The 104414-nt window shown below is 45.7% G+C and overlaps 4 protein-coding genes across 5 annotated transcripts; 3 read left to right on the forward strand and 1 right to left on the reverse strand.

Annotated features, from left to right (window-relative positions):
* Positions 1-21493: 21493 nt before the first annotated feature.
* LOC146198413 (uncharacterized) lies at positions 21494-24078 on the forward strand. The gene is made up of 2 exons (XM_084592587.1): positions 21494-21878; positions 23821-24078. The coding sequence occupies exons 1-2, from the start codon at positions 21545-21547 to the stop codon at positions 23991-23993; spliced, it is 507 nt and encodes a 168-aa protein (XP_084448713.1). The 5' UTR covers positions 21494-21544; the 3' UTR covers positions 23994-24078.
* Positions 24079-28624: 4546 nt separating this feature from the next.
* On the forward strand, positions 28625-67456 carry LOC146198414 (protein IWS1 homolog A). 2 transcript variants are annotated; one of them, XM_084593923.1, is made up of 13 exons: positions 28625-28777; positions 29181-29254; positions 38327-38630; positions 41084-41294; positions 42229-42351; positions 45466-45529; positions 47004-47070; positions 50586-50808; positions 52687-52840; positions 54689-55128; positions 63008-63073; positions 63327-63438; positions 66585-67456. In XM_084593923.1, the coding sequence occupies exons 1-13, from the start codon at positions 28774-28776 to the stop codon at positions 66705-66707; spliced, it is 1965 nt and encodes a 654-aa protein (XP_084450049.1). In that variant the 5' UTR covers positions 28625-28773; the 3' UTR covers positions 66708-67456. The 2 variants fall into 2 exon arrangements, with proteins under 2 accessions (XP_084450049.1, XP_084450050.1); XM_084593924.1 differs by having other exon boundaries at positions 52690-52840.
* A 2711-nt stretch (positions 67457-70167) lies between these two features.
* LOC146198415 (UBX domain-containing protein 7) lies at positions 70168-94716 on the reverse strand. Its single transcript, XM_084593925.1, has 12 exons — positions 94621-94716; positions 93902-94073; positions 90598-90665; positions 90019-90087; positions 88514-88635; positions 88164-88310; positions 86240-86330; positions 84285-84338; positions 82676-82761; positions 80730-81015; positions 77722-77801; positions 70168-72333 (listed from the first exon to the last, which is right to left on the reverse strand). Exons 1-12 carry the CDS (start codon positions 94682-94684, stop codon positions 72169-72171), a joined length of 1404 nt encoding a protein of 467 aa, XP_084450051.1. The 5' UTR covers positions 94685-94716; the 3' UTR covers positions 70168-72168.
* A 378-nt stretch (positions 94717-95094) lies between these two features.
* On the forward strand, positions 95095-103675 carry LOC146198416 (uncharacterized). Its single transcript, XM_084593926.1, has 3 exons — positions 95095-95374; positions 100401-100729; positions 102886-103675. The coding sequence occupies exons 1-3, from the start codon at positions 95281-95283 to the stop codon at positions 103096-103098; spliced, it is 636 nt and encodes a 211-aa protein (XP_084450052.1). The 5' UTR covers positions 95095-95280; the 3' UTR covers positions 103099-103675.
* The last annotated feature ends 739 nt before the right edge of the window (positions 103676-104414 follow it).

Below are 104414 nucleotides of genomic sequence, written 5' to 3' on the forward strand. Positions count from 1 at the left end.
TACAAGGAAGCCAACTTTTATACAAGTGGACTGAAATTACTTTTTACGGAAATGAGAGAAGCATGCATCACACACATGGAACTAACACAGATTCAATGTATATATTCACAGGATGCTTTGCAGAGGCTTATATGCTCCCTTCTTTGAACAGTGCTGCTGGAACCAGTGACACACCTCTGTTATTCGAAGTTATCTTAATTAATTATGCCTGCACTTACAGTGGACACTATAAAGTCAATTGATAAGATTTGGTGTCATATACTTTTTATGAGAAGTTAAATTGTCCACTGTTGTCTCAGAGGTATGTATATGTGTGCATATCTCTGTCAAGGATATCACTGACGACTTTCCCAATTAGGAATGTTCCCTTTGGACCAGTTAGAACCAATGAAAAGCCCAGTTGGCAGCCCAGTTGATTTTCATTCCCAATTGGGAGTGAAGAAACCAACTGGGCATCCCAAATGGGATTGAAGAAATCCATTGGGCTTCCCAATTGGGAGTGAAGAAACCAGTTGGGGTGGACAGGACCCATTGGACAAACCATTTGGGATTGGCAGAACCAAGTCAATCTGACTGGTCGTCCCAATGGGACCTGTTGATTTTTTTGACTGGGCAACGCCTAATCGTGGCCAATCCCTCTTGTATGCGCCATTTTTATGAGGACAACAACGCTGTGTGTTCTGTCTTCGTCCTTTGTGGGGTTTCATAAACATGATCAGCTGCACTGCACCTCAACTCTTGCTGGCTCAAGACGTGTGTTTCCGACTCTTCAAGACGAATGCAGGCCGCACACAGCAGCAGCAAGAGAAGGCAACTACTGTATTTGCACGTACTTGCATGTGGCTAGCGTTGAAACGCGTAGTAGCCGAAGTCCGACAAGATAACGACTGTTTTACTCTATAGACAAATGACAGCTGGCTCCTCTCCTGAGCCAGCATGGCTCCCGTACACAATGTGGCGCGGCCGCGGCATCGCCTTCACTCGACACCGAGCCGCAATTCCAGTTCTTGGTGCAGCAGGTTCCTAGAAAGACAACCGGGCATCCTTCGTTGATCTCCGGTCGCTCACTGCCCATGTGAGTGAGTGAGTGAAATAAACATAAGGGAGCGGTATGTCTAGGTGGGGTCCCGAGTCCGGGACTCCAGCGGCTCCCGCTTCTTTCCGCGCTCGGGTCACGATCGAGGGCCCGTTGGGCCTTTAGTCCAGAGCTGGTTAGGCCAGCCTCGACCCACCCCTCAACTGTTGGCACTGCATTTGGGTGATCTGGAGGATTGTGTGGGCAGGTCCACACCATGTGGCAGGCTTGCCTTCTCCCCGCAATATTTACATTTGGGGTCACAGAACCCGGGGTGTATTGTTTAAACGGGCTGGTGTGTTATATGTACAGTCTTTGTCATAAGTGTAGAGCCCAGGGGGTCTGGTTCTAAGCCACTTCGTGCGGCTTGTAATGCATTTCCAATGTTCCAAATCTCTTGATAGAATATTTTTTGCCCTTCCCTCTTCAATGGGAAAGACATCTACTAATGCTAACCAGCGCTACTACACGGCTCAGAAGTAGACCCCCCGGGGACTACACTTTTGGCAAAGGTTGTACCTCTCTGTAGGCGTCGCCATCGAACTTACTCCGCTTTGGAGCGCCCCTTGGCTGGGGGTGGATATTTTCTGCAAGTGTCTGCTGGGCTGTAACCTCTCCGTGTCAAGGCAGCAGAGTAACGCCTGGACCTCTATCAGCTCACGCTGATTGATCAAGGCGCTGAGCCAGCTTGTATATCATTCAAGCTGTACTTATCTTATTTTTATTTTTGCTGTTGCAATAGTTCACTGGGAGCTGCGCGTTAGGGCAGAAAGTCAGGGCCAGGGGCGCTGCGTCGCTCTCTGCGTTAAAGTCCTCTGCGGCAGCGCCCCCCATGAAGACCTCGAAAAAACCTCCGCGCAGTGCGGCCACGTCATCTGCTCCTCGCTGCATTGAAAAGCATGTCGTCTGCTCCGCGCTGCATTCCAGCGCGTGTTTGCGCACGTTTGTTTCTCTCCTCCTCCGGCCACGTTCTGGCCGCCATCACGCTCCAAGAAAGGGGGCAGAAAAAAAAAAACTAATGAACCCCCCCCCCCCCCCCCCCCCCTTTTTTTTTTACCACTCATATCTCGCACTTCTTTCAGTAGAGTGGATAGTTGGTAGAGTTGGTACATATTGGTAAGGATTAAAACCAGCGGAAAGACGCAGACAAGGAGAGAAGCACACAACACCAGCGTTGTGTTGTGCGCTTCTCTTCTTGCCTGCGTCTTTCCGCTGGTTTTAATCCTCGCACCTATGTTTGCAACTGGCGGGGCCACAGCAGCCATCGCGGAACCGATCGAGTCGGCCTCAAGAAACAGATATACGTCAACCGTTCTATCCTCATACGCGATGCTGCTTCGGGATCGCTCAAAACTGCGCATTCGCTAGAGAAGCAACTGATCGAACTAGGAATTGCACAGAGAGTGGAGAGATGTTCCCGTCTACATGGAAAGTCGTTTCGTGCGAGAGAAAACTGCTGCAAAAATGGCATGCCTCGGCAGCTCAGTGGTGTCGCGAGGGGGGTGAGCGCGCTCTCCGCACTGAGTGCAGCGCTCAGAGAGGTGCAGCAGGACATAAAATAATTGGGGGGGGGGGGGGGGGGGGGGGGGATGAATTATTGTGTAAAGGCGCGCATTGGTGCCGCTGAGACACAGATCAGGCGAAAATCCTAACTGGTGCAGTTAGTTATTTAAGGAACAATTAAGTTTCCAGTTTATACCATGGTTGGTTCCTAGTTGGATAATCAACTGGGAATGTGTTCCTTAAACCAGCTAGACCAGTTTAGATTTTCACCGGTGCGATTTCTTCGTAGAACGAATTATTCTATTGTGAGGAGTGCTTGAAAACAAACGCACGTACCCTGGAAGTACCAGCATTAATCCGATACCCGTCGAAAACCCCTGCGCGGGAGCGTGACACCCGTCGGCGGCCGCGCCGCCGCATCACGTCTGTGTATGTGCAGTTCACTCCTTTTCCAAGCGAAGACCGTTGGCAGTATCTCTCTGGCAGTCTTTCGTCTTGTTTAGTTATCTCCTGTGTTTATCTCGCTCCTCGGCCCAGTCACACATCCGCCTTACTTTCAAAACGCCGAAAGGTACGGAATGCACGTAAAATGCCATGAGTGGAATGGCAAGTCTGATCACTACGCGCTTACTAGAAAAAAAAAATAATAAAATAATGAGAAGAAGAGTACATTTAGCAAGGCCAGGTGCTTTAAAAGGGGAATTGAGAGTGAATGTACCCATGCTCACGTGGTGAATTATGCGGTTCTTACCTTTTTTCTCTCAAGAGTTGTTAAAATGAGAAACGCAACTGAAAGCGCTAAAGAAAAAAAAAAAAAAAAGGAGTCTGGAGAATAACATCGTCTCAAAGCTCCAAAAAGCCGTTTCGCGCTTGATATTTTCTGTTGGTAATGGCATGCGCGTACTTTGCAGTCTGGATGCGGAAGTCAACTTGCACCTTGAACTCTTTGTATGAATGTCTGCTTTTAAAATAGCCGCGATATTTTTGTTATAAATCATGAAGAAAACTGGCCTTAAGTGTTCAAACTTTTTGTGTATCGGTCGGTTCTTTATTGTTTAACGAATTTGTGCGAGGGATACGTTAAAGCTTGTTAAATTTCGTATAATTCTTTGCTCCTTGTGACTTTTGCAATGTCGTGTTTTCTGGCATATGTCCATCAGAGGTCCTGATGGCTTATCTGTTTCATGACTTTAGTTATTTGCTGTGTGTTCCATTCGTCCTTTGGTTATAGATTTGGTTCTTTAGTTCTCACTTCTCATTCCTATTCCTGCGCGCGAGCATAGCCTGACATTGTTTGTGTTCGTCATTCTTTTACTCTGAGTCATCATTGCCGGCATAAGTGCAGTTGACGTTAGAAACTTATTTCTTACGCTGAATTCGTGTAACCAGCCAAAGAATTAAGAGCTCGATCCGCACCGAATGGGGACCCGATCTCCCTAGCGACGCCACTGCCTCGGCTTCTGGTGAATGACCCAGGTCATTAGGAACCCCTCATCGTTAAAGGTAGATATATGTCATTGATTTCGAATGGTAGCGCCGCACCAGCGAACTTCCCCTGGCCGCTGTCGTCATGAGCCAGTTAGGGTAAGACGGCATGCTTTGTGCCTGTAGGGAATACACCCAAAACTTGCCGAAAACAGGCACCATGGCGCCGGTAGCATCCTGTGTAATCGTCACACTGCTGAAGCGAATGGGTCATTATGGGTGGCAACGCGTTCACTTTCATTCACCTTGTTTGGGGTTGCCTAAAACGTCTGTACCCAAAGAGTTGAACAGGGGGAAGTTTTGGGCCAGTTGGTTCGACATAGTTGTGGGCGAAATAGGAACCACGACACACGCACGTCCTGTCCACTTTTCATCTTCGACTTGTTTGTGCCGCGGTTCCTATTTCCCCCAAATAGTTGATCGTGATGGGCCCCTTTCAAGTGAGCAGTCACAAAGGGAAAAGAAGCTACCCAACCTGCGCCTGGAGCACTATTCTCCACGAGAAGGCTGGACCCTTCATTCTCTGAACAACATTTACAGAGACATCAAGAGGTGCCTCCTCAAGTCCTTCAAAATATTTGTCGCCAATTGCCTCTCGCCTTCAAGTAGCGAAAAAGCGTTCATGTTTTTTTTTTTCTCATATCTGAGCCTGTCAACGAGCGGTCTTTGAAAACAATGTTCGCGGCGATCAATTAATCATAATTTCTCGATTTCGAAAGCACCAATAAAAACACGTTTCTAGCTAGTCTCTTTGTCACCCAGGGAACCGAAAAAGCAAAAAGAAACCCCACTGACAAATAGCGCCGGCTTTGCGCGCGCCTGCACGCGACCATTCCTCCTCCCCATTCTCCTGCTCCGCGTGCACGTGCGGCTGCGCGTGGCATGCGCTCCCGCGTGAGCGGGCTGAGCAGACTCCACAGACTGCCGTGCGCTGCGAGTAGGTTTTATAGTTCCGCTCCGCCAGGAACCGTGGATCAAACTCTAGGTTGGGTTCTCTCAGATATCCAAAGCGAAGTGCCCCTAGCAGAAACGCCAGGACGCACCAAGATTTTTTTTGTTGCAATGATGATGATGATAAGCTCTTTATTTACTCCCAAAAATAGGGGCACCAGCTGAAAGACTGGTTGCACTGCTTTGAGGAGGTCAGCAGGGATCCCTTGGGACTCTGCGGCCGCCAATGCGCGCAAAATTAGCTGGCGCTGTTGGTCGAGCTCGGTGGTACGCAGGAGGGACTCCCACGCATCCACTGTAGCTGAATTGTCCGCGTCGTGTTGTGTATACATGTCCACATCATGTGAATGAATGGGGCCGATTGTGAGCAGTGTATGCATGTGGGTGCAATAAGGTTTGGGAAAAGTTTGTTATATAGCCATGGATTTGGGAAGGTTCCTGTTTATGTTTTGCGCCAATGGAAGGCTTCGCGCCGGAATAGTTCCCGGTGTGAGCAGCAAGGATTTTGCCGTTTAGTTGGGAGGAGAATTCTACAGCGCGCTGGTAATTGTGCAATCCTTTGTATAGGGAACCAAAGCTGGAGTTTGCTCCGCGACGCCAGCGCTCGGTTTCCAGCGGAGCGGAGAGGAACTACAAAACCTACGCGCATCCGCGCCCGCGCTGCGCGTGGCTGTCTGCGGAGTCTGCGCAGCCCGCTCGCTCGGGAGCGCGTGCTACGTTCAGCTATGGTGGCTAGAAGGGGGAGGTGACGCCAACGGCGGACGGAAGCCGCTCCTCCAGTTCAAGCCGGTGTAGGTGGCGCTGTTGGCCGTAGTGCGATGCATGGTACGCGCCGCTCGCCTTCAGCCACGGTACTTGAACATACGTATGCCCGCCGTGCGTGCAACGCGTCGGCCTTTCAGTGATGTTGCAGGTAATGGTTTAGCTCATTAAACTCTAGTCGAACCTGATTACGGCTGACAGAATTCAATTTTAAGCCATGGTGGTGCAGTGGTTAGGGCGTTCGACTGTTGTGCCCAAGGATGAGGGATCGCATCCCGGCTGCAGCGACCACTTTTCACTGGAGGCGGAAAGCAAGGCGCTCGTGTGCTGTGCAATGCTAGTACAAGTTAAAGAACTCCAGGTGGTCGAAATTCTGGAGTCCTCCACTACGGTGTCTCTCATAGCCCGAGTAATTTTGGCACATGAAAGCCAACTAACAAAACAATTAAAATCGATCAGTTGGTACTCCAATACTTCTGGTGCGTAGAATACGGGCGTATCTATCCTTTCAGTTCCAGGAATTGGAGGGTCTTGAATGAGTCCCGTCGGATCGAGATAGTGCATGTCGAAAGTAGAAGACAGACCAAGATAATGAGCCTTCAAGGTATACTGCGCACACACAAAACAAAGACGAGAAAGGTACACAACAAGCGCAGGTGTTGCGCTTTTTGTGTACCTTTCTCCTCCTTGTTTTGTGTGCGCGCAGTATACCTTGAAGATATGTCTGACCGACTCGCCCAACAACGCACTCTTTCAAGAGAATGAGGATGGAAGGATGTTTTGGCTCCGTGCGGTCGCATTTTTTTCCCACAACGTTGTTTGCCCCAGGGCATAAAATAATATGTAAGAAGAAAATTAAAAGGGGTAATAAATGAAATAAAAAAGGTTGGCTCTTCTTTGGTCGATGTTTTCCACCTCCTCCAGTTTCAGGGATACGAAGCATCAGCATTACTCCTAAAAAATGTGATTGGGGATCCAAACAAGCAAAACAAAGCATAGCAAAAATTTATTGCATATCGTAGTAATAGCAATGTACTGCACATAACATTCAGGGTAATTCAAAATAACAGATACATTTACACATGCTTCTGTGTAATTAGAAAGAAAAAAAAACATTAAACATTGATTACCAACACTGCATGCATCGCTTGGCACTAAGAAATGGGGAGGCAAGGATATTCCTTCCCGCTAAATAAAAAAATATATATATTACATTCGATCTTGAATAAATATGCAACTTAGAGCACCCTCTTAAGTTTCAGCACTTTCATTCTTCCCTGATTAGCGTTGCGCTTACAGTTCTGGGCCTTAACATAGAAGTGCTTCCTGGTAAGAACATAGAATTTGATAATTTTGCTTGAGAGGGACATACTGTGATTTTTTTTTTTTTTTTTGCGCTGGAGTTCATTTGTTCGGTGAAGTTAGGCCCTCACATTAACATGTCAGCAGCGTAACACATCTGGCCATAAACGAGAGATCACGCTGGCAGCCGCGAACAAAGAGGAACGCTGCCGCACCGTCCATACACCGCGCGCGAACCTGCACACGCGCGCGATCGCGTGAATGCATCGCCAAGCTGACCGCAGCGCCACCGCGGCCTTCGCGGCAGCGCATGAACCAGAGGATCGCGCTTTCTCGGCGGATACGCCGGCGCTGGCGCCACCTCCCCCTTCTAGCCACCATAGTTCAGCCGCGCATGCCCTCGGAGCGGGAGAAGGAGAGTGAGGACGAGGGGGGTTGGTGGCGCGTTCTCGCGCGCAAAGCCGGCGCTCTTTGCCAGTGGGATTTCTTAATTTTGCTTTTTTCTGTGCCCCGGCTGACATAGAGGCTGGCTGGAGGCATGTTTTTATCGGTGCTTTTGAAAGCAAGAAATTATGATTAATTGATCGCCGGACATTGTTTTCAAAGAGCGCTTGTTGGCAGGCTCAGACATACATAAAAAAAAATGAACGCGAATTCGCTGCTTGAAGGCGGGAGGCAAACGACAGGTATCTTGAAGGACTTGAGGCGGCACCTCTTGATGCCTCTGTCCATGTTCACAGAATGAAGGGTCCAGCCTTCGAGTGCTCCTTCCTTTTCCTTTGTGACTGGTCACTTGAAAGGGGCCTATTCAGCTCTTTGGGGACAAACGTTTTAGGCAGTGCTGCCGGCGCCGTGGGGCCTGTTTTCGGCGCGTTTAGGATGCGTTCCCTACAAAGGCACAAAGCATGCCGCCTTACCCTTTGGTTCCTGCCGACACCGGCCAGGGGAAGTTCACTGCTGCGGCGCTGCCATCCGAAATCAATGACCTAGCTACCGTTAACGATGAGGGGTTTCTTAACGACCTGGGTCATTCCCCAGAAGCCGAGGCATGCCATTTTTGCGGCAGTTTCATCTCCACGAGACGAACAGCGAGGAAATGTCTGACGACTTTCCATGCAGACGGGGACATCTCTCCACGGAAATCTTTGTCTTCTTAATTCCACTGTTACGCTGCGCAATTCCTAGTTCAGTTATCTCCTATAGCGAACGCGCAGTTTTGAGCTCCCGAAGCAGGATCGCGTATGAGGATAGGATGATTGACGTAAAGTGGTCGCATTAATGACGAATATCTGTTTCTTGAGGCCGACCCGGTTCCACGATGGCTGCTTCAGCACCGCCAGTTAGAGAAGTACGACACACGAACGGTACGAGATATCCCCCACCCCCCAAAAAACAGAAAAAAAAAAAGAAAGGCCCACAACCATCCCGTTACCGTTTCCACACAAGCTTCGCGAAAAAAGTGCGCCGTCATTATTTTCCTTCTAGTTCTTTTCTTTCTTTCTTCTTCCCCCCTCATTGTTAGAGCGCGACGGTGGCCACAATGCGGCCGGAGGAGGAGAGAAACAACCGAGCGCGCGCGCGCAAACACGTGCTAGAAAGCAGCGCGGAGCAGACGACAACATGCTTTTCTATGCGGCGGCTAGCAGACGACGCAGCCGGGCTGCGCGTAGATTTGGCGGGGTCTCCATGGAGGGCGCTGACGCACAGAGCGGCGCAGCGCCCCCTGGCCCAGGTTTTCTCCCCTATATTCCTGGGTCTCCTCTTTTAGAGAGGTTTTATGTTTCTGCAAACGCAGTGAAGGCCCCCTATCTGCCTGTCTGTCCTATAAATGGACTTTCCCACGGGCCATCGGAATGCGGTAAATAACTCGTCTTGCCTCGACCAAGGTTTTAATTTGCTTGATTTTATTGTTCTACACACATGCTCCCTTCTTCATTCCCCCTTTTTTTTTAATTTTCAAGGATAGGCTAATCAGTCTGGAAGGTGAAGAAAGCAGAATGCGTACACCGTATCGTCGTGCTCTTTATTAATATTGCAGGAGACGTTATTTTGGCATGCAATCATTCATATATTTTTTTTTTCATTCGCTGCGATTTCAGCAGGTTCTTTTATATTAATCATTTGCGTCTTTTGTTTCAGCTGGTACCCCCATTTTGTTACAATTTTGAGGTGCACAAACTGCCCCAAGAGCCAGCTCTAGAGAGAGAGAGAGAGAACAACTTTTATTTAAAATGCCTGCAGAATCGGTTAGGCTCCCTCCAAGCAGGGAGGACAAGCTTTTACCGCGACGCGGCCACTACGTCAGTCTCGTGCGTTGTGCTCCTTGAGGTCTTGTTACATCCCTCGCTACTTCCGCGGGTTCGAGAGGGCCGCCGCCCCCTTCTTGGGGGTGCTGCCCCCCCCCCCCTCTCCTCGGTTTCGCTCGGTCGCTGCCTCTCTAGAGCTGCCGAGACCTGCTGGACGGCCTTGAGTAGTGTCTCTTGATCATAGCTCCTCGTTGCAGCCTCTAGCTGCGGCGGGATCGTCGTCTTCTCGCTGGCTTCGCGCGGATTTACGCTACAGTCCCAAAGGATGTGAGCCGCGGTGGCTCTCTCCTTCGCGCACAGTCTACACATGTCGCTCGCGTGCACACTCGGACACATGTGCTTAGCTAGCACCGGGGTGAGCAGGGACCCCGTCTGTAACTGTCTGTATAACACTGCCTCCTTCCGGGTAAGCCCCGGGTGAGGTGGCGGCATAGTCTGTCTGTTCAGTCTGTACCATTTCACTATTTCGTTGAAGGTGGTCATCTTGTCCTTGGCACTGCGCCGCGACCAAGACTCCTAGTCGGCCGTGCTTGCAGCCGCGCGGTTGGTTAGTCCGCGCGCGGCCGAGTTGGCCGTCTCGTTGTGGTTCACGTTTCCGCGTTCCGACACGTCACTGCCCATGTGGGCCGGAAACCACTTGATCACCACAGGACTTTTGTGTCCGATGTCTTCGGCCTTGCGCAGTATGCGCGCGGCCTCACTACATACCCTACCCTTGGCGTAGTTCTTCACTGCCGTTCTAGAGTCACACAACACTGTAGTGCATCCGGGGTCGGAAACGGCCAAGGCGATGGCCACCTCCTCCGCCCGGTGCGCTTCTCGAGTCCGGACGCTCACCGCGGTCTTCGTTGCACCCGTCGATGCCTCGACAACCACCGCCGCGTATGCGTCGGTGTTCCCTCGATACTCCGCCGCGTCCACGTAGGCGGCGCCTTCTTCTCTGGCGTGGAGGTCTACGAGAGCCCTGGCCCTCACCAACCTCCGCTCCCTGTTGTGCTCGGGGTTCACGTTCTTCGGGATCGGGAAGACCCTGAGCTTTCTGTTGATGCTATCTGGTATAGGTACGTCTTTCTGCTGCTTGCCTTCTCTCGGTTCGAGGCCAAGGTCCCGCAGTATCTGTCTTCCGGTTCTCGTTTCAGAAAGACGCTCGAGTTGCGCCGTTCTCTGTGCTTCGGCTATTTCGTCCAGCGTGTTGTGGACTCCCAGCGCCATGAATTTTTCGGTGCTCGTGCCCCCGAGAAGACCGAGTGCCGCCTTATACGCCTTGCGTATGGTGGCGTCTATCTTGTTACGTTCACTCGGCCCCCAGTTGTGGAAGGCGGCCACGTACGTTATGTGGCTAACTGCGAAGGATTGAACGAGCCTATAGTCAGGCTCTCCTCCTTCATCCCCGCTTTTCTGTTGGACACCCTCTTGATGAGTCTCATTGCCGCAGCCGCTTTGCCCGCGAGCTTGTTGACCGTTTCACCGTTGGCTCGGTTTCGCTGGATGAGCAGCCCGAGTACTCGAATCTTCTCGACCTCCGGTATTACTTGTCCTCCCGCCGTTTTGACCGTGATCTTGGGACGCTCGTACTTGACTTCCATATTCTTTCTTTTCCTGCCCGATCCTTTCGGGGGAATCACCAGCAGTTCTGACTTGGCCGGAGAGCAAACGAGTCCAGACCCGTCCAGCTGCTCCTCGATGGCGTTGACCGCTTCTTGCAGCGTTGTCTCGATGTGTCCGTCGCTTCCCCCCGGTACCCATAGCGTAACGTCGTCGGCGTAGATGGTGTGCCGGACTCCCGCTACTCTTTCTAGCCGGGTGGCCACCCCGATCATCACGAGGTTGAAGAGTAGCGGGGAGATTACCGAACCCTGCGGAGTTCCGACGCTGCCCAGCTTCTTCTCTTCGAGCTGCAGGTCTCCCGAGTTCCTCACTTTATCAAAGGCGCTCTGCAAGTCCAGCCCGAGTACGGCTCTGTTGTCCTTGGTGCCCGTCGTATCGTCGATGATCTCGTTCTTCAGTAAGATCATGGCGTCTTGCGTCCCGAGTTTGTTCCGAAACCCGATGATGGAATTTGGGTAAAACTCCGATTCTTCCAGGTAACGCTGCCACCTGTTCATGAGAACGTGCGCGAGGACCTTTCCCACGCACGAAGTGAGCGAGATCGGCCTGAGGTTCTCTATGTTGGGCGGCCTGCCAGGCTTGGGGATGAGGATCGTCTTGGCTGCTTTCCATTGCTTGGGTAGCCTTCCTTCTTGCCAGCACTTGTTGTAGAAGTTCGTGAGCGTTTCGATGGCCGCTTCGTTGAGGTTCTTGAGCGCTCTGTTGGTCACTCGATCGGGACCCGCGGCAAACCTTCCATTGAGATCCTGCAGGGCAACTCTGACTTCCCAGGTCTGGATGTCGCGATCTAGCGTCTCGTTCTCTTTGCCTTGGTAATCCGGGTGTCTTTCCGTGGGGGTGGTCGGCAGGTACTTGGCGTCCAAGCGCCGCTTGACCTCGTCTTCCCCGTGTTCGCAGATTGCCTTGTGTAGGATCCTGGCCAGGTTGTTGTGTTGGTGGCCCTTGGTCTTGGTTTCGTCGAGAAGGTTCCGCAGCACGTTCCACGTCTTGCCCTTGTGCATCTGTCCGTCGGCTTCGTTGCAGGCCTCGTTCCACTGTTGGGTGCATAGCACCCTGCAGTGTACCTCGATCTGCCTGTTGAGCTCGGCGATCTTCTTCCTTAGACTTCGGTTGGTTCGTCGCTTCTGCCACCTCGCCTTTATGGACTGCTTGGCTTCTATCAAGTGGGCCAGCCGACTGTCCATCTTGTCTATCCGTTCGTCCGTCTCTAGCTCTTTGGTGGCTCCTTCCGTCGTCTCAACGACGTTGGCCGTCCATTGCTCGATGTCCGTAATGTCCACTTGCTCCGCGGGTAGCGCCTTTCGAAAGGCGTCCCAGACCGTAATGCGATGCTTCCTTATGCCGGTGTTGTCTTGGCCTTCGAGCGGTACGACGACCTCCACGATGTAGTGATCGCTGCCCAGCTCTTGGCCCGTGTTTCTCCATTTCGCTTCTCTTGATCCTCCGTCAGTTTTGACGAAGGTAAGGTCCGGAGTTGTGTCTCTCGTAACAGATGTGCCGATCCTGGTGGGAAAGGCCGGATCCGTGATTAGGTTCAGTCCGACGTCGGTGGCTATTGTTCTTAGTTTACCAGGGCTCTTTCGTTTCGCAGCGCTTCGGCGTGTTTCGTACTTGCTGCACCACGCTGTCGGGTGGTTCCAGTTGCCGCTTCTCGGGCGTCTTTGTGAGGGAACACGATGACCGCATGTTTTCCGCCACGCCGCACATCATGCACGATCGCGTTTTTCAATGCAGCACACACGTGTTTGCAGCAGCATTGTGCGACACGATGCCTTCGAGCATAAGTTGAGTGGAAAACTTACAAAAGACCAGCTAGCTGGCTACCTGCGGAGCCACGTACAGCCTGTGATACTTGCACATCGTCACAATTATCCTTTCTAGTTCCGAGAATTCAGGAAACTGGGCATTGATTCCTTCACTCGCCATATGACACAACGCAAAGGTGACGCATGCTCTTTTGTGCTGATAAGCTTGCCCCTCCAGTGAACATCGGAATTTTGGACACTGACTCTCAAGCGCCAATGATGGAGGCGGGGTAAGGAACAACTAGATCCTGCTGCTCCCCAGAACTCTTTTCTTCACAGCGTGTAGTCCTTTTTCGCCGGACTTTCGGAACCAGTTTGGCTGTAGCTTCCACAGTGCCTAGGCGGGGTACACAAGACTGTTCATTGTAAACAATATGGCAGGGCCCAGGGAGCCCAAAATGCGTACCTCTTTTCGACGGCGAGCACGTGGTGGCTCTGGACACACACTCTTCTCAAGGCTCCCTGTGGTCACGAGTCATTCCAGCAGATGCGATGTCCTGTTTGGACGCGGAAGCATCGAGCGATCTGTCTTATACCTATGGGCTGCACAGCCCTTGAGTTGCAAATATTTGTATCATACTCGACATGCAAATAGATATGTGCGAGCAAAGTCCTTCGTTGTCACTGCAGGGAACTACCCCTGTAAAGACGTAACCTTAAATTAACTAACGCGGCATTAAGGGCACAGCTCACGACGACTCTGCTATCAACGACGACGTGGAGCTTGGATAAAGCAAGAGGTACGCATCTTCTAGTGTTGCAACAGTCTTGGGCTGCCCAAAAGTAGCAGCGGAGGAGAGGGCACGTTAGCAGATTCGCTGGGCCAGCGTTGAGAACAAGTATGGACTTGAAAGGTTGCTGCTGCAGTGGCGCCGTGTCACAAAGACCAGCTTCGGACTACATGACGCATGCCAATGATGGGCGACAGCAGCAGGTGCGGCGGCAGCGGTCAACGTAAACCGGCGCATGGTGCTTATAAGTTCCATTTTTCAAACTTTTTGCTGCCCTTATTGTGGGTTTAAGCCGGTACTCATTTAATCAGCATGCGCCACAATAGTGAGCACAGTGTTGAGTCCGAGCTTCGAGTCATCCCAATCTCTATGATCAGCAGGCGTGACTGCATTTGAGTGACCACCCATACGTATACCATTGTTTTAGCGGAGGTGAACCAGAAGTTTTAAAACTGCTTTTTGTGATATTTAGGTGGTTTCAAATTGCAATTGTTTACATCAGGATACAGGTTAATCAAGCTAATTTGGTTGTTAACTAAACTCGTAACAATTGACTTCTTATTGCACTATACGTAATCAATATTCGTAGTTACCTAAGTTTGCAAGTGCGAGATGCCGGGCTAGTCGGTACTGCATTCTTAAACAGTGCAAGGAACAACACGGAAACACTCAGAATGGATGGACACTGGCGCTAACTATAATTCGTCTCACAAGACGCTTGCAGCACTGCGAAAGGCAGAGGCACCCCAGCGTAACCAGGATCACGCGCACTAAAATAGGCAATTGTGCTCCTACGCGGCTCTCGCCACCAAATTGGCGGGGGTCTCTATTATAATGTGCAGGGGTGAGAGGCACTTCAGAGCTCAATTGCAAGGGCTCCTCTGCATTTCGCAGTGCTACAGATAACTTGCGAGACGAAGAATAACAACTGAAATTTCATTACCGAGCAAAACATATATAAACATGCATAAAGAGGTGGAGCCAGGGCGATTACTAGACTGTTTTCGGTGATTGCACAGCATCACCTTGGCTTCACACCTTTATGCATGTTTGTATATGTTGTGCTCCGAAATAAAATTTCAGTTGTTATTGAGCGCCTGTGGGTTTCCCTGTTGTTCCTTGCACTGTTATTCAGGCATACCTAAGTTTGGTCTAGTTTTGGGACATCGTCCTTCAAGAGTTATCTGGCGTTGACAGCTTGCAATGCGTTGTTGATTACTGTGTATATCTTTTCTCCTACAGTAAAACTGCTTAACAGAATCATGCGCACAGCTTTGAACTTCAGCCAGTTCGCGCAGCTTAATTTAATGTCTCATAATGGGCATTTTTGCAGTAACTTCCTGCGATTGCACAAAGCCCCCTCATCTACCATTTTTGATGACCATGCTTGCGAAAATGGAGGAGTTTTCTGAGCGTGATTTTTCACGAACGTCCCCTCAAGTATCGACGGCCTGGCGTGCTGCTTAATAATGGACCTTTTCTCAGCGGCGCACCCCTCTTGTGACCGCCAGGTGAAGTACCCTTGACGGGACGGCTTACCGAGGTTCCCTCGCATATTTCCAGCAAACATTTTTTCACAATGGTTGAGTGGGCTTATTTTCTGAGCAGTAGTTGAATGCAGGGCTGTCATGTATAGGAAGCAGGTCAAGTGCAGGGGGGAGGTATATCAGGGCGTGTCCACAGATGCCTCAAGCATCACTACACATGCTAGCTGAAAGTAGCCCCGCACTTAACTATACTGCTTGGAAAACAGGCCGGCACCACTACTGCGAAAGAATTTGTGCAGAAACAATAGGAGCGATCCTCGGTAACCCGCTCCGTCAGACGTTCCTCGCTTGGCGGCCACAAGAAGGGTGCGGTGCTGGAAAAATGTTTCCCATGCAAGAGAAAGCGCTTGCTATATCTGCAGCCACGACGCGGTTCCAACACGCTTCCATTTTTTCTTTTTTCTTTTTTTTTTTTGCCGTGTCGCCGCAGTTTAGTCGCCGAGGTGTTTCCATCGCTTGCATGTGTATACATTGTGAATGTGCCTACTCCCTCCACATCTCATTTTTTTCTCTTTTTTTCTTTCACACAGCTTCCCGCGGAGTATGGATTCAACCACGACGATGGCAAAAGACTGCTCGGTTATCCTGCCATTTTCATAGTCAATAAAAAGTAAACCCTGCCTTCCGTACTCATGTCCTAATATCGGTGTGCAAACTGCACCCTGAATGGCTACATGGCCCGTCACAAATATGTCGCTCTAGCACGAAGAAACCAACATTGCGGAAGCGAGGGCGTCTGTGACCGGCTGACGAAGACATCAAACACCTTTTCACCAAACGTTTTTCTTCTTTATATGTATGTTAAGGCTGTCTATATAATGTTGCAGCGGAGGCAGCATTACCACACATATGCCAAACGGAGTCGCTTGCGTTGCAAAGAAAGAAAATGTCTCGTATCGCTTCGATAGCGGCGACGTCTTGTGACTGACTGCACAATCAGTCGAAGTGTGGTAGTTTTCAAATTACTAGCGTACCAGTGTGCGCCTAGAGTATATTTAAAAGGGCGCACACGTATACCCTTCGAAGGAAAAGAACATTATCTTAAATGGGTGTAAAATACACTATAATATGAAATTATTTTAATCCTATGGGTGGTAATATTACCCTTCCAAACGAAGCATAAATAGCATAATAAGCATGCGAGAGGTACTGGGATCGATACCCCGCACCTCCACCAGATTTGTCACGGTGTTGGCGACTGGGGCTAGGTTAACAGAGCCGGTACAGGTGGAATTACACGGTCCAAGGTTTAGGTGCGTTCTGCGAGTCCGGAGCCGATTCACTTCAACGTCGTTTTTCACTCCGAGCGCCCCCTAGCAATATGAACGTAAAAGTGTAAAGTTACGCCTATTCATAGGGTGAAAAGATGCACTTACGGGGTGCTGTAGTAAGCTCATTACGCTGGCATAAATACAGACCCTATGAGGGTAAGTTTACGCCTTAGGATTAAGCATAAGCTTATTCCCGCTGCAGGGGGTAAACATGCACCTGATTTTAGAGCATATTTTTGCACTTTCATGGCCTAATCTTTAGTCCTTCTGAGAAAAGGCAACGTTACTCTCCAGAAACATATACTTGCACTTCACCATGGCGTAACGTTAGCCTCGTTGTAGCGTAAACATTACACCACACACACTTAAGCCGCCGTAGAGGGTGTAACTTTGCACCCAAAGGAGCTCCCCACCCCCCTAAAGGGATAAGATCACACCTTTTTTTCTTAGAGTGATGGGAAATGCCCGCTGAGAGAGCGCGCAGGCGGCGGCGTCGGCTGCCTCGTTCCCTTGGAGACCTTAGTTACATGGAGCCCGAACGAGAGATCGGTACGCGTGATCCGAATCTCGACTACAATTTTGGTAGATGCAGTAAGCTAGGGGAGCAGTCCATATTGCTGGACGTTCCGACAAGCCCCTCGCGAGTCGGTAATTATGTATTTGGAGGAGGAGTCAGAGGCTGCGAGGGCGATGGCAACCTCTTCTGCGTGGGTTGGTGACTGGGCCTTGAACGTAAGGCCATCTACTGTTTTGCTCTTGTGGATGACCGCGGCTGTGTACCAACCCCTAGGGTTCGGGCCGGAGACGTCTAGATAGAAAACTCCTGGTTTGCTCCCATAATGACGGTCCAAGTCTTCCGCCCGCGCCATGCAGGCGCCGATCACTATGGTCCTCTTTGGACATGTTGGCGGGGAGAGGCCGTACATGGAGGGCGCGTCTCCATTTTTCGGGAATGCGACATCTCTCCTCTGTGAGTTGCCCCGCCGGGGTGGCGCAGTGGTAAGACGCCTGACTACTGTGCCGGAGTTCCCGGATTCGAACCCGATCACGGCGGCTGCGTTTCGATGGAGGCGAAACGAAGTGGCGTCCGTGTGCTGTGCGATGTCAGCGCACGTTAAAGATCCCCAGGCGGTCGAAATTATTTCGTAGCCCTCCACTACGGCTCCCCTTTCTCTCTTTCCACTTTAACTCCCACCTTCCTCCTTTCCCCTACGGCGCGAAATTACTCCGTAGCCCTCCACTACGGCTCCCCTTTCTCTCTTTCCACTTTAACTCCCACCTTCCTCCTTTCCCCTACGGCGCGGTTCAGGTGTCCACCGAGCAAGTGGGACAGATACTGCGCATTTCCCTTCCTGTGAACCAACCAACCAACCTCTGTGAGTTGGGTGTGTTAGATGTGAAGTCGGGCAAGAAGACGGCGACCCGACTCTGTCTTTGTCAGACGCGTGTACTGATTGGTGAGGTGGGCCTCCTGAAGCTCCTTGAAAGTATTCACCACATCCAGCGCCATCAGACGGCTGGTAGAGGTGGAGACCGGGAGGTCCAGTACTCGTTTCATGATTTTGACAGGTAAGGTTGATGTGTGAAGTATGACAGATCGCCACGCAGAGCCATCACGTTCATCGAAGCCTCTATTCAGATCGAGAACAATGTTCTATGGTGCGTGGGGTATATGCTGCGCAGGATCGGCCTCCTGCCTGGTTACCTTTAGTAGATGCATGTATATGTCTCCGGGGAATTTCGATGTGCGGTCAAAGTGAGAGCTCGATGCTGGAGTAACTGTGTATTGACAGGTTGAGGAATACGACCTAGTTAAATTGCTCGAAATACTTCCATGCAATAAAGAAAAACAAAACAAAACAAAAAAAAAAAAACCCCGGGGCGTGGCACAGCGGTAAAGCGCTCGGCTGGTGATCCAAGGGATGGAGGTTCGATTCCCGAATGGAGACTACTTTCTTTTTTTTTTAATGAGGTTAAGCGTTGCTAGGCAACGCCGGTAGAGCGTGGCGAGGGGGCTGCGCAGCTGGCCCTGGCTGTACGGCATACAGCATACGGCATACGCGAAGCTCGGCTCTCATCTGCAGGCGATTACAAGCCGGTAACTACACATCTGCCCGGTCTGGGTTTTCTTAACACAGACGGGGAAGGAAAAAAATTCTCAATGTAAAAATTATGGCCAAAAAGGCACGCTAGACCATATAATGGGAATGCGCCGACTCCCTAGGCGCCGGCATTAACAGCTAATCCCACGGAAGATCTCCCGCCCCCGGCAAGTTTTCATTCATTCATTCATTCATTCATTCATTCATTCATTCATTCATTCATTCATTCATTCATTCATTCATTCATTCATTCATTCATTCATTCATTCATTCGGCTCTGACCCTCGTAGTGAAGCTTTTCGCTTCAAAAGGAGGCCGCGCAACAGGCGCTTTCACCTCATCGCACTTTAGAGCGAGTTGGAGAGCGAAACCAGGTGAAGGCAACGAGTCGGATACCGAGGAAGAACCTGGTTGGTTGGTTCACAGGAAGGGAAAGGCGCAGTATCTGTCACACTTGCTCTGTGGACACCTGAACCGCGCCGTAAGGGAAGGGATGAAGGTGGGAGTGAAAGTGGAAAGAGAGAAAGGGGAGCCGTAGTGGAGGGCTACGGAGTAATTTCGATCACCTGGGGATCTTTAACGTGCGCTGACATCGCACAGCACACGGACGCCACTTCGTTTCGCCTCCATCGAAACGCAGCCGCCGAGGTCGGGGAAGAACGCGCAGAACGTCTCGATAAGAAATGGCGTGAAGATGCAGCTCGACAGGTTCGCCTAACCTCTGAAGGTGCATCGACGACGGGGGACAAGGAGGTCTAATGTGTCCTGGCATAGCTGAGCTAAGCCAAGTCCAATTTTTGTTTTTCTTTAGAGTGTAAGCTGTACTAAACTGCAAAGGAAATCGCGCCCTTTCCGTGTATATACCGCACACCCCCCAGAAAGGGTGCATTATATATATATATAAGTACTGAGGCACCTATTCTGCACACTGTATCCATTAAGGAGCTTCAGGACCTCAATGCAACCTTTCTGGAAGGTGTGGGTTATAGACACGAAAATGCACCTTTGGATGCGATCTTGTTTACAGCTAGCTTGTGTACTCGGGGATAAACGTCGAATTTCCCATCGCTGGGCCCGAATCACCTATAGGTGCCCACCGAAAAGAAATGGTTACTGAGCTTACACCCCCCCCCCCTCTCCCCGAAAAAAAAAAAAGAATCACGTAATGAAAAGGCAGTGTTCAAGATGCTAAGGCGAAGCTTGAGCATCCCCCAATTCAAACCGTGTACAACCTTCTATGCTTAGCAGAGCTAGCATTCGATCACATAAGTTCATGCGGGTTTTCAGTTTATATTTTGTATGTGTAAATAATCAAGGACCACTCCCCCAGCTTCTAACGGCTTTTCGATAAATAGAAAAAGTTACAAGATGTCCACCCTGTGGTTCTGCAGATTATTTGTTTCGCGCATGTCAGCGCACGTTAAAGATCCCCTGGTGGTCGAAATCCGTAGCCCTCCACTACGGCTCCTCTTTCTGTCTTTCCACTTTCACTCCCACCTTCATCCCTTCCCTTACGGCGCGGTTCAGGTGTCCACAGACTGAAGTGTGACAGATACTGCGCATTTCCCTTCCTGTGAACCAATCAATATTATTATCATTTAACCGTCGAGAGTACAGAAGTTTTGCTGTCGTCTCGCAAAGCGATTATGAAACGATTGGTTTGGCCCGCGTAAACGCGTCTTGCAAGTAATGTATTAAAATTACAAGAATTTATAGACCCCTTGGGGATTGCCTCGCCGGGGTGGCGCAGTGGTTACGGCGCTCGACTACTGTGCCCAAGAATGCGGGATCGAATCCCAGCTTCGGCAGCCGCTTTTCGATGGAGGCAAAAAGCCAGGTGCCCTTGTGCTGTGCGATGGCAGTGCGCGTTAAAGAACTCCAGGTGGTCGATATTTCCGGAGTCCTCCACTGCAGCGTCTCTCATAGCCTGAGTCGCCTTGGGACGTTAAATCCCACAAACCTAACCTAACCTTCGATGGGGATCATCTGTACAGCGTTGGAAATCGGTCGACGCCATTTACTGGAGGGCGCATGACAAATATCAGCTGTGGTTGGGGATTATCTCGCACTTGGGTCTGAATTTCCTTACTGTTCCTACCGCTGTACCGTTCCGAATAAAGCAATTTAAAACTATAGCTGTCACATATGGTCATCATCATCATCATCAGCCTGACTATACCCACTGCAGGGCGAAGGCCTCTCCCATATTTCTCCAGTTAACCCGGTTCTGTGCTAGCTGCATCCACTTGACCCCCGCGAACTTCTTAACCTCACCCGCCCACCTAACTTTCTGCCGCCCCCTAGTAACGAACATATGGTAACATATGGTAACGAACGGCAAATGCAGTTAGGTGTACTCGGCACCGCATTGGCCATGATATACGTGTTAAAGCTTCTCAAGTCTGAATGCATCTAGCCAGGGGGTATTTTGACTTATTTGTACCACATACAACCTAACTTTGGATTTCTCTATAGCTATCATGACATCCATAAGAATATCGAAGGAGCAAAAACGCGGTGCTTGACTCTGCCGGTCGCATAACTGCAATGATTGTTGAAAGCGAGTACATCGTCCGTGTGCCGTCAAGTGACCATGTGCTCAGTCTGAATTGCGCTCTTTGATCGTGCCCCACCGCGCGGCTATACCCATAAGATGGATGCCTGCAAACTAAGCTCTGCCGCGGTCATCCTGCCTGACATTGGATTGTGGCGCCAAATTTAGTCATGCTCATTGACATGGCTTGGGTGCCATCTGATCCATGCTGATTTTGGACTTGTCATCCTCCCTTAAAAACGAAACAGAAATAACAGCGAAAACGGTGACGTACGAATGGCATAAATATTCAGTGCGGCGGCCTAGATTGCCCTTGAGCTGTGTAATGCTCGCTGAGTGCGATATATTATAATATCTTATTATTATCACCCTTGAGCGATTGCATGAATACATGTGCGCTTCAGGATGCGTAAGACTTCTGCACATAATCGACTGATATGGCCTTAATAAAGAGGGCGTGTGACTGTCTTTGAGCAGAAGCACAACAAGAAGCCCGGCTCTAGCATTTCGGCCCTTTTCCTTTCTGTGCGCGCGTCCTCGCCATGGCGGAAGAAAACGAGTTGAACGTGGACACGAGCTACGGTGACGACGCCGAGTTGCGTGAAGTGTTCGCGCTTTTGGACCGGGACTGCGACCTGGAGCTGAGCTTCGAGGAACTGAAGACAGCAGTGCGCGCTCTGGGATTGGCAGTTAGTGAGGCCGAGATGGACGAGGTACGTGAAGAACTGGAGGTCTGCAATGGACGCACGGCCGTCGACTACATGGGCTTCTTGATGGTGCTCGCCAAGCTCGAGTTCAGCCCCCTGCGAGAGCCGGATCGCGCCAGCGTTCAGGAAGTGCAGACACGCAGGGCACTTGAGATACTTGACCCCGAGGGTATAATATATATTTATAGAGAGGAGTTCAGTGATTCTGTGAATGGGAGGATATACAGTGTTCTGCAACTTTATTGGAACCGTCTTGGAAAATTTTCCCGCCTCGACCTTCCGAGACGGTTCCAATAAAGTTGCAGAACGTGTGTGCGTGCGCGTGCGCGCGCGTGTGTGTGTTTGTGCGTGTGCGTGTGCGTGCGCGTGTGCGTGTGTGTGTGTGTGTGAAGAGAGGATAACCGATGGTCGCTGAGGGTAACAAACTGGATTCCAAGGGAAGGAAAGCGTAGCAGGAGGCGGCAGAAAGTTAGGTGGGCGGATGAGATAAAGAAGTTCGCAGAGGTGCAGCTAGCACAGAACCGGGTTAAGTGGAGAAATATGGGAGAGGCCTTCGCCCTGCAGTGGGTATAATAAGGCTGATGATGATGATGATGATGATGATGATGATGATATGGGTGTAGGTAAAAACGTCCCCGGAAAAAAGGTCTCCGGAAGATATGTCCTCTGCAGAAGCGGAAACTAGGAATAAACGTCCCCAAGGCCAAAGCCAGCCCTTAAAAAGATTTCTTCCGGAACTCACATGAAAAAAAAAAAAAGCACATTTTATGCCATTCTTTCTTGGCTTTGAGTGAAATGTAATCATTTAGAACCTGCGTCCTCTGGGGGCCCGAAATGTTTACAAGAACTGTGTGAAGGTATGGTGAAAGAGTCATCTGGCTCTTTATACGTTACGAGGTTCCAAGCTTCGCAGCTCGTTAAGCAATCATACATGGCAGGTCTAATACGTTTGGTAACACTGCCCACCGAGAAAAGTACAAGCGGATCAGCGTATGGTAGTTTCGGGGAACCGCCCAAAGCAGAAGACGTCACTAGAATTACTTTCCAGACCTTCTGGTGTCGAGGTTCAACCAACCGTTCTTCTGATGCTGATGTAGAATTGTGATAAGGGTGATGATAGTATAAGCAGAATGAGACTTAACCGGTCGGGCATCGTGGACATATTAAAACATTGCTCCAAGCTTCTGCGGTAAAGCCGATGGTCAACTCTTCTTTTCCCCGCAAACAAAGTGAGGCGTTGTCACTGTAATACCGCTGCCATATTTCTTTTTGTCATGAATTCCCGCATCAGTTCGATGTTCGCGGTCAATTCCAAGCCGATAGGTGAAACCGCTGTAATTAAGTTAACATCATCATTCATCATTGCAGCTCGCCACGGGGAAACGTAGTCTACGGTTCTATAGCGCGAGATTTCAGTCCCGTTCGGGGACACTTTTTCCTACTTCGCCAATAGGGACATTTTTTCCGGGGACGTTTTTACCGGATCCCATATATATATATATATATATATATATATATATATATATATATATATATATATATATATATATATACTTTGTTAACTATACTGCAAAACGTGTGTAAGTTGCCACACGCAGTCGATAGCTGGAAGCTCGGCCACTGCCGATGTTTTGGTACATGCCAGGAGCCACCTTGGGACTGCGAGAAGCTCTTCACTAGAGTGTGCATAGCTGGCTAGCTCTAATTGGAGACGTGGCGCCTTAAAATTAATTAGTTTAATATTGTGCGTGCTCACTGCGACATTATCTCTGTTGTCACTGATTGGTTGTTTGCGGCATATTACTTTTAGCTTACGTCAGATGTCGTTCTGCTGAGGACACACGTTTGCGAATTGAGCGCAGTATGCATGCTCGCGTGCTCCGACTATACCATTATATCTGTAGATCTGAACATGATAACCGGAAATGTGAACCTTTCTACGCCTCCTAGCTGCTTGGATTCAGGCGTCGCTATGTCACGACCGGGCTGAATTCAGCGGTGCGCGCTCTTCTTAACAAAGCGCGAGTCGCTGCATTCAGTCCGGTGGTACGTATGTACTATCTATAGCAATCATATGTATAACGTACTCCGATACGATGCCAAAAACGCAGGCACTGGCATGGTGAGTGCCCGGGATGTGCGCTGGCTTCTCACGGCTGTAGGAGAGAAGCTGAGCACAGAAGAGGTCGACCAAGTCTTGGGAGCGCTGGGACGCGCAAACGACGGGGCCGATGACCGTCTGCCCTACAAGGATCTTCTGGACCTGCTGTTCAGGGACGCCTGATATGTGTAAGCGCGTGCTGTCTTTTGCTAACTGCAGTATGTACATCCGTTATGAAGAGCATTGTAAAATAAAATGTGTTCTGTTTACCTCCTTAAGCTGGTCTCCTGAAGCATTGTTCGTCACGCACGCGTGACCATGCATTTCCCCGACTGCATGCATGCTCATGCATGCACTCCACTACAAAATTCATCACACAACAGCATCGACATGATTTGTTGTGCACAGCTTCGTGGCTAAGTTGCTCATTGCAGTCCGGTGGTCAAGGCATGCATAGCCCGGACATGCAGGTACTTCCAGCATGCGCCAATGACAACTGTAAGATTGATAAGTTGCAGCAGATATTGCACTGAGCAAAATAAATAAAACGGCGCCGTGGGTATGTGTTGGTTTGTTCGAGGCAGGAGGAGGAGGAGGTAAACTTTATTAAAGAAGAGGTCGTAGGCGCGGGGTGGGTTGGCGTTCCCGTCCCCGCGGCGGGCTCCTCTTCTAGGCCGGACGCCAGGTGGCCGACCGACGATGTCGTTCGTAAAGTCCCTTGATAATTTGAAAGTAGCGACACTCTCCTCCGCGCCGCGCTTTCCTCCTCGATTCTCCTCGCGCGGCGGCGGCGAGCGCTGCGCACGACACGCTTTTTCCCCCTGACGCCCGCCGGCCGGCCGCAGCAGTGAGTGAAGCACGAGCTTTCGGGCCAGGTCTGCGCTCCAGGAGTGCACAAAATTTTTGAAAAATTGCGAGAAAAGCATTGAGAATGCCTATAGTAAAGTTCATGAATTGATTGCTTTCTTCTTAGAACTGTTTGAATGGGGAATACTGATAAACAAAGCTTTCAGGCGAGTTCTGTGCTACAGACACTTTTTAAGTCTCATGATAAGGTTTTACTTTGTGCACTTAATCTAGTACTGCCTCTGACTTTATGTTTGTTTTTTTTAGAGCGTGAAATCTGTCACCGCGGTAAAACTTCAGAAAACGATCCAGGCTGGTGCTTTGAGCTTCAAGATTAGAGAAGGTTAAAGCAGGACTTAGTCTATTTCGCTACTGTCAAGCTATCTCTCTAAGCATAGTATATGTCACGTGATCAACCATGAGATTGGATTATTGGTTAATTGTACATGTATTTCAATCAATTACTGGGCCAAATTAATTGATAGTTAGTAAATTGCAATTAAAATCTAAATTTTAGCTGCAACACCGAACCGTATACCGTTGGAAAGCTTAGGCCAAGTGTAATGGCACTGTGCTAGTTAGCGATCCGCGATAATCTGCGTTCATTAGTTAATTTCGTATAAAACGAAATTTTGAGCTGTTCCTTGCTGCTTCGAGGCAAGGAACAGGTTAGCCACGGCAGTCTTGATATGATGCTGATGGAGGGATTAAATAATTTTATGAGTACGCGGCCACTCACTGACTTCGCGTGTGGTTAAAAGACAGCAGGGTACACTGGGAGAAGTGGTGGGCCCTATTGCCGATACACTGAAGTTCTGGGGCAAGCATGCTGTGGTCTCATGCGCTGTGTAAAAGAGCTTGATTTCATTGAACGCAACAATCAAATAAAAAAATTACAAGGTGCACATAGGTCTTCAACGTGCGGAAATGAGAAAGCATATAACTGCCAATTCATTAACTATCGCTATCCTATGTATCACTATATCTACTAATGCCAGAGACCTATCGTAACTGTCACTATCCGCAACGAACACTATCACCTCACTATCCGGGCCTATTACTATAATTTACTATTATTATCCGTAACAGTCACCATCATTACCTATCACTATTCATAACCATCACTATTTAATCTGATGCCGTCCCATGACCCATTGATATACTTCAATTTTCATTGACTTACGTTGTCAGTCATATCTCTATTATCTCATAATATCTGACGAGACAACTATACATTGACTTTTAATTCGTATACTTTCTTGTTTTCTCATAAATGGAGGTGGGAAAAGAGCAAGCCACAGAAATAACTGACTACTATCAGCGCGAGGTTCATGTCTCTGTCGAGGAGGCTTCCTTTACTTCAGGACAGGTCAGTGAGAGAAAATTGATGGAACTGCGTTTGGTCTGTTTTGTTTTTTTCGAGTTCGTGTAATATTGGCGGCTCAAACTGGTCTTCAGTGAAATGTAGCTAGAACATAGAGCGATGAGATAATTACTCAGGCTAGGTGAAAAAAAAAAAAATCTTGCATACAATTGAAATGAGTAATATGTTACAGTGTTAAGAATTGTTGCTCGCAAAATGTTCCCCTATTTTTACATAATAACTATAATCATCATTGATTGTTTAAGTTTCGTAAATACAGAAAATTGATGCAATGATTCCGGCTGATTTGACATCGATGGGATAACTTTTCTCGCAATAAATGAATACGCGGAATCGCGCTTTTAGAGCTCCAGCTTTCAAAGCGAAGGTAACCTGCCAACGCCTTGTAGTCATGGTCAAAGAGAAGTGTGTGATCATATGAACACCTCCTGCACATTGGCCGTATCCCTGATAAAACGAACGCATATTTTTTAACCCACGCGTGCGTCGAAGCATGGCAAGACACATTCAAGAATTGAAAAAAAAAATGCCATACGACCTAACTAGTGCAGATTACCCGCAATACCTCGGGTTTACTTGCCAAACAGTTTTTCAGGGCCAGCATTCAATGCTCCCGAGTAACCGACGCACACTACAAGTAAAAGCTGGAAAGGCTAGCTCCTCTACAAGCCCGAATTTTGATTTTTAGTGAAGGAGGCCAGGGATCCTAGCATAATCGCGACAAATGCAATAGAGAGACTGTAATTTTCCAATTATTTCTGACAGCAAAAAGCAGATTATAGCGCCCTGTTTCTCACTGTACAGAAGTCGAAGCGTGTTAAATGATGGAGCCTTGGAGCCTCGCAGAATATTCAGCATGCTGCAGAGGACAACCTTATTTTTATACAATGAACATGCTGCCGCCGCAAAAATATTGAGCAGCAAGCAGGAATAAAAAACGCAGCGTCAGGTGACGCGTTATTACGGGGAGTGAGAAAGGCACTCGACGTCGCAAACAACTCTGTTGTTTCTAGGAATAAACGTCTTTCGACTAACCTTGTGAATCCATTGACTCGTGCGCGAGCCGTCACGCTTGCCTTGAGATATCATGAATACCGCATAACCATCTTCAGGTCGCTTGCTGCAGTTGTACGCGCAACAGCACGGCATAGAGCTTGCACGCTGCAATAAAAGCACAGCGCGCAATATTCGCTCGCCGAACTGGGGGAAAAATGGCGCGAAGGAAAAAGAAAACACAAGGAAAACGCCGGATGCGCGTCGGTTTCCAATGGCAACGGCAGGGAGACCAATCGTCGCTCAGGAAATCGGGCGGAGAGCCGGCCTTCAGCGAAGGGGCGCGCAAGGGGCGAGGAGGAGGCGAGGAGGTAGCGCGGCGGCGGCAAAGTTCAATCGTTGGCGTAACTTTCAAAGTATCAAGGGGCTTTAGTCGTTCGGCGACCTCTTCGGCTCGCTCCGTGACTCGGAGTTGAACCTCCGGGTCGGAGCTGAGCAGCGCGGCCCCCCACTGAGATTGGGTAGAGAGCTGCAGACTCTGTGATGGCTTGTCTTGATTACATGAGTATAGGATGTGTGGTGTGTCTGCCTTTTGATGTCCACAGAGAGAACAGACAGGGCTGAACTGCTCTGGGAACCATATGGAGTACATGTACGGATTAAAGAAAGTGTCTGTTTGAAGCTGGCGCCAGGTGACTTGTTGTGTTTTACTTAGTGATCGATGTGGTTCTGGGAAGATTTGTCTTTCTTTCTTGAAGTGGGTAGTAATTTCTTTGTAGGTTGTCATCCGCTCCCTAGCCGACCTGAGCTCAGGGCAGCGCACCTCCCGGTTAACTACGAATCCTCGGGCAAATTGGTGCGCTGCCTCGTTCCCAGGATGGTCCGAATGGGCAGGGACCCAGATCAATGTGATAAGGCGGATATGGGAGATTTTTTGTAAGATTTTGATGGCTGCGGAGTGGGCCCTTCCTTTTGCAAAATTTCGAATTGCAGTTTTAGAGTCGCTAAGGATGTATTTGGCAGTGGTGGAGGTAATGGCTAAAGCTATGGCAGCCTCTTCGGCCTCCTCTGGAAATTTTGTTTTATTGATTGTCGCCGATGCGAGGGGAGAACCTCGATGATCGACAACTGCCAGGGAAAAGGCATCTCTGTCCGCATGTTCTGCCACGTCCACGTGCGCCGTGTCCTTCTGTACTGAAAATCTTTCGTGTAATTTTTGTGCTCTAGCCCTTCTTCTGTCCGTATCATATTCTGGATGCATGTTTTTAGGCAGAGGACGGACTATTAATTGCTCGTGCACGTGTCTTGGAATCGGCAAAGTGTGGGCCCGGGTCCCCTCATATTGTATTCCTGCTTTTTTTAGGATGCATGTGACGATGTAACGAAATTAAAAACACCCGCGTTTTACAGCAGCAGCTGTAATGGCCGGACCGGACTTTCTCAACTTCGCTCAACTTAGTTTGAAATGTGCCGGCTAGCCCATATGACATGCTTGGAAATCACAATGCCACTGGAAAAATAATTCAAATTGGTGTTGATTGATTTCCTGTGATAGCAGTTACAAAGTGTTTCGCTCTGCCGTGGTGCGCAGCGCTCTGCTTGGTCTTCTGTTGCGTGCTGCTTCATCGACATCATCGACATCGGCTGGCGAACGCTGCGTGATATTGTTTTTAGATTTTTAGTGTAGTGCTTCAACATTTGCGCTTTGTGTGAAGGAAAGATCTCGCCGGGTTGTGAACAATGTGTAAGTCTGGAGATTTGCTTGAACTCGAGTTTTGCCGCATGCGCAAACTGCGAAAAGCGCTGTGCACAACGGAAGAACTGCGGTACCCCCGTTTAGCAATTTATAGCGTCACCTTTCCCTGCGGCATGCTGGCTGTTTCAGAAACACTCTGTAAATGAAATCAGTAGCTCCTTGTTTATTTGATTTGTAAGTGAGAAAATGTTTTGGCCTAATCAAATGGCCTTTACATTGTTCGAGGTCGTACTGTTACACACCAACAACGTCAGAGCTAACCACCTGGCTTGTTTAGCGATGGAAGTGGGAAGTTGTGCTTGAGGCTACTAGTGTGACGACAGAACACTTTAGTGCACTGTAAATCTATCGATGCTTGTAAATTTAAGTGAGATGATGTCTACGATTGCAGCGAACTCGGCGGGGTCTGGATCGGACATGGAACCTGGCAGTGAAGACGAGGGTGTCGGAAATGTCGCCAGTCCGGTGAGTAGGTAAACGTCTGTGATGGGTTGAGGGCCGAGTGCTCGCTAGTAATTACACCTCCACTTTGATGCGTTATGTCCTTAAAACTGGTGAGTAAGAGAGTCTAATTTTGCCAAATGCAAAACTAGAGCTGCAATTGAAACTAGCTGAACCGTTGCCTTATTTTGTTGTTGTTGGTGCTGCTGCTGCTTCATTTACCTAGCAGCTGTCACAGCGCAGCGTTCGGTTAGAGTCATTTAGGGTGCAAGCGCTGCTTTGCATTCGTTTAACGTAAAGTTGAAGCTTAGTAAGTATGGGAAATCGTGGGATGTTCATAGCCACTGATCACCAGTGAATTTCGTGTGCAGCCGAGATTTGACACAGAAAAATGTGAATGGACACAGACGTACAACTGATGTTGAAGCTGTTAAATTGTATGTTGTGCTTGGTTGTATATAATTATGAATACTGCTGTGCCTTATTGCCAATCGTTATGCCTCTAGATCAGAATGTTACTGTGGAGTGGTAACATGTGGGTCCTCCATTATAGCAGCTGCAATTTTTTGAACTACTGCCAATCAGTGGCAGTTGCTTAACATATTGAAATTGTTTCATCGGGTGACTGTATGCATTACCCAAAGTTAACTGAAATGTTCAATCCTATATCAAGGGCACCATGTGGCATGAAAGAGAGCTTACACAAAGAACTTTTCCAAGAGAAATTATTTTGGAAACCACGAAGCCATGGTGCTGCCATGTAGGCTTTAGCCTTCCTGTTTCTCAGCGGGGAATTCTGGAAACATAATTCCATGGTTGGCGTGATTGAGTGCACATTTCACTCATTCTGTCAACCCTAATACTGGCTGCAGTCATAGCAAATTTGGAACATGGTATACGTTTGTGAATGCCCTTATTGCATGTGTGCCTTTTGTTTTGCTTGGATCACAGGCGTCTTGAACTGCTGAGGGGGCACCGTGAAAACTGCTAAAATGAGCCCTTTAGGAGTGCTTTCTAATTTGTAGGGACCCACACCTTTTAGCTGTGTTAAGGCATAGATTACCACGAATTTAGTAAAGGTGCTGAATATGTTTTCTGGGTAGGCATGATGTGAAAAAGGCATTAAAGGGACACTGCAGCACTTTTTTGCAAAAATCCGGCTTTCAGCAGAAACTCACAGTTTTGAATGCTGTGGACTCAAATACCAGGTTAAAATTAGGCAGAAAAAAAGCAGAAATAGCCTTTTTTCGACAGAAATGCGCAGCTCGCGCGACAGGGCTCACCGCGGGTAGCGCCGCCGCCTGTGATTGGCCAAGACGTCGCGTGACGACATTCATACACGACAAGTCATACACGCATAGAATGCTGCCTGAGTCATGCAACATTTAGCAGACATAGAGAACCTTTCCCTTTTATTGTATGCTCACAATATACTTTGTATGTTGAAAGCCAAGCTGCAACTCTGCCACACCCATACCTTCATGAGAAAACCACGTTCTGAAATGTGCTTTCTTACAAGAGCCTTGTCATTTTTAGTTCTAACTTAATTTGCAAGACAGGACTATGTAAAAGATGAGGCAGCAATGGGTGCGAAATCACACAAGGTCATATATGAACAACTTCGAAGATTGCTTGCTTGGACGCATAGAAGGAAACCTCGCTCTGTGGGCTCCATACCTGAATGCGCCCATACTCAGCTGAGCTGTACACGAACATATCAGGCATATGTCGTGCTGGAAAGGATCTCGTAAAGCCGTCAAAACCTAGCTGTGACACAACTGTTGGCTCTTTTAATTCATCTGCTTGTTCGCAAAGATTGTCAGCGCGTGCTGCTGATGAGTTGCCCGATGTTTAGCACAGAAGTCGTTGCATGGAGATTTGCGCAAAAAATATAATTGCAAAAAAAAAACAAAACAAAACAAAAAAAAAACAGCAACAACAACAACAACAACAACAACAAAAAAAAACGAGACACGCGAATACAGCCCTTTCTGCTCGTCTCTTTGCGAAATTCCACTCCGTGAACAGATCACAATAAATGCTAAATGCAACGGTTCACTTACAATGACCTGAATAATCGGAAAGTAATGGAAATAGGATGTACAAGCCTTACCTCCCTTTTCTTCCTTTAATAAATGCGGTTCTAGGGAATGGTGACTGGTGCGACTCTTTTGGATGAGGAAATAGAAGGAACTGCGTCATGGTTCAGCCATGCCTTTTTGACAAAGCCCTATTAAAATCGCATTAGGAACAAACTGCATGTAGGCACAGTCACGAAAATGGTTCAAGTAGAATGCTTCCTTTCGTCGGCTTGAATTTAATCTCTCTTCTCAGTAGCGCCGCATTGCGCCGCAAGCTTTTTGCACGATGGAAGACGGCATCGTCGCCTCCACAGCTGTTCATGCATTCGAACGCATGCAGAGCTGTGTTGTATCAGGTGCACAACACTAAGTTGACTTTTTTTGTACATCCGCAACGCACGCAAGACGAGGAACAGCGCTCCGAAAGCTCCCTCTGTTGGCTCTAAATGCCTCCGGCACCTCAAACTGACGTCACGACAGACGGAGAAGCGAGGTTTCTCTGTCCGCTTTCTTCCTTTATAGCAGTCGTGTGGGGCACGGGAGATTTGAATTGCACGCTTTAAGTCGGCGATTGCGTAGGTGTTTCATGCACAATGGAAAAAATAACTACACAGACATTATCAACAAATAATCTATTTCAAAATTTTATAGTATTGGCACATTTGAAAACCTCTGCAGTGTCCCTTTAAATAACCTAATATCAGGCCATCATACAAAATGCAGAAGCTTGAGGTGAAGTCTTGTTGCGCTGCCAGTTGACAGTCAGGCAAGCGTCATACAAAATGGAGTGCCAGGAAAACGTTATATGCAAGCTCATGCATAAAGACACGAAACTGATATAGGGATAGGCAGTGTAAATAACCTCTGGGATATGCAAACAGTCTTTCCACGTGATGCTTTCTGCTGGCCATGGTGTGGGTCAGTTCAGGTCACTGCATGCTGTTAGACTTTTCTGTCGGTTCTGCGCCTGTTTTCTGTTTCTATGCACCACTGAACTGGTCATTCATGCATGCAATATTGGGAACTATATAAAGCCCCGAACTGGTATGTACTAAGAAAGCTGTGTCTGAATCTTCAGCAACATTTGTATTGCACCACAGCAGGAGCTTTGGTGTTTATCTTGAGGTATAGACATAGCCTCCTGTATTCCCTATGCCCATTTAAATGGTCTGGCATGCCTGTTAAAGATCGTTATCTAAAGCTCCTGGTTGCTAGCATCGTGCCATAAGCTTGGTGTTCGCCACAGTGAAGCAATTTTCTGTAATGAGGTGCTCATATCGTGCGACTGCCATTTCTTGCGCTGCGCTTCTACACACGTGGTGGGGCGATCTGTGCTTGCCATTCTTGCCATGCGATGCGCGTGCCCGGGCTAGAAGTGCTGCGTCATTTGCTCCATTTCGGTTCCAAACTGCTTTTGCTGCTCCATCCTGCTCCAAAACACAATATTGCTCTAAAACGGCTTCAAACCAGCTGCCTCAATGTTCTGCCGTCAAATTGAGCAGAACATGGATTTTTGCTGTGCAGGGGGTTATGATATTTCCTCCGAAAAGAGTAATTCGATGCAATTTTATTAAGTGACAGTGAGAAGCACACCAGGGCGGTGGCATGCTGTGAGTTCCGTGTACACGTTCTAGGGGCCGCTTTAGTCGATACAGAGGCAGCACAATAATGGCGGAGTTACTTTCTCCAAGCCTTTTGAATCACCGGTGGTGAGAGAAGTGAGCAAAGCAGTCACGGTGGGTATCTCGAGCCATTAGGAAAGTTGTCCGACAGCACAGTACAACTCGATTTGTTCTAAGGATTCAGCTGTGAAAACAAGCAGGTACTTCACCATCGTGCCTCTTTGTTAGTAACGAGCATGTCAAGCCTACATCAAAGAAAAGCATACTTGAAGCATAAAGGGGTGACGGCACAAAGGTGCCGTTCACTAGACATGTTCTCAAGAGTGTTCAAAAGCCATACGGGCCTATCACTAACGCGTTTGAATTAAGGAAGCGCCAGATTCACTCAGGTGAAAACTTGATGAGCTGCTGGCAAAAGGCTATGAAGCAAAAGAATCTGGAGGAGGAAAATACACTCTTGAGTGCTGTCTATCCTTCCTGAAGGTACTGCTGACCAGTGCATTGGAATTTTTCAGCACAGGCATATGTTCAGAACGAATATGCACAAGACAGAGTGGAAATGTGCTTTTCATTGATGTCGACCTCAATATAGTAGTGTTGCTTGAGCACATCAAAGTGGTAGACTCCACGTTCGATCTATCATGTCAAACATGGAGCAAAGAAGCAAACATTCGGTTTGCTGCTAGTCCTTTCTAAATTTTTCTTCAGTTCAGTTGTGTAATTTTAAATATCTGTACATGTTTTGGTTGTTTGTCTTGTCAGAGATGCAGGTGTAGTCAGCAAAATACTTAACATTGAATAAAAAGGAATCAAACCGGGTATTTTTGTATCTCAGGAACAAGAACTTGCAATTATTAAAGGCATTTGACCTTAGAAACATGCTTCAAATTCTCGTTTCATTGCTTCAAAGCTGCTCCAAATATTCTTTATTACTGCTCCCGTACCTGCTCCAAAATGCTTGAGCCTGCTTCCACACCTGTGCGCCTCATTAAAGAGAAGCGCCTTACTCATTCGTTCAAGCACCTAGTTTTGTTGCTTGACACGAAGTGGCACTCACAACTTCACTGCCCACCCACCCACTTAGGTTGCCTAAGCTCAGTGGAAGAAGCAGACCATTTAGTTAGCTTTCTATGAGCGGCGCAGCTCCAGAGAGCAGCACCAGCACTGGTGGAACTTTTTTTCTATAGTGGCGCTTGGCATAAGTGCTAAATTTTAATGCATATATCATGTTTGAGTGTTGTAAACTACTTTTGTTCAAAGCACTCAAAGATGATATATACGTCAAAATTTAGCGTTTGTGCCAAGTGTCACCGTAAAAAAAAAAATTTCCTGCGTTGGCAGTTGACACAAGCGCTGAATTTTGATGCATATATTATAATTTAGCGCTTGTGCCAAGCGCATTTTGTTTAGTTTATTGCATCCCTCATAACCTGAGTTGCTTTGAGACGTTAAACCCCATAACCAAATCTTTGTTTACGTTGGAAGCACGTCTGCCCCGTGCTTCGAATTTCGACTTCAAGAATGCTGCAGAACTATACGCTTTCCTTGCAAAGTGCTTAGCTGCGAGTGCAGCAATGTGTAAAGTATTTTGGTCTTGCTGCCGTAGCCAAATGCACAAAAATTGAAGACAGCTGATCAAATTAATCTGCAGTTGCTATTAAAGAGCATGAACGGGTCTGTTCTGCACATTACTACAGGCATTCTTGAATGTTGCAGAGTTTTATTGCTGACACAGGTCGTGAAATCTCGGCACACATGCTGTTTCTCCATAAGACCACCAGCAGAATCGGCGGAATGTATACTTCCCTCATCAGCGTGCTGCCACTAGCAGTGCACACTAGTGGCCGCTATCTCGCCACAGCCACTAGCAGGGCACACTAGTGACTGCTATCTTGCCGCAGCATGGCTCTGACACACAGCACTGTTCTTACCTCCGCCGCAGCCTTGAACGCGACGTTACGCATTCTTTGATCTCAGCGCCTATGACTAGGCATGAATAATATAGCAGGCTATGTTACAGATATCAGTGAGGCTGCACCAACCTTGGTCTGCTGCTCGATTGCCTTGCCTTTAACATGTATGCCTGCAAGTTTTATGCTAGTGCTTTTGCAGGAGTCGGGACTTGGCATCAAATTCAGCCATTTGGTGGTATTTAGCTAGAGTGCATAGACAACTCAAGCACACGATGCATTGCATGGTCAAGATGATAGGGTCAGCTGACTACTAATTATAAATATTGTTTCAAACGATTGCAATCTCTTTATTTACTCAATTTAAGTAGATGATCTGCAAATAGCGTGTACCTCTTCCAGCGTATCCACTTGTGAGTGACAGATTAAAATGACAAATAAACTAGCTATCTGGTCAGATAAAAACTGATTTAGATTTTCTCCTCGGGAAAACAATAGCGGTCCTGTTCTCTTTAAGACGAGGCTTGCAAGCCGATCCCACACTATACCTAAACCAAACAGCACTACCACTCAAACAAGAACAAAAATTTTTAGGCATCGCTTTTGACAAAAAACTAACCTTTTTACCTCATATAAACAACTTGAAAAAAAAAAAAAAAAAAAAGCTTCGCAGGCCCTCAACGTCGTGGAACTTTTATTTCGGAAACGTTGGGGATCAGACAGGGCATATCTACTGCATATTTATCGTTTTCTCATTCGCTCCAAATTAGACCATGGGTGCATAGCTTACGGCTCTGCAAGACTGTCCTATCTGAAACGACTGAATCCTGTCCATAATCTCGGTCTACGGGTTGTCGTCCGGTGCTTACAGGACATCGCCAACAGTCAGCCTTCATGTGGAAACGAATGAGCCTACCTTAGAAGACCGAAGAACAGCACTAACATGCACATATGTCCTTAAAGTCCGTTCACAGCCAAAACACATTTTTTATTCCGTAGTCATGAAATGCACATCCAGAACAATCTTCAATAACAAGCCCCGGGCAATAAGACTACTACTCTTGCGTTTTGAAGAACACTGCCAGGATTTGCATATAACAAATGAAATGTCCAGTACTGCCTCAAAACACGAACCACTCCCTCCATGGTACTCTCTCCCCGCAATCTTTGACCTGAGGCAAACAAAATTTCAAAAAGTGCACACTCCACATGGGCACATATTGCAAGAATACCTGGCACTGAAAGAAAAATATACTAATTGCACTGCATTTTACACAGACTGATGAATATGTTGGAAGTGCTATACTACAAGATGCAACAGAAGAAATAACGAGATTACCTCATTGTGCATCAGCAGTCACTACAGAGTGTTACGCTGTTTGCGCTGCTGTGGAGAAAATAAGGAATGAAAACATAAAAAAAATGCAGGTGTACCGCTGATAGGTAGTATAATACACAACATACTAAAGGTCACATCACAAAAACAACATAAAATTCTGCTGGGTTCCCAGTGATGTTGGGATTAGGGGCAATGAGAGAGCAGATGTATGTGCTGCATAAGCAAGAACCATGCAAATAAAACGTGTGAGCTTGCCACACAAGGATTGTGTAAAGTTAGTACGCGGTAAACTGCTGCTTGAAAGTAAAACAAAGAACAAGCTGCATTCTGTAAAGCCCTTTTTAGATGAATGAAGATCATGCCGACACCAAGAACGTCTTATCGAAGTTATTTTATGTCATCTATGCATAGGACATACTCATATCACACATAATTTCCTCCTTGTAAAGAAAAACAAACCAGTGTGTGAAATGTGTGGCGATGAGCTCACAGTCAGTCACATTTTAATCTCGTGCCCGCAACTTGAGGATCTTAGGAAAATATATTTTACTGTATTTTATTACGAACACATTCCATTTCTTCCTGCTTTGCTTTTAGGCGAACAAGCATTCATCGATTTTTCTCTTGTTCGTACATTTCTCAAGAAAGCTAATGATTTAAATAAAATATGAATACCATAACTCCCATTTCACATAACAAATCATATAACCTTGTGTTTTGCGCATGATAGCCATAGTTGCTTTTGCACCATAAAACCCCATATAAACTATCTTGAAATCTTTATTGCTGCCAACATCTGCTGCCTCTGGCCTTATCACTTTGCCTGTAACGTGCAGAATGATCTCGGCAATGCCATAAGTATATTTTTTTTTTTGACGTTCAAAGCCTTTAAGTGCGGCTTTATAGTTTTATTGGCCACAAAAGATGCATCAAGATGTATCTCAAATCATTGCAGCCACTGGCATCTGCCTCCACATTGTTCCAGGTTGTTCTAGTCACCTTTGGCAGTTTAATAGAGGTATTTCTTCACCAACTTTAAACTTGAGTGCTGCCGAGTGCAACGGATATTTGTAATTTGATGATTGCTGAGCACGCTTGCACCTATCGGTTCCACCGAGGTGCTTGATTCTTTTGCGGGCGCAAGTTATCCCAATAATCAGTCTATTTCAGTACAATCCCAGTCTCTTCGTTCGTTGCCTTCATTCTTGTCACTAGCACATGAAGATAGACGCAAAATTCCTTCTATTGTTGTTTCGACATGACACTGAATTGTTGCTTTTAATTTTTTTGCTTAAAACTCGATTTTTACTAGTGCGCTGCTGAAAGCAGTGGCATAATAGTGGGCAGTTTTTGTCGTGAAAGTTTCTGTCACGACAGAGCTCGCATATATAGCAGGCCGCATGGCACATGTTTCAACTTTAAGCTGGTGGAGCAGCCAGCATAGTGAGAATTAAGGATGTTTCTCACGAATCATTGTATCTCATTGCCCCTATCCACTTCACCATTTTGTGCTGCTATGAAAGACAGCAGTAGAGTTAGCTTGTTCTTGGCAGCCTATGACATGAGAAGCAGTCACGACGGCAAGGATGCTTCCAGATGGCGGTGTGCATGACAAGATCGATGTTGCATGTTCTCAACTGTTGGAATACTGTTGGAAGGCACGCACAGCATTTTTTAACTTAGGCTATGGCTGACTCGCAAACATGACGAGTCTTTGGAAGGCTAAAAGTGGCACAAGGTTGGCGCGCCCACTCTTGACAGGCACGCATGGCATTGAAGAGCTATGAAGTTTGCGGGGTGACTGAGTGGCTCAGGCAAATGAGACCATCCACAAAGTAGTTGTAGCATGCTTTGTGGTCTGTTGAGAATGTATGTGGAGAGCATCAGTGCAGCACTTGCTATGTGCTTGCAGTTTAATGCGCTGAACAGAGTAACATGACATTTGGCAATTTTCAGGCAGCAATTATAGAGTGGTCCTCTTTGCCTTTCTTTTTCAAGCAGTGGCCTTTGCATGAATGAAACTTCCTGAACTGCTTAAAAACAAGAAGTTGACTGTCAGGAACTTTTCCTTGTTGCGGCTTGTGATCTATCTGATGAGAATGTCTCACAAGGTGCCATTTCAAAAATTTTTTTTTCAACTGCAGTCTTCTGTGGCATCACCAGATTCCAACAACAACAGTGAGAGTCTTCAAAGCCCTGCAGCATCAGAAAATGATGACAGAAGTGGCCAGGAGAGTGGTCGAGAAGATGTAGGTGACAACAATGGTGAAGTGTCCAGGGACTCTGTTAGTGAAGGGCGAGGTGATGCTGGAGGTGATGTGGGCAGTGGGTCGGACGATGAAAAGAATGAGGGGGACAGTGATGCAGAAGTGCGCAGTTCACCAAGCTCCCCTGTTCCAGAGATCGACAGCGGGGCTGGTGACCAGTCAGCGGGAGAGGAAGAAAATGGTAAGCAGTTGTGATAGAAGCAATGCTCTTACCAGGCAGATTACTTTATCATTAAGAGGAAATGTGTAAATGTTGGCTCCGTTTCATTGCGGTTTCCCGCAGCGGTGCCATTTGTAGAGAGAAGGAGTTTGTCATATACTGTGTTTGGCAACTCAGCACTGTATGCTACCTTTGCGTTGTCATCTATGGGTAGCCTTAGTAAAACAAAGGTTAGGCAGTAGAATATTCACAGGGTGCTATTTTTTACTTTAGATGCAAAGCACTCACAGCAAATGTAGAGAAAAATAAGAGTGTAGAGGATATGCTAATTTCAGATGGTGGCAACACTGTTTAAGAGGACGGTGAATTGCTATTTTTGGCATAATACAGGGGAACCCGGATATATTGACTCAAAGAGGTTTGCGGATTAGTCAGTATAATGATAACTTGATATATAAAATGTGCCAAGAGATGAGTTTCTCTGTAGCCCAGAAGTGTGACTGTGATGTGCCCATGCTAGCGATGCGCTTCCTGCCACGGCATGCTGCCAGCACACCGCTTGCCGCAAGTTAGCTGACCCATGGGGTGCACGTGCGCATATCTTCACTTCAAGTAGCACCTAGCACCAGGCATTGAAAACGAGGGCCCACTGTGCGCACCTCACATGCTGCTCTGTGGGTCAGGCCAGAGCATCGGAGCTCATGCAGCTCGCGTCTTGCACCACACTGCACAAGTGTTGGATTTGGGGGCTCGTGTCAAAGCTGCAGCTGATGATATTTTGGGAAGAACCACTTATGGCCATAAACGGTCTAATTTTGTTACTGGTGCATTATAAATGCTATAATAACTCAGTTAAAATTGGGTGCAGTTTATTTTTGTGTCTCCTCCAGCAGCGAAGTAGACCATGGGAGAACCGCCGCTAGCCTTCGATTATCTATGCTGTCATCACCACATGACAGTTGATGTACTGAATGCAGGCCTTTCAGCATAACAGCAGTGTCTTGTTCAAAACAAGTGCAATAAATAAGACCTGGCCCCATGCGCATAAAAATTTGGAAGTGGCGTTAAAAGACTCACAGTTCGATATGTCATGTGTTCGGTTAGTGAGATTTCGTTAACTGGGGGACCGGGCTCTTGAAGGGCCGAAAATCGCAAAAAAAGATTACTTTTTTAAAATGACATTTTGGAAACCTACAACCCATCGTCTACATACCCACTAATTTATTCACTCCCGCGGTCATTCATTCCAGTTTATAAAGTGCAAATCAGTCGAATACATCTGATCTCAATTTTCTCTCTTTTTTTTGTTTTTGTTTTCAAGACAAATTTTTGATGGTTTGCTAGTTTACAAGGAGGATATCTTTGCATCTACAGCAGGTAAAGGCATAAGTTTTATTGCAGCATGCTCCTAGGGAATTAAATTACAATGTTGGGGACAGATTTCTCATTTTATGCTTGCTCATTTTTTCACATTCTCTAATTTAAAATCACTTTTCTTTTTACAATCAAGCTTCAAGTTTTAAAATGACTGATCAAAAATGTAGTTTCTTTGTTGTACTCCTTATACTATATACTGTCTAGCCACATGTTAAAAGTAGTTTTCTGATTAGTGGAATAGTCTCTATTGTTTCTACAAACAAAGGAGTGACAATGTCAAATAATTTGAAACTAATTATCATATCAGAAAAGTAATTGCTTATTTGAAATCAACATAAGAAACTGACCAAGACTTGAATTTTTATTGCATTTAGCATAAATATAAAGAAAAATGTTCCAAGAGCCCTGTCCCACCTTAAATGTGAGCCACGCTGCTATATTTTTGCATGCTATTGTGAAGGAGTGTGACATAAGTAATCAATATACCTGAGTTTGATATATACCATTTCAAATGTATGCTTTCAGCTGAAAGGACTATATTGCTATCTTAGAGTGCTATAGCTTAATATTATAGTCAGCAGTGTCAAGCCATTCGAAAGTATGTAATTTTGGACCACAAAGGTTATAACTGTATTGCTTATAACTGGTCATTAATGGTTGTTAATGTGTGCTTTTCTTGGCTTCGTTAACCTGTAACTCTGCAGTTTGATGAAGCGACAGTGCAAAGCGGTCAAGCTATTTGTGCATTCATACAAATCTGAAATGAGATTGCATGAGCATAAGATTCTATATTTGATATTGCACAGGCTGAGATTGCATTAGTAAAAGCCCTTGCCAGACTGTTTAGCACTGCTTTGCATTAGGGCAATATATTTTTGAAGGAGATGGTGTCACAAAGTTTAGGTGTCCATACCTTAACTTTGTAATACCATCACCTTCAAAATTATAACGGCCTAATGCACGGTCATTTTAATCTAGTGTTGCATATTCTTGGTATAGTGGTACATTGGGCTATGCATCTTCAGGAACTGTGTACGATCAGCGAGCATTACACTTTGTTGACCAACGTGTGGCTTGCAATTTCCTACCATTGCCAGAAAAAGCTGACAATGGTCGCGAAAGCAGGCAGAGCTCTACTTCTGGTGCTGGAGGTGAGCAAAGTGCAGTGGAACAGGCACATTCTGATGGTGGTCAGCCGCAAGACGAAAACGATGAGGCCCCATCATGCCACGACAGTCCACCCGCAAGTCCTAGTCCTTCCAACACAGGAGCCGAGGAAAGGAGCAGTGGTCCATCGTCACCTATCAGGCAAGGCTGGCCATAGCATTGTTGTTGATGACCGCTGTCTCTGGTAAAGTTGCGCATTTGCTTGCAAGTCGCTTCAGCAGTCAGTCAGTGTTACCTGCATGTCTCTTCTGCACTGTTAAAGTTGTGATTATCATTTCCACCTTATAAAATTACTGTGTTCTTGGGTATCATCATTGTATGTTTTCATTACTTATCATCGTTAGCTATCACTTAAAATGATGTTAACAGTTAGTAAAGGATGGTGGAGGTGAAGCAGATAACTGGGTTGTAAACATAACACAGAAAATGAAAAGGGTCTTGCCCAGTAAAAACGTAATGAGTAGAGTGAAAATAAAAAAAAGAATAATATTAAGACATTATGTAAGTCGAGGCAGTGATCATCCTCTGACTTCACCAGCTGTCATGTCAGATGAAGTCGTTTTGGGTCACAGAGGTATAAGGTGCTTGTGTTGAGCAGCGGGTACTGTGTTAAATTGATCCATATAAACAAGTAAAGTACATTTCTGTTGCTATCACCTCGGAGTCGGATAATAGTGAAAACACATTTATGGTCTGTGGCTCTTTCTTGTCTTTTCTTTTCCACATTTATAAAATGGAAACCTGCAGCTACCTTCTCTCCTAGGCCCAACGTGACATTGCAAGCTTGTGCTTTCTGCGTGGGGATACCTGGTCATTGTGCTCTGTATCGCCGGCTGGTTCTGGCCTGTCATTTTTCTTCTAGCCTTCTGTTAGCACAGTGAGGCAATACAAGCCTTAGAAATGACTTCTCCAGCTCGCTCAAGGGCATTGTGTGATGCATGCCCTTCATCTCTTTGTTTTGTTTTCGTGCCCACTGTGGCCTCTTTTGTAGGCCTGATGCATTTTTATCTTTTCTGGTAATGCTGCTCGATTGCAGGTGCACATGCGCTGATGCTAACTTGCTGTTCACATGCAGAAGGAACTCTGACGATGAGAAAGACTCGGACAGGGAGGATGCGAAGGAGGCTGGGTCTGATAAGGAGGACGAGGAAAATGAAAAGGACTCGGATAAGGAGGACGATGATGACAGTGACAATGAGTGAGTGCAGGAGGTTTGCGTGCTTACATACTAGAATAGGGGTACAGTAAACTCGTTAATTCGGCCTTCAATGAATGAGGAAAAATGTCCGAATTACCTGAAGGTTCGAGTTATCAAATGAGCTTGAAAAAACTGCCAAACACCATTTGCATCACAGTAATTTTTTTCTAATTAATACCTTTATGATGGTTGTCTGCATTTGAGATAAAATCCAAGTGAACATTGGTTTTCCCTGGTGTAGTCAAGTGTTTTGCTTTACACACACTGTCAGGAACGTTGAAAGAAAAGTGCTCCAATATCGTAAAGGCCTCCGCCATCCATTTTGCAGTTCAAAGCAGCAGCAGTGGTGCCTCTCAAAGTAACCCCATCAGGTTTTTAGGATCCTTCACCGCAAAATTGATGTGTTCACTCTTCGGGGTGAGGCACATAGTGCAGTGAAACAGTGCCCAATCACAGCCGTGGGATGGCGCGAAGTGAACGAAAGCGAAAGCGAAACTGTGCAACTACTGTTGGTCCTGAATATATCTAACTCAAAGGGGATCGTGAAATAGTTTGATATATTGATCATTCGATTATTTTCTACAGATTGCGTACTCTGTAACTTAGCATCAATGCAGTGTACATACGCTTCCGGCACGTTTCCTGCAGCGATGTGCTGCCCACCGGCATACTGGGCCGGCATACTGAATACTCGTCTCGGATATGGCAACCCATCCGTACATTCATCACATAAGTATGTTCATTATGACATTAAATACAGTAATTTGTGTACCACAATCATCAATGCAAGCTATTGTAAGGGGGTTGCTTATACTTGTCTCTGTATAAGAATCCATAAAGTTGGTGCAGTTCATATGTGAAGAAAAGCATTAAAGTAAGTGCTTTAATAATAAATGATGAGCATTGGTAGAATTGCTTTGGTATCTTGTAAGTGGAAATGAAAGGTGTGTTTGGGATTTCATATATGTTTTGTGGGTGGCTAAGCCAACTTCAGGGGTGGAAGCGCTGCTCCAATTGCTCCATTCTGCTCCAAACTGCTTTCCCTGCTCCATCCTGCTCCAAAATGCAATATTGCTCCAAAACTGCCCCAAAACTGCTCCAGACTGGCTGCCTTAATTTTCTGCCATCAAATTTAGCAAAACATGGGAACAATATCACAGTGCCAGGGGCAAAGATATAAAAGATATGAAATTTATGTAAGGGAAGGAAGCATGGAGCATAATAAATATTTGTTCGCAAGTAAATTTAGTATGAGCCACAAGTGATTGGAGTTTTTAATTGCTAAAAGAAATGCACTATGTCTATGATGTAGCACCTCCTTCCAGCCTTTGAATTCCAGTGGTGGAGAGGGTAGCAAACGAAGCAGATAGCGTAAACTACCGCAAGCCATTAGGAAACTTGTCCAGCTGCAAAAAAGTTCACAAGTTTTTGTAGTGCTTTTACTATGAAAACAATCCAGTGCTTCAACATCGAGCACCTGTGTCTCTGAGAAGCACTATACATCAGACAAAATCATACTTGAAGCTTTATGAGTTGGAACACCAAGATACTTTGTTGGATGAGTTGGTACACATTCGTTATTAATTTAAACAGCACGGACAAGAAGACAAAGGACAAGATAAAAGGAAGCCACAGTATAAGTGCTGACTCACAGCTATGCCTAAGCCTTTACTCCAAGGCCCAGATAAAAACAAATATGACGAAAACGAAACAATTATATGAAACAACCCCTGGGTTCACTTGCTGCACAAAAAGTCACTCAAAAAAGACATCTCTGCTTGAAAGAGCAAGAGAAGTCTTGCTGACATACTTCCTTTTATCTTGTCGTTTGTCTTCTTGTTCGCGCTGCTTAAATTAATAATAATTGGAACACAAAAGCTGTCAATCACTAGGAAACTTCTCAACAGTATTGGAAAGGCATATGGCCTACTGCCAAGATATTAAAAATAAGCCCGAGCATGGCTCAAGCAAAGAATGATGAACTATTGGCAGGAGGCAGTGAAGTAAAGCTGAATGATGATATACCCTTCAATGCTATATATGTTCCAAAGCTACTCTAAAAGGCTCAAGCCGCTTCCACCCCTGCTGACCTTTTCCGTGCTTAGAAACAAACAAGGCGATCGAGGTGGCGCGGCAGTCATCTGCGATCCCACGAAGGTGCCTTTTTGGCAGACAGAATAACCAATTCTCAGGAATTTATCAGATAAGCCCAGGCATAGGATCAAAGAGAATCATGTGATACCCAGTATTTGGTGGAGGCTTTGAGCTGTGTTCTAAATAAATAAATGGATTTATTACTGCTCCCAAGCTGTTCCAGAATGCTCGAGCCTGCTTCCACCCCTGCAACTATTTTGAAAATATCTGTGAAGATGTCTATGTAAACATATATGGGTTATTCCTGTAATAATGTTCCAAGGGCTGGGCATAGTAGTCTCCTTTTAGCGCCAGTGTGCCAGACCTAACAACCAGAGCTGTGACCTCTAACTCACGGTGCAGTAACTCGCCACTATGGCTGGTCTGAGTTAGAGGGGACAGACACGAGTTGTATGCTCGAAGTAGAGTTTGTTTTGCCTGAGTAATTATGTGTGGGAACAGCTGCGACCCGCTGTACCCAGTGAGCATCCCGCTCACATATGGGGGGGAAAGAAATCACCAAAAGGGAAAATGAACACGACAAGGGGAGAGGAACGTTCTGCTTACCTTATTTAGCCTCGCACCTACAGCCTGCTGCGGCCAGTGTGTGTGATAGCAGGGCGATTCAGGTGATGGCGGTGGCCTCCTCGACAGAGAGTCTGAACCGCGCACGTGCGTGTCATCTGGCTGAAAGACGGGAGGCACCTGGGACGAAGGAGCTGGTCCCACACTGTAAAAAGGAGGTCTCTCTCTCTAGCCAAGAAAAAGAGGGAACTCCGCGGCAGCATCACTGTTGGAGAGCTAGTGTCGAAATCTTGACATTATAATTAGTAGCCATAGCCATTGAGCTGTACTGTTGTGAAAGTCGGTGGTTGTCTAGCTACTTACTTCACATTGTAGTGACTAAAATGGAAAGAACAGATTTTTCTCTACAGAATTTCTTAATGCATATAATGAGGTTGCATGTGGGCTAACTTTCAGATCAAACGTGGGCGAGCTGATTGCAAACATATTTGGTGACAGTGATGACGAGTCTGAATTTGAGGTGAGTTTAATTTTCAATTTTTTGTTTGTCATTACTGCTTCCACTGGGTATGAACCATCCTTTGATTTTGCTTTTTTTTTTTTTGTGTGTGGTCCTAGATATTTTACTATTTTACTGAATTTGCATTTGTAGCTTATTTATGTTTTTGAGGCAGTCTTTGTATCATCATCACAATAATAAAAGTTGCTGGAGGCACTTGATACCTCTTAAGTGTAGTAAGCAAAATAGCTTACGTGATTAGTCACTAATTACTAATTATATACTAATTAAGTCTTTTTTAGGTATTTTACTCATTCTTGTGATATCTCACACTGCTTCCTCGTCTTTTTGTAGTATATGACATCACCATCTAAGTTCTTTGTTTACCCAAATTGACACCATTTGAGGTCATTGGTGATCTTAAATAATAATTATGCCTAATTATACATTTTTAAAACTAATTCGACACAAATCCGTTGTTTCTAAGCCAATTTTGATATTTTTTGTTCCATGTTGATGTCCGAGCTGTCTGTTTTCACGTCCCGCGACTATATCGACGTCTGGCGCTATTTCGACACAAATTTGACATTTGTGACTCTAATTAATTAACTAATTACTCTACAATTGTCAAACTTAGCTTCTAGATTCATTTTTTCCTCTATCTCATACAATCATTCTTTATCTCATATTTTTATTCATTTAGTCACTAGCAGAAGGGGAAACTTAGTTTGGATATAAACTTTCTTTGCACTCCCATGAGCCTAGAAAGGCTTTCTCCTCAATATTAACAATCCAGACTCTCCAATTAACCTGGTCCTGTGCAAGCTGTATCCACTTGACTTGTGCAAACGTATTAACCTGATCCACCTACCTGATATTTTTTGCCCCCGCTGCAGTTGCCTTCTTTTGAAAACCAGTGTGTTAACCTTAGCAACCATCGGTTACCCTCTCTTCATATTATACATCCTGCCCTTCTCTTTATTTTAACTAGAATGTTTCAATATTTCATTTAAACTCAGTTTTTCAACTCAAGTTTGTTCCTTGACCCACTATTCATGCTTTCTTCTCTTAGTGTTACACCTTACACCTATGGCAAGATTTTATTTTATTTATTTATTTGTGAATCTGCTACAGTGTCTTTACCTTCCTTTCATTGAGTGGGATATTGCTGACTTCTACATCGCTACTGCTTCTGCCGTATTTTCATCTGCTAGCATAGTTTGATTTGTTAAGGCATCATCTTGGGATATGAGTGTGACAGTGCTGTTCAAGAAAACACAGCATGAAACACAGCAGAGTTGAGCAGGCTCTTGTAGAGTTCTTTCTTGCCATGTCATCACCTTGCATGTCGTCATTTCAATATGCAGCGACAGCAACTCATCCAACTATTGATATTGTGACAGTATTTTCATTCAGAGATCACTCCTACTTCTCATTATTAGTATCTTCAAGAATTTTGAGTCCATATATGTTTTTTTTTTTAACTTTGATGTAGGGATTTGGAAAAGAAGATCTAGAAACAACGAAGAAGAGCAAAGACAAAGGAAAGAAAACAAGGAAAGGTATGCCTTCTGTGAAATTATGCAGGATGTCTGCAGTAGCATAACTTAGGTGTTTGTTGTCATTTTTGCGGAGCAGTCACTTTTTGCTTTTTAGAGTTTTCCAAAAGTGAATCGGGCTTTGAAGGATGCCATTGTGGAGGCTGCTGGAAATTTTGACCACTTGGGATTCTTTAATGTGCACTGGCACTGCATAGTACATGGGTGCCTTGCTTTTTGCCTCAATCATAAAGCAGCTGCCATGGCCAGAATCAAACCCACATCTTTGGACTCAGCAGTTGAGTGGCCTAACCACTGATTCACTGCAGTGGGGTGAAGAGCAGTCGCTGGCTGACTAGGAACAGATTAGCAAATTGTAGCATGCACAAGATAGTTGTTGACAGCAGGTTGTGCAGTACTTGGGACAGATTACAGCTGCAAGGATGGTGGCGTTTATGTTGATGAAGCCAGCCTATGCATGTTTTGCGGGAAGGGTGCAGCTTGAAGTGATCAAAAGAGACTCTTTGAGCAGTGGCTCTTAGCCATGTATGTGTCAGGACAACTTGTGGTCTGGTAGAAGTGATGGGGGACCCCTTGCAGTGGGGGAGGGGATAAATTAACACGACTTGGGCCATGAAACAGGTGTCTTTTATTGCTACCTGGCAAACACTGGTCGAACAAAAGGGCATCACCACTTTCAGCCATGCCATATACAAAAGGATGCGGTGCTTGCAGCCGAAAATCGGTCAAATCCTGAGATGTTCCCACAGCTACTGCCTATTTCGTACGCATAGCGTTCTAGAGGTGTGAAGCTGGGGGCTTGGCCTTATAATATAAATTTAAATCATGTCAAGCTTTGATGGCCTGTAGTTCGAGAAGTACGCACTCCTCTGGCATCATTCTGGTCTCGCCCGAAAGTTCGAGACTCAGGCTATTCCCGTAGTTTAAAGTGTAAAACAAAGGGGAAAAAGATAGAGGCGATACATGCGCTGCTCTTGGGCTCTTTTAGGCATGTGACCAAAGGGCGACTTGTGATTGGCTACCAACATTCCTTTACCGACATTCTAGTGGAAATTAAGAAGAAGAAATGGACATGGGCAGGACATGTAGTGCGAAGAGAGGATAACCGATGGTCGCTGAGGGTAACAAACTGGATTCCAAGGGAAGGAAAACGTAGCAGGGGGCGGCAGAAAGTTAGGTGGGCGGATGAGATTAAGAAGTTCGCAGGGGTCAAGTGGATGCAGCTAGCACAGAACCGGGTTAAGTGGAGAAATATGGGAGAGGCCTTCGCCCTGCAGTGGGTATAATCAGGCTGATGATGATGATGATGATGACCAACATTCCTGTGCCTAGAAGATACCGGCGCCGACTGCTTGCGGCCTGGCGCCATTTTGAAAGGGTCGAACAGTTAGGCCTTGTCGGCCGGGCACCGTTCCTTCATAACGACCACAGCATCAAGTGCGGAATATTTAGATTCGCGCTTCCTTATTGGTCTAAACGGAAAGAAAGATAGAGATAAGTGGCATATCAGAGACGTGGCATTGCTGCAACAGGTTATCGGCAATCAGCGACAAATCACCGAAGCTCTGTGATGGCCAATAACCGTTTAGCCGGTGCACTTGTGAGAGCGAGAAGCATGCTCAATCTCCTCAAGCTTATTCCTACTGCGTATGCAGCGTAATTGCAACGATGCACATAGTAAAGTAATGCCTAAGCAGCTTTTACGGGCGCCACAGATCGAGCCTTCTGCCAAAATTAATGGCACAATAGCAGCCGTGAGATGGTGTCCCACGACATGCAGAATTTCAAAGCTTGACAAACTACGACAAAACCTACAAGGCTACGCGCCTCAGATTTTTATTTATTTATTTATTGATACTGCAGTCCCGGTGTTGGGATTTTAGCAGGGTGGGAATACAAACTAAGCAGTTTAACAAAACAGGCAAAAATAAACAATAATTACAGTGCAAGTTAAAGCTCTTGTGCACAATTAGGAATAGAACCAAACATATACAACACAGCAGTGAAATAACAAATGCAATAAAAAGAAACTAGGTGATATGTTGTGAGAACAACGTCAGTGACGGCTACAGCACTTCATTGTTAGTGAGGTTATTCCAATCGGAAATAGTCCGTGGAAGGAATGAGTATTTAAAGCAGTTATTTCAAACGCGAAAAGGAATTAAGTTAGCTTGAATGTGGCTTGGATGAACGCATAGCTCATGCTTTGCGACCTAGGTCCACAGGGATGAGACTGCACAGAACAGCCGCCGATGCCTGTCAAAAATCGAAATGTGCGGATGCGGAGCATAAGAGACTCGTAGTTCAGCAAGGAGGGGTGAAGAGGGAAAGGTGTTGGACGAACTGGGATGATCTTAAACAAATTGCTGCTGCAGAGCTGGTCCCGGAACTGGGAGTGAGTCGAGGCTAGACTGACCTCCAAAATCTCTCTCTATATATATATATATACACACATTACTTTTACACATTAAGTGGTACCTAATGGCCTCATTGATTTTAAATCACTTTATTGAATGACACAGAATACTGACATCACTACCGCAGTAAAAATGAGACGGGCTTCCCGGCAGTGTATCCGTCACAGACAAATGACACTTGGTGGAGCAGCTTCTTAATGAACCGGAGAACTTTATACAGACTATATACAAGATATGATACAAGAGTCAAACCGGATTTGTTTCCTCATGGGAGCAATAATCGGAGACCAATGGCAACTGGCCGCGGTCGGGACTCCGCGTCTCTGCAGTCAAGCTGGCGCCTCTTGCCCAAGCTCCAAAGCAACCGCTACTCCCAGCACTCGGCCAGCGCGAGCGCCCTATCGCAAGGAGTAGTTCCAGCAAAAGAGACTTGAGCGCAGTCCCGCACTCCTGAGATGAGCCAAGTGCATGCCCCTTTCCCCAAGTCAAAATAATAATACAATCATTGCAAACTCTGTCCTCTGAAACCTTCGCAAAGTGCACCATATGTGTGCTACACATCACAGTGCAGTGCGACGAAAGCCTGACCCCTCTCAGCGGGTTTTATGGATTCCGGCTGCTCCCACTCGTGCGACGGGACAGCGGGAGATCGCGCTGATGAGTTCAAGTCGAGGCAAAAGGAACGCTTCTCCCGACTCCAGTAGTAAAGGGAAAGCAAACTCAGAGGGGGTGCGAAGGAAGAGCTCGCATTTTATAGCTAATGCTCTCCTTCTAGGAACCAGAATGTGACGAGCTGTTCAACAGTAGGACACGCAGCTGAGAAATGCTCCCAGAACACAAGTACACATATACATCAACACATGCACGAGAGTCCGGCATAGAAACTTGCACAGACAACCCAACAACCGCTGAGGCAGAACAGAGCACGGGCCTTACAACCCCTGAGCAAAGCAGTGGAAGCAAGAGGGAGGGTTGCAAGAATGACTGGCGGGGCTTGTTGGTAGTTTACTTTTGTTAGCTTGTTAAGTTCGACTGTATAGCATACAAGGCCACCAGCGATGCATTGAAGGCTGCTTTTTTTTTTTTTTTTTTGGAGGACAGTGCTGTCTGACAGTGAAGAAGAGGATGAAAAGGAAGAGAAGGCAGAGGAGAACGTGGAGGCCGGCTCAGATGAAGATGAGGACAAGGACATGGAGGCATCAGCTCAGCCAGCGGACCTTGAGGTTGACGAAAGCGAGCAGCCAGCGCCGGTCCCAGCTAGCGAAGCTGTTCCTGATGTGTCCAGCTCTGACGATGAGCTCGAGCCAGACAGCCGTCGCTCTCGGTGCGTGCCTTTACATTCCATTCAACGTCGTCGTCGTGTGGCCAGGCTTCAGTTCCTGGCATTTCAGTTTCCTGGCATTTCAAGGCCAGTAACTTGCTGTTAAAATTGCAGCAAGCGGGTCCTGGTTTTCATTAGCGGCATTCCACTGGGAAGCATTCCTTAATATCTTCCGCTGAACTGAAGTTCACCTCTCAGGTTTCACTACCGTTATGCCCACCTATGCTTTAGCTGAATCAGCCACTATAAAATTTGGCATTTTAATTTACGGTTTTACATGACCTTGATTTAGCAAAGAGAAGCAAAAGCCAAGTATACCTTGTAATAATCAGTCGGGGGAGCAGTCCAGAGTGACAGGGTTATATAGTTAGGTAGTTACAAAAATATTCAAAACTGACAATTCGGTCCCCTAAACATAGAGCATATTCAAAAGCCTCACATTATACAGACAATGAAAATATATTTATTAAGGTTAGGAAACATGCCTAAATGACTAGTAGCCCATCATTTTTGCGCTGTGCAAAATCTTTTAAGCTAGCTTTATTAGCATTGAAGATATTGGCTACCAAGAATGGTGCTCCTTCTTTCCCTCCTCATATAAACACATTGAGGTGCAGAAGAAAAAAAAAAGTAAAGAAAACGGGTTGCGATTGTGCCTTACTGTACCCCATCCTGCCCGCATCACCTGGGCATGCGCATATTACCCAGTTTACATCAACAAGGCAAGAGAAGCTGGAAGGGGCCTCATCCTAGCCATTTCCGAGCAGTGGTGAAGTGTAGTTTTTTCAATTTTTTGTCAATTGTAAGGTCAGCCCAAAGCTTTTAAATTCAACTAGAATACTTATAAAAGGCCACTCCTACAGACATGTTGCATTAGAACTTGTCCATAAATATCTTTTCAGGGTCCCTTTAAGTCAAATTATGCGGTTTGAACGAATTTTGATTTCCTTCGTGCTTGAAGTATTGAGAGTTGTCTGTATTGCCTTGAGCTAAGTATAGCCCATTGTATTTGGAGAGGAAGCCCTAATTGAGTTTCTTACAGTTAGTTTTTTTCCGGACAGTTTACAAACCCTAAATGTGAATTGAGCCACTATTGGATCTCGCTGAAAACAAATTTTTACAAATTGTGCTTTTGCACTTAGGTAGCCAGAAGCAGGTTCAATTTCTATATGAGACTGCTCCCTTTGGTTAAAGCTCCTTGGTAGGATAAATGTTTGCATGTCAAACTTATTATCCATTAACTAAAGTCTGAAGATATGTAACTTCACAGCAATAGCATGTCATGAAATCGCTTTTCAGCAGAAATGAGCTGCATATATAATAAAATTTATTAGCTTGTTATGTTTGTGGCTCGAAAACATATCAGTAGCAGCACATTTTTTTTTTCTTCTCTGTGCCTTTAAGGCAGTGGTAATAAGAATTAAAATTTAGAGGAAGTCTGTGTGGTGTTTTGAGCATGTGCTGTACTTAAAAGTTAATTGTAACCTCTACTCTTATTCATACTGGATCACCTCTTTGAAGCTCAGCTGTATTCATCATTTCTGGCTCCCAGTAATGAGTACAGTCCCGGCCATATAATATAGGGCATGCCTCAGCAATAAAAACTTGTGTGATACGTAACCGAGCGAATATTAGGAGCCATTTTACACATATGTTAGCACATGCCGCTGTTGTGCTTGTGTGTGAACCAGTTGGCCATCATGCTTTCTCTGCGGGATGCGTGAGAAAATCTAAAACACCAAAAGCATTCTCCGTAATATTCTGGCCGGACCTGTACAATTAGCGGCTTAGGTGTGCTTTCCACCTCTTGCAAATTTTTACTCATGAACAATTGGTGTTCCTGTACTCATCTTCTTATTACTTTTTTCTTTTTTTATATAGCAGTGGTTCTGACTTCATGTCTGACTTTGACATTATGATGGCCAAGAAGAAAGAAGAGAATTCTCGGCGGAGAAAACGGAAAGATGTTGACATCATTAGTGACACTGATGACATCATAGTTGAAATAATCAAGGAAATGAAGGCTGCGGCAGAGGTTAGTGTGCTACCTCTTCTCCTGCCTCAGTGTGCCTCTATTAGCTGAGCCAGTGGCGTAAGGCAACAGGCCCCGCGATTGCAGTTTGTACTCTAGCCTTAGTGTGCCTACGACACTGAAGCACAGGCTAGGTTCTGTAGTGAAAATGATGTTGACATAAATGAGAAGGCTATAGCAATGTCTCTTTTGGTGTACTAGTGCTGCTGCAAACTCTCACTCGCTCGTAGCACATGCCTGCATGAAAAAGAATGTTGAGCGACTGAAATAGTTTAAAATTGGTTAAATTTTCTAACAATGAGGCATATGTAAACTGGAAACAAGAAAAAAAAATAGTGGGCTTAGTGCTTTGCAAAGATTGCGGTTTGTCTGGCACAAGTGGGTAACCTAAAATTGTTGGCTACCGTTGTTTCACCATTCATTGCACTTTGCATAAAGCAAGCCAAAGCTTCCTCTCAGGGCCTTCTGGAATGCTCTTGGGTTCAAATTTGTGGTATTGTTTGACTGCTTGACTTCATTGGTGATGGGGTAAGCTCTTGCTGAATACTGCCATGTGGTGGTGAATTTGTGCTCATAAAAGAACTGAGCAACTCGGCGGCGACGATAGTAGCAAAATTGCTCGCTAGTCATTGAACTAAAAATGCCCGTTGCAGTCGTCGGTCGGTGCTCAGTTTAAAGCCGGCGAAGCAGCAGCTAGATAAAGACGTAAAAGATGACCAGAACGACCTAGAGCATCGTGGAAATGGACATGAGTTGTTGGAATTATTCGGGATACATCTTAGCATGTCTTGCATCTCGGCGACACCTAAGCGTAATTAAACAAAACACAAAATCTTTCTGTGCAGTTAGTCCCTGTTTCAGCTGCTGCATCCTCAACAAAATGAAACTGCTGATAATTGAAGTTTAAAAAACTTGGGCTTTCTTCACTGTTTCTTGGACTTGCAGGAAAACACACCGCTCCCACAATAGTTATCTAGTCTCATGCCACCAGAGCTGCCGTCTCCAGTGCCGTCTTCTTCACTGCTGCTGGCACTCAGTAGAATCACTATTGTCATCTTCTGATGCACACACGCACAGTTCTTTCCTTCACTAAAATTATCTTTGCGTTTGCTAATAGCTCGCAAATTTTTGCCTCGGGAAGCACTTTGGCGAGGACACTGCCAAGCTTTGCTATATGCTGTGATGCAGATATGCTAAGGCTCTGTGGAAAAAAAGAAAATACGAAAGCTTGCAAGGGCTGCCTCATAGTGTAAAAGAACTTACCACGGGTAACAACAAAGTTTAATTACTTTTCAAACTTCGATGCTTCTTGCATAATTCGAAAAATGCGTGCAATTTAGTTAGAGAAAAAAAATTGGAAGAAAGGGAGGAAGGTGGGAGTGAAAGTGCATAAAGAGGAAGAGGTGCCGTAGTGGAGGGTTACAGTGTAATTTTGACCACCAGGGAATCTTTAATGTGCACTGACATTGCGCAGCACATGGATGCCTCTTTGTTTCGTTTCGATGGAGGCGCAACAAAGAGGCGTTCATGTGCTGTGCGATGTCGGTGCATATTAAATAACCCCAGGTGGTCGAAATCGCTCTGTAGCCCTCCACTACGGCACCTCTTTCTCTCTATCCACTTTCACTCCCACCTTTCTCCTTCCCTTATGGCACGGTCCAGGTGACCACAGAAGAAAAGACAGATACTGCGCATTTCCTTTCCTGTGAACCAGCTATTATTAAGAAACCCAGCAAGAGACTGCAAAAGGCTAAGGAGTGCAGGCACATCTCACCAAGAAATTCATGATGGTGGCTCTAGTCTGTTGAGGCTAGAAGCAGGCATTGATGTATTCTGTGTACGAATGTGCAGGAAGACAAGGAGCTGAACCAGGCTAAGCGTGCGGCAACCAAAAAACTGAAGCTTCTGCCTGTGGTGGTGCCCCAGCTGAAGAAGCTGGACTTGAAGGGAGCTTTCTTGGATCAGGGTGTTTTGCACGCCATGGCGGAATGGTTGGCTCCGCTGCCAGACAAAAGCTTGCCTCACCTTCAGATACGCGAGCATATGCTACGTCTGCTCAGCGAGTTTCCACCGCTGGACCAGGGTTTCCTCAAGTCAAGTGGCATTGGCCGTGCGGTCATGTACCTCTACAAGCACCCCAAGGAGAGCAAGGAGAACAGGGAGAGAGCGGGCAAGCTGATCAATGAGTGGGCTCGGCCCATTTTCAACCTCAACACTAACTACTCCTCCATATCTAAGGAGGAGCGTGAGCAGAAGGACTTCGAGCGCATGCCCCAGAAGCGCAAGATCAGGTGAGCAATTGGGTTGTCATTAATGGGAAGGTCACAGCTGACCTCCCATGTCTCATTTTAAGAGAGTAGATGTATGAAAATTATTGATTGCATTTTTTTTTACTGTAAACATTGTTCACGGCATTAGTAATCTTAAAGCATGGCGTATTAGCCACCGGTACCTCTTGGATAACTTCTTATCAAAAAAGAACTTCTGCCCAATTGTTCCGTTTTAAATTTCTAAGAGCCAGGGTCCAGGTCACAACTGGGGATATGTGACAGTGGCATCTTTCCACTGCACATGCTTTTACACATACTGCACATGGTGCACTACACTTTTAAGAGCCAAATATTTTGCCCAGCACCTGTTGTGTAGAAACGAAAGAGCATGTCATGCATAATGATTAGGCCACTTGCAGTAGGCTCTAAAAGTCTAGCACAGTTTGGCTACTACTTCTCTTGCACACTACTTGTCTTGCATACACGAATGAACACTGCACACTTTTTTGTACATCCAGAATGCATTTGGCAAGGATTTCGTGCCCGTAAAACTTGATTTGCCAACTCTTTTCATCATAGAGTCTGTTACACCTCTGTGTCTGAATTGCACAAGTTAATGTGCTTGTATGTGATGTATATAACATAATACAGTAGCCGACCGATTTTTCGTGCTCCAATAATTCGGACTTGAACAATATTTAGGACTTCATTCGAGAACCGTCATGTGCCCCGTAGGACCAATATTTTGGAATCTATGGTGTCGAAAAGCTGGATTTTACAGACCAGATTTTGTCGCAGCAGCACTATGGAGATAGTTTTTTGGCTGAAGGCCCATTTTTTTCGGCACGACATAGATGCGAGCAGGCATATATGTCGCAGACAACCGGTTTTGTGCGGTCATAAAAGCTAGGTGAAGCAGAGTCATTCGGACAGATTGGCTTGGCTCTCAGTTCATCATTGCCATTTGAGGCAGTGGCAGTAAGGGAATGCTTGTCGTAGTTCTTGCAGTAGCCTACAAAGAGCGCACAATCTGACTGAAAATGAACCTAATCACCATCCGCCACTGCACTTCGCCGCCGCTGCCGCCCATGCCGAAAAACGGGAGGGGAGGGGCGGGGGTTAGAGCTTTCATGGAGGCTTTCGTTCTACTCGCTTTTTTTTCGTAAGTTTCATCTTGTGGCCTTCGCTATCGTCATTCATTATGGAAACTGGATGTTATTGCTTTGCGCGGCTCTTGCGTTTTGTTCGCGGCTCATGGCATTACAGTATGCAGTGAAATGGCACAGACATGACGAAATTATGACTGGCTGAGATATTCTAACGTGTTTGTTCGTGGCATGAGCATGACCTGCAGTTGCGTTTACAGTATGCAGTGAAGTGGCATGGACATGACGAAATCATGACTGGCCGAGATATTCTAACGTGTTTGTTCGTGGCATGAGCATGACCTGCAGTTGCGTTACAGTATGCAGTGAAGTGGCATGGACATGACGAAATCATGACTGGCTAAGATATTCTAATGCGTTTGTTTGTGGCATGAGCATGACCTGCAGATGCGTTACATATGCAGTGAAGGGGCATGGACATGACGAAATCACGACTGGCTCATAATCCTTCCAGCCTGTAAACAAATAAGCCAGGAAGTCTTAATTTCCCTGTTTTACCATTTGATGGTATTTGCCGTATACAAGTGTGATGCTGGCATTCAGTTTGAAATTTTGCACCCTGATAAAGATACATGTTCATTTGGAAGTGCTGCCACCTTCTAGGACTTTCGAAAAGCGTAAAAAAAAGTTGCTTCTGATACCGTTCTGTGGTGGAAAAGAAAACGGCTATTGGTCTTCAATGTACCATGCTGTTTACAGGAATGTGGTTTCGGTTTCCGGGGTGCCGCTCTGTGCCGGCCCTCTCATTGGGCACCATGAACGTGACGTAGGCACGGGGTTGCGTCCTGAGGGCAGGGGTTGCGGGGCGCGGGGGAGTTGGGGTGCGGAGGCGACGAGTGCGGGTCACGGGTCACGCGTAACGGGGGCCAGCCGCAACGACAAGGTATGTGAGCGACCATTTCCGCTATTCCAAAGGCCTGTGCCGACGGACATTCGCGGGCCTTGTCGGGCTGGTTCCTTCCCTCATATCTGCCGTGTGGCCTCCGCTGCTGGACGGCCCGGCGACGGGGTTTTTCCCGCCGCACCAGTCCGCATTCTCCAACCGTTGTCGGGGCGCGCTGCCGCGGTGGTCCGTTGCGAGGAGGTGGACGCCTGGGAAGAGTTACTTAGGGGTGTATACCGCACAGTGCTTTTTGTACCGTAGCCCTCGGCGATTAAATGTCTGTATCGTGAGTGTCGCTGATTCCCTCGGTGTGAGAGTGCCCTAGCGCGGCGAGAGCAGACCGGACCCCTTTCAGCTCGGTGCTCGAACCCTGCGGTGGGTCTCCCTCTCCGCACGGCGTCGGGATACGCAGAGACCAACTTTTGGGCTGCACGCGAATGCCGAAAGGCGGAGGGATCTAATTAGACGCCCACATTTCTTGCGCCCAACGTGCTCTCCTCACATACTACACCGCCCCCGCCCTCTCTCGTCCCCGAGGGGGAACCCGTATCATTACTTTCACGGCGAACGGCAGACGAGCAAAGCGACCGCGAAGGGAGCTCTCTCTCTCCATCTATTCCCTCGACGCTCACGCTGGGAAGGGGCACTGCTTCCCCCTCCTGTCGCTCGTCCCCAGCAATAGCGGTGGCGAGCAGAGGGGCGCGCGAAAGCGCGTCTGCGACGACGTTGGTATTCCCTTTACGGTATTGCACCGAAAAGTCATAGTGTTGCACGAGAAGCGCCCAGCGCGCCAGCCGACCCACAGGTTCGCGAAGGCGCATGAGCCAGCTCAGTGCGCTGTGATCGGTCTGCACCACGAACCTCGTGCCGTCCAGATAGATATCGAACTTTCGAAGCGCAAACACGATCGCCAAGCACTCCTTTTCAGTGACAGAATAATTCTTCTCCGCGGGGAGTAAAGATCGGCTAGCAAAGGCCAGTGGATGCATGACGCCATCGAACTCCTGGAGGAGGACAGCCCCCAATCCCAAATCACTCGCGTCCGTCTGGACAACAAATTCTCTGGACAGGTCGGGCAACCTCAGCTGCGCCGTCTCGGCAATGGCGCGCGACAAGCCGCGGAACGCTTCCTCTTGTTCAGGGTCCCATTGCCACCCGACTGATTTTCCTAACAGCCTGCTCAGTGGCGCCTGGAGCCTGGCACACGACGGAATGAATGATCGATAAAAATTGACCATTCCCAGGAAGCGGCGAAGGTCACGCACGTCTTTGGGCCTGGGAAAATTTAGAATCGCTTGTATAGCCTGGTCTCGATTTTCTTATGATTATTTTGTTGTTGTTGTTGTTGTTGTTGTGCGTTGGTAGAGGGGATGGAACTGAGGCTGACAGTGGGGTCTCCTCACAATGCCCACTGTTTTTTTTTGCAGCGAACGGTCGGCTGGCTTTCCAGACCGACCAGGGTATTTAAGGAGAGAGGGATGTGGGATTACGCGGCGTCTGCAGGCGCAGCCTGTGCTGTCCCTGCGACACACGCGAACCCTCTTCCGTGGGGCGCGGCAGTACTTTGTCTCTACCCGGCTGCCCAGTGCGCTCTCCGGGGTGCCGCTCTGTGCCGGCCCTCTCATTGGGCACCATGAACGTGACGTAGGCACGGGGTTGCGTCCTGAGGGCAGGGGTTGCGGGGCGCGGGGGAGTTGGGATGCGGAGGCGACGAGCGCGGGTCACGGGTCACGCGTAACGGGGGCCAGCCGCAACGACAAGGTACGTGAGCGACCATTTCCGCTATTCCAAAGGCCTGTGCCGACGGACATTCGCGGGCCTTGTCGGGCTGGTTCCTTCCCTCATATCTGCCGTGTGGCCTCCGCTGCTGGACGGCCCGGCGACGGGGTTTTTCCCGTCGCACCAGTCCGCATTCTCCAACCGTTGTCGGGGCGCGCTGCCGTGGTGGTCCGTTGCGAGGAGGTGGACGCCTGGGAAGAGTTACTTAGGGGTGTATACCGCACAGTGCTTTTTGTACCGTAGCCCTCGGCGATTAAATGTCTGTATCGTGAGTGTCGCTGATTCCCTCGGTGTGAGAGTGCCCTAGCGCGGCGAGAGCAGACCGGACCCCTTTCAGCTCGGTGCTCGAACCCTGCGGTGGGTCTCCCTCTCCGCACGGCGTCGGGATACGCAGAGACCAACTTTAGGGCTGCACGCGAACGCCGAAAGGCGGAGGGATCTAATTAGACGCCCACAACGCGGTCTCTATGGGTCATTTGAGAGCTGATCTTTAGAGTATGACAGCTCATCTTCAGACAGCGAGTTCATTTGATTAGTTCCAGTTCTATTCATACTCTAAGAAATATTTAACATTTTAGAGCGCATCTTTTATGGGCCCATTCAGCTGTTGTGCCACGTTTGTCGATGTAACCGAGCAAAAGAAATTCGTGAGCCGCAAGCCTAAGCGAATTTCTCAGAAGAGAAAAAAGAGCCATGAGCTCTGCACCACTTGCTCTTTGGCTCATGAGAAAAAGAGTGCTTTGCTAGTGTGCATACATACATCCATGCAAGCATCTCAAATCCTTTGCCTCAGTATATCGCAGAAACACTTAATAGCTGTGCTCAAATTTCGCATTAGGGAGTATTGTAAAATCGTCCTTAGCATTTTTTGCACTTCTAATGACGCTGTAACTTGTAGCCACAATACTTCCTCAATTTTTTCTCCTTGCTTTCTGTGTCTGTACTCATTTTGTTTATTCAAAATCAGTAATAAGAAATTTGATTACCCAGGAAACTATTTTTTAAAGCATGCGACTGTCAAAGATTTATTTATTAATTTTAAGGTTGACTGACGTGATATCTAGCGTCAAAACACCTAAGGAAAACTAAATATTTAATTCTTAGAGTGAACAACCACAAATGTATGTGTCGGTCTTATATTGATTAAATTGACCAGAGCACATGCTAGATACGCCAAGTGACAGAAAACCTAGACTTTCCCTTTGGAAAAAAAAAAAAATAAATAAATAATGATAGTAATGGTAACCAGTTTTCTTCACAAGTTCAAACACAAGTAAATTTCACACTTCTCAAAGCATGCAGGGCTCCTTGAATGCTGCCTAGGAGATGGTAAGTATGCATCCTTTTAATGGTGCAGTGAGAGGTCCTTTTTCGGGACTTTTTACCAACTACTATCACAGCTTTATTTTCTAAACTCTCGTAAACTTGGGCTAGGTCAGAACATGTACAAAAGTGAGTTTTCACTTTATGGTTCAAATTAATTTGTTTTTCTAATGCACCTACACATTTGTGTCAGCCAGGCCGGAAAGGACCCTTAGTATGGTAAACTTTATGTTGCATCTCTATAGCTCTAAAATTTTCAGGAAGAGAGAATATCCTTTAATGCATTGTTATATGTGTCTGTGGGGCCACATAAGCAGGCTTAAGCATTTTGGAGTAGCTCAAGGAGCAGTAATGCCTTTTTGGAGCAGCTTGGTAGCATTAAGACAAGTTTTGAAGCATTTTAATTATGTTATGAAAAATGTCTTTAGGGTCTGATGCCTTTAGTGTTTGCAATGGTCACTTCCTGACCTACAAGGAATCACTTTTTCATCCCTTTTTATTCAATTCTAATGCTTTGCTAATCATGCACACATCTCTGACAAGACAAGACAAATGGCCAAAACGTTTTGCAAATGTCTAAATAAAACAGCTGACCTGAGCAACATTCGTGCACTTCATAGCTGAACACCAAGTCTGACTGAAAGCTTTTGCCTATTTTGACTTGAGAGGTACAAACGCGGCCATTTTAATGCACTCAAGCACCACCACTAATTTATGTTCACATAACAAGCAGCACATTTCCGCTGTCTATCTTGTGCATGTCCTTTTGATCCTGCGTCTGTGCTGATATATTCCTAGGCTCTGGTCAGTACCTTTTTTATTTGACTTCCTTCTGCCAGTGGCTTCTCATGTTTTCGCTTTGTTGACACTGGGGCATCCTCAATTTCAACACGTTGGCAATAGTTCCTGTATGGTTTTCCAGAGCCCTTGAGAAGGTTTTCCAGTGGTTGGCATCTTCGTGCCATCATCCCCATAATGCTTCAAGTATGCTTTTGTCTGACACAGGCCTGACATCCTTGTTATTGACAAAGGGGCGCAATGGTGCACTTGCTTGTTCTCGCAGCAAAAACATTAGGACACCTTGTGTAGTTCTTTTTAGCCAGACAAGTTTCGTAATGGCTCAATGTAGTTTATGCTGTTTTCTCTGCTCGCTTCTCTTGCCACCAGCGATATAGAAGGCTGGGAGGAGGTGCTATGCCACGTGCGCGGAACATTTTTGCTCAATTAATTCCCTCCTGTTGCTCATGGCTAGTTTGGAATTTGCTTGTGAACAAATATTTATTATGCTCCATTCTTCTCTAGCTTACAAAAATTTTATATGCATTAGGCCCAGCTTGATATGCTTTATACTTCTGCCACCATTACGCTACCATCGTTTCGACTATGGCGGCCCCATAGCACAGACATGCAGCTGAACATGCCTCTGGCTTGCTGTACTTCTCACGATAGCTTATTCCAACAGGATTGGATTGCATTAGTTCGAGCGCAGGTCTAAACGTCCCGTTTGGCAGCTGAATCGCATCGCCATTGGTCCCGTTGCCTGTGTAACTGAACAAAAGAGACTCGCGAGCCAAAGAGAATTTCTCAGAAGATGAGAAAGAAGAGCTGTGAGCTCCGCTTTCTGAGAAATCTGCTGAGGCTTGTGAGAAAAAATAGAGCGCTTTGTAACTGCACATAAATACAAGCATCTCTCAAATTCTCTGCTTCAGTATATCGCAAAAATGCTTAAACAGCTGCACTCAAATTTTGCTTTAGGGAGTATTGTAATCATTCTTAGAATTTTTGGGCGATACGATTGTTCACTGTACTGTAAAAACCCTTGTTTCGTTAGCTTTGAGTGTAAAATATTTAGGCAGCCAGTTAGAAATAATTTTGCTGCAGTATAGTGTTTGGAAACAGGATGGAGCAGGGAAAGCAATTTGGAGCAGAATGGAGCAGTACGGAGCAAATGGAGCAGCACTTTCACCCCTGCAGACTATGTGGCCCGCAGTCAGTTTCATTTATTTCATTCTATTACAGTTTGGCAATAAGTCTGTTGGCATAGTGAATTGGCAAGACTAGGCAGTAAGTTGCCTACCCACACTGCATTACTGGTGCGGACAAGGTCTTCTGTCGACCTTAACCACAGTAAAGCAAACATGCCTTATTGCTCTGCATAGTGCTGCAGACCAAAGCGTAGCATTGCTTTCTAGCCATCTGCTTGCATGTGCATTGCAGAATCTGCCTCCCACTCGGGACTGTGAAAGCCCACTCCATTAAGGTAGACAAAAGTCATGTATGCTTGTGTGCGCAGCCCCCATCTCTAGGTTCAACTGATAGATTGCACAAATGTCAGTGCAGCTAAAAGCTGTGTCAACCATAAGTACCTGTACGAAACGCTTTTTCATGCACCGCTTTCAGTAGAATAAGTTTTTGCATGTAAAAGTAAAGAGAGGATGGCTTTCTTCAAGTTAATCATTTTATGGCTGAGAAATGCAGTTCACTAGCGAGCAGAACAGAATAGCGACTGCATGTCCCCAGTGGTATCCAAACCCATGACTTCCATGTTACGCTCAAGAACTCTGAATTGCACATATGATGCAATGCAATGTGAGGGCTTTTCATTTAAAAGTAGAAAAAAAAAAAGAAAGTTATTTCCTCTCTTTGTTTGTCTGGCTTTGGAACTCTTGTGATTTTGGGGCAGCCATCAGTTTTTGTGTTATGGAGTGACAGCACCTTGACTCAGCTTTTGTTATTCCCTCTGAACTAGGATGGAGTCTTCTGAGGAGCCACCAAGTAAAAAGGACATTGACAGGGCCCTGACTGGAGAGGACAAGTGAGTAACTAACTGGCTTTAGTGTTGTAAAAACTCATGTTTTCTAGTCTGTAATGAGCATGTGGATAGATGGTTGGGCTCATGCTAGTAAGTGCCAAAAGGTGCATTGTGCACTGCACTGGGGGGTTGTTGTGGCTAGGGAGATGCTGCACTATAAATACAGGTATGAATCATCATAAGTGGTTTGTTCAGCTGATAGTAATGCTGCCTGGTGCAAGTATGCTGCTCAGCTCATATTTATTGTCTCTTCTAGATCTCTGAGGCCAGGGGAGAAAGGCTGGGTGGCAAGGGCACGTGTACCGATGCCATCCACCAAGGACTATGTGGTCCGGCCAAAGTGGAATTGCGACACGGAATTTGTCAAGGTATACAGCACTGTACTGGTCCGTTAGGATCGTAAAAGAAAAAGCTTGCTTAATTTCTATGTGGCATAAGTTGTCAATGAGTCTTTTGTGTAGGATCATTTCATATCAACTGTGCTATATATTGTGCTCAACCATCCCCCATTTCATTTAAAAAAAGTCATGGCGTTACCATCATGAACATTATCCCAGCTCATTTATGGCAAAAAACAAAAACTTTTCCTGCAGCTGGGATAGTGTTTGTCATGGTAGCACAATAGGCTGAGATTCTCCTTTAAAGAAATTGAATATAGTTGAGCGCAAAGTTGGATCAGTTAGTGTGGAGTGACCTTGTACTTTTCCCTTTGACTGCAAAACATCGTGCTTTGGTTTTTCATAAATACATATAATTTTGTTGTGCAATGTATATTTTTAGCTTATTTTTCTTTTGTGCCTTAGCATCCATGTGCTTTAGTATAAGCATCCTTTTTTTCTGCATCTGTCTTTTTGATACAGTATGGATAACAAAAATTAGATTTGCTGCCTTCTTTTCTGGATTCGGGCAATGCAATGCGCTGTCTTTTGTAGTGGTTATTTGTCAATATTTTTCAACAATTTTATAACCTGAAGTAATAAGGATATAGCTGGTAATAAAGACGAATTCTATAGCATCAATGAGAGAGTAGCCGGCATCGTAATTAAGCTAAATAAGTGGTATAAGCTGACGAGTGCAAGCATACACATCTACATGTAGTCATGATGACCAGGTAGTAGAACGCTTCTGTGAAGTAGAATCGGCAATGGGGAAAGTAAAAACACATTATACTGTACTGATGGGCGACTTTAATGCCAAGGTAGGTAGAAAGCAAGCTGAAGACCACGCAGTAGGCAACTACGGCATTGGATTAAGAAATAGCAGGGGGGAGTTACTAGTTGAGTTTGCTGAACGCAACAACTTGCGAATCATGAATACCTTCTTCAACAAACAGAAGAACCGGAAGTGGACTTGGAAAAGCCCTAACGGGGAGACTAAAAATGAAATGTGTTCTAGCCCCGGCATTATGCAGGACGTAGAGGTAATCAGAAAGGTGCAATGCAGTGACCACAGGATGGTAAGATCTTGAATTAATCTGGATTTGAAGAGGGAGCGGAACAGATTAGTGAGGAAGAAGTCCATCAACGAATTAGCGGTAATGAGAAAAGTAGAATTCAGGCTCTCGCTGCAGTATAGATACTCGGTGCTAACCGAGGAAGCCGACTTTGGCCTAGAAGCAGTGAACAGTAATTTCAGAGAGATCATTACTGAGTGCGCGGTGAAAGTAGACGGCAGAATTTTTAGAGGATACCGGCAAAAATGTCTAAGGAGACAAAAGATTTGATTAAGAAACGTCAAAGCATGAAAGCCTCCAACCCAACTGACCGGATAGAACTGGCAGAGGTATCAAAGCAAATCGATAGGCACAAGGCGGCCTATATAAGGAAATATAACATGGGGAAAATTGAGCATACTCTAAAGAGCAGTCATAGCCTGAAAGCGGTAAAGAGAAAATTAGGCATTAGGCAAAAATCAGATGTATGCACCGTGGGACAAGGCGGGCAATGTCATTCCTAACATGGACAAGATAAACAAGGTAGCCGAGGAGTTCTATACGGACCTTTGCAGTAGCCATACTAGTCAGGACAAGAATGAAATTGGCTGTAATGAGCAATCAGACGTTCTGCCAGTAACATAGGACAAGGTTAAGAAAGCCTTAGAAGCTATGAAGAGGGGGAAAGCAGCTGGGGAGGATCAGGTAAAGGATGGAGGGGATATCATGCTAGAAAACCTGCCCACCCTTTAATACGCAATGCCTGACAACATCGAAAGTACCAGAATCATGGAAGAACACTAGCATTATCTTAATTTATAAGAAAGGGGACGCTAAGGACTTGAAAAATTAGACCAATCAGCTTACTATCAATTACGTACGTGTTTACTAAGGTAATCGCTAATAGGATCAGGACAACCTTAGACTTAATCAACCAAAGGATCAAGCAGGATTTCAGAAAGGGTACTCTATCATTGATCATATCCACACTATAAACCAGGTGATAGAAAAGTGCTCTGAATATAACCAGCCCATATACATAGCATTCATTGACTACAAGAAAGCATTTTATTCAGTCGAAACCTCAGTGTTCGTGCAGGCATTGAGAGATCAGGGTGTAGGTGAGCCATATGTGAAAGTACTGAAAGATATCTATAGTGGCTGCACAGTAACCATAGTTCTGCATAAAGAAAGGGATAAGATTCCAATTAAGAAAGGTGTTAGGCAAAGAGACACGATCTTCCCAGTGCTATTTACAGCTTGCTTAGAGACTGTATTCAAAGACATGGAATGCGATTCGCTGATGACATTGCCTTGTTAAGTAACTCAGCGGACTAACTGCAACTAATGATAAGCAACTAATGATAAATGATCTAGACAGGAGAAGCAGGAAGGCAGGTCTAAAGATTAATATGCAGAAGACTAAGATAATGCTGAACAGCCTGGGAAAGGAACAGCAGTTTAAAATAGGTAGCAAAGCATTGGAAATGGTAAGTGAATGTGTCTACTTAGGACAGGTAGTGACAGCAGATCCGGACCACGAAAGGGAAATGGTGGAGCGCATTTGGAAGGTACTTAAACATTATGTAGCAACTTACCAGTGTATAACAGTTGCATCCTACCGGTAATGACTTATGGAGCTGAAACATGGAGTTTAAAGAAAAGGGTTCTACTTAATTGAGTACAACGTAGAGGGCCATGAAACAGAAAATGGTAGGTGTAACGTTAAGAGATGGGAAGCGTGCAGAGTGGATCAGAGAAATAACTCTTTACTGATATTGTATTTGAAATTAAGAAATGGGCATGGGCAGGACATGTAGTTTGAAGAAGGGTAACCGATGGTCTCTAAGAGTAACCGATTGGATTCTGAGGGAAGGTAAGCATAGCAGGGGGTGGCAGAAAATTAGATGGGTGGATGAGATTGAAGTGGATGCAGCTAGCACACTACTGCGTTAATTTGAATAAAATGGAAGAGGCTTTCACCTGCAGTGGGCATAGTCCGGCTGATGATTTCTTTCAAGTAGCTGATGGGTGTTGGTCCACCATTGGCTTTAAAGTTTTTATTGGTTTTATTTATTGCAGAACACCAAGAAGACAGTAACAAGGCTTGACAAGCACATGCGGCAATTGCAGGAGCGGAAAAAGAAGACCAAGATGCAGAGAGCCGTTACCATCAGTATAGAGGGCAGACACATGTCCCTCTGATAGTACACTGAACTGCTGGATCCTTCCTTTTGCTACATTTTTTTTTTGGTTGGAGCTGCAATTTATTGTGCGTTAGAATCAGATATGTAAAAAATTAAAATTCCATGTCCACTCGGCTGTTTTTACCTAATTGTTTAGAGGTGTGTTATCAGATGAAACACACTTTAAATTTTATTAATGCCTACAGTCTGAAAAAATACACTGGGCAAGCTAAGCCCTGGCTTAGCTTGTGGCTTAATTGTAGTGAAAGCTGCGGGTTAGCTGTAGTAGTAATGCTCAGGTATAGCTGTTTAGCTGTGTGGTTTGACTTTTCCTGTTGCTGCTGTTGCAACCCATCCATGCCAAGTTGTGAGGGGAAATGACTTGCCAAGCATGTAGCTGTTGCTACCTCCGCTTCTTGTTGCTTTGACATCATACCAGCTGCCATCAAACGGGCTTCAGCTGCTTTGCTGAATCTTGTCTTTGAGACCCCTCTGGAAATTGTCGGAGAAAGAGCTTTTGCTGTAAAAAAATAGCAACAAAGGCCCATGACTTGCAGGTAGGAGTTTGTGTATGATGCTTTGAACAGTGCATCTCCCTTTGTTTTTGATCTTCTCATTCTTCTTTTATTCTTTTTCTTGAGACATTCTGTCACTGCTTAAGGTTTTCAGATGCCTGCATACGCTGCACATTTATTCTTCAGAAAGGTCATGCTATGACAAATGTAGAATAAATGTGAAGCTTTTATACCTTCCCAGGGTCCCTTCAAATGGCCCATGAAAAACTATTAAATCTAGAAAACATGCATGAGAAACAGGCAACCCGTCAGTTCCTTCTGCAATGCAAATGTTTTTAAGCTAAACTTCTTCAGCACTGAACATCGGCGATTGAAAATGATGCTCCTCCTCTCCCCCCTGAACTCTGCGCACGCCGGCGTACAAGGAAAGTCGCAACGGCGATCCGTCCCGCCCGCGTCACTTGGTAGCGTCCAATGAATGGGCGCACCTAGCAGGTCTTGTTGACGTCATCGGGCTAACCATTTATGAGCGGTCGCCGGGAGCACTTTTTGAAAATTATAAATTGTAGGCTGCCCGCAGAACTTTTACATTTGACTAGAGTACTCACAAAGACCACAGCTTTATGGATTCCTTGCATTGCAATACTAACGAAAGTACTGGACTGCACACGGGCCTTTGTTTTACTTCCAAACACGGTTGCCACGAGGCACGTGCGATGGGAGCTGCTGCGAAACCAATTTCTGATAGTCCAGAAAGAAACAATTTTCTTAACTTCTTTGCCCGATGGAAAGGTCTATGAATGTAAAGCCCTTTGATCCTGAAAGTAATTACTCCAGTTTGCTCCTACACTGCATGCTCTGTAGGTCAGACGCTCTGGCCGGTCCTTCGCACGTAGTCCATGATTTGCGTAGCTCGCGGGCATTGAGGCACCCTAGATTTGCGCTGCTCACAGCACACAGGCGCTCCGGCCAGCAGCGCAGCAGCGACACACAGCCATGCAGCTGGTCGGCAAATGCAAGAAAATCAATGAAATCTACCAGCCAGATGAGTAGAGTCATCATCACTCAGGAAAGTGCCGATTAAATAAAGGCAGGCGAGGAGGAGGAAATGCACCTGGGGATCAACGCTGCGATGGCAGTTTACAAAATGTCGAGGGCTTTAATTGAATGTACAGTGTGAACATGCAGTTAAAAAAAAAAAAAGCCTGAAGTGTTGTAACCGCCATAATGTGCCGTCTGTTGCAGAAGTTTGCAGCCCAACGCGCCGGGCGGAGGAGCAGTATCGCTCTCGAAAGGCGGCGCTGCCTGGTGACGCAGCTATAAAGAGAGAGGAGGCTTGTTCTCTTCCCTTCATCGCGCGGCCGAGAGCAAAGATGTGCAATATCAACCGCGGGATGAGGGGAAGAAAACAAGCCTCCTCACTCTTTATAGCAGCGTCACCAGGTCACGCAGGCGGGCGCAGCGCCGCCTCTCGGGAGCGATACTGCTCCTCCGCCCGGCTCGTTGGGCTGCAAACTTCTGCAACAGACGGTACACCCAAAGTTGACTTTCAGCGTCGGCATGCTGCCTTTATCGATAGTGTACCGATCTCTAGTTATATAGGCTTGTCTCACCGAAAATAGAACTGAAACCTTTTACAGCAAATACACAACAAAATAAAGGCGGTTCTATCACCAGCCGATTTTTCAATTAAAATGTGTGTCAACATCGAAAAAATGTTTTGCATATTCAATGAAGTGAGAAACGAGTTGAGGGATACATCGGCCTGTTTGCCCGATGTACGCTTTCCCACACGAAAGAGGGATCAAGTAGACTACTCCGTCACCCGTGCTACAACCTGTGTTCATCTTTTTCTCCTTGGTGTCATTAACCTTCTTACACAGTTTGGAAAGGCGCTGGGGGGCCGTAAAATCTACATCTCCACCTGCCTTTTTTCCTATTTTCTGCGGGTTATGAGAAATTGAGTGCATATATATCTAACACTCTAAAACTGTTCCATTCGAAGAGAAGTTACTGATGGTGATGAGTTAAGCACACGGAGCAGTTAAGGCAGATCGAACATGAACAATCCAATGGTCACAGTTGGCTATGGCGGTATTTTCCCAATGTCACCTTTCGCGAAATTCCCTGTTCAGTCTCGTTGATGTTACCCAAGCTGGCACTCTCCCAGCTTTACTAGGACAAGTTGTGTAGTGGGCTGGACAAGGCTGCAAAAGCTGGGCAACAGGACCAAACTGGAAATGTCGCAAAAGGCAACATCGGGAGAATACCACTAGATCTGCATGCGGGAGGAACATTAAAGAGCAGTTGGCACTTCGCTGTCCTCCCAAGGTGTGCTGTAGATGGTGCCAAAATGAGGAATGAAATAAGAGCAAATGCTCGAAAAATGGATGGGAGTACTAATTATCTTCAATCCTATAAAATAAGCATTTTCTTCTATTTTAAGATATGGTTGTAAAATTACTCTCCTCGTTACCATTGCAACTTTGCCTGTTGGCTATAAAACTTGCTATCTGCATGCCAACCAGCTCGCCTTTTAAGGTAATGTGCCCAGAAAGTGAAAAACATGTCTGCATAACTTCAAGACAACTTGCTTGCACCCACAGATGAGTTATTTTCATATGATACTCTAAGATCGATCTCCTACAAACCCATTAAGATGTATATTTTTCACTGCAGTTAATATTCAGGAACAGCAAAACTTGTGTTCACATGATGCAAGCAGCATAGAATACCAGAGATGGCAGTGAATAAATGAAAATATATTCCAAATGTTATCCGGTGGTTTCAGCTAGGGCTGGTGGCAATGGTTAAATTTTTCTTCTCACAACCTGCTTCACCCCTGTCCAGTCATGGAACTTTTCAGTGATATGAGAAACAGGTAGTGAGTGAACAGAAGGCACAAATGTCATAAAAAGAATAGGAGTAGATTCAGTTTCATTCACATACACAAAAGAAAAAAAATTGCAATAAAACAATATTATTTTGCCCCAAAAAAGAATACAACATAGAAACACTGCAATGCATATTCATCACAGAGACCTGTACAAAAAAGATAAAAAGTGAGTCGGACACAACGTTGCGGTTGTGTGCGTCTTCCTTAAACGCAGCAACAGGCAAAGAAAAACAAAATTACAAAGAGTAATAAAAATGGGCTTGTAATCTGAACAAAGGGAATGTGCAGCATTGTAGCTCAGAGGCACTATCTCCTTGAAACAGTGGAGTGCAATACACTGTAGCTGCAAAAATTCCCTGCTCTGTAAGCAGATGAGCAAACTGCAGTCAAGCCGCAATAGAGAATGTAGCCCAGTGCTGAAGAAAAAAAGGCAGAACTGAACACGTGGGCCTGCATAAATTAAAATCGGGCATTGCCTTCTGGCTTGATGGGTCTTGTCAAAATGTTAAGCCATAGCCTGTTATTCTTGATTACGCTGCCCAGTGGTGCTGAAACCCAGGCTGGTAGCCTGGTGAAGAGAGGTGGTGCCACATTTTTTAAATCCTATCCTCCACCATGATGCAAGCTCTAGTTGTGGTCGGCGGATATTGAAATTTTGTTGCTGCCGGCTCCTTGGAGGCAGGTGACCCTCAAAAGAAGTCTCTCCTGCCAAAAACATCAACACGTTATCATGATGTCGTGGACAATCTTCTTGGACCTGCTCGATGGTATTGCACGGTGTGTAGATCAAAGGTGATCCACCATGGCTTAATCAGTTAACCAGAGCGTCATGAATATTGTCTGGAGAGCTTCAACTATAGCTTTTGAAGGACTTACAGAAGCAACTGTATGATAAAATAGCTTGTAAATACATAGCTTGTAGTTAATACAAGTTGACTGTGAAGTTCTTGTAAATACTAAGCAAGATGCATGTTCTTTCAGCTGTGTCTGCTTTCACTCTTGAGGCCTGTTGTATGTGTTGCTACCAGTGGGGGGAGTGTTTTTCACATTCTCTCAGTGGCAGTAAGGCTACAGGAACAATGAAAAAGTCTGGCGCCTTATTATGCACCTACCCCATAGAAATGGAAATACACGTCAGCAAAAGTTACTATGTAGAACAATTATAAAACGAAACCTTTATTTTCCAAAAGTACACCAAGTGGCCAATTATCTGTATGTTTTCTTGAATTGAGCAGCTATCATGACTCTGCATGTCATCAAAGATAAATTCTGGGTTTTCCTTGTCTGTCTTTATCTCTAGGTGCCCCTCAGCATCAAACACCTTACCAGCATTGTCTAGAAGAGTGGCCACTTTTACAATGAGGGCCACCTCACTGCATCTTTTGGCACTTTACAGCTTTTACGAAAAAGCCGTTAAAAAAAAAAAAAAAAAAAAAAAAACTTGCTACACGGTTGTCTCTTACCAATTCAACGAGCACCAAATAAGAGGAGTTGCACCAACATCTTTAAGCTTCTGCTGGCATTGCTTGGCAACTACTACTATCACTGACTGGTGTCAGAAAGATGGCCGAAGGAAAGTGGCACCACCTGGGTTTCAGACCACTGAGTACATACAAATTTCATGTACACTATGGTCAAACAAGCAAGACAGGCCCAGTCAGATATGCTCTTTTGCTGCTGTCTGTTGCAAAGTAAAAATAGTTTGCAGGTTTTTCTTGCTTGGGAACAACACAAGAGGAGATAAGTTTCTGCTGTACTGCAAGAGCCAAAAACCCTCATTTTGGCTCCAAAGCATCAGTTACTGCCTGCTTGCAACCTGTGCACCAAAGACACGGATCTTACACCGTGCCCATGTGTCCATGAGTGAGTGTACTGGAGAAGCAGCATCACAACTTCATTAAAACACAGCCACTTTTTCCTTGCAGTTTCCTCCCTTTCCAGGATGTGTGTGGCAAGAAGTGGCGGTGGTGGCAGTAACTGGTGGAAAGAGAGTTTCGGGACACTCGTGCTTGGGCAACTGTGAGCAGTGGCAGTGGCCAGGCGAGTGGGTGTGGCAGGAGCAGCAGGGGTCATGAACTGCGCAACTGGATGAACAGTGTCTCCTTGGGGAACAGGCCTACTTCGCGTAGCGTCAGCGAGTGGTCCAACTCGCTCAGGTTGCGTCTGGGGAAGTTGGTCACTAACTCGTGGGTCTCTTCGCTGAATCCATTACATGATGCATAGCTGATGAGTGCCTGTGTAGACAGGAGAGTAGTGCAAATGAAGGCAAGATCGGCAGTTGCACCTTTCACGAGAAAACAGGTTATGCATGCTAAGTGCTCCTTCATCCAAGCATCCTTCATCAGTCACAGAAGTTTACAACTGTACCACTGCTATCACAATTCAGTTACAGTGGATGGCCCAATACAGTAGCCAAAAAAAAGACTTCAATAATTCAGCAGTGTGCATGATTTTAGTCTCGTTCAGGAGCTGCAATCCACCCCATAAAACGTGCCCATTTTCACAACCAATGTTTTGGACTCTCTAGAGTTGAAAAGTTGAAATGTTTGATTTTTCGGACTAATACAGGTGCCAATAGTACTAAAGGCCTGTTCACACTTGCGACTAGTAGCGGTCGCGCGACCGTTTTGGTCGAAAAGCGACAGTCGCAAATGGTCGCATCGGTCGAAAAGCGACTGCCGCGGGCCGATTGGGCACTGCTCGAATTTTCAGTCGCGCGACTACTAGTCACAAACCATTTCACCAATCAGCGAGGTCCTGGAGTACTGGATCGCGCACCTTCTCAATGCAATTAAAGAATACCCCTACTTTTTCAACAAACTGCACCCGGAATTCAAAGGCAGGGAGCAGGATATGGCCTGGGAGGAGTTTAAGAAACGGGTTTTTCGCGCAGGCGCAACATTTTACATTGACACGTCGGTGTTCTAAAAAAGCCGAAGTGTCTGGCAAGCGGCTGTATACTGACGTTCGCTGTCATCGCCCAGCAGCTCTCCTACTCCCAACTCGTTCGGAACCAGAACAGAACGAGAAGGCGACAGTCGCAAGTGTGAGCATCGGTAGTGGCGAGCTCCTCTCCTCTGTCGCGCGACCTCATCTAGTCGCAAGTGTGAATAGACCTTAAGAGGTAATTTTTCAACTGAAAACCCATTTTTGTTGACATAATATAGATGTGAACTGAGCATCGCTGTTACAACCAACTGGTCCTTCATGGCTGTGAAACGTGCCACCTAATCTTGGATTTAAATGGAATTATTTGGATGGACTGATGTGAATTGGCTTGGCTTCATACGAGATAGTGGAAATAATAATACATTCTTTGTTGTCAGAGGTGGCCACCAGAGAATGCTGATTGTGTAGAAACATCATGGGTGCAGCTTTCACTGTGGTTTCGATGCAGCGAACCTCCAAAGCAAAGCAATAAAAAAAGTGGGGGAGGGGAGAAGGAGGAGGTGCAATTGAAGGCACTTGCAGCAAATTTGCTTTTCTGTTCGTGGCATGGCCTGCAACTACAATGCACTGCCTGGCATCATGAAGAAAGGCAAATGAAAGCATCACTTTGGCTCAGAAGCAGTCAAATATTACACACTTATAACATAGTGTGCAATTCACGATCTAGTACGCCTGTGAGGCACAACTGCATGTAGATCATCTTGCGGGCATCACATGGCGCCATAGGTTGGCCAGCTTGCTTGCTGCGTTGGGACCAATCAGCATGTGCATGGTGGTGGTGCGTAGAGGCGAATGAATCATGGCAGTGGGTAGTAGTTTGCGGATGAAACGTGTGGAGCAGCAAAGCTCGCAATTGTTGAAGTTGATTCTTCACAGATATTTGCTTTCTTACTTCTCAGATTTTTAAGACTATTAGATTATTTGAACCATTTGCTGGGCACCTCATGCAATTTAAATAAGGTTGTGCTTCAAGAAATATATGTACTTTGCTTAAAAGAAACAGCTGATAAATAGAACGGTTCATGAATTCACTGTACAGTAAAAGTCACAAAACGACTGTCCTCATTCCATGGCTGAAGGATATCTGCTGCACAGCTGGCAGCTGCAAAACAAAATGGGCCCACATACCCTTTGAAATAGTCAGCAAAGATTAAGGTTGATGTGCACTGGTAAAATAAGTGGACACATGCAAAGAGCAAACCAGATGAACTCCGTGCCTCAGCTCAAATATCTCTTGAATAAAGGTTATGGAGTAAACATGGTTAACTGAAGTGACAAGAAATTATTAACACTGACAATTAAAGGGGTCATGACATCGATTTTGGAATATGAACTGTTTGTTGCATCTTATTCCTGATGTGCCATGACTAAACCTCAAAGTTTCAGCTCTACCAGAGCTGTAGACATTTTTAAAACTAGTATTTTTGTTTATTTGTGAATGGCTTGCTGATCTGGCAACCAGCACAGCCGCTGACGACATAAACCGACACCTGTCGTCTGTTGCCTGTATTCAGAACATGAGCAGTGTCAACCGCAGCTACGCGAAGCCGTGCTAAGCCGATGTGGCCGCAACACCGTGGTTAGCGCAAACTGAGCTTTTTGACCTCTGTTAGCGCTTTTAACCTTAGGGGATAGCAACGTCTGTGGCTAGAATTGAAATGTACATTGCTGCCCGAGTACAAAGGGCGCACAATCTGGCCCGCTCCAACAACGTACATATATTGTACACTGAAGCATATCTCAAAAGCAATAAAAAAAAAAAATGCAGTGTATAGAGTGCCGTCCAATGGTGCTTTTGTACGACCTTCGAGTACCACCCGATGGCGCAATACTGCATAGGGTGTGGCATGCTACGTTGAGGCACCCAATACTGCAGTCCTGTTCTATCTTGGCAGCATCATTAGTGCTGCTTCTTGTCAGGCCTAGGTCTGGCCCCAGTTGCAGCGTGAAAGTAGATGATAAGCTCTACGTCTTACAGCACTGAATGCCGCGAGCTTACAACTGTGTAGCCTGAGAGCGTGGTGGACGATGGCGTTCTGGCAGTCTGCTGCTCTCCTAATCGTCGCTAGGCCCAGATTGCTACACATCAAAGCCATAGTGGACGGCACTGTGTAATTGATCGGTGACGCGGTATAGTACTAAATGGGCTACTGATCATGAAAAATCCTTACTCTCAACCCCACTGTTTCGTACAGTGTAGACCGCTTAAAACGCAGGTCGCGAGAGCCGTGAAAATCTGCACTATAAGCGGTGCCACATTGTAACCAGAACATTACCGTTTCAGGCTAAAATACATGTCAAATGGGTAGCGTCCTATTCAAAAATGCCTTATTACTTAGTGAATGAAAAGCAAAGCACTAAGTCCTCTGCATGCTTGGTTTTAGTGAAAAATACTGCGACCGCCGCCACGGAACACCATATGCACTTGTTTTCAGCGTATGCTCAGTTCCGCGAAAGCAGTCGCGGTAACCTCCGAAGTCGTGCTGCATGCGGCATGCTAAAATATCGCTTGGCTCTTTTCAGTCCCAAAGCATGCACGGTGTTTTGGAACGATACCTTTTGATTGAAAAACGTGCCTTGCAGTGAGGCTGACAAAGGAATCCTCATTTAGTGCTTCACCTGGACCGTTCTGTCGTTTCGAAAATACCGCGTTGCACTAATAGTTTGGTGCACATTACAGGAAGCTAGCCGAGCACCTGTTCCTGCGGCACCCCAACGTTTCACAGTTTGATATGAAAAATGTGCTGCTGCCATTGCGCTACCAGACGTGAACAACAAGCTTTTCTGCTCAGTCTTTTATGGAAAGTGTGGTGTGGGAGTGAAGGAAAGTGTGAGGCATGAAGAAATGGTTAGAGAGGTCATGGCGAGAAGACGTGGTGCGACCCAGAGTTTACATTCAGTCCTAGGGGATGGGTGGCTGGCAAAAACTGTGTTAACTGGTCCCGCACTATGTGCAGTTACATTGTCAGTGGTCTCCACTGTAGTAAGATAAAGATAAGCCCATTTCCTATGATGCCTAACTAGCTGCGGAGCTAGTGTACAAGAACACTTGACGGGTGCTGCACCAGCGGCAGTTGCTAACACGGCTGTGAGCAAAAACTTCCACCGTATGGGTCAGCATTTTTCAAGAAGCATACATACATATTTGAAATTCCTTTTCCCAGGGCTATTACTATTTAGACAAAAACAAATTTCAGCACGCTTTTCTGACACTGGCGCAAGGGGTCCGCAGTATTGCTGGCGTGGGCGGCTGCGAAAGGCATGGCTGGTGATGTTTACGGCACTGGGGCAGTGCTGCCATTTGGCAATGGAGGCGGCCGTGCCAAAGGTGGATGTGTGGGCAAGAACTAGATCACACTTCACTACAGTCTATGTTTTGTTTTCAGAAATATGCTGTGCACAATCACTGGGAGTCCTGCTGGTCTGTAAGCAAGTGTGAAGTTCACACAGTGCAGTGTATCGGCAGTTTATTGGAGCTGGCACAGCAGCAGACGATGCGGCAGCCAGTGTCGGTTTTTGATTCGCGGTCTCAGCCTCAGCCACTTATTTTGTAATATGGAATGCATCTAGGTCGCTCAAATTTCGGAAATAGAATAAGGTCCAGTATTATCTGCCAGACTACAAAACTGCAATACTATACGTATTGGATGACCATGGTATGACCCTATTAAAACAGGCACCAGAGGCCTGTGATGACACAGGCAAGGAAACACTCACAAGCTACTTACACATGCAGGGGAGCTTTCCCTGCCTTGCTGTTATGATGCATTTGAATCGTTTCACGAGAGGATGACAAGTAAATGAGATAGCCCACCATAAAAACTGGCATTTGCAGCCACATGAATGACAATGTGCACCCACTTCTAAGCTGCCAAATTAACTTAAGATAGCAAATGGTGTAAAAGTGCTTGAGCCAAAAGTTTCTTTGCACTGGTACTATTACAAAAAAGAACATGGTTTATAATGGGCCTTAACATTTCCAACTGTAGTATGATAAACACAAATGCATACGCAGGTATCCAACATATATGTGTACAAGAGGAGTTATACCACAAACAGCTTCTGTGGAATGTAGAAGTGTAATTGCATGGCTAAAACTTTACCATCTTTCTAACAACGATCATCCTTTGATCTTTGCCTGAGGTCAGTAGAGTAACATTTGTTAACTGAAGCAGGCACGAAGGCACATTAAAAGAGAGAGGGGGAGTAGTGACAGGGAGATCACTTACTGCTGTCAGGACAGGGTGTTATTACATATGTCAGCTCAACAATTTGTGTGTCAGAGTATTTATTGCTGCTGGTAATACTGAGGAGGCAGTTGACTATACCCATCTGGCAGTAGTAGTTAGAGTATTGACTCCTGATAAATGAGAGCCAAGATTTGGACTTCCTTGTTCCATTGGGTTTGGCCCGCAATGGTGTGAAGTGCTTTGTGGCTAAAACAAAATAACTGGAGAGACATGCTGTGTGCAAGCAGGGCTATTATATACAGCTATAAAATGTAAAACGTATCAGGGAGATAGTTTCTTTATATAACTATTCTCTGATTATCTGCATACATTTCCAACATGTTTCAGCTCCAACATAGCAGAGCAAAATCAAACAATTTCAGCTACACCTACTCCTACAAAAATGCACAGTGCCACATATAAAAAGAAGCTACTCCAATGTACCTTGAGTTTTGATGTACATGGGAAGGTCATCACTTTCCTTGACCCGTCAGGGAATCTGATCATCAGTTCCGATTTTTCATCTGTAAAATTGAACACAAAAATGTGAGGAAGCAATAAATACATGCATACCCATATGTATGTGGGTGCCCGCACAAGTTTTGGAAACAAGAATCACGAACAGAGTATAATTTTGGGCAAGCAAAGCATGCAGCCACACGCCCGAGTGTCTGCTCGACATTTCCGTATACAACCTCTACAAATGCATACCTTAAAGCCAAGTCGCACCACCAGAGAGTGTGGAACCTCAGCTTTCTTATGGAACTTCCACATCCTGCCGGGAGTTTTTTTACACAGGTATTTCTTCAGTGAGTCGTGAAAGATATGACAATGCAGTCTGTGTAGGCAAACTGTACAGCACAGCAGTTCATGGTACTAGGTAGCTACGCAATTAGTTAAATTATTACTACCTACTGGAATCCGTTTTGTTTTCTTTTAGGGTACAATAGTACACGACAGAATGGGAGGCATTCAAGATCGTAGGTGACTGTAGTTCTTAAATTTTTTAAATAGGCCGTGGCCGCGGCCCAGTGGTTTGGTCGCCCGTCTCGGCTGCAGGAGGAGCACAACCGGTAAAAAATGGGTACAGGCTTCCCCCGACCTGGCGACCGGTTTTTTCAGGGGGAGCGCCTGGGAGGAGGCTCCTCATGTATACGGGCCAAAGACCTGGTTTAAAAAGGCGCTTTTACGAGTTCAGTACCAGTGTATATATTAAAAACCGAAGTGCACTTCGGTTCTGTGCGTGTAAAACGGCCCGATACCAGAGCAGATGTGTAACGTGCAGTGGAAGCAGTGTAGTATTCAGTCATAAAAAAAGCATGCTCGCATCTTGGAAAATGTGAGAGACGTGCACCTGACTAATAGCGATAATTGCTTAAGTGCTCACAATTTGGCCACCTGACAGGGCGTAGTCATGCAAAGGCATTACACGTGGGACTTTTGCTGCATTTCCAATGATATTAGAGCACAGTGGGCAGTAGTAACTGCCAGTATCACTATTTGCTTCACCTAATAAAACTGCAGCAATCCATTTTGTCCACCGTGCTACCACACTGAACAAAGACCCCCTCCTTAAGTTTTCTTGGGTGTCGGCCTAACCGGCATCCAAGGAACACTGCTTCATTTTTGTGGCCTTTAAATGTATCTGATTTTTGAGTAAGGTATACAGTTCTGTGTAATTCTAGTCTAGTTTTATTTGCAAATACCATGCACATTCTGAAATAAACAAGACAAACAGTGTTTGCTATTTCTTAATTTTTAATTTTTTTTTTTCCACTGATCAGATATTCGATTCGATATTTGAAGACAATTTTTTCCCTCATTCGTATTCAAAAATTTCAATATTTGCACACTCCCAACTGTGCTGTAAAACCAAAATATAAAAAGTTAATTATTAATAATCAATAGCCATACAATACCTGCTACCCCGAACATGTCTGCCATGCAGTGCAGTCCGCCTGTACAGACTACATTGTCATATTTTTCGCCAGAGTTTAACCGAAAGCGTTAAAATCCGGCGTCGACATTGTGAGCGCAAAATCACAAGCATGGCTCTGACAGGAGGTATTTGGCAGGTGACATGGCTGTGCATTGACGTCATGAGATCACGTGACATGGCCAAGTTTGCAGGCACTGCCAACTCAGGCTTCGCCTTTGTGACGAGAGGATGAGACTGGAACCTGGATTTCCAGGTTCCTTGTATCCTGAGTTAGGCAACTGCCCCTACTAGGCCCACAGGCATGTTCATATGGCTTGGTTAAAGCGGGTCTTTCACATAATGTGGTATCTTAACACTGCATGGTAATGAATATGTGTGGGATAACAGAAGCACAAATAAAAAATTACTAAGTGAGTAGCAAAGTGAAAGGACATGAATGATAGTCCACAAGGGAAGCTGGCAAATGGGAGCCTTTAACGCTGTTGCATTATATCCGTAAATGGCAATTCTGGGGTTTGTTTTTAGTATATTGAGTTTATGATTGCACCACATTCCCTAGAGTACCCTTTTTCTGGTACAAAAACTCTGGGGAAAAAAAAAAAAAAAAGCAAAAACTAGGAAGCTGAAACCGAAAGTAGGTTTTGCCCAACATCCTGGACATCATCACAAAAGCTATCGTGTGCATGTTAGTTAGCTAAACTGGCGAGTTAGAGCGGAAGTCATTATATGCATTCTCCACAGTTGGCATGAATAATGTGTGTTAGACGACATACAGTATGCTTGACCCATTTGCCCGCCGTGGTGGTGCGGGATGCGGGATCGAATCCCGGCCCTGACGGCTGCTTTTCCATGGAGGCGAAAAGCAAGGCGCCCATGTGCCCAGGTGGCCGAAATTTATAGAGCTCTCTACTACGGTGTCTCTCATAACCCGAGTCGCTTTGGGATGTTAAACCCCGCAAACCAAACGAAACTTGACCCATTCTTATGGTTGGTTTGGTTGGTTGGTTTGTGGGGTTTAACGTCCCAAAGCGACTCAGGCTATGAGAGACGCCGTAGTGGAGGACTCCGGAAATTTCGACCACCTGGGGTTCTTTAACGTGCACTGACATCGCACAGCACACGGGCGCCTTGCTTTTCGCCTCCATCGAAAAGCTGCCGCCGAGGCCGGGATGTGTTCTTATGTGTTTCTTATTCTGATGCACAGCCAATGCAGGGGGCGTAAAGTATAAAAATAAATGACTGACATTTTAACTGTCCCACATAATTTTCAAAACTTACCAGTGGCAGGCTAGGTGATTATTTAAAAAACAAGAACAAAGCAAAAACATCACAAAGGAGAAAATGAGCGATCCTAGTAAGCCACATGCATGCTAAACAGGTAATGCTAGTGCTTATACACACACACAAACACAAAAAAGAAAATCTGAGATGTTCTCTTAAGGACAAAGCTGCCAGTAGAGGTATACTGGGAGAATGTCCCTACACACAAGGAGATCTGACACTCCTTACACACCTGTCTCACTGCCCAGGAACCTCCTCCACTCATCTCCATTCAATCTTGCAGCACTGGTACTAGCCTTAGCCGTACTGTCCCCAGCGGGTGGTGATGCATCCACCTGCATGTTGCTGTGGTTGCTATTTGAATGTGCTGCCCCAGCCTCTGTGTCGGAGTCAAAGGTCTCCAGGTCACTCTCATCAGCGTCCGAAGCCGAGTCGTGCGTCCCGGCAGTGTTTTCACGTAGCGAAGCTTCAATGGCAGCTCGCATCTGCGACTCTTCGTCTTCCTCTACTATGCTCTCCTGTGGCAAAACAGTGAGCATGCTGTCAAACATAACTTTCCATGATAAATGCAGCTGTCCTTCTGGGACCAACACACAACCACTTCAAGGTGCACACTCATTAGTCAGCTCAACCTTGTGTTATGCGATATGCAACATCTCTGTTCTCTAGTACAGAACAGCCTATTCCAAGCCATTATGCTTACCATCATATAAGGAGAAGGATGGTTCAGTACCCAGTAATTCAGTTTGCAAAACTGCTGAAAACTGCATTCGCTTATTTGTACTCAAACACTCTTAGCTACGGATTTAAAGGTCCTAACTACACATCCTACGTCCTTTTACACATTTTGTCTTTCCTTGGACAGCCATAACATGAAACAGCCTTTATCAACAATAAGGCTTTGCACAGTACATACATATGATATGCTTTTCTTCATTCAGTCAACCGCACTGTCTACAGCATGCCTTTGAGATTAATTACTCAACTTTTGCATGCCAAACACAAATGAATGTTTCTGAGGCATTTCTGAGGCATGCAGTAGTGAAGGGCTCTAAATGAATTCCCAACATCTAGGGTTCTTGAATGTTCACGCATATCACTCAGGATGAAAAGTTTTGCATTTTGCCCTCAACAAAGTTAGGCTACCAAAACTGAAAATTGAACCTGCAACTGCACGCTTTTCACCTGAATAGCCCAGCCACAAAGCTATCACAGTGGGCCACAAGAAAATGATTTGGTATCAGTATTTGTAAATGCTGCATTTCTGCTTTCTGCACCAAGTCTTGCATTAGTTTAATATGATCATCTCCAGGACATTGGCGATAACACCTTAATAAGCCAAGCCCTTGGAAAAGAAAATGTTAAAAGCGAAACAGCTTAACGCCAAGAGCAAAAATAATAAATACTGATCAGCAGTTGGGTGCAGTAAACTGTGCAGTTCTACACTGTCAGAAGAAATTTTCGAATACATTTCCTGGAAGTATACAGATTTATTTTAGACCGCAACAACACGACACAAAAGTACTACATCTTGAAAAGTGCTTTTTTTATCATGCCCTTAGTGCCTGCAATGGTATTAAGATATGTTAATAATATTCACTCCATAAAGAAAGCACTTTTTACCCCCACTGTGACCACAAATGAGTTGGGATCCTTATTATTTGTATTTAATGTTATTGCACAGGGCAAAAAACGAATGCGTACTCGAAACCAAAACCCAATAATGACTATTTTATAGGTTGCCTTTGGTTAAGAATCAACATAAACAACTTGACAACTAACCATTGCTCACAAGCAAAAGTCTCCCCTCTATTGTCTGGAACAGCTGACATGTTGATTAAGGCCCTAAGCAGGAGCCAAGCCTTATCCATTCAATCAGAGAGCTATTTTCTACTGCATACAGCCTGCAAAAGCTTCACATATGAATGCGCTGGGCAACTGCACATCGAGATGACCAGCTGCAGAAGGCAAATTTCAGTAGTGTTCCCTCCCTCACATACGACCAAGGATTGTCAACAGTCTTGCTCAAATCAACTAGCCCAAAGCTGTGTTCCAACTGAACACCGGTCGTAGCAGTGTACTACTGCCTTGTATTCATCGGTCAGCTTTACCTCAGCAACTCCGTGCAACAGTTTTTAAAATATATTTTTTTTATACCAAAGTATGTGGAATACGCACTTTTTTAGCTACAGCTTTAGTCTTCTTTGTTGGGAGATTGACAGCAGAACCATCAGGAGTGGGATGCTCTGTTAGGAACTCTGTGACTGCAAGGAAGTGGTGACAGAGTCCCAGTCAGAGAATCATAGCCAGAGCTATACGTTCTGTTGCTCCAAAAGCAAGGGTTCTTTCAAGACAAACAGAATACACCAGAATTAAATAAGGCAGAGCATGAGAAAATCAGTTAGTGCAGGCCTGCTTTGTTTATGCAATTAAATCGATTTGCATCTTGACAGTTCTTACCAGCTATAAAGGCCGAACCACATGGTAGTGTTTCTTCAGCGCCGAGTCAGCGTCTCGGCTATCGGCGTCGCCGGAGGTGCAATTCTGGCCCTTGATGTGAGGCGATGCTGAAAGACGCAGGTATCTGGAGGAGCCAGATCTCAGCGTTGACGCCAGAAATTATTCGCTGGTGGGGACCAATGACAAGCCACGCGTGAGCAGCTGCAGCACCCACCCAACTCGTTTCTGTGGAAGCAACGGCTCCTCTTTTGTCCGCGCGCATGCCTGCGCCTTTTGTTGCCCTTGGCTCCCCCGCCCTCCCCTGTCGCTGAATAGGACGATTTTAGTTACGGATGGGGAAGAATGGTTCGAATTTCCAGGATTCCCCCATGTCTTGGCTTGCAGACGCCAGTTCGTACGCCGTCATGTGTTTGGTCATTCTTTCCGACGCGCGCCGAGCAACGACGCTCATAGACGAGACGCTGACGCGACGTCGAAAAAGCGCTGCCATGTGGTCGGGCCTTAAGAGAAGAAAATGCTAAACTGCCTTGTTTGCTGCACAGAATAGCACGTGCACCCAGGTTGGAATAAGAGAGAACAGCCCAAATTCTGAGAGGCAAGCAGGTACAGTCAAATCCACATCACAACATATTGCACTGCAAAAAAATTTTCATAGCAGTGAAAAAATTTCTGTTCTTCTCATCAGCTAGCCAATCAAGGTAATGCAATTAATTTCCACTCAAGAACTTCCTCTGATATAGGGTTTCATATTAACTAAATGCTAGTGAAGCAAAAGTGAGCTAAATAGAAACACAGGTCCTCAATTTGTTTTCTATGCATTTGAAAGTGCCCACAGAGTTCAAGTTGACTGATTTTCATATAATGAAGGACAAAAGAAATGCAGCCACTGAAGCCAGCTCTTGAGGAGACCGTGCGTTGGTGGCACTATGCCTCTATGATTCATCATGGTAGTCTCCATATCCACACAATGCTGATGCTGCATGAAGCATTGGTAGGTACATAGTGGTTTTCGTGGATTTCTTTCAACTGTGTAGAATTGAGAACATGGAATACTTATCCACGTAGCACACAAGCAATAAGATTAAATCATTCCCAATAAGCTTGTGCAACAGATAGCTACTTGCAGTGGATAGCTACTTGCATTAATATAGCAGTTAGTCACTCCTGCTTATTACTGTGTTCAGGAAAACAGGGCAGACACGGGAACAAAAAGGGAGAATATGACACAAGGTTATCCCTTTTGCCACCGCCTCCTTAGACCCCACCATCACACTCGTTCTAGATATGGTTTCTCACTGGCCAGGACAACTACTGCTCTCTGCAATACCTGCATCACAGAACTTCACAGCATCCACCTGATTCCAAGAAAGCACCTTTTCACCTGGAGAGAGAGAGAGAGAGAGAGAAAATAAAATATACATGGGCAATTTCAGAATGGGTTCAGGCAGATTTTCATACTTATTGCATACTGTGCAAATCTATTGATCCCACCATGAAAGCTGCTTTAATGATTGTCTTAGTTCCTTCCTTTATTCCCCTGCATGAAATCCTTTCATATCTCGGTGCCTACTCCCGTCCAGACAGTAGCCACCTGCTGCTTGGCATGCATTGGATGTCTGGATCATAGTGTTAATTGATGCCCTTCATAAGCCCTTCAGCCTATGCATGTCTGGGCAAGTTCAATCTCCATCCACTGTTCCTGGTGCTGCCTTGGTGCCGTTTTTGTTTGTGTCTGCAGACAACACTCCTTCGCCTATTGTCCCGTTTTTCGCGTAGTTTACATTTTTATCTGCAATGAACCAACTCGCCCGCAAAAATATTCTACTTCTTTAATATATTAAATTTTTTTTTATTTCGTCACTTTACCTCCAAACCAATGAGCCCCAACCATGGCTTTGGGAAAATGGGCAACAGCTGGGTAGCTGTAGCCACATGCAGGTGCCAAACAGCAACACTAACCCTTACCAGCACTTCAGATTACACAAGAGATGGCACACAGGAATAGCTAGAAATGCACTGCATCTGCTACCCTTCTGCCAAGTAGGAAATGACAACCATTATGAATTGTTTAATAACCAATGAGGATATGACTGTAATTGGAAGGGCCTTCCTGATAATTTTTTCGATTTAAACTGAATTAATTAATCACGAGAGCTTGTCTTCACTCCTACACCGTCACGCCCTTAAACTTAGTATGCTTATTTCTTATAGTGTATACTTTCGATGCTTCCTATAGAAAGTGTGATAGGAAGAACACTGACAGGCACGAGCCACCTTTATATGTCACAGTGTAGCTAGACTTACTATTGCTCTCAACGTTGCCTCAAGCCCCCAAAAAACAGCGGGCACGATCTTAAAGCATTATGGCCACAATTTTTACAGTGTGCATGCAAAGTGTGCTTGCTGGGTTAAGTCCACTGCACAGCCCAGCAGGCTATGAACATCATTTTATTGTTGTTGTTAAGTGTCTAGTGTCCACAGTCTTACAGCATATCACCATTCGTTGAATGGCTGCTGCAAACTTTTTTTATTTCGCGACAAAAATAAAGGAGAAAATTCAATCAAGGGACTTAACATCCCGAAGCAGTACACTAGTTGTGATGCCGCATTGGAAGGTCTCAAGAATAATTTAGACCCCATTGCCCAGCACATGAGCATTTCTGTATTTTGCCCCCATCGCCATGATAAGAGCAGGCCTAATAACAGTGAAAGTACAAAGAAAAATTATGGTAATGATTGTAGCATTCTAAAATAGGGACGGATATGTGCACAAGCGCTCTAGAAGTGTTTAGATTAGCCACATTTCAGCACACAGTCATGTCAGGAAAATATAAGAGCAAAAGCAGACAACAGAAAAAAAGACTAAAAGGATATGACAGCTAACTTGTACCTGTGCTTGTGTTCTTCACTGTTCAACGTATGCTTATGTGCTGCAAGTGACCTTTAAACAGGATTCTAAGCAACAGCCTAGTTTCAAGCATGTTCTACAGTCATCAGCAAAATGATAAAAGAGGGGGTTTACTTGCTGTAAAATCAATTAGGCTATGTTAGCCATGGCAAAGTATGCAAAGGTTGTCTATGTAAACTGAGCTATGAGCCCTGTTCATCAGCAATACGGTAGTGGGAATAACAAAGTGAAAAATGTGAAAAAGAAGGCATTATTTTTAAAAGATGAGCACAACAATATGCTAACACACGAACCGAGGTCACAGGGTGGCATAAAGCATAACTGTTCATGCACAGAGCCACACTATGTTACTAAGAGAGAGAGGAACCACGCACCAGTCCTGGGATCCAGGATAGCCACATAAGGATAGTCGACCACTTTATAGAACAGCACATATCGCTGACCTTCCTCGCTGTCTTGGTAGACCTAAAACATACGAAAACGAGAATAATAAGATGTGTTCTCTTGTTCATACTAAAGCCAAAGCAATAAACTAGCAACTAACTATATTGACACTATTCTTTAAACTGGAATGTTGAAATGCCCAGTGGGAGGGGGTGGGGGGTACATTTGAAAGAAAACGAGACACCGACCAGTGAACAGGTACTGGTTGGGTCCTCTTTCCTTTTATGTGCATAAATAACCTTTGGGCTATAAAGAGTTACTGTAGAAACCTGCATATAATATGAGGTGTAATTTTAAGGTACACAAATTGAAAAAAATATATATATATTTTCACCTACGTATAATGTGAGTGAGGAAAGCTCACTGAAAGAATCTATTTGCACTGCACATCATTGTCGACTCGTGATGCATATGCGTTCTGCACTTGCGTGTCCAATGCCACCCCAAGCCAGGCTTTGAATAAGTCCACACACCTCCATTTGTCTGCTGCTGTTTCGCATCCCTTCTTACGCTGACACACTTGATCAGGGAATCTCACGCTGTGAGGAGAGCAGCTCAAATTGGCCACAGCAATTGTGAGTGTAGCTGTAACAAACCGATTTGCTGCTTCCAGCTCTTGTGTGGGACTTCAAGATAACATGCGCAATGCTCACGCCTGTTCAGGCATTGCACTGAGCGCAGCCACAAGGTATGCGTGCCCAGATAGTGCACTCTTATTCGTGACTTTAGTGATCGTTGTCGTCCGGTATGTTGTCCAAGAGCCCTGGCCAGAAACATATTTCCGTACAAACTCCTGTTCAGTACCTCTGAATGAACTCAGTATATTGTATTTCTTGTTAAGCGTGACCGATGAGCCCTTTGGGAATGTTGGTAAAGCGTCCATGATTTTATTGTAGGGTATTGCCAGCATGGCTGGAGAGGCCTATGAGAGACCTGTGCAAAATTTTAACAGAGCACGCTATTTGCTTCTGAAATTTTTCACGCGTTGCATAATTGGAACTGGCAATTGTGGTAGGTGTGAACCGGTAGTAGACACCAGGGCCCACTAACTTGGATAAATATTCTTTTCTCATCTCCAGTGCACAAGGGGTGATTTTCATTGCAACGGAAAACTGTGCTCCGTTTACTTATGTCCGCACCTGTACTTCTTTTGTGGTTCCTATATAGCACGAGGTGAGCTTGTCCTGCTTTGTGTCACGTGTACATATCAAAAGGTCAATGCATTGAAATGACTTTGAAAGCAGAACTATGGAAACAGTCAACTGATGCCATTTCCAGGATAGCGCCTCCTCATGTTGGAAGCCTGAAGCCAATAGTGCTGAATAACAATGAGACTGGAACTGCAAAATTAGACTGAAAATTGTTCGGATCTGCATATATGAATTGGAAACCTGACCTGATAAAGTTAGGGAAAAAAACTTGTATTCTATGAGGGTTTTTATGGTAACTGTTGCCCTTGACACTGAGTACTTTTGCTAATAATATTTTGCTGTGCTGAGCTGACATTGTAAGTAGAATCTAGCCCGGTTATAACGAAGTCAGCAGGAATCAAAAATGGCTTTGCTATATCCACTATTTTGTTATATCTGGACTATATATAAGAAAAAAAGTAGACACAAATATGGGCAACAAACAGATTAATCACCACTAGAAGTGGTCCAGCGTATCCTGAACACACTTCGCACGGTAAAGGCTTCCATGCCATCGAGTTTTTCACACGATGGATGTTGGGGTTCCTCGAGGCGAAAAGGAAGAAAGAAAGAAAAAAAAAAAAATAGAACTCCTGGTTTAGATGAACACGGGTTACAGATTTTTTCAATTAAATAAACAAGGTGGCCTCACAGGGCAGAATACCTGCCAAAAAACAAAGTGTTCGGAGATGATGCTTTTGATAGTAGAGTTGCTCCATACATCCCGATTCAGCACCTGACAGGAAAACTCCTGCACATTCTGCACGTTCACCATCAGCCAGCGGTTCTTCGCCCTGCCGATTTCCCGAGCCTAAAATGAAGAAAGAAAGAAACCAACAACAAACCAAGCTGAATTAATTAGCAATTCGAATTATGAAAGTCTGAATGAATGCAAGCTTAACTTATGCGATTACTTTGCGATTTGATTGTCACTGAATGCAGCACAAAATAAGTATAGAAAGACATAGGTTTCTAATGCATACAAAGAGCACTCCACCATGTTGCAATGCTTACAGATTCGAAGGAGCCCCTGTGCATGATGTCCAGTGGTGGCCTGAAAAGGTCTTCTAACGTCTTTCGTTTTTTGTATGATGGACTGTCTGCATCTCCATGAAGCATCTTCTCCTCCTGCAATCCTGTCACATAGCAAGGGGAGAGAAATATCAAACACTCCACAAGTCCACAAGGAACATAACACATGTGCAGTAACCCTGATCAGAACAAGTTTTGATCAATATAAATTACTGCTTGATCCAAGGTTTCTAGTGGCCCCAACTGCAATGCAATGTTCTTCAGAAAGTTATTTGAAGGACTGCGAAAGCCCCATTCATATGCCTGTGCAATATTTTTACTAGGGGGTGTGACGCCGGAGTCTGAACAGGTCGAGAAGGCAGGAAGCTAAGCTGGTCAACGGCTGCACGTCTAGCATGAGAGCCTTTCTCAACATCTTTCTCCTTGTTTTCTGCTATCCTCTTCATCTTCTTCAGTACTGCTACATGTTCTCCCTGGACAGCCAAAGCCCCCCGGGCGAGGTAGTTATTCGTTCCTACAGGAGTGACACGGTTTCATCCGGGCGACATGGGCAACTTCCATTGTGGCTGAACAATTACCACTTGCGGTCATGCATGCTATTCGGTAGTTCAAGTCGCTGATGCGGTCGATGACAACGTAAGGGCCAGCATAATGCGCCAACATTTTCTGGGCTAAACCACGCTTTCTGAGAGGTCACCAAAGCCAAACAAAGTTTAAGCTTCCAGGAGCGTAAGACACAGCGATGCCGGCTGTCGTACTGAGCTTCTTCGGCCCGACAAAGGGTTTCGGCGATGCACGATTCGTAATGGAAGAAGTAAGGAAGAATGGTGTCTAGACAATACCGAGGAGCACGGGCATATAGAAGAAGGAACGAGCTGTAGCCAGTTGTCTCGTGTTGCAGTGTTGAAGGCAAACGTTATAAATGGCAGTATGGTATCTCAGTTCTTGTGGTCAGATGCAATGTACATAGCATGTTGACGATGTGCAGTTTGTGCGCTCCGGGTTTGAGGGTGATATGGTGTGGAGCATTGAAAATGCGACACGCACAAGCTGGCTGAAGGAAGAGCGGCCATTTCGCAGTAGCGGGCGAGGTAGTCTCGATTTCTGTCGGAAGACTTCGGGGAGAGACCCATAAGGTTGGTTCTAACTTTCTCGAATGCACCACGTGGTGGAGTCACAGCATGCAGCAGGCCATGTGGCATGGATGTAAGGCGTTTGTGTCGCTGGTACTTGATGCAGCTCGCCACCTATCACCCAGTCGCTTGGTGCATCTTCAGCCAATAAAACTGGTTGTGGGCATGGTGAAGTGTTCTGCTATATGCTATGCAAAGTAGTGATCCCGAATTCAGCCACAGAAGCCAATGTGCAACAGCAACCAATACAGTAAGGTGCCTGTCCTGCTCTCAGCACTAAACCAACAAGCAGCTATCTATTCTAGCACATTCCTGCCACACAGCGCCAAATGTGAGCAGCATTCAGCCACTTACTTGCTTCTGCCTGGAAGTCACGGAACCTGTCAAAAACGCTGTAGGTAGACCGTCGTGGTGGGTGATACCCTGAAAAGAGATAATAGTGAGATGAAAATACTACATATGCTAGAGCATGAAAAATGAAGATAACTTTCATGGAGGAGAAAAAAATGTGTTCACAGAAATGAAGTTTAATTCTGTTGTTTTTGTCTAAACTGCTGCTTAAAAAAGGAAGTGTGCAAGAAATGTATACGGTAACACCATATTCAGTTGGCGCACAAATTCATATCTGAACCAAATAGGTTCTGGGGTTTACTACTACGACTTCTGGACGTAAGACAGCAAGCTACCATAAGAAGAAAATCTGAGGCAAAGCTTTCACCAGAGTTAATAAAGGCATCAACTAATATAGCACTACCACAGCTATTATTCAAACAGAAAATAATGTTTGCTTGACACTAACATCAGCCTAGTCATAGGTTATTGTAGTACATGGTTCAGACCCACTGCTCAACATGAACTGTAGCTATTCATTATAAGAACTGCCCACTTTAGCCTATCTCTTTTCCTGTAAGATTACATTTTATGGATACTCACCATAAGCAAATGGACCATCGACCAGGACTTCCCTCACAGGTGGAATGGGTGGCCTGACATCATCGTCACTGAAAGAAAGGGCATGCAGGCTTCTGTTCACCACACATTCTAGTATATAAGTCAGATTCTTTCTCTTCTGAATTTGTTGCGAGTATGTATTGTATCAAAAGTGCCACTTATACGAGGTGAGACATGACATGCCACCGTTCATTATAACTATGCAGAAAGTCTATGAGTAAACAATAAAAGAAGCCAAAATAATTTAGAAATGTTATCTGTAGAAGAGCACATTATTGAAAGGTTTGATTTTCGCATCAATTCCATTCACATTTTTGTCTTCATTGCACTCGGTGTGGAGTGCTTTGCGCAAGACACGTATTGCTCTTGCTCAACCTAACACCACTTGCGAGGTGAAGGAGCAAAGGTGCAAAGTGCAAGTTGCATGCCGCTGAATATGTACCACAGAATGGTAACAGGGCATAAGAAAGGCAGTTAGAAATGAGCAAAGAAAAAAAGACCTAGGATTGATGCAAAGGTGCAGGAAAGCTCCAGTCGATGAAGACAAAAAAAAAAAAAAAAAAAAAAAAAAAAAAAGAATTCTAGGGGGCACTTTGGATCACTAAACTATGATGAGGCAGAGCCTCTATCGCGCGGTGGTCCGAAGCCCTCCACTATGGCACCTCTTTCTCTGTTTTCACTTTCACCTTCGCGATGACGCGATAGCGTAAGCTACCAGCCAGCATATAAAGCCTCGCTTTAACCGAGCTGTATGAGCATGCCTGCATGGCCTAGGGACAATGTAAATGCAAAGGTTTTGGCAGACTGATTCTGATATAACCCATATCTCCCATATGAAAGGAGAGGCCCGAGTTGGCAGCTTCTGCCAAATGTAATGTTAGGAAGCCCTACGTCCAGTTAGTGCTCGGCCATGTCAGCTGCCAGCTACCGCCTCTCATGACTTCTTTGAAAGCTGCATTAAGTAGCGTTTGCATCGTCCGTGTCTGTCAGTCTGCGTCCATTTCGGCTGCTGTGAAACCCCTTCTACTTGGGCCAAAACAAACTAGCCCAACTTTCCATAATCAGTGAAGGAAGAAGGAATATTGGCCCACAGTGTACTTTATGAAGGATGCCATGGCTGATCAAAGCTCGAGGATCATCTGTGCACAAAAGCTGGTGCAAGCATGTATTTTTGTCACACTCTCTGAGCATCCTCAGCATGTTTTAACACTGTTTATTAAATAAAAAAGCGAGTTTAATACCGTACTGTGATTTTCTCATATGCATCCTTAGACAGCTCCACACTCTTCTGATGGTTTGATGGTTGGTTTATGGGGTTTAACATCCCAAGGCTATTCAAGCTATGAGAGATGCCATAGTGGAGTGCTCCAAAATTTCGGCCACTTGGGGTTCTTTAAGATGACATCGCGCAACCCACAGGTGCTTAGCTTTTTGCCTCCATTGAAAAGCGGCCGTTGCGGCCGGGATTCGATCCCACATTTTTGGGCACAGTCGGCAAGCGCCCTAACAGCTGCATCACTGCGGCTGGGGTACACTCTTCTGATTAGGCAAACATAAAAGACCACCACCTGACAGAAAAGTCTATACTAAGGTCCCACTCCTTGTCTTTGCAATGCTATGCAACTACACACAGTTTCGTCAGCAGGTTCTGCAGAGAATTACACAGTTATGAAAGCTATACTACAATCAGCCAGGAAAGTGCTGAGAACTGTGCAGATAGAAAGCATTTGAAACAGAAGCCTGCTGTAGTAATGCTGCAAGCTCACGCCTTTAGGCTGTCCCTCTAAGCTCCACCAATGAAATCAAGCTCTTTTAGTTCACAGTGCAACTGATGCTCCATATATATGTGTGAGTTACCTTTCATGCATAAATAACATCTGCACATTAGAAAAAAAGGAATCAAAATCTTGCAATACAGTTATCCATTGCCATGAGCAAACTGAAGTGACCAAATGGACCGTGAGGCAATACATTGCTCTAGACAGGTAGCTTGAAAATAGTGCATGTCCTGATGCTGCTGCTTACAATGGCAGTCAATAACTGCTGCCTGTTATGGCCGTTATTTTAATGTGATAGCGTAAGGCCCCGTTCTCCAGAAAATCTAGTGTCACGCGGTCGCAGCACCTTTTGCCCCGCTTGACGACATATGGTTGCGAAAAGAAAAGCCCCGCTAGCACGTTGGAAAATTGGTGCAGTGACGTTAAACTTTTTTTCCAGTGGCCTGAAAGGAGTTCATACTAGTGTGGAAAATTGCAAGTGCGTGCGTGCCGTACTTGTGGAGAAAATCGGAGAACGAAAAAAAATAATGTCTTTTTTTAATGTAGTTAAGCCAAACGTGAATAAGGAGCGCTTACACTTTGGTTCTGATTCACACATACTGATCAGCATTGTCATAATCTGCCATATTATGCGAAAAAAAACCCAACATCGATATGAAGCCCTGCTTTCAAAAACACATACAAACATGCCTGCACGGCCTAGAAGCAGAAGATCGGACTTAGGATCCAAGAGTCATGGTGGGTTCAATTGCCATCCTCCTCTTGCCAAATTAGCTATAAAACGTGAATTGTGATGCCACATAAACTGCTAACGAATAAATATCTGACCATGACACTGACCAGAGGTATGCTTGTGAGGAGTATCAAAAGAAATTGGTGAAATGCAGAAGTGGGGATCCGAGCTCTAGCAAAAGATGAGCATGCCTATAGCAGGTAGTTGCTGGCACGTGGCATATCCAGGCACTGACTGGTCGGTTGGTAGTGTGATGTCATGAGACCACCTCATACGGTACACTTGGCAGAAACTGCCAACTTGGGCAGCCCCTTTGAGATGGGAAGGCAAAATGGGAGCTGAATCCGGACCCGCGAAGAGACATCGGTTATAAAATACGCCATAGTGGAGGGTTCTGGATATTTCGACCACATGCAGTTCTTGACGAACAGATATCGCAGAGTACACGAGCGCCTTGCGTTACGCCTCCGCCGAAACGTGGCAGTCGCGGGTGAGATCGTACCCGCGCGATCCTCGGGATTAGCAATCAAGGGTCCTAAGGATTGAGCCACTGCGACGGGGGATTGATAATCCGTCCCTTTTCTGCGCAGGACTAAGGCCGCAGCAAGCACCTCACACTAGTTTTCTTCGCAATCCCAGTATGACATCTGATACTTTGAATCAAAATGGTCTTTCTAGATACTATAAACAGGAGTAGTTCGCACTGTGCGTACTTCTTTATAATCAAGGTGGTGTGAATATGGTTTGATTTCGAGTACAGAATCCATGTTCTCACTCAGTTCTGGCGGCGGAAGGCGGAGGCATGTCCGAGCTAGAAGCCAGGGCGGCTTCGATGGCGTGCGAGTTCGATGGTTGCGTCCAGTCCGAGTCAACATGCATGTTGATAGCCATTTCCAAGTTGCCGTTGCAGGCCTCCAGCATCTGCTTAGCGACATTTTCGTCCGCACCTACACAGAAATAAAAAAGAGGAGCATCACTGAAACCATCGCCAGCGCGGTTACGAAACGAAACAGTCAGCTCAATTAACAAGGCTCAATCAACAAAATAATGATACCACCGATCGCGTAAGGAAGACCAGCCAAAAGTGTTCTTCGCAACATTCTGACGTTACTGACTTCTTTGCAAAGGCCGATGATGCTAAAACTCCCTACTTCAAGCAAACACGACGGCGAAACAAGGTTCCCTCAAGACAAATGTTGCTAACAAGTTCTAGCAGCAATGCTGGAACGAAGGTTAAACACTCTGCTCTGCGCGACTGTTAAGTGGATCAAGAGAAAGAATTCTCAGACAAGCATGCACTGCGTATTTTTTTAAACAGCTGGCACAGAGGCATCGGCTGCGTGAAGTCAAATGTCATGGACAAAGCAGCCGAATCAAAACCACTAATCAATAAGCATATTAATCAGAGCACAGGGGCTTCTCTATACTCTGCGGACTAGCAAATGAGATCACTTCTACGCGCTGGCGGTGAGAAACATTGAAAATGTACAGCACCGGTGACAGCACAGAAATTTTCTATCAGATTGCTGCTGTTTGAACTGGCAGACGAAGACGCCATGTTTACTAGTGCGATGTGCTGCTCGTCGCAGCATCGTATCGGCAGCGAACGCAAGGTAATGCAAAAGGGCGTAAAATATCTTCTTAAGCAGATAAAAAATAATAAAAATATACATTAATTGTAATTAATGATTGTTATTTATTTGTTTATAAGTGCTAAAGGTTATTAAAACATTTGACGTTTACTTTCTACTGTTTCGCTTTCGACTTGCTTAATATCATCATCATCATCTCGCAACCACGCTAGATTGCTGGTTGTAATAAATATTTTAGGTCAATTACTGCATTTATTTTGGACCAAGTAGCTGCTATTTCTACAATTCTTATCGGGATACGAGATACGTAACGCAAGATATCGTAATGAGATACACTCCCGCGCTTTTTTTGAACTTCCACTATAGTGTTCTACTTCCACTGTCTAAATACGAGATAAAACGTATGAACCACGACCTCTGTGAGACCCGAGTAGATTGCAAGCGAGTTATCAGAACAAAAACGATTTCCGTGGCGTTGTCGCTATATCTGACTATCTTAAACGCACGAAAGACATTTTTCTGGCTGCATGACATCGTGTAGCCGCATTTCACAGCAAGCAAAATGTATTCAAGGGGCGTGTGCGTTACTTTGCTGTCGTTTTTAATACTTTGTACCTTCGTCTGTCTTCCATGTGCGGCAGGGGATAGCCAAATAGGTGCGTGCTTCGTTCCTTGTTATACACATTACTATAAGATATTGTACCGCTGCACGATACCCGAAAACGTGAGTGCGTAATGCAGCAATCATCTTAAGATGCTGCACTCAGCAATCATCTTGCTGAGTGCAGCAAGATGATTTTGCGTATTTGTACGCTGAATTTAGGTATGTTGATTGGTTCTTCTTTTCAGATAGTTTGATTCTCTATTTTGCAGAATACGGATTAACACTAACGCTGTCAACCAGAAGTTATATTCATAGAAGCACCGAAGCACGGCAGCAGTTTTTGTTGAATGACTGTGTGCGATTCTTTTGTGTTGCACTTCGTTTTGCTTGTACTGGGTAACAAATTTAACTACTTTCTCAAAGTATCGCCTCAGTGCTTCGCGCTGCAACAAAATCATTTGTTTCGACATATTACTAGAAAACCGGAGAATAGTGGTCTAGCTGTTTCATTGAGACTACGACAGAAAGACATGTGCACACTCTAATCGGTTTATATGCTTATGAAGTGCAGGATGAAATCTACATGATTTATTGTTCTCCCTCGTGGCATGGGGCTGGCTTGTCTGCGCAAGGCATCCACTGAAGACGAACAATGGTCTATAGGCCTCAATAGGCGGCAATTTCATACGTTTGGCCGTGGCCTATTGGAAAGCCTATCTTTGCGTATACATCTGGCGCCTGCCAGAAGCTGGCATTTAGCGCCTCAGTTGCCACATCTAGATTCTGCACAGAGTTTTCCATAACGAAGATAACGAAGAAAAAAAGAAAGGGGGGGGGGGCAGGAAAAACTGTCCTCGGATTATACTGGAAGGCCTCCGAGAAAGCGGCCCCTAGCAAAAGGGGTATCTAAGTGAAAATTTGGGATAGTGACCGAGAACTCGTGAACTCGCTTAACAAAAAATAGCGCTCTTTATAAATAGACTCTTTCTTCACTCTTACAATAAAGGTGAGCATGTAGTATTTCGCAGTGCCACATTACACCACGGTCTTGCAATGCAACTCATATGCCGTGTGGACTTGCCGCATGTCACTTCCGCAGGTGACCTCGTTGAAGCGTAGAATAATTCTGTAGAGGTGGCCTTGCGCTTGGCCGCAATTTTTCCAAAGCTTTTTTTTTTATTATTATTTAAGTACGCCCCGCGTCGTTTCATTTTTCATCACTTTTCATATGCCGACGTATGGAATCGCTGTAGCTTACAGCGTTATAATTGTAGCGTGTCATGGGAAAGCGTAGCTTGCGCCTTATACGTGTGAATAAGCACACGGAATTAAAAAGAGCAGCGGGGAATAGAACTATAGAAAGATGAAAGCTAGAACCATGAAAGAAGACTAAGAAAGGCGCAGCTTTACGCCTGCTTTGTATGACTTGATGGTCTTTATTCCGAAATGAATACCGTATCGTTTAAATGAAAATTGGGCAAGTATATCTCAATTTAAGTGCACTGCATATATACCATAACGGTACGACTGCTAATCCTAATTATTGAAATTACTGGTGCGTCCGCGAAGCTTTCTTCTCTAGGTGTATAACATATATGCACTGAGGAAGCACCTATTATAATAGAGACATCTGGGCTAGTTGGTACGGTGATATGAGAGGATGAAGAGCAAAGAAGCAAGCAGCAAAAGCGCTGACTCACAACTGAAGATTATTGAAGAAAACACAGAATAAAAACCCAAGCCAGCCCGCACCAAACCACACAATAATCAAATACTAAAACCAAGTCATGCCATGTTCAAGAAATCTAACCTCAATATATCTGTTAAAGTGATAGACGGGTCACTGACACATTCTTCACCTATTAGCATGATATGCCTGACCTCAATAATTTCCCGGTTGATCTGCACTGGATGGGCATCCAGCATATCTGTCTGCTGAAGAAAAGGTTGGCAGCCCTCACACTCTTACAATGCGCAACCAGATTAGATCCCCTACAAAAGGTGTATTAATGTTCTGTTACGAGAGCACGAGAGATCACTAGAGATTGGTAGTCTGGCCTAATCTGGTTGCGCATTGCAAGGGGAATGAGGGCTGCCAATCTCTTCTTCCACGGACAGATATTCTGGATGCCCATCCGGTGCAGATCAAACGGGAATTCACTGAGGCCAGGTATATCATATAATTAGGTGAAGAATGTGTCAGCGACCCGTCCATTGCTTTAACAGATAATGGGTTAGATTTCTTGAACATGGCATGTGTACTGGGTTGTCATGACTTGGTTTTTGGTATTTGGTTAGTGTGTGGTTTGGTGCGTATTGGGCTTGGGTTTTTATTATGTTTTATTCAATAAACTTCAGTTGCGAGTCAGTAATTTTGCTTATTTGCTCTCCATCCTCGTCTTTAGCGTTGTTTATTCATTAAGATATATTTTTATCTTTCGCTGCCTGCAATCTTCTGTGCCTGTACCTACTGCTCCAATATCTAGCATTTACCAAGTTCCTTTATCAAAATGTCGTTCTCGTGTAGTGTTCTTGTGCAGATACTTGCATGCCTTGACCGATAAATTACTTGGTACTGAACGGAAATGAGGAACCAGAAACACTTCATATTAGAAAAATTAAAATAATCCAATCGTAGGGGTTTGACACTGTTTACACCCAATATCGAGCGATTGCTTATTATCTGGTTCAACTGGTCAAAACCTTTTTGACGATATATAACGATGTTGTTGCGTAAAGCTTAATTTTTAATCATATTGAATAATTAACAGTAATTAGTTAATGTTTTCAATTAGTGCAGAGCAGTCATATTCGGCATAAGTTATAAAACAATGGATGACTTGATGCTGCATAATGATAATTTATGCCTAGAATAAGTCGTGAAATTTTACCTGACATAAGCTATCCAACGATGTATGACGATTCTGGAGCGTAAATCTGTTTTCAATCACAATTAACTAAATAAACGTAGTTAATTACGATGCGTAATTAGTAAAGTGGTCAGCGATGTGGTCGAGAACCAGCTAGTTCACCATAACACATTATACTAAGCGAGACTTGTCGCTACGCAGGCTATATTTTGACCTTGGCTGATCTTGAAAGTCGTCCGGAGATACTGAAGCGGTCACCAGGTTTGTACATGTGTAGACCTATCGTTCTAAAAATGCAGCTGACATGCCTCATTTAGCCACGCTTACCGATATCTTACCTGCATTCACCTATGGGATTGAAACATGGAATCTAATGAAGAGGGTTCTACTTAAGTTGAGGAAAACGCATAGGGCTATGGAACGAGAAATGGGAGGGGTAACATTAAGAGATAGGAAGCGTGCAGAGTGGGTCAGAGAAATAACTCAAGTTACTGACATTCTAGTGGAAATCAAAAAGAAATGGGCATGGGCAGGACATGTAGTGAGAAGAGAGGATAACCGATGGCCTTTAAGGGTAACAATTAACTGGATTCCAAGGGAAGGAAAGCGTAGCAGGGGGCGGCAGGAAGCTAGGTGGGCGGATGAGGTTAAGAAGTTCGCAGGGGTCAAGTGGATGCAGCTAGCACAGCACCGGGTTAATTGCAGGAATATAGGAGAGGCCATCGTCTTGCAGTGGGTATAGTCAGGCTGATGATGATGATGACTGATATCTTTCATCTGACCGTACGCTTGATCACAGCCGCCATATTAGCCATGCTCGGTCATTTGCTCCGGTACGGCCATTCGATATTGGAGTCCTAGCGCCCCTCCACAAGGCACGCCATGAACCAGGCTCTCGCCGTGATAAGGCGTTTTTGCGTAACGAGGTGCATGCTCTCATCGCAAAAATTCCCGATTCACGCGCTGTGCTTCGTTCTGCGTGGCCATCTGGGTCCGTATTCCGAGTTTGCGTCGTTATCGAAGTGTCGCTATCTCACGTAACCTCGAGTCATCTGATTGGTCGAAACACCGGAACCGGGTGTTGCCAATACGGAACCGGAAGAGGTGGCCACATCATATTTCGGGGTTTCCACCAATCAGATTACTTGAGGTCAGGGAGATAGCGACACTTTCTATAACGACGCAAACTAGGAATACGGGCCCTGCTCTCGCGATTCTTGCAGTGCGATGTACTCGAGGGCCCCTTTGTCACTCGTTTTACTGTCATTTAATTCTACGGTGCGCTTTGCACAAGCGCTTAATTTCTTTGTATGCACTCAGATTTCAACTCTGCTGCTTTGCTTCATACACCATGTTCGCGTGTTTTGAACGATTCATTTCAGGATGGAGGCACGTCTCTTTATATGGCCCTGCGCTCTCAATTCTGTCTTCGGGAGCGTTGGGGAACGAGTGCGTAATTATGCTCTTCTTACTGTGGCCAAACGCACAGAATATTTGAGATAGCGGATCAAGATACAAATCTGCAGTTGCAGCCTAAAACAAAGTGTTACGCCGTCTTCATCGCTGTGCAAGACGACGCGTCATTGCGTGAAAGGTCACTAACAGCGCGCCGACAACGCGCGTTAAAAGCGTACGCGTGTTGGACAGTTCAAGTGGCTTCTGTAAGCGCTCAATCCTTTCATAAAATGCCTGAGGCGAGCTAATATACAACGCTAAAAAATTTGATACAGAAATGGGGCGCGGGGAAATGTTTCTGACATCGAAATGCAGTGTTCAAAGTAGAATAACCTGAACTGATGCCACTAAAACGACACATTAAAATAGATTTTTGTTAGAGTCAGATGTCGAATGGCTTCCAAAGTTTATGGAAGCAATCAACACCGATGTATAAGCTCCATTAGCGGTGACCTCGACAAATATTGGAGGAGGTTTAACCCTTCTAAACCTATAAAGCGAAAACGTCGTTTTGCTTACTTTTGCTTTGTTATAGGCCCGAGTCCTTCAATGCTTTGGTTACATTTAGGCTTTGCAGCCATTACATTGGCGAGACTATGGAGTCGAGGATGCCGTCAACTACCAGAAGGAACAAGGGGTCAATCGGACGCCCAGGTTGGCTTTAGGTGACACGTGACATAGCCGCCCCTCAAACGCTCCTCTCTGAAAAATGAGTGCCTTCACACGATGCGTGGCGTCCTTGTCTCTCTGCAGGACTGGTGCGACGGGGCCTCGGAAAATCGACGTCGCCACAAAGAGCAGGAGTCAATGGCACGGTCCGATCTCTGATGCGTGACTTGGTGCCAGTGTCAGCCGTTTTCTCGGCCCGTTCAGTGGGCGGCCGGCTGGTGCTCGAGTCTCTGGTGTTCTTGGCAGTTCTGGCGACCAGCATGGCAGTCTTCCCAGGCTGGTATTCAGTGCTGGTCGCTTTGTCAGCGCTGTTCTCGCTGTACGAGTCGGCGACCTCACTGACACCCACGCCGGTCTTCGCAGCTAGGGGAGCCTTCCTCGCTCCCCTCAACGGAACCGATGCCAAGTGCCAGGTCGGCACTACAACTTTTTACAGTTTGCAAGCACGATTTTTGTTACCCTGTTTCTATGTATGGGAAGTAGATGGCCAGAGGTCCCTGTGAAGCTCAGCATGAAACCTGTGTACCAATATCTGGTGCCCTTAATGGCGCAAAACACAGCTGACTGCCACACTACTTAGCATTTCAGAGGAACTGCTTACATCTGCTCAAAGCACAACTACGGCTTAGGAATGGTCATTTTATATGTGGCGCCACTTGCCTGGATCGTTAACCTTCGGAAATTGCCGACTGGTCATGGGCCATGGCGGTATTTTCAATCGGATCGAGTTTCGTAACTGCTAGGATTAAGTAACTCTGACAAGTTCCATAGGTGTCCTGTACCGCTGATGAAGGAAAGGCTCGGAGAGGTCCTCGCTATACGAGCTCCATACGAGCTCCATACCACAAATCGGACAAGTTGGTCGCAAGCTGGTCCGTGTAAACGCTGGAGCCTTAATGGGGAGGACTCTCCTGGCAAAGCGGTACATAAAGGACGCTCTGCTTGCTTCCAAAAAGTCCGCTGTGATGTACCGCCAGCGGGGCCTAACATTGACAAGATCATTGCCACGTCCAGACATGATGACGATGAAGAGAACGCGTCCGCTGCGATCAGAGGGACGAACGTGAATGTACTTCGCCCCGGTGCAAAGAGCGCGCCAGAGTGAGTGCGAAAACGCCATTGGCTGGCTCCCTCTATTACTCTCCGTCGGTGCGCCGGCACCTAGAAATGACCTTAGGACAAAGACAGCATATAGTCAGTCACGAGGGTTATATCTGCGGTCATGTTACTGCGTAGTTAGTGAAAAAAAAAAATCACGCGATAATGACAGCCTGCATGGTGCACCTTTGAGGAGCTTTTTTTATGAACCTTTGATGAGCGAGTTCAATTCACTCAGATGAGGCGTGATTTCTGTTTGCGTGCGTGTGAAGACCACTTGATGGTTCCAAGCACAATTCACGACAACACACAACGCTCCAAAGGCCGCATAAGCGTCATCTTCGCGGAATCCATACGTGCAACGGTTAGTACTTTGTGCCGCAGCCTGCGGCTGAGCACGATAAATTCACGGGTTTCTTTCGCACCCGCTGCACCAATTTCTACCCGAACACGCGTGTTGAAACGAGCCGCGGACACACACGTTGCAGCAAAGATAGCTGAGATCATTCTGCATTTCGATTGGGGGCGCTAGACAAAGTGAGGCAGTAGATGTTGCGACATGGCCGCGGTCTGCCGGCATACGTGGCAGCAAACTTCATCATTCAACTGACCGTGGAAGCAGATTCGATCGTTCACCTACCATGGGCTTACTATTGAGCCCGGCTCATTATGTGCTCCAAACCGATTCATCCGTTCATGCAAACTATATGAAAAGCTGAGATGAGTCCACTACTGATCCCGGCGGAAAAAAATTCAGTAAGAGGTCGCACGCCTAGCCAACTTCTGTTATGTTGTGCTTGTAAATCATTTAATTTCTTATCAGTTCCATGCAACGTGTCCCTGCGAATTAACACGCCCTGTAGGAATCGGACATACATCTGAAAGTACGAGGTCTCTTTCACAGGCAGCGCAATTGTTTCGGCCGCGCACGAGACCGAAATTTGAGAAGGAAAAAAAAAAAGTACTCCTGGTGCATTTTCAGGACATGTAAGACTATAGAGCTCGGCTACTGGCCCGCCAGAATGTAGCCACTGGCCTTGTGGTCATAATGTGTGTATATGCCTGCTGTGACTTTTCAATCTCCCTGTCCGAACATGTCCGACATGTGCAGAACAAAGGTCTGATGGATAAAAAGGAAGTTGGACTCACGGGCTATAGTGAGGAATACTAGACCACCTATACAGTTATTCTAGATTAATCTATGCAGGGTCCTGAGCAGGTTCCATCACATTTAGTTAATGCACCTGGAAAGCTATTCCTGGAGGAGCCCGCACATGTGCTATACCGCTATTCTCTGTTTCTATAAAAATATATGTCCCCTTTTCTGCCTCCAATTTGTCTTCATTTGTATGCGGATCCTTTTCCCAGTTACACCTACTATTCACCATTCGCATGGTCGTTCACCATGTGTTGTGGTCCGCTTGCCCAAAAAGATTCCGCAGTGTAGGTACTCTTCTACTCGTCTGCGCAGGTGCAGCTGTTTTGCGAGGTGACCCGAGTGGCGCAGGCGCGGTTTCCGGTGGTGGCGTCGTTGCTGGACACTGCGGCCAGAAAAGACCATCGGGGAGGGCCCTTCGTTCAGGCCATACTTGGAGGGCTCAGCGGGGTCGACTGTGCGACCCTCTTTGGCTGTCCGCGCCACCTTCTGGCGCCCTTGCTGACCAGGAGGTCTCGGGGACCGTGACTATAAAGCGCTGATTTGTGCCGCAGTCTGCATACTATACTCTGTCCGAATCAGGCAACTTCCTTGGGTACGGTACGATAGCCCGGGCTGCATGTTTGGTGTGCCACAACAAAGATCTCGGTGGGACCGCCGACGAATGTTCACACTGTAAGAAATAGATGTATTAAATTGCCAATCTGGCGGAAATCAAATTCGTTTCAGGGTGCTTTACCTATTACCAGCTCCCTCCTTATACGTGAGCCACATTATCGAAAGGGTGGAGTGACTCCGAAGTGCACGAACCGGGAGAGGAAGGGGGGAGGCGGGCGATCAGAATATAAGCATATATTTGTGTTTAACGAAGCGAACTGGCGTGGGCTGGATTGGGTTAATTTGTGACGATGTTGATGGTTGATGGTTACCATGTACGATTGATAACACCGTGACTGCTTGAGACGTGGAGCACATTGCGGTGGTCGGGATGAACAGTTCGAAAAGGAACTTCTGTAGAGAGCATATTTTGTCAGCGTAAAATTAAAGACAGGACTAAAGGAAAAAGACAAGGGACAAACGCTGAAACGCGGGAGCATGCGCTCAAGTGATGGCGTTGTAAAATTTTTGTATATATTGATGTTACGACCATTAAACTATCAGTTGAAAGTTCAACGTTTATCCCTTATCTTTTTCCTTTAGTCCTGTCTTTAATTTTACGCTGACAAAATATGCACTCTACTTATCAAGACCAACTAGCCCGTCTTTCTACGTTAACTTCTGTAGATACCTCACAAAATGATCTACACTTTCTCACTACCGTAAATGCAGGTTTAATATAGCGCAGCGATTAAAGGACAAAGTAGAGTAAACGAGGCGCCAGCTGGTGTATAACAGAATTACCAAATTCACTAATTTACTGACGCACAAATTTCAGTGTGGGCCAGTGAAGGCTGTAGCACCTTTCGCCCAATAGTGTCCAAGATGGATTGTGGTTCTTCCTGCAACAAACGCCGTCCCTCGTTGCGAGCATCCACTCACAAGCAGGAGCTTTCAGTTCCCAGACGTGTGGTCACAGAACCATTATAAGGCGCGCATATCGCACATCGAGTCCACTGTGTGCAGAATATAGCTCACCGGAGTGGAGGCATTTTTGATTTCGGAACCACCATTGCTGATCCGCGGCACGTGGGATATGCAACTCAAAGTTAACAACATATATGGCCGACATATAGTGCGTCTCCCACGGGCGGCTTGTGTCTAAGCGCACATATACTTGGGTTCAGTCTAAGTACTATGCGCTACTACAACGGAAGGATGATTTTCTTGGCGTGGGTGGCCGGGGG

The sequence above is a fragment of the Amblyomma maculatum genome, chromosome 2 (genome assembly GCF_055883805.1).
Source record: "Amblyomma maculatum isolate TAMU_Amacu chromosome 2, ASM5588380v1, whole genome shotgun sequence".
NCBI lineage: Eukaryota > Metazoa > Arthropoda > Arachnida > Ixodida > Ixodidae > Amblyomma > Amblyomma maculatum.

Excerpts from the sequence above, each read along its gene's own strand:
- LOC146198416 (XM_084593926.1), top strand. The coding sequence starts at position 95,281 with ATGTATTCAAGGGGCGTGTGCGTTACTTTGCTGTCGTTTTTAATACTT. Across the intron at positions 95,375-100,400 it reads GGCAGGGGATAGCCAAATAG|GACTGGTGCGACGGGGCCTC; the intron begins GTGCGTGCTTCG and ends GTCTCTCTGCAG. Across the intron at positions 100,730-102,885 it reads GAACCGATGCCAAGTGCCAG|GTGCAGCTGTTTTGCGAGGT; the intron begins GTCGGCACTACA and ends TCGTCTGCGCAG.
- LOC146198414 (XM_084593923.1), top strand. Across the intron at positions 38,631-41,083 it reads AGCGGGAGAGGAAGAAAATG|AAAAAGCTGACAATGGTCGC; the intron begins GTAAGCAGTTGT and ends TACCATTGCCAG. Across the intron at positions 41,295-42,228 it reads GGTCCATCGTCACCTATCAG|AAGGAACTCTGACGATGAGA; the intron begins GCAAGGCTGGCC and ends GTTCACATGCAG.
- LOC146198415 (XM_084593925.1), bottom strand. The coding sequence starts at position 94,684 with ATGGCGTCTTCGTCTGCCAGTTCAAACAGCAGCAATCTGATAGAAAAT. Across the intron at positions 94,074-94,620 it reads AAATTTCTGTGCTGTCACCG|GTGCGGACGAAAATGTCGCT; the intron begins GTGCTGTACATT and ends ATTTCTGTGTAG. Across the intron at positions 82,762-84,284 it reads TGTGAAGTTCTGTGATGCAG|TCACAGAGTTCCTAACAGAG; the intron begins GTATTGCAGAGA and ends ACTTCCTTGCAG.
- LOC146198413 (XM_084592587.1), top strand. The coding sequence starts at position 21,545 with ATGGCGGAAGAAAACGAGTTGAACGTGGACACGAGCTACGGTGACGAC. Across the intron at positions 21,879-23,820 it reads TGAGATACTTGACCCCGAGG|GCACTGGCATGGTGAGTGCC; the intron begins GTATAATATATA and ends CCAAAAACGCAG.